The sequence below is a fragment of the Hippoglossus stenolepis genome, chromosome 6, assembly GCF_022539355.2.
Source record: "Hippoglossus stenolepis isolate QCI-W04-F060 chromosome 6, HSTE1.2, whole genome shotgun sequence".
Taxonomy (NCBI): Eukaryota; Metazoa; Chordata; class Actinopteri; order Pleuronectiformes; family Pleuronectidae; genus Hippoglossus; species Hippoglossus stenolepis.
Window position 1 is genome coordinate 18,360,469 of NC_061488.1, and position 144,179 is coordinate 18,504,647.

General features: G+C 41.3%; 2 protein-coding genes across 2 annotated transcripts in view; both read right to left on the reverse strand.

Moving 5' to 3' along the window:
• Positions 1-591: 591 nt before the first annotated feature.
• Positions 592-101,873, reverse strand: celsr3 (cadherin, EGF LAG seven-pass G-type receptor 3). Its single transcript, XM_035159499.2, has 37 exons — positions 96,326-101,873; positions 75,788-76,131; positions 73,928-74,216; positions 60,823-61,045; positions 55,881-55,996; positions 55,338-55,426; positions 55,017-55,031; positions 54,444-54,601; positions 51,403-51,566; positions 50,801-50,926; positions 50,132-50,301; positions 48,230-48,415; positions 46,275-46,385; positions 45,910-46,078; positions 37,110-37,251; positions 35,474-35,594; positions 33,632-33,815; positions 32,467-32,568; positions 32,237-32,331; positions 31,295-31,504; positions 23,861-24,059; positions 19,886-20,074; positions 19,618-19,804; positions 18,501-18,668; positions 17,617-17,743; positions 16,715-16,921; positions 12,281-12,455; positions 11,217-11,329; positions 10,655-10,734; positions 9,768-9,894; positions 9,400-9,519; positions 8,104-8,195; positions 7,402-7,493; positions 6,911-7,084; positions 5,419-5,613; positions 2,933-3,977; positions 592-2,473 (listed from the first exon to the last, which is right to left on the reverse strand). Exons 1-37 carry the CDS (start codon positions 101,871-101,873, stop codon positions 2,446-2,448), a joined length of 11,880 nt encoding a protein of 3,959 aa, XP_035015390.2. The 3' UTR covers positions 592-2,445.
• Positions 101,874-141,755: 39,882 nt separating this feature from the next.
• dalrd3 (DALR anticodon binding domain containing 3) overlaps positions 141,756-144,179 on the reverse strand; it is an 11,764-nt gene continuing 9,340 nt past the window's right edge. Inside the window, exon 13 of the mRNA XM_035159919.2 lies at positions 141,756-144,179. This exon is cut by the window's right edge and continues 1,669 nt beyond it. The gene's annotated coding sequence lies outside the window, so the exon portion shown is untranslated.

Below are 144,179 nucleotides of genomic sequence, written 5' to 3' on the forward strand. Positions count from 1 at the left end.
TCCATCCATTTCTCTGTGTGTTTGTTTTATTCCTCTGTGATGAGTAACGTCCACACCTTCCTCTCTGCGGTAACGTTTTGCACACAGTCATGGTTTCTGACCTAATTTGTTCTTCCTCAAAACTTGTCTGCTTTTCATATTATGTATTTTTTTGCTCATCGTGTTCTTTTTTATCCCAATGTTTTATATTCACTTCCTCTCTTGTTGCATTATTGTTGTAACAAGTATTTTTTGACTGACACAACGCTCCCCTTTCGTTTAGACACAGGCAACACAATCTGACAGGGCCGAAACCACATTTTCCTTGAGTTTTTGCCACCCACTGCATTTTTCGTCTTTCATGAAAATATTTTCAAGTTATTCACGATCCCTCAATCCCTCTCAAGACCTTTGCTTCCAAATGCCTGTGTAATGTTACCTTCAGGCGTGTTCTCCATGCTTGCTCCAACAGCTGCAGCAGCTGCAGGTGGAGAGACCTGCATCTCAAAACCACTTAAGAGGCTTTTAGCACTGACATAACTGACATCTCCTCTCCTCTCCTTTCCTCTCTCCTCTCCTTCCTCTCCTCCTCTCTCCTTTCCTCTCCTCTCCTCTCTCTCTCCTCCTCTCTCTCCTCTCCTCTCTCCTCTCCTCTCCTCTCCTTTCCTCTCTCCTCTCCTCTCCTCTCCTCTCCTCTCCTCTCCAAACTGCTGCCGAGCTGCAGAAGCTGTGTCAGATCATGAGACCAGATCTATGTGCACCGCCCAAAACAACGAGAGCAAATCTGTATTAATGTGTTCTGCTGGGGATCCCTTCATTGACGACATCTCATGTTGGAGGAGATCGGAATTAGCATTAGCTCTAACTCAACAGAACTAAAGCCTGTGCCTATTTTCGGAGAAATGTCTTGAATATAAAAGATATTGTGAAATAAATTCACAGCAGCCGTGTTCAGCCAAAAGCATTCTGGGATGGCAGTCATGTGCTAGAGACATGAGCTAATACTGTTACAGGTTGATACCATGCTGGATATGTAGTGCAGGTCTCCAAACACATGAGCACACTGCGATTCATAATATCTTCCCTCTGAGCTGCTCTCCTCCACGTTGACTTTAGACATGTTCCAATGGTACAATTAGTAAGAAAAAACCAAAAGGAAATCAAGATTAAAACAAAACTGTGAATTACATCCATAACGTTCACACCCTGCACAGTTTCAGTTTCATCACAGAAAACTTAGGATGGTTGATGTTTTATAGTGATATTAAGCAGTCGTCCCTTTGGCTTGGATTTGCACAGAACCTCTGCTCGAGAAGCTTCTATAAATAAGTCTCCCGGATGCTGCTGGGGAGATTTGACGGGGCCTGCGGCGTCTCCTGAGGCAGGCTGAGTCGCGATGCATCCAAATGCAACGATACCTTAAATGGTTGTTACGTGATACAGCCTCATGCAGAGAGGCAGGGAGATATCTACCTTCACCCGCCAGGTCCCCAGAACACCAGAGATAAGTTGTTGTGATATCAGTCGACTGATATGGTCTGCTTCAGACAGCACCAGGCACAAACACACACAGACAGATGAAGAGGTCACATTCATATACAGTGGATCACAAAACAGCACAATCTTGTGAAGGAGCTGACACGTTGACACCTTTACAAGCTGAACTCTGAACCTTCACGTGTTGTTTTACCTTCTTCTGCACATTCGATTCCATCAGATCTATTCTCTTATTATAATCCCTTCCTCTATTTACAATCACTTCTCACTACTTGATATTTTCCCATTCAACCACATGGTTCGTGGTTTAGATAATCTCATCAGATACTATTGCCGGGCCCCTGATGCTATACACAAGGTTGACGTGTTTGAGGAAAGGTTTCTGAGGAAATGTGTTTTTCGGGGAGAAATTTGGGGGGGTTTTCTGTTTCTTTTTTTTTTTCTTCAAGGGGGAAATCTCTCCCTCAGCCACAAACAAGACTGCACTCGCACTGACCTCAATCACAACCTCACATGGACACAATCATTTAAAAAAAAGAAAACATCACAAGAGATTTTGTCTTCATCTCCAATGAAAAAGATACAAAATGTATAAAAAATGTTATTTACAGTCTTTTCTTTTTTTCCCTTTAGACCGATCTTGTCTGGAATAGGCTGAAGTTTGTGTTTGAGATCTGAGGAATTTGTGTTTGACAGTTTTAGGTAGTAGAGGTGGTTGACTCATCGTCCAAAGAAACGTCAGAGATCACTGTAGGCAGAATGACTCGACAACCTTTGTACAATCTGCCTACAAACATCCTCCTCTCCTCTCCGTCCTTCTATCCATCTCTGTCTCCTCTGTCTTTAGCTTGTTTCCCGTCCTCCGATGTCTCAATGAACCCCAGTGGTTCAGGACCATCCATGACCTTTGAACTTGTCCCTGGTGAGCCGAGCTCAGTCGCAATGCATAAAGGGATATGGAGGCTGTCATCAAGACTGTCCTTCACTTCTGTTGGCTCTGAGGTGAAGAGAAGGAAAATGACTCATTGTTAAGTTCATACAGCGACTCTTCTACTGACTGTAAATTCACTTCCACACAATGAGGACAGAGAAAATATCACAGCAAAATGGAAATGAGCTCCTAAAGGCACAGGGACAACGAGAGAGGAGGGAGATGGTGCTGGAAAATAGAACTAAACCGACAAGGGACCTGATGATAAAGAAGCTGAGCAGGGAGTGGAACTAAGGGAGCTGAGGAAAGTTAAGATGAAAAGACAGAAACAGAAAGAGAGAAGAGGTAAATAGTTGGATAGTGGAAATGAGGAAATCTAAACATAGAGGAAAAGGAAAAATACATAGGAAACTACAATTTAAAAGTGTGTTTACAGAGGATCAAAGTTCAGTTACAGACCGATGTAAAATAGAGGGGGACAGATGGAGGGTAAATCGAGGTTTATTTATTTCAATACAAACTTACTCAGAGTCTGGGGAGACTTCAGATATGCTGTGGGAGGTGGCAGACTGGGGAGGAGAGGGGGAGTGTCCGTGGGCAGAGCCATTGGGTCCAGGGTTAGAGGCAGCGGGGGACGGAGGGAGGACAGTGGAACCGAAGGACGCCAGGATGGAGGACAGAATATCCAGGTGTTCACTCGATTGCGGTCGACTCAGAGGGTTGATATTTGAACTTGCGACCTGGGGCCCAGTCTGACCTTGATACCTACATGGAGGAGCCGAGTCCAGTCGTCCTCTGGCATGAGGGAGCTGCTCATGTGGAGGCTCCTCGGTGATCGGGGGAGGGGGGGAGGCAGAGGGAGGCTGGTCGGGGTGTGAGGGCTGACGGGGAGGCAGAGTGCGAAGCCACTCCCGACACGGCTGAGCTGAGGCTCCCACTCCATTGGTGTCCAGCTCCTCCCTCGACCTACTGCTCATCACCGACCCTGCCAGGTGCTCCCGGGATGAGGCCTGCCGCCGGGTTAGCGTGTTCAGCTGCGACCTCGATCCGCTGAGGTATCCCTCCATTCCAGCTCCACTCAAGTCCTCCCTTGAGGCGTGGACACTGCCTCCGTGGTGGTTGTCCAGTCTGTCCCTGGATCCTGACAAATTTTCCCTGGATGATGAGACTCGCTGGTGATCAAGCCCCAAGCCCCCTAATCCTGGTCCCTGCCCCAGTCCCAGCTCCCTCCTCCTGGGTAAGAGATCCAGGTTGTCTCTGGAGCCCCTGGAGTCCAGTCGGTCCCTCGACCCCCCAACCGTCTGCCTACCGAGTGGATCCCTGGACAGCTGCCTCCGGGCAAGTGAGTCCAGGTGCTCCCTGGAGGAGTAGCGAGAGGCTGGCTGGGACAGAGAGCCCGTCCCTCCTCCGGCACCAGCTGTGGCAGAGTACATGCGACCATAGGAGGCAGCAGGAACACCTCGATGGCCCAGAGTAGAGGTTCTGTACCAGTTGAGCTCACTGGGGACTCGGCCCATTGTGGACAGACCCTGGAGCGCTGGGGGACAGCCCATACGATTCTTCAGGATGCCTGGAAGAAGACAATATGAACATGAGAAAAAGAGTAAAGAGCACAAGTGGAATAAAATGAGCAAGAATTTTGAATTCATAAAAAAGTAATGAGATTCTAAAACCGGGGAGATTGGACAGAAGTGTACTAAAGGTGTTAAAGATGAGGGTGGAAAAGCTGTAAGTCGAGGAAAAACGATGTGAGAAGAAAGGGAAGAAAAGAGACAGATGTCAGAGATGAAGAGGAGTGAATAAGAGTAGGAGACAGAAGTGTTTTGGACTAATTAATGACAGTTTTAGATCTCCCTACATTCACTGTTTATATTTTATGAATCATAATACCATCTGAGTAATCTGGAAAATCCTGAGGGAAACTTGAAAATGAAATTGCACGATTAAAATACCTTCACTATTGTAAGTGAGGTTTCCTGCTGTCAGCTTCTTTTTCTGTGTGAGTGTGTGCGAGTGTGTGTGTGTACATATGTTGTATGTTTTTGTGTAGTATTACGTGTCCTAGAATGTCAGCCTTTTCATCTTTCAGGGTACTCGTGTGATCTCCTGCCTTTCTTTCTCACTCCCTCTGCGCGTGCCTTTGCATGTGTATTACACCTTCGTGTGCACACGCCAGTTTTAAATGTGTTCTGAGCATACTGACTGCACAGTATATATAAAAGTGTCACCCACGGTTTTAGGGCCTGTGTTGTATAAGTTATGTTTTATGCAGACAGGCCACTCTGCTGATTCCAGAAATAGAGTGCTGTGTGGGGGATACACACACTCCTGCACGGTTAGCACACGTATGTCGAGAGTGAGTCATGACATGCTGACCATCTTATTATATTCTGACTTTGACTTCAGACAAACATGCTCTGATTTGCTCACCCCAGTAAGTGGGTGCTAGGTCAAATGGAGGTTGTTCAGAAACAGTTAAAACCTATAAGGTCTCAGCTATTGAGCTGTGTTTGGATTCAGCTCCGATGCTGACCTCATCTCCATCTTCCTCTTGGCACAATGCCCCATTTCATCACTGCATGATGTCTGGAGACCACACACTGATATTCGAAGATGCACAACCCAAATTGCCTTTGAAGACTCGTATGTAACACAATCATAAAACTTGGTGCACTGGTAGATATTTAACAACGTGAAGTAAAAGAAAGAAAGACAACTAAAACTCAATGTGTTACCGGTAATTGTCTGTTAATTATTATTAGCTACATGGTTTTCACAACAAAAATATCTTCTCTGCTGCATCTTTGTTATCCAATTTTCCAAAGTATGTGTCATATCCAGTATTCATGTGCCATTTAATTTATTCGACAAGCAATGCCTTGGCAAACTACAAAAACAGAAACCTATGACTAATTTAAGAAGGATAAACTACAGATTATAATAATATTAAAAGCAATTTCAAATTCAGTGTGCTCTGTGTATTTTTAAAAATGTTTTTCTGTTTTTCTAACCCTTGCGGTGCCTGTGTGGCTGCGTGAGGCCGTTCTCATCCCCACTGGTCAGTGCTGCATCAAGCTGGTTGTTGTTGGCAGCATCCTTGCTGTAATCTGCTCCCAGGGGGCGCTCTGAGCCCCACTTTTGCAGCGTGTGCGTCTCACACTCTTCCAAAGCTGGCCAATAGGACAGAAGGTCATTTCCATCCAGATCTGGCAGACACACGCACACAAAACCACTTTCTGGTTACTGGAAGTTAAAAGGATGAAATCTGTTCCCACACCAGGTATAACTGTATTGACCAATGACTTCTGATAAAAAGCTCATTAAGTCGAGGTAAAGAAATTAAAAAGCCGACATTGTGGGAAACTCACTATTACTGCTGTCATAGCTGAACATAATTTATCATTGAAACCTGTAAACACCAAATATGAAAATCTCTCAATATGTTCTCTTGCCTGATTCATCTTTTTAATTTGACATTAACTATTCTGCAACATATTTGAGCATCTCAATGAACACAAAACAGATGCGTGTATCAAATACTGTAGCAGGTGTCAGCAGAGAAATAGCATGTACTGTATGTGCTGTGCTGTACGTGTTGAGCATGTACAAAGTGAATTAAGAAAAAGGAGCTGATGAGGAGAGGTGTCTAGTCCAATAAATGAATAAACAACATTTCATCATTGATTTTTCAGTGAGGTAAATAGACGGGAAAATATATTAAGGCTGTTACTTTCATTCCTTCCGTGATCAATTAATCTGTAAAAAGTGCTCTCATGTTCTTTGGCCATTAACAAGTCTAATGGCCTCTTGAATAAAACCAAACGCCCCTCTATTAGTTTGACATGCAGACATGATCACTTGCTCAGTTGATGGCTCAACAGAATTGAGGAGAGGGTTTCATGCTTTGTCACAACGAACAGGAAACTGTGACCCTTCAGTCAGAAGCCTGCTCTGTTCTAACCCTTCACTTCGCCTGCACTGACCATCTGGATCCTGTCCTCCCCCATTTTGACAACATCAGTCTGCATTTCCCTCTGAATAGAGGTCATGTCATCCAGATGGCTTGATTAGCTGAGAATTGATTACTTATATGGATTTATAGATTTCCATGTCTGGTCTTTTCTCACAGTGAAACCTTTCACAGACCCTGTGTATGCATGACATTTATATTACACACTTCGAGGTGTATTATATATATATTATCAATGACGTCTTTTCATTTTTGATAGAAGAACTACAGGTATTGATAAATTACTACTTGCACTGACATTTCCACTTTAATATATGCGTACACTGTTATTGTGCCCACACATGCTTCTACATATCTGAAATTTAAGATTGAACTTCTTCCTACAGCAGGAGAATACTGCTGTCTGGCAGGTACATGTGTTTTCTTATCAACTGCTCTCATCAAGTGCCTTTTACTCACTAGCTATTTGTAGCTTTTTGCCTGAGGAAAAGAAACCTTCAATCATCTGAATATTTAACAAATTGCTCATCTACCTTTGGTGCCGTTGTGGGTGGGCTCGGTGAGCAGGCGCTCACTGTGATTGGAACGCTTGAATCGCCGCTGGATGCGTCCACGGAGACGGACGTTGTCCTCGCTCTCAGAGGAAGGGATGGAGAGACTGCGCTCCTCCTCCATGGAGAGGTCAGAGTCTGAGTCTGAGTCCTCACCTGGAAGCAGGGAGGGAGAAGAAGGACAGAGAGAGAAGAAGACAGGTGAAAGGAGAGACGGAGACAAAGAATTATATAAGGAAAAGATAAGGATGATAAATTGTTCATGTCAGCGATAGTAATAGATTAAAAGAAAAAAGCAGAGGTGACGAAATTAAGAATGTGTTGTGACTGCTTGTCACGAGTGTGTTTTTGTGTCCTATCTCAGGGTGTCTGAGTGTGTCTGAGTGTGTGTGTGTGTGTGTGTGTGTGTGTGTGTGTGTGTGTGTGTGTGTGTGTGTGTGTGTGTGTGTGTGTGTGTGTGTGTGAGTGCTGACCTCCGTCTCTGTGGAACATGGCTACATCCAGGTCTGTCGCTCCGGTGTGGACGATGTTTTGTTCCAGAGTCTGACGAGCTAAAAGATTTTCTCTAACGGGCAAAGAGGAGAGCGGTGAGTGAACTCATGAACTCAACTACATGTGCATACAAACACACTCATACAGTAAGTTGTATGTGTACTAATACAGTCTGATACCAATTTTAAAAAGAGAGCAGCCACAGATACAGTATCTATAACGTGCGCCCACAAAAAACACACATATACACACAAACACACACACACGCACACAGAGTCACTGAGCCATATCAGCCCATCTTAGAGTATATTAGTGTTGCTCTACATACACTAAAGCACATTGTTCCATTCAATCTTCTTCATCTTTACCCCACTGACCCACAAAATACATGACATGATTTTTATTTGCAAGAGAATTTCCTCCCTGAAGCAATCTCATCTCAAATCAGAGCCACAGAGAATCAATGAAACCTGACAGATTTCTATTTGAGTTTTGAGTCATCATTCACTCAATATTAATTGGCCATTTTGATGCCGTTGGTATTAAACCATTCACTCTTGAACTACTATGATGAAGTGTATTTGGAATCTTCTCTTCCTGCCACAATGTGGAGGTTTTCCACTGGCTTCTTGTGTATGTGTCTGTTTGAAGATTGTTGTGTTTCTGTGAGTTGTATACTGTACCTGGCGGAGCTGACAGAGGAGATGGTGGAGGTGCCCAGGGTGATGCGATGCAGTCCGCTCTGCTCCAACAGAGATGCATTGTGATACGGATTCTGAGACAGGGACACATTGATTATTTAGAGGAGGGAGAACCATTTTAAGAGTCTTTTTGTCTATTGTTCGGAGCTGTTTTATATAGATAATAAAATTGTCTTTTATTTAACATCACAAACTGCTCGGTACAAAGAGTAAAAATCCCAATTGTATAATGGGCAAACCTTCATCATTTATTTCTACATGAAGGACATCTTTATGACACTGGGGTTTTCTATGTATTTAGTATTTATATAAAATTACTGGGTGATAATAATAAGCAATAAACTACAGCCCCCATTATATTTCAGTGTAGTTTCCAGTAGTTTTAAATGCTGAAAGCTGATGGAAAAAAACAGAAGGAGGCATGACCTCAGCTTTCTCTGCTGTATTAGGCCACTTTATGAATAAGAAATGATACAGTATGAGTCAGATAGTCAGATACAAAATGATGCTAATAGATGGTCATGGTTTGCGAGAGTGTGTGTGTGTGTTGATGTGGTGCAGTCATTTGTCCCACTTGGGAAAGTTCTGTAATGGGTAGGAAGAGCATTGGAGGGAAAGGGTGTTAAAAGAGTAAAAACTAACACGCGCTCACACACATCTGCATGCACGTGAACATCTTACACGCACACACACACACACACACATCCAGGCTACAGATAGAGAAGATAGAAGAAGGAAAGAAATGAAACCAGGGCAGGGTCACACACACACACACACACACTCTCTCTCTGAGCAGGCAATGCACTTTGCTGTGGCTGAGCGTGGTTAAGGAGCAGACAGGGCTCCACTGGTCGGTATTCTGTTTTAACTGGGTCAGCAGAAAACCCTGAAGGCAGAAGGAGAGGAGAGAGGGAGGACGGGGAAGATGGATGGACGGAAGGAGGAATTGGGGGCAGAAGGACTTTTGTGCTGTCTAATAATGGACAGTGAGAATGTGCATCCAGAAAAAAACTCTACTGTAGAAAAGATGCTAAATGCCTTTGGGATCATGTAGTGAGTTGATTTAAAGCTTCATCAGGCTCTTAACCTTCAAGTATGTATCGTGTAATATGACAATTTCATTATAATATCATAACTCATGCAAATAATGACATTTGAATTCTTTTGTATGGTATTTTTACAAACTTGCTGAAAAGGTAGTTCAGGTCAAGATACAAAACCAGCTGAGAGCTTTTTGGGTTCAGAAGAGACGCGCTCCAACGTGTGCGTGGGACTCACTGTGTTCTGAGGAGCTCTGGGTGGATCTTCTCCAGGACTCTTCTTACCGAGAACGGCGACTCTCCAGGCCTCCTGAACCTCTGAGTTAAACACTGTGAACACCAGCATCACCGACAGACCCTGGGAGAGGTAGGAGGACAGAGAGAGAGATGGTTTTAAGGTTTTAATCTACAAGATCCTTACACTACAAAGTTCTGCACTTCCCAAAGATAATACAATTACATGTATAAAGTGAGCAATATTAACACGTGTCAAATTAGGTGAAAGCAGTAATAAAACATATTGTTTGAATTACTACTTTTTTTTCTAAACTGTGAAATCTTATAGATTAGTTCTTCCCTGACTACAAACATGCACTGTGCTCATACCTGCACTAGGCAGAGGACATCAAATATGTAGTAGAAGGCAAGGATGCTGTTGTTCACGGCCATGAGACCACACAGCCAGGTGGCGGTGGCTACCAACAGCAGAAGGATGGCATTACGGATAGTCGCACTGGATCCAGAGATAGAGAGACAGGGGAAACAAAGAGGGCAGTGGGGGAGAGCAAGGTTAAATTTGGATTTACCAGGATGATGTAACACACTTCCTGTGAGCTGTGCTGGAAGACTTCAGAAAGCAACAGAGAGTCAGAACGAGCAGGAACAAGAGCCCTCAGATAAAACCAAAGGATGAATGCTGAGACGGAAATGTGGCAGTGAGGAAAAGAGAGACAGACACCAAATAGCTTAAAGTCCCACTCCGGTGAAAATCAGGTTTGGCTAACATGTCCCCCTTGTGCCTTTCATTTGGTAAAAGACACATTTTAAGTGAAACAGGCAGTCAACACCATGAATCATAACCTGTACCTTAACAGTGCAGTAAATAAATGCCACTCTGAAAGAAATGTACAGTTTGTGATGTCACAAACCTGAGAAACCAATCCAATCAACTTGTGGGTGGGGCTCAGCAGCTGAAAAAAGGCCCCTAACCTGAATGTGAGCTGTTAGCATACTAATATATCTTTGTCCCATAGGAAGGAAGGTATAGAGATTTAAGCCATTTTTGGGCCATAACCTTTTTCCTGACAAATCTTTTGAATATGCAATTTTGAGGAACAAAGAAAAAGGTTTTGATAAAGAGTATTAAAGATGTAAAAGCAGCTGGAGTGGGACCCTAAGGGATTTTCTTTTTTGCTGTTCTTGCAATTCAGTATGTGTCCACAGCCTATTTCTATCTTTGTATCGTACTCTGACGCCAGTGGGTAAGTACTCACATGACAGGCAGCTTCTTGGTCTCCTTCTGCGATGGGTTGCAAGACATCTTGGCAACAGTCGTGAAAATCCCTCCATTCACCTAGAAAGAGGCAGATCAACAGAGTCAGGCAACTTTTTAATGCTTGTATGCTAATCCAATACTGCCACTAACCAGGCATAAAGATAAACAGACACAACAAGATCAATGTGGACAATATATACATATGAAAAGATAAAGGAATAGTAAAGGCAAGTCATTTGCCTTTACTCAATGTGTCTTGAGTAAATGAACAACACAAACAATGCTGATCATTTCAACAATACTAATCACTTCAACTATGACGACAATGCACTGAAACTATTCATAAGCATCATAAAACCCGGTACACTTTCTTATTCAAGCATTGCTGTGATGTTGTAAAAGGACACTAGCTTGATGTGGGGACCAATTCAAATTATGGTCCAGCAGTAATCAAGAACAACAAAAACAAAGAATCACATCACTGATTACACAGCATTACATTACTCAGGTTTTTGTGGACACAACATGAAGCATATCAAGACAGTCAGGGAGACAGTTACCAGTATGACGATGGCAATAGGTCCAGCGAAGCTCCAGATGAGTTTGTCATAGATGGAGATCCAACAAAAGTCTGGGTTCCCATAACCCTCTGGGTCTAATCCCACTGCCAGGCCTGCAGTGAGGAGACACAGGCATGACACAGGTCAGACAAAAGATCAACTCTAGAGATCTACTCAGAGAGACAGCAGTCAGAAAGGGTTTTACAATATCACAGCAGTCATAACAGGCATTATCTGAGTGACAGTGGCGGAAAAATGTCAAAGAATCAATGTTAGACATTAATCTTTTAATGATTAGTCCTTATTATATGATTAAGTAATATATAGTTATAAAGATAATCATTTAGGTGAAAAGCCGCATGCTGGTTTATCACATGTTTTATCACAGCAAACAACTTTTTGATAAATCCATCAGTTGTGCACATCCACCTCTCTTGAGCAGACCGTTGACCAACTTCCATTAAGGTGCCGGCTGAGGTCGTCAGGAAATGTGTACATGAACAATTCCTTGTATGTCCTTGTTTGAACACTGGCATGGTTGTAACAGTAATTCATTAATATAGAATTAATTGAATTAATTGAATTGCAAAAGTAAGAGAGTCACAACAGACAAACACACCTCTGAGCCTGAGGAAAGAAACATACTGCCTGTGTGTGTGTGTGTGTGTGTGTGTGTGTGTGTGTGTGTGTGTGTGTGTGTGTGTGTGTGTGTGTGTTTGTGTGAAAGATGGGAAGAAAGCAGACAGATATTACTTACTTACTGAGTGTGTCAAGGAAGAAATTGCTTGCGTGTGTGTGGATGTGTGTCTGCGCTTTGCTATCGCTATATTAAAATGTCACTGAAACCTGCTTAATACAAGTGTCAATAGGAATCCTTATCCACACAGCCAGACTCACTGTGAATGTGTGTGATGTGTGTGTTGGTGCATATACTGTATATACATACATATATATGTTGTCATATATGTTTTCACGGATGAGTAAATGTGGCAAGGAAAACGTTTTGACTGTGAGTATACACTGATGCAAACATACATTTGCATGTGTGTGTGTGTGTGTGTTACCTGTAATAATGGCGGGCACGCCCCAGCCGATGGCGTAGTAGAATCTCATGGCTCCATAGTTGATATTGCGCTGCTCAGTCTGCATGCGGTAGATATGAAGGCCCTCGACGAACATCCAGGCAAAGGTGGACATGAAGAAGTAATGGAGCAGGATGGCGACGACTGTACACAGAAACTGGAGGGAGAGAGAAAGAAACATATTTGAAAAGGGAAGGATAAGAAAGCAAGGGAAGGAGCAGAAAATGTGAGATAGCAAAGGAAAGAAAGATAGAAGGAGAAGAAGTAATAAAAAGAAGAAAAAAAAGCAGGGAGGAAATAAGGAAGGTGAAGGAAGGGGACGGGCAGAGTGAGGCAGCAGGAAAGTGTCAAATAAAAAATTGGAAATAAGAAGGTGAGAGGAAAAAAATAACGTGATCCTTTATATTGATTTTGTGACAGTCGAGAGCAGAAGTCTCGGCAAGAGACCAATACGTCTTTATTACAGCACAGGCATGTATGATTTAATTAGCAACACGACTAATGAAGGGAGTTTATGGCAGCGTGTTACTGTATATCTCCAGGAAATGCACAAAACAACTGATATGAATTCAAATGAATGTTGTTAATTTGCGGAATTATAGTAAAAACGCTCAAGAGCCTGTTTAGCTGTGATTATGGGCATGAAATTAAGCAGCATCAGAAGAAGAAAGCTCAGAAAGTATGAATAAATGTAGAAATATAGAAATAAATAAATGTTGAAATGTAAATATACAGAAACAAATACATGTGGAAAAAAATAAATGTAAAAATAAATAAATAAATGTAAAAACGTAAACAGTTTTTTTAAATACTGAGTTAGCAATTACCAAATGTATTTTATTTTGTATTTTTTTATACATTTTTTTGGGGGGGGAATGCATACGTTCATTTATTTATTTATTTGTGTATTTGTTTCTAATTTTGGCAGTTACGGTCCTCCATAGAAATTATCATCTCAGTGCATGTTTGCTTAAATTCTTTGTGTTGTTTGAAATATTGATGAAACACAAGTGATACACATGGAGAACTTTGTCTTTTTGCCATCGATGTGATGCTGCATGAATCCTGAGGACACGTCAAGTCAGAGTTAAGTGATGCCATAATCTGCTATAACTTGATATTCTGAGGTCAGTCAATTGGTTTGACTGCACGTCATCAGGAATGACAATGACAATTATTTTTTTGTCAGGGCAGAGGAAACTTCCAAATAGCTTTTCTCAGTCAAGTTCTGCTGTTTGGTTTCGGCAGCAATGCTGAACGTCTCCATGAATAATGCAGGGAATTAGCATTTAAGCTTTCTGTGAAATTACCCTCAGGCTGCAGTGAAGTCTGTTTGGAGAGGTTTATTCAGACTACAGCCTTTGGTCTCTTCCCTTTGTTTGGCCTGTTGAGACGATGCCATTCAAACTCAAGTGGTTCTGAAGCACAGCACCAATTTGTCTTGTCTGTGTTCGGCATTTTGGGTTCAAAGCTGAAATGATGATAACAGGCACTGTCTTCTATAACTGTGTTGTTGTTTGTCAGAAGGAAGAACAAAATCCAAACCAACCACAGGGAACAACTTGAAAACACACAAGTTGAAGTAGATAGCTGGCAGCTATCAGCCAGTTTTAAAAGCCAGAGTTGGAATACTAAGTACACTGTTACTTCCTGACTAATATAAGCACCAGACACAGATGGAAGCTTAAAAAGCCAAAGCAACCCACCCCAGAGAGATTAAAACTGTCCCCCTCTACCAGAATCTTCCATCCATCCACTATCTATAGCGCTGATGCATTGAGGAGAATCCAACCCCAGCTGACATTGGGTGGGAGGTGGGGCACATCCTGGACAGGTGTGAACTCAGAACTAAGAACTTTCTCCGGGGTTTGCCGTTCACACATGAACAACACAGCAGGAGATTCTCCAGTCAGACATGTTTACAGCAACAAAGACATTTCCAGAGCTTTCAGGTGAGAGGTGGTGCAACATGCAGGAGGCGGGACCTAACGTATGAATTCTTCTGAGGATATAACGTGTTTTTGTTTAGATCACATCCACACTGGTGTCTGCATTTATCATCAAAAGCTCTCTTGACATCTTCGTCTGTGTCTTCAACGTGCTTCTCTTTTTCTTTTAGTTATTTTCAGTTTTGCCTCTGTCCCGTGTTAGAAACGTCATCAACATGCCCACTCACTTGTTGAGAATCTTCCCAAGCACCTCCTGTTGTTTTGTCACATGAGCTCATTCAGACATTATCCAGAGTTTTAAAGGTTCAGTGTGTAGAATTAAGTGACATCTAGGGGTGAAGTGTCATGTTGCAGCTGAACACCCCTCACCTCACCCTCCCCTTCCAAACATGAAAGAGAACTTGTGGTAGCCTTCAGTTGTCATAAAAACTGAAAATGTGTTTAGTTTGTCCAGTTTGGGCTACTGTAAAAAACATGGCGGCCTCCATAGAGAGGACCCGCTCCCGATGTTAATACAAAGTATTTAAATATAAAGGGCCCATTTTAGGGTAAAGAAAACCACAATTCGTAAAATTTAGATTCTAACACATTAGTTAAAACACCAATAGGGTTATTTAATATTCAATTTCTGCCACTAGATCCCTTTCACACTGGACCTTTAACAAGACGACTGGCAGGAGAAACGTCTGAGAAAGTCTGCAGCTTCTCACCCGGACCTTTGTGTTCTCACATACAGCCCCTCTGGAGATTATCCAGAGTTCAGTGCATGTCTGAAAGCAGCTATACAGAGACAAAAAAACATTTATGCTCACATGGTCCCAAGTCAACCTAACCCCAATATGAATGTCTTTGTACTGTGGGATGAAGGTAGGGGAATCAGGAAGGAATCCGAACCAAGGCAAATGTTCTTGCTGCGAGGACAGTGCTAACCACTCCACCACCGCGTCGCATTTACCAAAAACTTAATCTTGAATAATCTGACGAACGAAACAAGCATCTTTGGAATCAGTTTGGGTTTTTATAAGTTGCCTGGCTGCCAAACACAATAATAACCTGTTTGTACATAATAATTATAGAAATGCATCAAATTGAACTTTTCCATTTGCGCTTAAGAAAACCATGGCAGCATCCCTGAGTTGTTGAAGGATGAGAGCAGTGGGAACAATTGAAATGTAAGATACGTCTCTCAGCCTTCGTGGGCTCTTTGTGAAAAGAGAGAGACACTTCAGTCATTACACACAACAGTTGAGCGTTTTACATCTTTACGTTGCAGGAAGGAAATGTATAACTCCCAGATTTTTTAGGTTAAAAGGAGCTCAGAAGAAATTCCTGACAACACAGCCAAAGACGACACAGAAATAACTGCAGCCTTGGCAGTGACAGAGCCAGACACTGAATTTCCCACTCCCACGTTCACACATGAATACAACCACTTCAAGGTACACACACACACACACAGTGCACACCAACACACACGGCTGCTGAGAGCACTGACATGTTCTCCCAAGCATGATGAACATGAATTAGAGAACATATTGTTCAGCTAGAAGTAACCAGTTGCACTCTAAGAGCCATACAGTCGACTGTGTGGGGGTTCCAGCTTTATTAATTAGATTTCATGCTGAGTGAGAACATATTTGCACTACTCTCTCTACAAGACTGCTCTTTAAACACACACACACACAGACACATGCACACATTTGTGATGTAACCGAGACAGAAAGTGGTCAGAAGGACCGGGGAAGGAAACAAGAAGAAGGATAACACGAGAAAGACAATGACACCAACCAAACTGTAAAGGAGCAAACATTTAATGATAAAGATGAATAAAATTGACTTTATCCTTAGACCTGCACCAAAGTGTATTATGTTTTATTGTTTGAGGAAATTCTCTTAACTTGAATGTGAGCACATCTCTAAAGCTGCTTTCAGACATGCGCTGAACTGAAATTCAGGGGCTGTATGTGAGAACGCAAATGTCCGCTGCTCCAGACATTTTCCTGTCAGAGTGAGTAAGTGTGTTGAAGTCTTTTCTAACCCAAAATAGACGTTAAAAAAAAAAAATTAAAAAACTAATTTCTAAGTACGAAAGAGAAGTGCCATACACATAGAAGACTCAGACGAAAGTGTCGTCTTGGAAAGACAATGAAATTTGAGAGCTTTTGGTTTTTGCAGCCGTTCTTGCATGGTCTACCCAGTCACCACCTCATGTCTAAATGTTCTGGATATTGTCATGTTATTGTGAGCCCGTCAGACCCAGACCATCTCCTGCTGTGTCCGTAACATGTTAAAGACAAAGTCTAGAAAATGTCAAGACCAAATTTACCATATCTAAAAACGGCTTAAATCTGCATAATGACAATCCCAAAGCAAATGTTGGCCCATTCAAACAGCTGCAAGCTGGGAACCGGGGGACAGTGATGTGGCAGAAAAAGAAAAAGACAGGAAAGCTAAAGCCAAAACCTACCTGTTGTTCTGTCTGATTGACCCCGATCAGGAACACCAGCTCCGACAAAAACATGGCCGCTGCAGTGTTTGAATGGATGCTCCTGGTGTTGGACTTGAGGCCTCGCAGGCAGGACAGCACCAGGACAGTTAGGATGAGGGCCAGCATGGAGAGGCACAGAAAGGAGTATGTGACGAGCGCCAACGTCTCCAGATCGCCCTCCAACTGCTGCTCGGAGGGAGATGGCAGAAGGGAAAAGGGTGGAGAGACGATATAGAGAGGTCAAGGCAAAGCTGTCAGAGGAAAGGAAGTAAAGAGAGTGAGCTAAGGATGGAAAAACATGAGGTGAAATAAGGCAAAGAAAGCATCTAATCTAAAGCATCTTAAATGAGTAAAAACGTCTCTTCTGATTCTGCTAGACTGATGATATTCAATAAATATTTTACAGAAGAGCTAAATCCAGTATAAACCATGTACGTTGAGAGAAATGTACCACTTGAAAATCATCACAGCGAGGATTCTGACTCTACAAGGTTCCTATTCTCTCGTCGACAAACGTCAAGATCTGATACACATCGTTGCTCAGTGTGCTGGTGTGCGATGGGCAGAGGGTTTAGCATTAAACCCTGAAAATCTGCTACAGCTGTAACAAGACTCCCTTTAGCCTTCAAAATGTCATCCACGATTTAATTCTTCAGGATTTCAAATTTCTACACCGACTAAATCCAGAAATCACTAGCGAAGAGGGTTCACTAAAAAAAAATGAAGGAAAACCAAGAGCAGTAGTATTGATAGTAAATGTATAATGAATCCACTAAAACTCGTACTGGGATAAAGAGACATAAGAATGAAATAAAAATGATTATAAGTGTGTGGTTCCTAGAGTAAAACTGTAAGTAGCTCTGCACTGAGAGATCACTAACCTCTCTGTGTGAACTGTCCATCAGCACGCCGATGGTGCCCAGTCTGTGGCACTGACAGCGGACATGAGAGGTGTTCCTGTAAACCACGGTACAGTCCCTCACCGTCCAGCAACCTCCTGTGTCATACCTGCACAGAGAGAGAGAGAGAGGGGGACTTATGAGCAAAATGTCCACTGTGAACCATATCAGGCATTTAAGGTTTCTGTGTTACTATGTGTATGTATTATACACAATAATACTGTCTTAATAATTTAAATCAAATAATTCTGAACTGATTATTCAAATCATCTTATCAACAACCGGATCCCATTTCTAAAGAGCGCAGGTCTACTTCAAAGTGTTTCTAAATATATATATCACTTTTCACAGCTATACGAGAAGCACAGATTTATTACATTGATAATGACTGTATTCCATTTTAGGTGCCAGTTTCAGAATGCCATTAAAAGCATGCTGGCTTACTGCAAAGGCGTACTTGGATTTAAGAAACCGATCCATCATTACCATTACTATTAATTAAACTGTTGCTTTAGCTACTGTGTCAGGTCTGCAGAAAGGAAAGTGTATTATAAATGTGGCTGTACAGATATGTGCCTTTATTACACCGATTTATTTGATGAAGAGGACTTTAAAAACAAAAAGTGGCTCCATGTAGAGCCATAATATCTCCAATTATATATTGATTCATTCATGTTGCCATATAACATAATAATACCTATTATCAATATCACATTTTATAGAATTTTAGCTGTTTCAATACTTCAAGCTTCATACAATATCTCAAGGTAGCAGATAATACCCAGTCTGAAAATACAATATATATACATATATGCGTGTGTGTGTGTGTAATAGTATATGAACATGCACTGTATATGTGTACTCACTGGCTGCTGTGGTTCCACTGTACACACAGTGGCTTACTGCGATTGGCCGTCTCCAGCAGCTTGAACTCCAGCAGGATGGGCTGGTCCAAGTGTCCGCCCACAAACGTCTGGTTGTTGTAGACAGAAATAGTGACCACCGGGGAGTTCATTACCGGGTGTCTGGGCAGCCTGGGGGGGGGGAGAGAAGGAGCAGAGTTACCGTACGTCTCCCACATCAGACGGTGGAAGAGTTTGAAATCCCTGTTAGGATGGTAAAAAAAAAGATGAGCAGAGAGGAACGAGACTTGTGTACTTGATGAGACACAAATTACTGTTTATTGAACACCTACTGAAAACCGCGCAGTTTGTTACTTAGTAATTATGCCCGGAGGTGAGATGAGGAAGAGCAAGACGGGAGAGAGATGGGAGGTGAGGGGGAGAGAAACAGAGCCGAAACAGTGAGTGAGGGAGAGAGAGAGAAAAAAACTGATGTCAAGCCAGGTGAAATGGGAATTAGTGCTGAAGTTATTACTCCATTGACCTACTGCTCAACTGACTGGCGTTAATTACCTTCAATTTTCATCAGTTAATCATGTTAGTCATTTATCAAGCAACAAGGATAAACATGGTCCAGCTTTAAACAGACTATCTGTGAGTGCTGGGACAGACACATATACAATGTCACCACTAACATTAACTATGTTCCGGCCCAATTGCTGCTGAAGGAAATCCAAGGTTTCATTTACCAAAGGAGCTGAAGCATATCTGAGCACAAGCAGGTTATATATGAGTGTGAAATCAATAAGTCCTGCTCTTCAACTAAAAGACCACTCTCTTGAATAAAGATAGGGGAAAAAAACATATTAGGTAAAGTCATTGAATTTAGAATTGTTTGTGTAGTTTACATTGTAATTATCTTTACTAAAATCTGATCACATATAATCACCAATCAATACTGAAATTGAAACAATATATATCATATAACATATACACATATAACAGACACTTTGGTGTGCTGTTCACCACTGAATAAAAGGCACGTTGCTAAGCCAGATTTCTTTCTTTCATAGAAACACAACACAGTTCTGAGAGCTGCTGTAAACACATATTTATTGTTCTGAGTGTGACTGATTCCCACCTCACTCCTCTCCGGTCTGTGTGATACTTTGGAGGTAGAGCTTCACCCACACTTCTATAGATCAACATGATGATGATGGTGATGGGCGGCTCCGGCAGCGAAACGGTGCGTCTCGCTGCAGTGTACTCTCGTGTCTGATTGACTGAGGTACCAACAAGGGCTGGAGGAGCGTTCTGAGGAGCTGAGGCTGAAATACAGAAGTGATAGTGAGTATATTCTCTTGGTTTCAGCCACTTCAAGCCTTCATATCTACTTGTGCATCTCTTACGTTCTTTCTCTGTCCGCTCCTTCTCCTTCCAGCTGTGTTGTTGCTGCCGCTGTGGCACCAGGGCAGCAGGGGGCAGTATCACATGGGTGTAGGGATCCCACAAAGCTTGACTACGAAATAGAGCGTTGTGGTAACGTGGGAAGCGCCGACGCACATGGGTGTGGTTCTCAACGCGGTCCAGATTCATAACTGAAGAAAACAGAGAGATAAACATAAGTTTGGTTATTATATGAGTCACAAGTGTTTGTTTGTCTGCAGAATAAAATTCCCACAAACTGGAAGTCAGTGCTGAGAGGAAGGGTAAACAATGACGTCAGGAACATCCTGCATTACAGCGTTACACCATATTCAGCTATGGACAGGTAACACACTGAATGCAGGTTAATTTCTTCATCAGAAGACAATTAATTGTTGATGACACAGCCACGCCATACAGATAGCAAAGTTAGTGCTAGCTCGGCGTTAGCCGCCATAGAACAATCCGGAGGAGGGGCAGTATTGGCGTTTCAGAGAAGCAATAGGCCTATTCTCTGAAAGTCTTTACTGTTTGGTTTTAGGGTCATTATTAGTAAGTCCGGAATAATAAGTTATTATTTTTTGAAGCATAGTGGTGAAGTGCGGTATAACACACCATTTCCCTGTTGAAATAAGATTATATCTCACACAACACAACAGGTGTCATTATCCAATTTTCTCACCACATATGCTTCCTATTGTCCTGTTCACTTTTTAAATTAGCCCCTGTTCCAACAGAGAATGTCATTCCTCATAAAGGGTTATTGTCATTGGTCCAAAAATTAAGATAAATGCGGTTTACGAAGAAAACAAATAAAATCATTTCTATTTTGGCTAGCAAACATATCAAAGGCTCATGGGACCTGTAGTTGTTGAAACACAATAAAAAAAGTTTTATCTTTGTTTAAATGATGGAGACTTTACAAGGAAGTTCATCAGTAAACACAGATTTAACTCAGACAAAGGTCAGCCTCTGTATAATGTGTCTGGTTTTGAGGAAGAATGGTGAATCAAGTCGTGTTTCCGTAGAGCAATGAAACATCCTGGAACAGAATCTAACCCAGAAGTGAAGGAGGGGATTTGATCCATTGTGTCCCAAGTGTGTCTGCGTTATTTTTGTCTGCTGTGGTTTTTTTTCAACTAGGAGCTCAAGTAACAGAGCAACGAAATGTGAGAAATCCCTCTGCAACACTAAGTAATTCAGTGGGAAATTTGTCACTTTATATCATAATGTGTTTTGGGACAGCTGAACATGATTTGATACCGGGCCTTTTTACTTAAAACACTGATTCACTTTAATCTCTGCTGCAGACACTTCCAGTGAATCTGTGTGGTTGTTTTTCCGAAATACAAGATGAGCAAGTCGAATTTTACATTGGCTTTTCAATAATCGACATATCAGTATCGGTCTGCTGATCAACGCCTGTATAAAAACTTTTAAATAACAAAATAAACCATGCATAAAGGATATGCATTTATGTTTACATGTTACATGCTACATAAAAAGATCATTTTTTAATTCAAGTTATATATATGTATTATAATACTCATGTAATAATGAAGACTACTCATTGGTTGGAGTATCAACATGTTGCCAGGCTTTACAACTGGTCTGACCCCACTGCAACATAGACTCTTGTTTTCTGTTAACTTCAAAAGTAAAATTACAATTTTTACAAATAAATAGCATTTTGAGGACTGAAAAGAACCACAAAAAAATGTTAAAAAAGAGAGATTTGAAACATAGTCTGTGTGTGTTTGTGTGTGTGTGTGTGTGTGTGTGTGTGTGTGTGTGTGTGTGTGTGTGTGTGTGTCAGATCTATCAATATTCCTTTCAATGTTATCCATTCTATCCCGTTTGGCTAAGAGCATTAACTGCCTGTGTGTGAGGGAGTGTGAAATTTTGTGTTGGCTGTGTTTCTTATTCCTTTTTCTCTCGCTGCTGCTGCTGCTGCTGCTGAATCTACACACTCCATCTGGGAATGTCTTTAGAGCTGCTGCTTTAAGGTTATTTAACAGCATTCTACATGAATTACAAAGAGGAAGCAAATATAGCTAAACACAGAGGAGATGAGAGTCACAGAGAAAAACATGAAAGAAGCCAATTCAGGTTGGCTAATACAGGCAAGGCTATTTTCTATTTTATCATTTCTTCAGGTCTGAGATTAGCTGTGTTAACAAACCACACTGGGAGAAGCTGGTGAGCCAACATACAGTAGCTGGTAACTTTGATGTGTTTCATGAGTTTTGGTATTTTACAGAACTTCAATCTGCGTGTGTAGCTAAGAGCATTAACTTAGTGTGAAATTCATTGTCTGGTTTCATCTCTGCCAGAGCTGCTGCTGTTGCTATTTCAACACCTCGTGTTGTTGTACGTGGTGCCGATTATTTACCAGTATTTTCAACCCAGCTAAAGTGACAGAAATGTGGGAAGGAGTAAAAACAGGATGAAAGAAACTAAAGCTGTTTTCAGCCATGGTAAATATCTGGAAAATCGAGTCCAGATGATTTCCAGACTTTGCCTTTCATGTATGAAGAACGCAGCAGGAGATTGTTGAGGCGTTCACAACGACACGAACATGTCCAGAGGTGGCATCTGGCTAATGGATGTAGGAGGCAGGACATGGTGATGTATAAATTACACTGCGGGAATCGTGTAATTTTCAGTTGACATTTTTTTCGGCGTCTTCTAAATGTATGGCTCCTCTTTCTCATTGTGAGATATTTGAATTCTTTCTGTTTTTGTCTGTCACCTGTAAATTTTCTCGTCATTTTTCTTGCTGTGTTCTCACATGGGCGCACTCTGACATTTTCTCGACATTTTACAAGGGGGCTGACAGAAAAGTCAACACAGACACATTTGTGTTCTCACATGCAAGCCCTCCAGGAAAATGTCCGGAGTTCAGTTCATGACTGAAAGCAGCTTAAATGTCACAAGAACATGGCAAAAACCTGCAGGTGTGTGTGTCTGCGTGCAAAAGAGTGGTCAAACCTGCTTACCATTTACATTACATATCATTTAGCTGAAGCGACTTACAATAAGTAAGTAATAAGTGCATTCAACCATGAGGGTAAAAACCCAGAACAGCAAGAATCATGTACATTAGCTTCAAAAAAGCCAAACTACAAGTGCTACATGTAAGTGCCATATATCAGTACAACTAAACTTAAAACATTTTTTTGTTTTTGTTTTGTTTTCTTAACCAAGGTGGTTTCAGAAGAGATGTGTCTTTAGTCTGGGGCGGAAGATGTTGTATGTCAATGAGGAGCTCGTTGGGAGCCAGCAAAGCAAATAGTCGTGATTTTGTTGAGTGGCTAGCTGTCCCTCGCAGTGAGGGAGCACCAATCCGATTGGCCGATGCAGAGCAGAGTGGATCGGTTGGGGTGTAAAGTTTAACCATGTCCTGGATGTACACTGGGCCCGATCCGTTTGCAGCACAGTACACAAGTACTAGTGTCTTGAAGTGGATACGGGCAGCCACTGAAGGTTACCAGTTACCATTTACAGGAAATGCTAAAATAAAATAACTTTAAGGATAGGTGTTCAGTAATGTTATACTCCAATCTATCAGAGTGTGTGTGTGTGTGTGTGTGTGTGTGTGTGTGTGTGTGTGTGTGTGTGTGTGTGTGTGTGTGTGTGTGCTGGAGTCATCAGCTGCTCAGGTGTGTGTGTGTGTGTGTGTGTGTGTGTGTGTGGGAGTGTGAAATTCATCTCTGTGCAGCTGCCAGTGCTGGCTTAACCGTAATCATTTGCATTAACACCGTTCATCTCCCGCTTTACAATGAGTCATTCTGGTTGATTTCACAGCAGTGTTGTGCTGCATTATAAAGAAAACCGCTGCAAATCGTCTGTACAGATTAAGAGTCTATTAGTCTCTTCTCTTTTATTGCATCGACTAGTGAATAGCTATTGCACAATGCCTGAGTGTCTGTGACTGAGTGAAGTCATTTTGAACTCACCAATGTTGGGAGCAACCAGCGCCACGGGGTTGAGATATGTGAGCTTCATGTTTTTAGCCAGAATCTGAGTGTACTGCTCCAGGAGCTCAGTTAGCTCGGCCGGGCCGCCACCTGGGACGTGGTTCTGACTCTGAGCGAGCGCCCGCCAAAGGCCAGAGGTAGCAGGACCCAGCAGCACGCTGCAGCCTCGCAGGATGTTCTGGGAAGAGCAGAAAGTGGAAGCATTATTAAAAAAGGAAGGAGGGGGAAATGAACACTGGGAGGTTGCTGAGCTGGCAGAGAAGAAGCAGCTTCTGTTGAAAGCCCCAAAGGAGTCAGTGGCCATATGTGATATTGTGTTTGCGAAAACAGAAGAGAAAACACACAAGATAAAAAATTTACAAATATTTAACCCAAGAGGATCAGGAAAGGGAAAACATGAGGGAAGGCGTTCTTTTCTTTTCCAAAGACTGGAGAAAAGATTTGACAACATTTAAACACAATACCCTTGACAGGGACATTTACAAGGGTTCTTCTATTTTTTTCTCTAACACAGATTTAAAGCTCTAATGGCATCGATAACACATCTGAACATTTCTACAATCAGATCATAATCCAGTTTAAATAAAGATAAAGGTACAGAACAAAACTATAGACACACGTCACAGAGGACAAACAAGAGGCAGAAGAATATTGAGGCAGAAGTGGATTCAGAGTTGAGAGGAGGGAAACATGAGAAGATTGCGAGGGTCACCAAAGAGGTAGACTTAATAAAGCATCAGATCTGCGCACCATGTCAGCGAAGGCAGAGGATATCAGGGAACTGACGAGGGGAGGAAAGGGAAGACGACTTTTGATACAGAGCCCGGGTTGGGGTTTGCCAAGGAATGACTGATAATGCACGGAAGGCTTGTAAAATATTCTGAGTGCAGACGGTGAAGCCTGAGGGGCCCTTCACATGTGGTGTATTTTGTGTGCAGAAATTCATTAAATTCAACGGAGACGAGGGCGCGCACAACCGAAAGCGACGCCATCAGGGCACGTGTTCTTAGAGGGAGTGGCTGGGTAAGAACGATCGTAACCGATTGTGGTTCGAGGGAGAAGAAATCTGAAGTCCTGATTGTAAAGGCTTCAGTCTAATTCCTCTGACAGGGACCTGAGAACATGGCAAAAATAATTGTGAAGAAGTGACTGTCATGTAGCCATTTGTGCACAGTGCCTCCATTCCCATGCTTTTCTTTGACTATTTGTGATTCCGGATGGAAGCCTGTCTCGGGGTCTAGAATGAACAGAGTTTAAAAATGTTGGGAACAAAGAGTCATATTGGGGAAGGAGAGTGAGAAAGAAAGAGAGATACGGAGAGAGTGCTCGGTGTAATTCTTTGCAGTCAGACTGCACCAGGCCCAATAAAGCACTGCAGTCTCACACAATGCTCTGGGGAGAAAAACTCAGCTTCACACAAACACAGCAAATATCATATAGAGCTGAATAGGAAGAATGCAGTGAATTGTTGAGGGAGACGAACGGAGAAAGAGAAACCCGAATTGTGGATCAGTGAGCGACAAAGAGAATAAATGAGAGAACAAGAGAGATATGAAGTCGTGGACAGAAGCTTATGCTCGGCTCAGAGATACAGGAAAGAGAGAGGGAGGTGAAAAGTTGAAATGGAAAATGTGAGTGAATAAAGGGAGGAGACAGAAAAAAGGAACAAAATGGATGACATGGCATCATTACGTTACTAAGTGTATTGTATATTACTTATTCATGGCATCATTTAACTGTTCTTAAAAACACATTAAGATGTTGAGCCGTGTTTAACCGTTGATGTCTATTTTTGTAAGATGACCTCTGTGGTGATGTAATACGAACAGTAAGAATGTGTCATCCGCTGAGCCCTATTTAAGAGGCACTGCTGGGTATATATAATGAAGCCTGACAGAGATGAAAAGTCATTGCTATGAATAAATGATTTTCTGTGAAAGCATGAGATCATGCTTGTTGTGTTATTAAAATGTGAACTGTAAATGCAGACTTGTGTGATCTCTTACCCTGCAGTGTCATTTAGAGAAAAATCAGGAGCACAGATTTACTGCAAAGGTTGAAAAATAAGGTGAATCTTATCTTCGGCTTTAAACGTACAATATGCAACTTCGACAGCTTCAACTTCGACTCAAGCAAAACAATAAAAAAAAGACCCAATTTGATAATGTTGTGAAGCAGCATGGGATCAGGGGAGTTGTTCCCTTCACCAACAATGAAAATCATGTTCACAGTTGAGGAAAGTTTTTCATTCACGTTATGCAGCAAATGTCAATCAATTGTCATGATCCATTACGAGTGACCAGTACAAACAGTGGAAGGACACAACAGGCTTCGTCACATGTCGATTGTCCCAAAAGTTTTAGCAGAGATGGACAAAGCCACGAGTAAAGTGGATATGATGTAACTGAAAGGAGATCAAAGTGAAATTTCCCGTTACTTTAAATAAAATTGGGGATTTCAATGGTTTTGAACATTGTTAAATAGTTTTGGATAATATAAGTACAAGAGTCAACAAAATATATAACTACTTTTTATCTGGTTGTTGTTAATGAAGACTTGTCATATATTATATATTTGAAACCAAGTACAATCAAATAGTTTTATAGCATTGCTTTTCTACACTTTACTTGATTACATTTCTACATTTATTGGTAGTTGATTAAAAAAACTAATTTTGCTTTGTCTACTCTCAATAACCCGTATTAACAAAGGAAATACATGCTTAGAATTAGAAATCTTGTTTAAAAAAGTGTTTGACTGTGAGAGCTCAGGTATGCTGTGTTTATCTGTGGAAAAGAAAATGGATGAAAAACAACAGATGACGCAGAAGTGAACTAAAGAGGCGGCAGGTGACGGGATGAGAGGGAAGATGAAGCAGGCATGAAGCTGCACGGACGACAGGTTGGAGCATAATTCTCATCAGTTCAACAAACACGTGTGTCAATTATCACACTGGAGGTCTTTTCTCCATCTCTCTCTTCTCATCCATTCATTTGTGATGTGCAGATCCCACTATGAGAAACAATTACAGCACAGTCAGGACCACTGTGCGGAAGATTGTGTCATCATGTCGTGCCAGATGTTTTATAAACTAGTATAGAAAGTATGATATTTGAGATTCTGTCCCTCACACCACACACTTTTACTGAGACCCTGTCTAAAGGTGCAGATTTGATCAGAGCTTGAACATGAAGGGTTTACCTTCTTTCCTCCCTGCTGTCCTTCATTCCTATTGCAGCCACTGGGCTCTGTCCCCGCCGCTGTGTTACTATAGTAACTGTGGTCTACATTACCTGTGAGTCTGGACAAGTAGCTGCTTAAGTGAGGTGTCAGACATATGACATATATTTTTTATTGTTAAAGTCCTGTCTGCAGAGCCACTTCACTGCTGCCAGATTAAACCAGAGCTGCTGCATTAATTCCAGATGATGGGATGGAGGCAGCGTGACTGATTTAGAGCCTGAGGTTGAGGTTGAGTCAGACGCGTTGAGGTTGTAAGATGGATAATAAAAATCACTGCTGTGACACGACTATTGTGACAACATGCACTGTAGCAGTTTCCTGCTGCTGTAAGCAATGTTAACTCCTGGCCATGTTTCTGATTTACAGTCAGATGCCAAATGTCACACAGGGAAATATTTTCATCTCACACATTATAAGATTTCATTAAGATACTCCGGTGTTGCTATAGCTACTATGTATTGATGACATGAAGCAATGCACTGTACTTGGCATCCAAGCAAATGTTCATACAGATTGAAGACTGACGTGAAAAAGTCATTGTTTTTACTTCCATAGTCTAAAAACATCTAAAGCTTATATTGATAACAACATTATCAACAATAATGCAACATCATATGATAAGTGACATCAATAAAAAGTCACCAAGATAAAAATGGTGTCATACTTGGTTCAAAAATAAATTTTTCGAGGGTCTCTGCATCTCATAGGACTGTAGAGAACGACCTAAAGCTTATATGGATCTAAAAGTAATTTATGATAATGACAGGAGTGATGTCATCATGACGTCACTACGAAGACAGAAAATAACATCAAATATCGTCCAAACGCATCAACTTTTGCAACAAATCACATTGACATGTTCAAAACCACTGGTTTAGTCTTTAACAACATGATTAACCAGCTTGTTAGATTATCTATTATTTAAAATCCTCATTTTAAAAGGAACTAAAGCAGTCAAATAAATGTAATGGAGTATAAAATACAACATTCTCTCTGAAATGTATCAGAGTAGTTACATACATAAATTATATTTACAGTATTTGTGGCGTTGTGTAGTGTAAACTGTCGAGCCTGCAGAAGAGGAGTTATCATGCATGTCTTGGGGTGCACATGTTGTTAAAATAGACTTGTTTAGTGTATATAAACCCAATAACAAGAAACTAGGGCCAACATAATGAAATCTACATTTTTTAATAAACTATGACCAGCAAAATCTAATCAGGTTCTCCTTGAGTCCAAGTGAATATTGTTTTCACTTAGACTCAGGGGGAGATATTGCGTTCACGAGAATGGGACCGATGGACGGACGGACAACCGGAATACATAATGCCTCTGCATTATTATAACAGAAGCATTGCGTGACTGGGCTATAGTGTGGCCACAGGTTATGCATGAACCCTCTGATGCGTCTCATTAATTTTGAAGTGATCTGTGATTTGTGTTCATGGTTGTCTTACTTCCTACCCTTGTGTGTTTCCTGCTTGTGTGATCGCCTGCATCGCCCAGATTATTTTCACCTGCTCCCGATCTCTGCTCACCTGCTCTACATTCATCCTTCCCCACTCACTATTTATACCTGTCTTTTGTCTTCTGTCAGTTGGTGTGTGTACGCTCCTGGTTATTTTCCTGTGTTAGTTCCTGAGTGTCTTCCTGTGGAATCTGCGTTAGTTCCTGTGATTCATCTCTCCCGTTTGTTCCTGCTCATTTTCGCCAACCTGCTTCTACATCTACATCTGCAATCCGCCCTTCTGCCTGCAACTCACTTTCCCTTCTTTATAAAGTAGCTTCACAGCCCCTACCTGCCTCGGTGGATGTCTGCGTTTGGGTCCTGAAATCCAAGACAAGTGTGTGGTAAATCAGATTAATGTGAGTGCATTTACATTTTATAGTTCACCTCTGAGCTAACGTTCTCGTCTCCTGCCTCCTATCCACTGAATTTACAGCAAAGAAGATAAATGTCTGAAATTCTTTCGAGATGCTATCAGAGGTTACCATAGCCACTCAGTTTCTATAGCAACTCATCCTTAGCTGTATAATGATGATATTGTCACTGAGTGTGGCTACTACTGCTCCAGTTTTCATCAGGTGGCGAAAAAATCCTCCCTGTTAGCAGAGAAAATTAATGTAATGTAAACAGAAAAATCCATCCATTATCTGTATCACCTCTTCATTGAGGGTTGGGGGTGGGGGTGGGAGCTGGAGCCGATCCCAGCTGACATTGGACGAGAGGCACTTCATCAGTGTATCACAGGGTAAAGACAAACAACCATTCACACTAAGGGTCAATTTAGAGTCTCCAGGCAAAAAAAAACAAACCATGAACATCCTTTACTTCTGACAAATATATCACTGTTGCTACTACTTCTAGTAATACTTCTGTTACTGCAAAAAAATTAAATGCTGTATACAGGAGCAATCTAACAAATTGTTATTGACTAACGGTGGTAGAATTAAAAGGAGGGTCTCATAAGATTTTTACAAAGATTGATATTTAGAGCTTGATCGATTGACAGTACACAATAAAAATCTGTTGATTTGACCCTCTCACAGACACATCAGTATCAGCGTTTGTTTTCTGATGTGTGACTATATGCAAACATTAAAAATATGAAAAAGAAAGTTATGAAAGATGTGAAAAGATAAACTGTCAAGAAAATTATATAAATTATGTTTATATTTTACATCTGAACAATGCTTATTTTCTATATTATTTTCAAGTTGTATGTATTTGGTTGTATTTGTGTTTTCTCTTTATTCATAGTTGTTCATAATAAAGTTTAAGGATAAACTGTAAAACATCAAGCCTCAGTTACATTTCTTGGTTTGATAAAAACACCAGGAATTACTGCCAATTATTTTTCAATATGTATGTTTTAATATGTATATCTGCACCAGCCCCCCAAAAACCCACATCAATCCAGCTCCATTCAAATATTTGAACAAAAATGTCAACAGTACCATGAGGACGTGGAGTATTAATTTCATATCCCTGCCTCCACAGCAGCTAGCAATTTGTCAATTACTGATACACAAGCCAGTAAAATGAAACATTCTTTAAAAAAAGGTAAGATGGTTTTTAGTCTATAGCTTCTGCCACTTCCTTGTGATGTATGGACAGCTCATTTCCTGTCAGCTAAACGATGATGTATAAGATAAATATTTGGAGCGGAGCGACACACAGATTTGTCTCTTGGAGCTTTTGTCAAAATGCCAACATGCTAAAATGATCCTGTGTGAGCTCGCCGTGCGTCCACAGCTGAAGCAGACGTATCAGGTGAAATGAGACTGTCAGTTAATATGTGGAGATGACATGTTGCAATATTTCATCTTCATTTCAGCTCCTGTCCCTCAATCACCATGGCAACATTACCTCCCATTTCAGAGGAAAGACATCTTGTTGTATTTGTGTTGTCACTGGGTCTGTACCTCATAATGGTAAAGGTATATGAATCATATTTACTGCTCTAGATAACACCAAATGTTTTGTCTTATGGCAGATTGTGTGCAGATTTCTAGATGCTACTAGCAGAAGTAGAGAGGATGTCTGGGTTTTAAATAACTGCAACCTTATTGATGGAGTATAAAATCATTTGAGATTAGGATTCAGGCATTATCACCTTCATCGTGGTTGGAGAGCTCTCTTTAATCCACTATTTTAACCTGATAATCAGCCTGTTGGTTATATACACTCTGATGAATACAGATCCTGCACAGATGAATGTTTAGGATTTCCCACATTAGGATCCAGAGCACAAACTGATAACTGACCTCTGGTCTGCCAACAACCTTTTATTAACTTGCATATTTGCTATATTTTGAAGATCATTTCCATTACTTCTTACTTTTATGTAATATGTTGAATACTTGTAACGATCAAAAGATCAATATTACAACAAGTTTAGTGAGATAACCTGTAAAAAACCATCGGAAATATTTTTTACTGGTTGTTTTGGATTACTGTTGTCCCAGTGGAGTCTCTTGGATGAGAGCACCAGGTGAATAATAACAGTCAATAAAAGAACTTTGTCCCAGTTTATTCCAGTTCAAGCCACTGCAAGAAACTCTGAAGGCTTAAGCTGGACACCTGCCCCCCACTCCTCACAGCTCCTTCTACTGTCATGTATGTAAAATGTCAGGGGGTGAGAAAGAAAATGTTGTTCTTCCTTGTACCTCATTAAAGTGTGCGTCCTGTGTAGCGGTGAGTCCGAAGCCGGTCTGCTGGGTCTCAAAGGTCAGGAGGCGGGATAGTAGTCGTTCAGCGATCTGCAAGTCGTTCCCGTAGAGTCGAGTGGTCGCCTCAGTGACATCACGGAGCTGGTGGGCGAGCTTCTTCTCCATGATGGTGTTCAGCTCTGTCTCATTACGCTCCAGGGAATCAAGCTAAATGCATAAAGATAGATGTAATTTCTGGAATTTAATGACAGAATTAATATGTAGTGCAACACCACCGCATGTCTACAGAGAGGTATTTTACGCCTCGTTCATTCAAAGCTGCATACGTATATAAAATATCTGCATATTTCATGTCTGCATCCAACTGCAACAGCGAAATAATAATAAAACACTACAAAGGTGCTTTGTTCAACTCATTCACTAGTGCTTCGTTTCTATGCCTGAAGGAAAATAAATCCCACTTTTGCCCCAAAACAATATTTCAATAAAACTATTGTAATTGTTTTGAATTTACATGTCCAGAACCAACTACTTTTTAATCGGTTGGGAGCTGGACATCCATCATAGACACAAGCAGAAAGAGTTGATCACAAGATTCTGGTTCAGTCAGAGATGACTTTTGTGAATCCTACTCTTTTTTTTTTTTTAAACTGATGGGTAAATCATAGATTTGCCAAATATATGGGCACAACCTGCACATTCAGTTTTGATGGGTGCTGGATTAACTAAATAGAACGGAATATTTCAAAAAATGTCTGAGTTTGAGGAAGAGCATTGTGGTCCAAACATCACTTCAGCAAATGAATCCTTTTACGTGTGTGGATTTTCTCCTTTTGTCAAATCACAGATTCATCCAGAATTTAAAAAGATTTAGGTCAGGTACAAGTTGTGGGAGGACATGAGGCCGTGTTTAGTGGCAGTACACAATACTCTACTTACAGCAACATTGAGATCCACAAATGGAGGAGAGGTGCAGTTGTAAAGGTCTGGCTCCAGCCATCCTCTCTCTGCATCACAGTGTCTGATGGCGGCACCTGTACAGTGAAGAAACAGGAAATATTAAAAACAAATGATCAGGAATTAAAGAATAAAACTGGCATCAGGTCGCATGTGAGTATATTCATATCTGTGTGTTGAATAGTCATTTTATTGTGTATTAATGAACCGACCGACAGAGCCTTTGGGGCAGGGCACTGCAGCAGGCAGGTTGAACTTGGTCCGAGGCCACCAGATCCCCTGAGTGATGGTCTTGGGACAACCATCGTAAATGACTGCAGAGAGAAAACAGTGTTTGAAATTAGTCTTATCATTTAGACAAACTTTTCCATTAAAAAAATGACAAACAGTTACTGATAAAGTGGACATGTTTTTCTTTTGAAAATGAAAATTAGTGTGAAAATAAAACACAAGCTAGAAATTAAAGGAGGTTTTACAAGCAGCGAAACCAGAAAGTGACAAAACAGCACAGAAGAGTGACAGCAAGACAAAAATAAATGGAAGATGTTAAATGGGAAATGAATGTTATTACAGTTCTCTGTTATTTCAGTCAAGTTTGATAAACATGACCAGTTTTTGAAAGACTAAGTAGAAACTGAAATCCTGTGATTACACAGAGATGAATACAGGGGAAGCTCAGTGGTGCCTCGTTATTTCCATTCATGTTAGTCGATGGATAATTTACTCAGTTTGAACACTGGTTTTAAATGCATCTGGGAAATTATACATCAACTTAAAACTTACACAAGACACAGTCTTGTCTACAAATAATTCCTAAAGAGGCACAATAATTCTGACCACTGCTGGAAAACAACACACTATTGTTCATCAGCAGATCTTTTTTGTCCATGATCACAAAGGAGCTGCAGGATGGTGGCACATTTTTACTGATCAAAATCAAGTTGATGGTGGAACAATTTCAGTCATTAGTCATTTTCCCACAAAAGACTAATTCCCCAAGTCATTAACAATATGTGGTTTTAACAACAGATCTTAGCACCTCCTGCGATGCATGTTACTTTTATTCTGGAAAGGACACAATGCAGCAGGGAGACGCTTCATTTCTCTCACTTACAAAAAAAAAAAAATCAAATCTGCTGTGTCTGAGACGTGATGCTGAGCCCAGGACAAATGAATGAATAAATGATCTAGCCCCCCTATTGGGTGAAACAAAGTACTTTTGAAATACATCATTGAGATACATGATTTCCCCCAAGCTTGATCAAAATGAAATGAAACAAAGAAAACACTGAAAGAAACCAACAACGAGCACCAGTTCACAGTCCCTGTCTGGTGAACAACTGAGCGGAAGTAAATCTGACTGTCTTTCATTCTCACCTTCACAGCCAGAATTTGTGACCTCGGCAAAGGGGCTGTCACACGCGTTGCACTGGCGACCAATCACACCGGGCCGGCACTGACACTGGCCGGCCTCTGGGTCACATGAGCGTGAGAAGGAGCCGACAGGGTAGCAGTCACATGGCAGGCAGGTGTCAGAGCCCCGCGGATGATAATGAAACTCCTGAATACACAAACACACACACACAGGTTTAATGCATAAGTGGGCATGCAGATCAAACTCAGTCAGACAAATGTTAAATGTCATGGCGCCGAGAACAGTGTCAGCAATTACACCATTCCCATGCATTGCGGCAAGATTTACAGCATGACACAAAGCAAACGCTGGTGTGAAAGACAAATGAGGAATTCATGAACAGCGTGTTAATAATGATGCCAGTTAATTATCTAGTTTGTCAAATTTGCATTAGAATATATGTGAAACACTGCATTACTGAAAAAGTAGGATGGTGCTACAGAAAGGAATGCTGGTGCAGGGGACGCTGCCACCACCAAACATAAAAGATTACCTCTAACAACAGTGTCAGGCTCCAGCGGCTTTATGTTCCATTTTACAAGTAATCTGCTGCGACTTGGAGGGACAACAGTGTTTATGGAAAACGTGGCTTTATCACAACTTACTTTATTATCATTACGAAAGATGCATTTTGCACCTTAAAAGCAATAGACTAACCCTAACCCTTTATTATGAATAAAACCTTTATGACAACACAAAGCCACTCTAAGATGTAAAGTCTAACACTTGATGCAGAGCTGGGTGTTTCAGCCTTGACCTGAGTGGCTCCATGTAGACTGAATGAGAAAATGTTTACCTTGTGAGCACGACACACACCAAAAAAATCCATTTATTTCAATCTTCATTTCTAAGAAGGTACAGAAAAGGAAGCCAAAGGCCAACAGAAATAATATGTGTAAGTCTTTTGCTGTAGGGCACGCTGACAGTTTTATTTTTCCACTTAAATGTTCAGTGACTGTACGATCAACAACCTCCATGTCTCGTCTCTGAGCTCCAGGTGCCAGAGTACAAATAACAGATTGTGGGGGGTGTGCTAATATCAGTGGAAATCCCTCCGCTGTGTATTTAAAGTCTACGGAAAAGTGTGTGTATCTGTATGTCAGGATGAGAGTTTATAGATTAGGGTCAAAAGATCAGCTTATGGCCAGGATAATATAGGGTTCAACATGTCTACAACATGTATGTGCACTCACACAATCATAAGAGGCCGAAATGGCAATATGAACTTAATATGAAGGGATGATGATGCTATCATGGTTGGTGTAGTGTTTCTGGATTAGTAGCCTGTCAGACCATCCGACTGAGGTGATTACTGTGTGAGCGGGTCAAACTGATGCCACAGGGAGCTCTATGAGTTATGATGAATTCAGAGTTTCCACGTCCACAAGTCCACTGGGGTCCACTATGGTCCTCATGACATAAATTGACTGGAACCAGTATGCAAATTTTAGCTGAGACGGAACGCGGAAAGTTTGGTCAAACCTTTACACCACTGACGTCCTTCTCACGGTAATGATTCATGCCAATAGATCTTAAAACATTCACATGAAATCTGAACAACTGTTTAATCAGCTGATTAATATGACAAAAGGCTCAATAACACTGATAATGAGCCTGTGATGCTTTAATCCTCTAGTTCCCATCTGCTTTAATGTCATATTCTCTTTACTGATACATCAACTTCTTCACTTCTATCAAGTGTTAATGCCAAAAGATGTGTTTCTACATGTGCTGTACAAATTAGCAACCTAACCATGAATGCCTCAAAAGTTGTGTGGTGCCTGTTGAGTGTGTTTCCTGCTCACCTTGCAGTGACAGTGTCCGCTGGTCTTGTTACAGTCAGGGTCAAAGCCTTTGTTGGTGTCACAGTGACACGGTCCACAGGTCGGAGACCCCCACCAGCCCCGGGGACACTGGTGATCAATCCTTCACACACACACACAAACAGATAGAATCAGCATGGAGAAAAAAACTAATTTCATGTTTGCCTCTGATCTCTAACTAATAACTAACTAAATAATGAGCTGAGAAGAAAGAGATTAAACAAGAAGAGAGATGCAGTCAGGGAGAAGACTGTGAAAGAAAAACAGCCAAAAGAAGAAGAAAATATAAAAAAACGACATTTATGGCACGGTTTCTTAATTTTCTTTCTCAGTCTAGGACATCATACAAGTTTGAAAATATTCTTGGGACACCCTCATATACGTCTAATGGAATAATTTTATTATAACCTGGTATCTTTACACGTCTACTTTGGTATGTAAGAGAACAACAAGAGAGAAATGTCTTGCATTGCTGAAATGCATTGTAATTTTATGGATTATTATTTTCATGGATGAATCTGGAAACTTTTTACAAACCCCTGCAGTGTGCCATGGACCCCGGTTTTAAAACCACTGATTTATGGAATAAAACACTTTTTATTATGTTTCCTTGGATTCATAAAAATTCAATCATCAATAACTCCTCCCATCAACAGCGGTTAATGGAGCTATTCATAATTGCTGTGGGACCGAGAATGTTTTGTGAAACGTCTGAATTTCTGCTCCTGAGAAACCCACCTCAGAATTGATCACTCTGGTTTATTGTACTTGTCACTTAGCTCTTTCATTCTCTTTGTTCACATCTCACTTAATGTGCTCTCTCCGTCTGTTCTCTGTGTTAAATGGATCACTGAGGAGATGAAGGCGGTTGATGCAGATTCTAGCGTTTCCTTATTGCTCTGCACGGGGAGTTTAAGAGAATTCAGATGTCAGTGATCTTAATAGAATAGTTAGATTTACTCGATTCCTCCAGAGACATTTTATGACATCTCCCAACTGAATCTCTTTTCTTAATAAAGTGTTCCTCCCTGCTGCGCAGGTTTGCTGCTTCTAGGGCTTAAAAGACAAATGTCTTGTGTTGACTAATGGAAGGAGGCTTGGCCTTCACATGGAGCTGCAACAGCTGTGTAAATATGTCTTACAGGGGTTTTCCCTCAGTTATAAATGAATTCAAACTGTCAGGTGATTTAATAATATTTATCATGTTAGTTTCTCAGCTGGTAAAAGTATTTTTTCTCATTTTTGAGATGCTATTCATCTGAGCACAGCAACTGTTACTACATATTTCTATTGATATATATGATGATTTTCTTGACAATGTAAAATGTCTTAGTCTGTGTGTGTTATTACTTGCTATTAACACACACACACAACCACAAGCTAAGATGACCTTCAGGGATCATCAAAGAGCTTTAGTCCATATTGGCATCTCCATCAGCATCGTGTGTGTGTGTGTGTGTGTGTGTGTGTGTGTGTGTGTGTGTGTGTGTGTGTGTGTGTGTGTGTGTGTGTGTGTGTGTGTGTGTGTGTGTGTGTGTGTGTGTGTGTGTGTGTGTGTGTGTGTGTGTGTGTGTGCGTGTGTGTGTGTGTGTGTGTGTGTGTGCGTGTGTGTGTGTACCTGTGTTGACAGTACTGCCCATAGTGGTTGTCTCCACAGTCACAGATGTATCCATGGGAGGAGCTGGGTTTCCTGTGGCACTGAGCCTCATTTTCACATGGATTCAGATGGCAGGCGTCAGTGCAGCCTTTTCCATAGTAACCTGGGATAGAGAATGAGAGAGTGAAGAATTAATCGGACAATGTTTCAGGTACTTTTGGTTAGTGGAGTGGATTTGTGCCACTGGTACCATCCCGTCAAAGCATGTTTCTTAAAGTGAGTTCATAAAGAAATAGTTGACATTGTTAAATACATGTTGGAAGAAACATAACTGTTTTTTACAATCTAAGTGTAACATCCTTGTAGTCCACTAATGGAGAGGCAGCCGAGAGGAATGTTTGTCAGTCACACGATTCAAGTCAGAAATCACATTTTAATACTCATAGTCCTAATGAAGCAGATTAGCTGAATTTTCTAAATTTAAACTGTACTACTAATAAATTATAACCACAGATGTTATTTTTTCCATTCTTGTGTTTTGAGGGCTTTTACCTCAAGGTGGCAAAATCTGTTTGATATTTGAGTTATTTAGCCGTGAAGAACTTCCCTCGCATGTAACATCATGAAAGAAGAGCATAACACTAAATATGCAATCAAATCTAAATATGCTGTCGTTTCCTCGTTTATTATTATCATGATTATTTATCTTTGGTACATAAATATCTAAATAACATTTAAAAGACGTGATATTCGGCTGGGAAATAGTTATGGGTATTCTTTTTATTTTTTTTACCTTTTCAAATATTTTATAGCTTAAACAATAAATAAAACCAAACACTAAAAAATAATAAATGATTGTCACTAAATTAGTTATGACAAAAATCAACAGTTGCAGTCATATCATGAAGTATTTTGGATAATTCCTCTCTGTAACAGCCATCATATTGAATTTTCTGGAATACATTTGTGCAGCATCAGTGCAGGTGTGACCACCAGAAAGTAATTTGCTTATCCTCCAAATTAATGTTTGTGCCAAATATGTAGAAATTCCCTCAAGGGGATTGTTTTCACAAAAGTGGAAGGGACAGATAGACGGAGAGGAGGACGGACAATCTGAACGTGTACTGGCCACAGTTGTCGCTGGTGTGGAAGCATTCACGGAAACGGTACAAAATCAGGTGGAGCCAAAGAAAAACAGATGTTAAACGTGAATTGGAGCAAAACCTTTAAATGCCTCTTCATCATAATAGCTCATAAATGTGCTTTGGTTAAAGCAAAGACGGCACAATCCAACAATGCTAATCGAGCCACTTCGACACAACAATGTACCGCACACACACAGTCCCACTGTACACTCCAGTGTGTGTGCTGGTGCAGCATGGTGAACAAATCCATCATACACTTGAATGCAATCCCCAGACACTCCACACAAACACAGCAGCCTCTTATATGGTAATACAGGCCAGCACACAATAGCCCTCTTTAGTCTAATGACTACAGCAGAGTGCTTCACACACACTTTGAGGTGTATTTGACAAATAAAGAAAACCTCTCACCCAGACCTGCTGTTTATCTAAAAAGGAACATGTGTTGTATTTAGTCTTTAACGTACCTGTATTAATGGTGGAATTAAAATATTACTGGACTGAGCTGTTCCATTGACACCTGACTTAAAAGTCGGGATGCAAAGAAAAGCCAAAAATATACAAGATATCACATTTATATTGGATCTGAAGGACTGAGTTAAACTTCTGGTCAAAACACATATACCAAGAATAAAAATGATGATCAAAAAACACAAGAAGACGTAAATTACCATATATCTATTAATATGTCTGACACATTTTTTGAGATGATCCATTTGAGAATCCCAACATCAAGGCATTCTGAGATCTTAACAAACAGTATATTTGAATCGAACCATAACCACATCTTCATTTGGAAATAAATAAAAGTAAGCAAGAAGGCTTGTGGTTCGAATCCCAGTTCAGCCGGGGTCTAAGTCTGTGTGGACTTTCTGTGTTGTGTGTGCAGTTTGCATGTTCTCACCATGTCTGTGGATTGGGTTACGTGGAGACTCTAAATTGACAGTAGGTGTGAGTGTGAATGGTTGTTTGTGTTTTGACCCTGTGACACATTGGCTACCTCTCCAGGGTGAACCCCGCCTCTCAGCCAACATCAGCTGCGATTGGCTCCTGTGACCCTCAAAGGATAAGAGACATAGATAATGGATGGATTGATTGATTTTAATTGTTTGTAGCCATCTTTACAAAAAGGCTCTGTGCATATAATAAACTCATACGTGAAAATATATTAAGCATGAAAGCTTTAAATACAGGATTCGATTTTTTTCTCTCTTTCGCTTTTGAGAAATATTCTTCCTCGTGATTAAAAGCCCTATAAACACTCAAGGACAAAATACCAATGTATATTATTGTATCAAAATAAATCATCCAGTGACAAACAGAAAACAATATTTGCATTAATATATCACATGTTGCCCAAAGCGTCACACTGAACACTTTCACCAACAAGTACCTCTGCCTCACATGTAATCACACCCCCCTCCCTCCGTGAGGGAGTTCTGCTTTCAGGCAACCCTTTTAATTTACAGCCTTGAATGGAAAATGTCTCGATAGATTGAAGTGTGACTTGAGTGTGTGCAGTCTGAATCGCTCCCTCTGGATCTGACAAGCGTGTGCGAGGTCTGTTTCTTGTGCTCCTCTATAGAAAATACAGAAAGCACTCTGCATTCAAACCTGTGGCCTTGGCTGCAGCTTTAGACACACACAAGCTTTCCAATGACTCTCTCTCTCTCTCTCACACGGTTATTATGTTCTTTGTGAAACTACTAATACATACATACTGTAATGTGGCTGCTGTAGCATACTTCTTACCTTCAAACTTGTCTTTCTGGAAAATATTTCAAGAATAATACAAATCATCACAGCTATTGTTCACTATTTAATTATTCGTTTCACAGAGTCTTTTCACACACACACACACACACACACACACACACACACACACACACACACACACACACACACACACACACACACACACACACACACACACACACACACACACACAGGTATGATTATGGGAACACACAGGAACAATGGCAGTGTTCTGTGTCTTTGTTTGTTTCATCAGGATCCTCGCCTTGGCTTCTCCACCTCTGATGTTTTTCTTTTTCTGTTGCTCTCTCACAAACAAACACACACTTGTCTCTCTATAGTTGTGAGGACACTCATGGACATAATGCATTCCCTAGCCCCTTACACTAACCTTAACCATCACAACTAAATGCCTAACCCTTACCCAAACCTAAATCTAACCACAAAACCTCAAACAACCCTTAGAATTTTTCAGGACCAGCCAAAATGTCCTCACAATGATTGTATTGGACCAAAATTGTCCCTCGTAACTATAGAAAGACAAGCACACAAAATCCTTCTCTATCAGCCCTACACATCTTTACACTTTCACCATGGCAACTGACAGAGAGAGGCGACGGCGGCCTTGGCTGTTTTCAGACACTTGTAATGACACTGGCCTTGTTACAACAATATGAGAGAGAGAGAGGGAGAGAGGGAGAGAGAGAGTTTGTAAGAACAAAGAGCTCTAAATCATGTGTGTGTATGGGGCATGTTTTTGTCATTCACAGTCAGGGTCCAGGCCTTATGCCTCTTGAGCTGTAAACACACACACACACAAACACACACACACACACACACACACACACACACACACACACACACACACACACACACAGACACACACAGGGTGACTCACAGCTTCTGGTCTTACACTTTACTGTAACATGACAGCTTGACTTCTCCACAAGACTACGATGAGGAAAAGACAGATGAGTCATCGGTTCACTGAACCATCCATCCAGTGGATGTCTATCCGACTATTTCTTTCTGACAGTGAAAAGATTGTGGAAATCTAAAATCATCCAATAAAAATGTGCTTGTGGGAAAACACTAAACATTAAGTCCAACGACTGTGGTTCATCACCATGAGCCACCACCTGCACAAAACACACAGTGTAGCTCTACGGGTCTCTGCAGCCCTTTCTGACACACCGTTTTGGATTGGGAACACATTGACTGAATGGTTCTGTCTCATCAGTTTTATCAACCCCATTTCCAACAGCTGTTTTCTGCCAAATATTCTGTCATAAACCCGCAGTCTGCTCCCACTCAAGTAGTAAGTAAAGTTAAGCTGGGGGAGAGAATGGAACATCAAGCAGCCAGTGGGAAGGTTTATTTTTCATCTGCTCTGACCCAACCGTCAGTAGGACAACATTGGTCAGTGTCTTTCAAAATTCTCACAAATCACTGTTGAAATGTAGAAATATTGATAATGTGAGAACTCTATGGTTAAGGTAGTTTTTAGAATATGTGGTTTGGGTTAGATAATAATAAGTAATTCCACTAGCAAGGACCACGCCCCGATGACATGTAATTTAAAGGTTTGAATAGAAATTGATACATTGAATGTTGAGGAGAAATGAATGGACAGTGAGAGCAGTTTTTTTTTTCTTTTCTTCCTTTGTTCTTTTCTCTTTCTCCAGGGACGGGAAAGGGTGGGTTGGAGAATCTGAGTCCAACAGAGCGTGACGGGTTGACCGGGTTTATGCCTTGACAGGTGATTAGAGGTGTGGTTAATGTGTGGCCCTGCTCCTGACCCGAAGTTAACTAGTTAACATCATTTGATGAGGACAGGAGACCTGCATCGTCATGGTTACAGTAATAGGGATAGTGAAGTCATGCTTTAAAAAGAAAATGAGCCCATTGGAAACAGGAAATTAACGGCAACTGACAAGCAGCCCATTTTTCTCTTTTAACAAACCTAGCTTTATGTCCAACAGTGTCAAAGACCTCCTTCTAGTGTTGATATCAAGGCTGATCAATAAATGCCCTTTCTCAGTGAAGCATGATTTGTCATTGAGAACAACTTTGCTCCAGCTCTGCACCTTGAAGATACAGTGGCTACTGTAGGCTGGAACAAATGAGTAACAGCTTGAAACTCAAAAATCTCTCAATCCAAGCTTAATACACTGCGGCTGAACACCACACACATTAAAACCTCGAATTATGTACAGGCACCAGCTAAAGGACAAATATATATTTGTCATTTGTTGTTTTTAATCACTATTTTAGTATCTTGACAAAAACAGGAAACGCTGATAAATGATCAGAGTTCTGGTTCCAAAACCCTGAACATATTTTTTCTGCATTTAATCATGTTGGTATTTTAAACATGCTCCGGGAACTGGAGCGGACATAAATCAACATTGCTGTAATTTATCTTATTAAATTCAAATTTTCACCCTGGTGAATTAGCCTGTAGCAACTGGCAGCAACTGTCACACACACACACACAAACGCACATAGTCTTACTACATATTATATACTGAATCTGAAACACACACAGACACGCATGGTGAAGAGATGAGAGAGCAGATGTCTCTGTGATTTGTCATGCACAATCTCGTCTGTGTGTGTGTGTGTGTGTGTGTGTGTGTGTGTGTGTGTGTGTGTTTTCTAGGATGCTGTATTGCACAAATCAGAGGCGCTGTCAGTTGGATGAGAGACCCATTAGGCTTGTTTCAGTACCAGCACAAGCCACACACAAACACACACACATGAAAGGGAATTATTCAGCGTGCACCTCTGTCTTTTTTTGTCCCGCTGCTTTTATTAAACTTTGATTTGTCTCCGAGCAGCAGCAGTCATTGTGGAACAGTTTTCAATGCTCATTGTGCTGATGAAATATAATGATAATGAGAGTGAGAGTGTGTGTGTGTTTACAGTAAATATACATGTACATCTGGTTTGTGTGTGTGTGTGTGTGTGTGTGTGTGTGTGTGTGTGTGTGTGTGTGTGTGTGTGTGTGTGTGTGGGTGGGTGTTTACTCTCTCTGAGTCTCTGCTTCATGTTAATTAGCCAAAGTTCCCGCGTTAGCTTGCGGGCTGGTGCAGGATGCTACAGGGATAGCAGCTCCTCTCTGCTTCCGCTCCCATAGTGCCGACCCCGAGGCTCTCTCACTTTAACAAACTATATCTGTCACCTGACACAAACTCTAGCACCGTCTCACTTTCACTCCTCTCCCCTCAACTTTCATCTCATTCTCCAGTTCTTTCTTGAACGAGTTTGCTTTTAAAACCCAAATAACCAACAAGTACAATGCTTTTAACGTGCCACTTTGTTTAGCCACAATGAGTTGTGGTAAAGAACAAGTGGATTTGAAGCATTAACAGCCGTAAACTGTCTTCAGAGGCCCATAGCAAACAGGAAACTGGAATGGTGAATAACTCCTAACCCTAAATTAATCTAGCTGCACCAAATTTCACCCACTCATAGTCAAAAGTCCCTTAAATATGTCAGATTATTTTTAATCAAATGAATAATTCACTGAGAAACATGTGAAAACATAAAAAGTGCCTCACAATGTCAAATAAAGTGGTAAAAGATTCCTGGTTCCACATCAACATTTAATCTCTTCTTTCCTGACATGACACACCAGTTTACCAAGTTTCGTGATAATCCGTCCTGTAGTTTTTTTGTAATCTTACTTTCAAACAAATAAACAAATAAATAAAAAACATTTAGAGAGTCGGGGTTCATCAACTTTCTTGTTTCTTTTCAGTTTTTTTAAGACTTTAATTTTAAGTTCAGTGCTGTGTTACCGCCCTGCAGAGTTCATAACGTTTGAGCAGTAATAATGCACCGTTATCTCCATTGTTTCCTGCAGATAATAAAATTGGAACATCATCAAATGTTTTGCATAAAATCAGCGCCTGACTGAACATTATTTTGCACTTAATGAGGAGGAAATGTCAGAGTTTCACAGGAGGAGAGGGAAAGTAGTTTTTAGAAAAGGCTGATCAAAAGCCAGCTCGAGAGGCACAGACGGAAGGTGATTGATGGGGAGAGAAGAGGATCAATATCCAGACAAACTCAAGTGAAAAGGTGGGATTGGCCATGTTCTCTCTCTCTCTCTCTCTCTCTCTCCTTTGTCTTTCATGTGGTTATTTTTCAGTTAATTTGCCATCCAATCGCTTTTCCTTTCATTATAATATAATATGAATAATCTCTTTTAATCATCTCCGCTCAGAAGTGAACTGCAGCTGTTGCATCAGTGGCTGCTAATAAAGCTCAAAACAAATATCAAATAACCTTCTTCATCCTCTACTTCACTGTCACACTTCTTTATGTATGTGTGTGTGTGTGTCATGTTCATTTACTTGATTTGTGTGTGTATATGTACATATATACGAGTGTTGTGTGGATCTTTTCCCAATTGTGTCACCCATGCTTTCAGGCTGTTTGATTTGACTTTCTCATGCCCTCTTTCTTCTCCTCTTTCTCTTTGCCCCAAAACTTTTGGTGTTTGTTTTACACTATTTCTGTCAGCCGCCTCTTTCTCTTCATTAATAATTAACGTTTTCAGCTCTCTGTTCATCCTCTGCCTCTTTTTTCATCTTCCTATTATTCTCTTTCTCCCTCCACTTCTCTGGAAGCTGAAATTTGAATATAGATTTCCTTCCCCTCTCCTCTCTTCCGCTCCTTCTCCCCTCACACTCTCCTCCTTTAATCAGGCTCCTCTCCTCCACATTACTTCTGCTCCATTATATTCACCTGACTAAGGAGATTTTGGAAGTTAGCCCGAAGTCAGACTCTTTTTCTTGGTCTCAGGTGGAAGAGAACTCATTATGTGTTCACAAATATCTGTTTAACCCAGTTAGAGCGCTGGAGACACCTACGAAGATATGCCCACATTATAATTATTCCCTCTTTTTTCTACCTCTCTCTAAGTTATCAGGCTTCTGTCCTTTTTTTTCACAATAATATCAAACAAGCAAAAGTAGCAAATCCTCACAAATTAGAAGATGGAATAAAAAACTTCAGAATTCAGATTATCAGCTTACTTTGCACATGCACACTGTTGCTTTGTGAAATGTGCATGCACCAGAAATGACAACAATAATAGTTATGGCTATATACCCGTTTCTCTAGCACTGCTAGGTCTAATTGCAAGTTTGCAGCTAAATTTAGAATCACTGCAACACATTTCCAGCCTTCACAGGCGTCTGCCTCGCCCAGTATCATTAGGCTTTAAGGATTCTTCTCTGGTATTTGACAAATCGTTGAGGGAGACTTAATTGTCACCCGGCATGATTACTTAAACGCTTGGTTTTGTGTTCTCTTTTGGACGAAGATCTTTTGTAAAATGAAGGTCGTGTGGATAGAGATTTATTTTCAAACAAAGGAGAAGATTTCCATCCAAAAAATATCTGCAGTAGTGTAGACAAGGTCGACTTGATCAACAAAATTGTTGCGGATTAATATTCTGTCAAATAATTATTCATGCAGTATGTAATAACCACCTATGAATGAGGTGTTGTTAAAGGTAAAATCAGTAACAGAACGGTTTTGGACATGTATTTTTTATTATTTACTATTAAAAACTTTTTTTAATAGTAAATCTCAGTAGCCTTTTTCCAGAGGTTGGTAGTTTTAAATGAAACAGTTCCTTATCAAACACTGTGATAAACCTTATTCATTGTTCTTGCTCACTCAGCAGTCAAGTAACATCGCTGCTTCTCTGTTGCCGTTATTATTTTACTGTGCAGTTAAATAAATGAGAACAAAGACGATTCTTCGGAGAGGTAAAGTCCAACTGGCCGGACACTGGGTAGCGTCATGATGTCACATGTCAGTTCACAAGAGGAAGATAATACATCCTGCCTCCTTCGTCAATTACATCAACCTCAACCAGCAGCATCATCGCTCTGTTTACTCACCAGATTCACAGTCGCAGGAGTGCCTCTCCCACTGGTCGGAACAGCGGCTGTGGGAGGGGCAGGGAGACGAGACGCAGGGGTTGCCAACGTTGCAGCCAGTCTCCACTTTGACAGTTTTTGATGGGCGTGGCAGGGCAGGGGAGTCGGGTCGTACACCCAGCCGAACACCCTGCCGAGACAGAGGGAGGTTTGCGTTGACGGTAGTGTTGGGAAAAAAAACTGACAGCCTCATTAATTTATTGAAATCAGTGTGTCCCAGGCTCATGTCTTAGCACAATTCCATCTATTATTTGTAAACATTTCCAGCCTCCCTCCACCCACCCATCAACAAACATTAAGCATTCCATCCATCCATCCCTCCTCACCTGTATGCAGCCTCTAATCCCGTTCTGAACCTCTCCGGAGCCCAGCACTCCTCCCACATGCAGATGTTTCACCTTCAAGCCATGAATCTCATTTCCCACTATCACTGTTCCCTAATGGGGAGAGAACGGGGGAGAGAGGTGGGGGACAGATGGAGGGCAAAGATTATCATTATTAATAGCTGTATGCCAAATGTTTACCTGCACAAAAATACACCCAATGCACATTGGAATACAATTTCACAACGAAGAAGAACTTGGGTTATTTACTTGATATGAACATTATCAGGCAGTCAGGATGAAAAATGTGTCACAGGGAAGGAAAATATCTGCCACAAAGGCTTTGTGCAATATTAGACAACGAGAGGTTCATTTTTTATTAGTTTACAGAACTGAAAGAGTCTTGTACCCAGAAATAAAATAGATTTTTCACAAACTGGAAGTCACTATTCTTCCATATTTTCATTTACCACGACATCTCTGAATAGTCAGTTTAATATAACGCTTACATCAGAGAATGGATGAGAGGGGGGGAGGGTGTGAGCAGGTGGGATACTAGATCTAGAGCCACACAGTAAATGATGCACCTTTGTCAATAAAAGAAAACAATAACATGCAGTCAGTGGTGAGAAGGTCAATGCTCAGCTGATAACAATGTTATGGACTATGACAATGTTGATGGACAACAGCCATGAAAACCAAATCAATGAGCCCCATCTATCAGCATTTCAGCAGCAGTGGATCATGGGACTACACATTTCAGAGGTAATTACTGTTTAATTGGCAGTGATGATGTTTAATACTTTCATATTTAAAACGTGTTCTGTATCATTTACTCAGTGTGTTTCTTTTGGAAATAGCCTGGTGAAGGAACATATGGAAGATAAAACTAACTGCTAGTTATTATAAGATATAAATCAACATGAGAACAAAACACAGTCTGCGCTTTTCCTAAATCACAGTCAAAAAATACAATAATATAGAGTTTGAAAGTGTTTGCTTCTCTCTGTGACTCTCTCACACACACACACACACACACACACACACACACACACACACTTAATAGACATCATCCAGTACAATGTGATGTTAGGAAAACTAGGATTACCACCGCCTGTTTATTAGAGACTGAAGCCATCAAGGGTTTATAAATCTGAGCAAATTGTGAACGTTGTGTGTTTTCACAGTGTGTGAAATAGTAAATGTCTTTGCGCAGAAAAAAGGGAAATTGTGTGATGGGATAATACAGCTACAGACTGAAGCAGAAAAGTAGGTGATGCAAAATGGAAATCTCATTGTGACATTAATTAGATTAAAACTGACTTTATTTAATTGAATTAGCCAAATGTCATTGTTTTCATGACACATTTATTTGAAGAGCCAACAGAATGGCTGCTGACAGCTGAGCTCAGATAGACTACGTTATATACCATGCAATAATCAGCACAAGGTTAATTCTGCCAGCAGACCCAAATTTAAGTTTCTGGGAGAACAAATGTTTTCATGTGAAATACTTTACGATCCTAATTTCAGTTCTCTGTCGACAAGACTGAATAAGTTGTCCCTCAGAGTATCAGCACATCACAGCCAAATAAAAAAAAATCAAAGCTGGAAAAAAAAACTACCTATATCTAACTGAACATATTTAATTAAAGTTGTGAATCTATTCTGGGAAGTGATGGAAGAAAAGGACACAAGGAATTTAACTATTAAGATAAATTAGGTCTTTGATTTTGATTGATTTAGTGAAGCAGAGATGATGAAATCCTAGTTATTCATTTGTCGTCTGTGCTTTCAGGGCAAATTAGACGTGTTAAAATACTGCAATTACTGTATTTTAGTTAAATTGGCTGCACTTAAAGTTTCCACTGTATCAGTCCACATAACAAATTGAGGCCTAATCACTGGAACATTTGTCCTAAAAACCTTCCCTTCAAGATTTGTATCACACACGTTACCTGATAAAGTCCAAAGTCGAGCCGCAGGGTGGCAACATATCGTGTCTCGCGGCCGCTACGAACATCTCGCAGCTCCAGCTGGAGATCGTGCCACCGTCCATCTGCCACCTGAACCTGATCCAACCGCAAACGCACCGGCCTGGTTGAACCGCGGGTCACTGAGAACACCAGCTGACCATTTATCACCTGGAAGAGGAAGAGGAACACAAACACAAACACACACATAATCAGACAGAGAGAAAACACAAAGGAAAACAGGTTAAGAATGATGTAAACTGTGTGTGTGTGTGTGTGTGTTTAATGTGTGTGTGTGTGTGTGTGTGTGCGTGCGTGCGTGCGTGCGTGCATGTGTGTGTGTGTGTGTGTGTGTGTGTGTGTGTTTGTGTGTGTGTGTGTGTGCGTGTGTGTGTCTCTTGTCTTGGCAGATTACATTCAGATGAACATACAAAATATGTAAACAACACATATTTTGAAGGAGAATTCCAGAACTTGCAGTTTTAGATGTTTGTCTTTCATATAGAAGTAGAAGAATATTTGGTATTAAAAACTAAACAGTATCACATTAACCATGAGATATAATTCCCATAATCAACATGACCCTGCTAACACATTAAGTATACCACATAGCATTTTACACACCACTGTGCCACCTGATCAGATTTGGCTTAAAATGTGCAGCATTCAAATGAAGAACAATAATTAGTTTATGGTACAAAAGAGCAAGAAGGTGTTGCCATTTATGTTTTGTAGCATTAGTGGAGCTAAAGCTTTCAGGGCTGTTGGTGATGGTGACAGGCAGAAATGTTATTAGCCAGAGAGCGAGAGAGGCAATGACAACAATCAAACAGGAATCAACAGGTTGATGAGAAGCTTGGCCTTGTTTTCAGACGCATAATTATCCCTGGTGTGATCCGACAGTTAGTTGATGATTATCTATGTCTAATTTGTTAATATACAAAACTCTCACCATTAATTTTGTACGTCATTGTTTGTGTGTTAGCGGTTGGATGACTTCAACATGAACAGTAATGTGATCAAATCAAAGTCGGCGGTGGTGATTACCCGATGCCACTGACGACGTCACGATGACTGATGGTTAAAAAATAACAGGAGAAGCAAATGCTTTACAACAAGCTACACTCTGTTCTCACAGAACTTGATGTCTGTTCTGACAACAGACAACTCATAGACGTCATTAGCACAGAATGGAACGACAAGCCACGATTCTGGCTGCAGTATGTCTCGCTATGTCGTCCTTCAGTTTCCATGTGTCACTGACATAGTGGGAAGTTTCTATAATGTGGGGCTCCATGGTGGACAATGTCCACAGGTCTGTTTTTAGAGACACAGAGAGTCTCCAGCTTTTCATTTCCCTGCTGGCTGTCGTATTGGTGATTATAAGTATTCCAGTGTGCCAGGATTTAAATAAACTGCATTTCTCTAGATTGTCTTTTCTCTGTTACAGCAGACTGTTTGGTAGTGTGACTAACTGACAACTGTTGGATTTGGATCGTGTCTCAGCTACAGTTAGAAGATGCTTTTACAGATGAGTGTGAATGGCACTTGTACGTTTGTTGTATTTCTGAAGGATTTGCATATTATGCGAGTGATAGTCGTACAGGTTTGAACTTTTTATTAACACACCTGATGCCCCTGGTTTGCTGTTATGACCCTTCAGGCTCCTCATCTGTTGCTTTTTCTGAGTTCTTAAGTGTGTGTGTCATAAGCACGTGATGTCGATGTCAAGCTGAATTCATCATCACAGAGCAGGCACCTGCGTGTGTGTGTGTGTGTGTGTGTGTGTGTGTGTGTGTGTGTGTGTGTGTGTGTGTGTGTGTGTGTGTGTGTGTGTGTGTGTGTGTGTGTGTGTGTGTGTGTGTGTGTGTGTGTGTGTGTGTGTACCTGGAACAGCAGGCTGGTGTACTGGCCAGCCTGAGCCTGCAGCAGCGTCCCCTCTCGTGCTCTCGTTCTGAACACCAGACCCAGGTACCATGGCGTGGAGATGGTCACGTCGTTTTTCAGATCCCACCAGAGGGCGCTGTTACCCAGGAAGCGGTGGGGGTGTGGCATCACTGAGGTGAAAGGTGAGAGGGAGGGTAAATATAAAGCCGAAGAATGTCATGTTAATTATCAGTCTCTCTATTTGTTGAATTTGCCTTACGTACGAATTTGTATTTGTGTCTTGCCCGTTTTGGACTATATTAGTTTTTGTCCTCGTAAATGTAAAAAAAAATTGTTATCGTGATAAATAGCTGAGAGACATGATGCCTCACAAGCGGCTTCTTGGTTCAAATCTGGTTTGGGGCCTTTGTGGAGTTTGCAGGGATAAAAAAATGGCTCAGCACTAAATGAGGATGACTGGATTATTATTATATTGTTTTTTTTGTTTATCTAAATGCGTGAATAACAAAGAACCACATCGTCAATTATTATCTAATCATGATAAAACATCAATAAGTAATGCCACTGAAGACTGGAGCAATTTCGCTGCACTCTCATCACCACAAATGATACCACAGCCGGACACTAGATGTGACCACAGGATGAGCACGAACCCATGCAGCGTCTCACCGTGGCTGCAGTCCTTCCCTCCGTACCCCAGAGGACAGTCACAGGAGAACGTCTCCCAGCTCACCCTGCAGGTTCCTCCGTTCTGACAGGGGTTGGACTTGCAGAAGGGCAGCTTGGCACTGCAGCCTGTGAGGAGCAACAGAGACAGAAACACCATCAATGACCTTTTCAGAAATGTGTCACCATGATATGTGATGCAGGGAATAGTAGTTGAGAAGTGAGTGACACTGAAACCTTTCGGCCTTATAAAATGTTTCTTAGTTAACAATGTGCATATCAGAGGAACCGGACCTTAAATATTGCGGCTAGACAATCTTTGGTTGTTTGTGTTTTTTTCTTTAAAATAGTACTTGAATTTTAAATATTAAATAAAATGGGTTCATCAGTGTATAACAATAAACACAAAAGAGGACATTAAACGCTAACTTAAACAGTCATGTGTCATCAATGAAAATTAAAATTCAATAAATACAGAGGTTCTTCAACTGATTACAATAATTTGTATCTATTAATTTAATGAGGGCCAAAGAGTCAATATGAAATTGATAAATGTTATTCATTTGCCATCCTTCATGTTTTTAAATATAATTTGCAGTGCTGACCGGGAACTGTTCCATTGTTAGCGATAAATCCTGCCAGGTCCAGCGGCTTGCTGTCAATGTGCAGCTCCTTCATGCAGCCGATAAACTCCCTGGTGGCGAAGGGGAAATTGTCGGGCACGTTGGGGACTCCACCCAGAAACAACGGACCAGTCAGATCCAGAGACCTGAAAGAGGAGGAGATCAAGGAGAAGAAGAGTAAATAAGGTGCAGAGGATGAAGTAATAAAAAAAGGGGAATAGAGGATTATCCCTCAATGATTGAGGGGAGGAGGGAGGAGAGGGACGCAAGGAGCCAGGAAAGGAAAAACATGAAAAGAGGGTATGAGAGAGGAAAAGGGATTAAGCTAACCCAGAGATTAAATATGTCACCGTAGGTAAATGTCACATGGAACAAGATTCAGTGAATAATAGAGGATGTTGAAGAGATACGAGGTGATGATGATGATGCTGCTGTTGAGGATACAATTAGGAACAGCAGGAGAAAAGAGAAATTGAATAGATGGAAAAGGAAAGGAGACACACAGGAGATTAAATATGAATTACAGCAACTATCAGGAGAGAAGAGGAAAAGTTGGATGAGAAGGCAGAGGGAGAACGGAGAACGAAAGCCAGCGACAGGAGGGGGTAGGTGTGAGGGAACGTCAGGAAAAGCAGTCGCAGACATAAAAATGAAGAGAAATGCAAGAAAAAAACCCGGCAACAACAAACAGGGAAATGTGGAGGCAGCCAGAGAGGCAGATGAACAAACAAGAGATTAAGTGTGAGTTACAGCAAATATCAGGAGAGAGCGAGCGTAAAGGCGGATGACAAGACAGATGGAGGATGGGTAGAGAGAGAAAGAAACATGGGAAATATGAGGAAAATAACAGTTAAGGGACTGGAAGTGTGAGACAAATCGAAGAGACAGGAGCAGTTGTCAGTGTTGTCATTCTGAGAGCATGATATGTTTTTTTTTTATTCACCACTGCGAGCTAAGGTATTTTTCTTCTATTTAGCTCAGTTTGGGGACACATGCATGTGTCGAGCCAATGAGCTGCTGTGGAATATAAATCGAAGGAAGCTCAGGAGACAAAAGGCGCTGGAGTCAAACAAAGAGATTAAGAGCGAGTTACAGCAAATATCAGGGGAAAGCGTCATTAGAAGAGGATGTCGAGACTGAGCGAGAGGAGCTTTAGCTGTTAATGAGAGATGGAGGAGAGGAGGAGGAGGAGGAGGAGGAGGAGGAGGAGGAAAGTGTTGAGACGTTAGGCTTTGGCCTTCGCCTTTGATCTGTCTCCTCCTCTCTCAGCCTCACTTAGCGCTGACAGAACACGGCCGCCGTGATTATAGCTCACACAGACGAGGCCAAGTGTCAACACTGTCATGACACCATGCTTTTTATGTGCATGTGTGCAAATGCAGTGTGTTATATCCATCTATATTTATAACACACTGAGTAGACTACAAAAGTTTTACAAGGTCAAATAGAACAGACACTTCAAAGTTGAGTCAGATCAATTTAACTTATTTATAAAGAAATGCGGTGGATTTAAACTCTTGTACGTCTGAGAAAAAGTAGTGGAGAGTAATGAAAAGAAATGAAGATTAACACCCGGCAGAATTAGTAACACGCCCATCAGAGAGATATAGGCAGAAGTAAAGGAGCATCAAGACGTCAAACATTCTCTCCTCATTAAAGCCTCAGGTCCCCACAGATTTGCTCTAGCATCACCTCATCAGCCCGATCTGACATCTGCTGAAAATCCTTCGCAAAAGCAACAGTCAGAGTTTTAGCAGGAAGCAGATTAGACTCCGTAAATCGTAAAATGTGTGCTGCACATACTTTTCATTTCAAAACAGCGATGAGCTTACAACCCTGTTTAACCTTACTGAATTAATGAAATAGTTAGTGTGTGAAATCGAGTTTTCTTCTGAAGAATTGCGTAAACATAGACACAAACATTACATTGTACTTGCTCTGTGTTAAAATGCAATTACTTTTATAAAATAGCAAGCTAGAGCTATTATACATGTCTTCTTAAGGAGCCTGGAGCAAAAAACATTGAGTCCTTCCAGGACAGAAGAAATACATAATAAATAACAAAAGTATGGAAATGTATTTGTACGAGTACAAGTGTATGTCTACAAAGTAATTTTTTGTGTTAAATAAATTGTGTTATTTCTAAATGGGAAATAAGTCCACATATAAATTGCAAAGACACTAACAAATCTGTTTTATGCCACAGACTGGTGTGAACATCCACGTTTTTGTAAACAAAAAACTACATTTGGTGCAATTTGGACACAGAAAACGTTTAATTAATAAAATTTGAATAAACAAGCCACCAGCGCTCTGTAGCAGCAGCGGCTGGGACTCATCAAGGAAAGTGAACCTTTAATAAACAGGTGGACAGCTCTTTGTGCAGAAGCTTCAGGGTTCTGTGGAGTCCAGCAGCCTCAGTCTTTACTTGTCGCAGCTCAATTACTGCAGGTCATTTTTACATGTTTCATGACGAAAAGCTGCAATCAGCATCACCACAGGCCAAACAAACAGCCCACTCCAAACAGGCAGAACTGCACTAGTACTTGTAATGCAGCAGCCACCAGCTGCCTGTGCTGTGTGCTGCTCCACACACTGACACTGACCAGCTCTATTGGTTTTCTACTCAGTTAAAATTGCCTCTGAATATCTGTTAAGCCTCTGCTCAGTCACAGATGATGTTTAATGAAACTTGTCTCTGCAAAGAACTTAGCACATCCTGTGCAAACACCGCTCACAGCTCGGGGTCAATGATTACTCAGTCTGAGTCTTTCAGTTGCTGCCGTGGTGGTGACAGAGATTTATGCATGAATGTACTTCACAGAATCTAATTGATCTAATTCTTCCACTAAGCTACTTTGAGTCCGTTTTTTTCATGGGCTAATGGTTGACGTCATCCATTTCAGAGAAACACCCTTGTTGTTGGGGCGATTTCTCAGATGTGTTCAAGTCAACACATTTAAGAGAAAACACAGTGTAAAGACAGACAGGAGATGAGAGAGGTGGAAGAAAGATGAACTCACTTCTTGTTGCTGGTCTGTTTGCCCTGCGCTGCACAGCTATAATTTCCGAGCTGTGTACCGAAGCGAAGCGACAAGGCGGTATCACAGTCGTCAACGCTCACCACAGCAATCTTCTCATCTGACGGACCCTGGGCCTCACCACTCATACTGCGCTTGGGCTGAAGACACACACACACATTCAAGATTGAATACAGACTCAGAGAGAACAAGAAAACATCGTGACACCCGACAACATGCAAGAAATAGAATAGACTTTACTACATCTAGAGTTTATAGGACTGCAGTCATTCACCAGGTAACATCAACACATCAGACAAAGTTCAATATCTACATTGCCACTGCTTATTATGTTAGAAGGAAAAGGGGGGAAATTGAGTTAGTAAGACAAGAAACAAAAGTAAATTTATGCATGAAAAAGTATATTTATATGGAGTAGAAGCAGAAAGACTGACAACACACTCGCTCTTCACTAGCTGACTGCTGGTGGGAAAAAAAAGACAGAGGGAGAGAAAAAGAAAGAAGGAGGTGGATGGAAGGAGGTGTATGTGTACCCTGACACACACTCATACTCACATAGCGTGTAGCTGGCTGAGGAAAATGAAAGAACATGAAGAAAATTAAAGGAGATGTGTGGCGAATATGCATGAATAAAGTGTTGAAAAGCAAACGCCCACACACAGTATGTACACACAAAGACTTCAGCTTAATTGAAACTGCTTTGTTGGTGTGAAGGCTGAGAAACTAATCCGCTGATGCATCAGAAGTAAAAATGATCACAACAAAACTTCAAAAACTTCAAAGGATAACTGATCAAACAGACATCGGTAACACAAAATGTGAGATCAGAAATCAAAACGGTCTCAGACACACGCACAAATTGAGACGTAAACCCACCTTGTTGTAATAGTGGATGTGAACTGTGTGCCAGTTGCCATCGCTCACGCCGCCGGGGAGGAAGGGACTCACTTGAGTGGATGATTCACCTGCAGGGAGGACATTTGTGTCAAAACATCCGCAGGTAATAGTTACACTGACTGAATGGATTTCTATTAAAATCCACTTATAGCGGCACAAGTTTAATTCTATTTGTTTTTACATACCACTGCATATAAAAACATTTAGATGGAGTATGAATAAACAGCCTCTAGGTTAAATGTATACGAATGATTATAATGCTGATCTCATTTCCTCCGATTTACAGCTTCACGTGAGCTGTATGTGAAGGTTCTAACTGCTGAAGTCGGCTCAGTCAGGTGTAGAGTGATGAAGGATTTTTAAAGCAGGACACCAGCTACTGCTATATTTGATGAAAACAGACAGAATGCTGGAAATGTGGAGGGGCAGAAAAACATTAGCTGCTATGATGAACTGTACATTGTAATTTTCTATAGGAGCGCAAATACAACAAATACGATCACACGCACACAGAAACCATACCTGTGGAATATTTGAGCACCACTTGTCCTTCTTGGATCTCCAAGGCCATGAAGTCATGTTTCTCATTGAAGCGTCCATTATAGAAGAGAAGACCACTGTTCTCCAGGGTGGCGAAGCTAGAAAATTCATGCACATAAAAAACATTGTCCAAAATAAGTTTATTGATCAAAATTCTGTATGTAATATGAGATTTATCATATGTTAACTGTAGAGTACATTTTTACAGAATATTGTATGACACAGTGATACAATTTATTGACTTAGTAGATACAAAGTTTGATCTTGACAAAGCAAATCATTCAGGACCAAATTTTATATTGAACAAAACAGGAATGATTCACAGAGGCTTAAAATGAAAGAAAGAGGAATTCAACCTGCAGCAGAGCTGATTAACCATGATGCTACAGCCCTCCACTCCCTCCAGCTCGTGTAATTATAATACGTTTATATTTCTATAAATTCATTTATAATGGAAAGCATAGGAGGGGGCTATAGAAATTCCTCAACTTTAAAAAGTACTTTTTATTGTTTTGATCATAACATCTGTTGGACTGTTCACTTTCAAGGAGACTAAAATCAGCTGTAAAATCGTATTAATTACACATATATTATTCCACTTTTACACTGGTAAAAAAACAAACACCCGCTAACATCTGGCTTTTGTCTGCAATAGGAATGGATTCAGTCGATATTCACTCCCAGGAGTTGCTGCTCTGATCGGTAGTGATGGAAACCTGACTCCCAGGTGAATGCGCTAAGACAGCCAGGTGAGAGGGCTCCAGTTTTTGCTGCATCAATGAGGTTGAACAAAACACGCTGAGGAAAAAAACTGAAAAGCTAATTCTTCTTCTGGCTTGTGATATAAAAGAGGTTTTCTTGAGAGTATAAATGCTTTATTTGTGCACTGACTCTAAACAGTTACACCCGACACCTGCAGGTTCAGTAAATTGTTATTCTGGTTTAGCTCCGTCAATGATTGGATATAACCCACCCTGCTGGTCTGCAGATGATGGAGGTCAGGTTCAGCTACAGAGGAGCAGCCCTGGAGCTGAAGGCTGCAAAATGTTTTGCTCTGTTTTATTAACTGATGGCTTAAGCCCAAGTCCTTGAATAAAAATGTTCCTATTCGTTCCTGTTTTGTTGAGTGAAGAGTCTCTGCATTTTACATCCTTGGCTTAAACATTCTGCAAAGATCACTGCGGCTGTAAAAATAGGTAAGTTGCTGCAATACAGCAGTGTGAGGAAATGTACTGGAGAAAAGGACAAGTTATCGCCAGTTCTATCATGACAATGTTTTACTGCTGTTATCTGAGAGTGCTGTTATTGATTAAAATAAACACTGGGTTATTCAACAGCTGACATGTGTCTTATTTGCATGGCTCCGCTGTAATTCAAACAACATGCTCTCCTATCTTGTAGTATGCAGATCTAATCTCCTCGAGCCGCCAGAAATATAGCTGGAAAATAATGTAACCTTTGCCAGAGTAAATGGAGTCTGTGAGAGGAGTCAGTGAAGTGGAGATGCAGAGGGGCCATAAATAAAGAGCAAATAAATGCAATACAGCATGTCTTATACATTATGTCTGTTGCAGTTAGTGGGCCCATTGTTTGGGAAATGTATTATGTGAAAGCAAAGAACTGCAGATGAAAAAATAATATCAAGTGACTGTTCTTCCTGAAAGCAATAAACTTAATGAAGTTAAATCATGTATACACTCAGAGCCCCTTTAACTGAGCAGCAAGATACAATTTCAAACATTACTGAGGAAATGGAAGATTTCCATGATAAACAACACCGTCATGCCAACACTCTCCAGTAAAGACACGACTATACTTTCATAGCTCTGCACAACCGAGCCTCACTACCCATCAAACTTTCCCAGGCAGAGATATAACAGCAAAAACATCTGAATCAGATAAATTCAATAAAAGGAAATCAAACGCTGAGAGGAATAAAATCCTCTGGGAGAAAGTGAGTCACATGAACAAAGATTAAGGCCAAGGAGGGCAAGGACTGTAGCAGTAAACAGGACACTCCTTTAACACTGGTGTCAGGGGAAGAAGGACGCTAGTCTGTGAGAGTAATGCACATCTACAGTCAGACACAACTGACTTAGTGACCAGATAACATTAAAGAAGCTTTCCCCATCAACAGGATCAATGGTTAAAATGAAAAGTATTTCACTGCCTTTGCAGGCGAACTCTCCCAACGTGGAGCCCTAGAGCAAGACGGGACTTAATCGTTTGTTGAGCCAGTCGACTAAATGTGTCTGAACAAGTGGAGCAGAGCAGTCCTGTAAAATACTGTTCAGTATCTGCTCAGCTACATCCCTGTCCTCCCCAAGGACAACTGGATTGTCGATGTTGAAAGGAAGGAGAACATTATTTATTTTGTCGACCAAATATTTCAAACCACTTTGAGAATTTGAATAATCAGCTGCCACCACTGGCCTGCAATGCAACATTTGCCTTTCTTTATGCATCCTGATTAAGCTCCTGCTTTTCTCATGACATCAAGCTCTGTGCTGAGACAAAGTACTTTTCATTAATTAACAGATACCTGTGTGTAGACTCTCCCTTCTTACTTATAAGATTTTATTCTTACATGTGGATAGAATTGACCAGAAACCACCCCTGATGCAGATAAAGGCCCCGTTCAGACTTGGTTTTAGTTGTGTTCGAGATGTTCTTGGTCTGACTGCAGCTGACTTCATCTGCCTATGTGAACTACAGGCGGCAGCCGGGGTGGAGCTGTCAAATTGGACACTTTCTACTCCTCATAGAATCAGTGAGCCGAGAACAACGGCTGATCTGGCGGCCTTGCCTTCGCTTTTTTTCGTTGGAGATAAAAGGATGCCTGGGGAATCAGGAAGAATGCAAAGAACAACGAAGGTGACTGAGAACTTTCTTTCAGCTGAAAATTAACTATAGTGTACAGTGACCATGTGTAAATGCACTGACTAACTGTCAGAGAGATGAAATTCATCACATCCTCTTAGAAGAGAAATAGTGGGTTATACTGATTGATCTCTCATCTCCAACTTAACCTGCTCCGGAGCAGGTTGGCTGTTCAGCACAAGTTACCATGGTGATTTACCCTGACAAGAAGTGAATGAGGTCAAGAAACCCCGAACTTAACCTGAAGTTACCCCGATAAGTGCAAAATCCGGCTTCGGAGTAAAGGGCCCAGTTCACACCTGGTACTGAAATGCATCCACTATGTGTCTCCTGTTACCACTTGTGATCTGATCTCACTCCCCCACTCTATATGAAAATAAACATGTACGACAGTTGTGTTCGATGTCGCTGCAAGTGAGCAAGTAAGAGAGAGAGAGCGAGTGAGCAGATCGGAGCTCAGGCCACATTGAAGATGCACGTGGGTGTGTTCAGACCTGAGCTTAGCGCTGACCTTGCTCTGAATGTGCCGCATTGTTGTGATCTTCTGTCTCCACTGCACAGTGAATAAAACTCCTCTGAACTAGCCACAGAATTTAACCTGAAGGAATTTTTATTCCTCCACGACAGCCACATCTCCTTTTGTTCCATAATGTACCATCACCACTCTCCTGGGGCTCGCAAATCAATGGAACAGATCACAAACTGTACCTTTACGTTCCTTAACATTGCACACAAACTCAGTCAGTTAGAATAACTTAACCACAGTGTCTCATAGCAACCACTACAAGGTGACCACATAAGCCGAGCAACAGCCCCATGGGCAACATCACCCTAGCAACCATCATTAAACCACATCACCCATGGCAACCATCCCATAACCCTGCCTGACCACTCTTAAGAACCACTTCAGATCTCCCATAGACGACCACTCGGTATGTCAAGGGGCAGAGAAGAAGCAGGGAAATGATGGAGGACCTGAAGTAAAGAACATGATCACTGACCTCTGCAGGAACATGTATATCACATTCATCTCCATGTACAAAATCTAAAGCTCCTTTTTCACTGGTCAAAAAACCCAATAACATGTGGCTTTTGTTTGCAATGGGAATGGATACAATTGACAGTCGACAGGTTTTTATCAGCTCCAGCTCCAGTCAGCAATGATGAAAGCATGACGCCAGGGTGAACACACTAATGAGTAAGACAGCGAGGTGAGCGAGCGCCTCAGTGGTCGATGCGTTTGAGACATCCAACATGACGCCTGGGGGACGGACAAAAGCAAACTCCTCTACACTCAATGGGAAATGAGGCAATAACCTTTTTAGCAGATTTACCCATATTTAAAAAATCCCACATTTACCCAATACATTTTGGTATAAAAGAGGATTAATATAAAACAAAAAAATACTCTTTGAGCAAAATAAAATCCATGGAGATCTCCTTTCAGTCACATATCTACGGGTTGCATGTAGTCCACATTTACATTTTAGGTAAAACAAATTGTATTTTCAGTTTGAATCTTCTCAATAGGTTAAAAGCAATCGCAAAGGTCTGATACCAAGCCTGGTTTTAAATATTAATATTAACTAACCACAATTACATCAGTAATGTGAGAACCTTTCTGTAGAAATAAGTCAAATAACAAAAATAACAAGGGATCTGACCCTGTCAAAGAGAGAGCGTGAGGTCACCAGAAATCTTATACTCGCTTCAGAGACTTTGTGGAAACAGGAGAGTACAAGTGTGATGAGATAAAAGAGGAGAGGAAAGAGCGAGAGCAGAGGAGACGTTAGAGAAACCAGTAAATTGGCAGATGAGAGAAGAGTGAGAGGAGAAACCAAGAATAATAAGATCAATCTCTGAGACGGAGATGACATAAATTGATTAGAGAGGACTGAGAATCAAACAGGAGTGGTTATGGATTCCTGTCTATTTGAAGAGGGACAGGAGCTCCAAGACAGGGAGGAGGGAGGGGCTATTGCAAAACTCAAAACCACAATATGAATTTTCAAAGATAGAAACTTAGAAACTAAAATCTACTCACGTTAAAGAGAGGGAGAGGTGAAATCTCTGCCGGAGGCCCCTGAACATGACGAAGGATTTGGGTGGGAAGGATCGGGCGGTGACGGTGCAGTATGGACGCTCATAGCCTCCTGCAGGGCACTCGCAGCGGAAGCCCCCACCTGAAAGCTCCCGACACGTTCCTCCATTACGACACACGCCTGGCACACATTTGCCCTGTCGCCGGTCAAACTCACATCGGTCACCTGGGGGTTTACAGAAATTAATAAATGAGCATCAATAAGAACAGCAACAAAACTGAAAAGTCAAAAAGCAACTCTCAAAACAATCAGTGACATTGGAAACCCACGTTAGAAACCAAGCCAGATAACTGCTTGGCATTAGTTAGTGTGACGTGTCAATAGTTACCTGTTAAAGTTAAATGATAACTGCCGAGTAAAAGCCTGAAGGACCCTCAATAAAGGAGCTGCAAGTTTATTCTTTCTCCACATTAAAAAAATTGTCAAAACATACATAGCTATGGTTTCACTTATTCTGAACCATTAAAATCTGAATCAGTGAGCACATCTGATGATTTTACCACATTTATCAAGTATTCATCTGAAAATATTATTATTATAATATTATACTATTATTTTAGTTTAAACATAACATTTTACATAAATAACTGCAGCATAAAGAAAAAGAAAAAGCAACCAAATATGTACAACTTGAAAACAATACAAACAACCATATTATTATCGTGTAAAATTGTTAACATAAAGGCACATCTTTTCTGCATTGTTTACTGTGTAAAATTGTGTAAAATCTGTACATATCGGCAAGCAGATATTGATATGTCTGTGAAAGGCTCATATTGGCAATTTTTTCTCAACCAACCAATGCATCAGTCTAGCTCTACTTAGTTTGAAAAGTTAGTTGCGCCTTCGGGAAAGCAGTCAGCTAATCAGCGTCACTGAGCTATCACCACGCTCAGGAAAGGTTGTGTTGTGTCTGTCACTCAGGAGCCTTCTGTAGGTGTTGAAGAAGGCTACTTCAGAGCGCTGCTGGTTTCCTTTCCTATCAGGCAGTGAGCTGCATTCACCAGATGCTTCAGATGTAAATGAGTCTGTGATTAGACAGTGGAGGCAGCAGAGTGCTGAGCCCTGTCAAGCAGGAGTAAGAGGTCCTGTTAAAGAGGACCAACCTTTACCTTTAGACTAGACAGTGAAAAGATACTCAGGGTACAGTATTTGGAATCATAGTGTTTTCCTGCTGACAGCGATTCTGCCATTTCAGAAGTGTGGAGAAAACAAAAAAACAACACAAACAAATCTGCAGACGAGAATAAATAGATTTAGCTGCCAGTCAAACAAGCGCCAGTCTGTAGTGTCTCAGGAGGCAGAAACACCCACGCAACACACACACACACACACACACACACACACACACGAGAAAGATATGTAGAGGTGCACAATCACTCTGAACTTTCCTTGAGCATATTTGGACACACACATTGTCCGATATTTAGCAGCTGCACAAAAAAACACACCCACACGCTGAGCTCTCCATGTAACGAGAGCAGACGGGGTTCAAAACTAGCCTTAAGACAAATGGCTCCTTATGGACCCACTTTAGAACCTGCTGACGGCTCCAAACACACACACACACACACACACACACACACACACAGAGAGAAGAGAGAGAGAGAGAGAGAGAGAGAGAGAGAGAGAGAGAGAGAGAGAGAGAGAGAACTAACAACTAAACACAGCAAATGCAACATAATATAGAAATGAAAAAGGTTTTTCTCAAACAAAGACCTAAACACACATTCAATCTCTAAAGAGGAGTATTTTTTATTCCCTTCTTACCCCCTCTCCTTTCCCTCTCACAAACACACACACACACACGTTTGTACAGCTGTCTTAGTGAGGACACTCATTAGCATAATGCATTCCCTAGCCCCTTAACCTAACCAATAAATGCCTAACCCTTAACCTAACCCTTAACCTAACCTAAACCTAATTCTAACCCTAACCGTAAAACCAAGCCTTAATCCCTAAACAGTCCATTAAAGGGGGGGTCACAAAGTGAGGACCGGCCAAAATGTCCTCACTTTCCCAAAATGTCCTCACTCCGTAGGTTGTAGACTCAAACTGGTCCTCACAAAGATAGCTGTACAAGAGCACACACACACACACACACACACACACACACACACACACACACACACACACACACACACACACACACACACACACACACACACACACACACACACACACACACACACACACACACACACACACACGGATCATTGCCCCTGCCCTCGAGGCTGTTGGGTTTTATCATGTAGCTGTCTCTGTTGGCACTTTGTTTGTGCTGCTTTTAGATGCCAGAGTACCCACTGGCAGAGTCCTCACATCTTGACAGCCACACACACACACACACACACACACACACACACACACACACACACACACACACACACACACACACACACACACACACACACACACACACACACACACACACACACACACACACACACACACACACACACACAGACACTGCAGTTGTAAGTCAATAGAAACCTTCACCTTTCCTCATGATTGTTTGGATACTTATATTGTCTGACACAAAGAAGACATGGACACACACAAACACACCTGAGGGCAAGTCATGACCACACACACAAATGCACGATTCATACACAGAGACACCCCCCGAGGGAAAAGCTGCAAAAGCACACACAGGCATGTTTGATACACACTCTCATGCTGACTTCATATCACACAACTAAGGTTGTAGCTAACGATTAGTTTGTATTGATTATTAAACGTATTGTTTTTTCAATTAGTCGATTATTCATACAAGTGATCAATTATTTCCACTTAGCCTCTGTCTGAGACACAAAAAGGCAAAGGAAAATCAATGACATGTTTTGAAATCAAACAGGAAATCTATTAATGAAGCAATCTTTTCACAGTTTCACTCAATCATTCAATTCTTTCATCCTTTAATTAAACTCATCCATCTATCAATAACCTAATCTAGTCCTGTTTAATCACTCCCCCCCTTTTGTCACTCAATTGGTTCATTTGTCCATCCTCTTCTTCATCGCTCAATTTTCCCACACCACCTCTCCCCTCATGCCAATGGCAGCTGATATCTGCCAGGTTTGGCTGACAAACGTACTCTCTCACACCACCAATTCACCCCGAGGACACGGACAGACACACAGTCACCCACTCAGCTTGATTACTAATGCCAAAGGACATTCAAATCATCACATCTGTGTGTCCCTGTTTAGCTTTTACTCGTCCTCCCACCCCTCTCACATTAAACATATAGTTCTGTGTAAGTGCACACAACAGGGAACCAATAAAATAAGGACACGCACACACACACACACACACACACACACACACACACACACACACACACACACACACACACACACACACACACACACACACACACTTCCTTTATCTGTTGCACCCACTCATCAGTGCAGACCCTCTCATCAATATTAAAATAAATAAATAGAGATTAATGCTCATGAATTATGCACATGGTGAGACTTAAACACACGTACCTACAAACACACACCCTGGTTTATTATGCACACCCAGTTGAGACAGATTGTCAGACCGACAAACAAAAAATACACAGCTATATGCACATATAGCAAAAATAACACACACACACACACACACACTAATTAGAGGAAGGGAAAGAGAGCAAACACGATGTCAGACTGACTCAACGATAGTCTTTTAATAGTTGTCTTTTCCCAGAAGGTACGAAGGCGTACGTTTCACAGAGGCACTGGCGCCAATCAGCAGTGATAGGAATAGGATGTGTTCGCCTGCACACGCACACAAACCCACACTCAAGCAGAGTGAGATAGTGTGGAATTCCTCCTTTTACTCAATGTTCTCTCACATGAACACAATGGACTCAAGTGAACGAACTGTGCTTGATAGTAAGACACACACACATACACACACATGGTTGTATGCCAAAAATGTATTATGTGAACGAAGCATCCCATAAACCATTGGAAACCAACAACACCCATCACCTTTCTTCTTGGATTTAATCCTGTTGCTAATATAGTGTTGCAATATATTGTAGTCTGTGTCATATATGTATGTATTAAGTGTTATATAGTGTATCGTATAGCAACCAAACATAGTGTAGTAATGTAACATTAGTTTGAGAAACATGGTTTAGTGCTTCGTTCCTGACTGACTCATACTGGCCTTGACAGAACACGCAAGCTGGTCTTCACTAACACTACTCTCTCTTACAGAATATAATAATAGTGTGAGTTTCAGCTCTGTTAAAGCATTTTTCAGTGTCGTATTGCTGCTTTTAATTAGGTAGGAAATCAAATATTTGACCACCAAAGCATCTTCACAGACGTGTCCTTTTGTATACACACGATCTAAATCACACACTGATAAACCACATCAACTTTGGAACAACTTCAAGTTGCCTGCGAGTCTAAAATGTTTTTTTCTGCTCGCTCATTGCCTTGTTTTAATGCAGAGTACTTTCATTCTGCCCCTTCATTTGTCTTCCTGTCCTCCCTCTTGCTTCCTTCCTTGCTTTCCTCTCCTCCCTCCACTTTACATCTCTCTATATAAAAAACATGCTTTGCTGTGTCTTCTTCCTCCCTTCATCTCTTTCCATGTCTTGCCATTTCTTTTTTCTCTTCTTCCCCTCTTCCCCTCTTCTTCCTCTCGGCCTGGGTTAATGCATTCACACCACCCCTTCATTCACGCGGATGTTTTATTCATCAAAGCCAGTATTCTTCAACCACCCCCCAGCATCTTAGTTTGCTCCGCCCTACCTCCCACCCCATCACCCCAACACATGGTTCATCCCTAGAGGCCAATACACTCCCAGTTGCTTCCCTCTCCTCCTTCCTCTTGTCTTGCATCTGTAGGTCTCGCTCTCGCTCTCGCTCAGTTTCTCTGGTGCTCTTTTTTCCCCCTGGTACAGCCCCGCAAGACGTGGGTGCCTTCAGGGGATCGTCTGATTTTCAGTTCTGGGACACATCATTTTTCTTTAATTGATGACCGCAAAAGTGTTTTTGTACACAGTTTTTTAGGAAACAGGTGATGCATTGTACCGTTTCAATTTTCTTGGACAGATGGAGGTGCAGAGTTGACTGTGAAAGGTTTTTGATAAGAACTCGTCTGCACTAGCAGTTTTTTTCTCTTTCTACTGGTGTCTTTACCCCTTATCATGATATTTCTTTTGCTTTGGTCTCTTTGGTCATTTATCTAGTCGGAGTTCACGTCTGACAATGGCTGTGACTGCACTGTGGCCAAAGTACCACAAGAAAATCTCATCCAAAGTCACATTTAATTCTTCACATTACATGTACAACTCCCTTAAACAATGCAGACGGGCCTGAGGTAGTGTTTTTCTTCACCCTGCTCTTTCTCCTTCCTGCCATGTTCACCGATTTGTCTCCACAAAACTAATTTTGTCTGCTCTTTCCTTCCTCTCGAACTGTAAAATGCATTTATCCCACTCAACTCAGCAAATCAGTTTCCCTGCAGTGTCTTTTTCATACAACGTGCACATTTACAAATCATGTCTACTATCTATCTATGTTTCTGTTTCCTACATTTTCTTTGCTCTATCCGTGCTCGTTCCAAACCACATCCCCATAGTCATTTATTCTCCTTGTGTGTGCTGCACACTTGCTGTTACACACATAGACACACACAAATACTGCCAACAACTATTTATTAATTTCCCCAAGGTAATTCATTGTACCTCTGTTTTACCATTTTATACTGTTGTATCTCTCCCTGCTTCACTCTCCAACCAGCTCGGTTTTGTCTTTTTTATCTTATCTATTGCATCCTCTCTCAGTTTCTCCCAGTCCTCTCATCCACTATTTTAACTCACATTTCTTTCATCCCCCACTTTCGGTCTATCTTTTCTCTTAACTTCATCTCTTGCCTGATATAGCTACACATCACAGACAGAATAAGAAAGTCCTTTTGCGTCTGTCACACAAAAACTCATCCAGCGGAGAATATATAGCTCCAGACATCAATTTTCTTGGCTCCATGCGGGACTTGTAAGTTGTAAGAACATAATTAGCTCAGATTAGCTTAATAATTAGCTAAGATTTCATGGCTCAACTCTGCCACTGGGCATATGCTGTGTTTAGTAGGCTGAAAATAATTTTCTGCTTTATCAAAGACTACTGGGTGTTCCACAGGGAGAATAATCCACAGATTTGCAGGTTTGTCTGGTCAGATTTCACATGTGTCATAAAAGTTAAAATGTTGTACTCAGTACCTTTACATTTCGCAGACAAGCACCTTGTGGAGCCATAAATGTTTTGATATTCCCTGTTGGACTAGTTCTCGTTTCTGGATCTTTCTCTTCCAACAACCGCCAAGTCTGGAGCCTTAATTATATGGTATGTAGAACAGTGAGTAAGACAGGTATGTAGGAGAGGGTAGTGGCCACTCATTCTATGGGCAACATTACAAGAAGGATTAGTTTGACTCAACCCAGTTCAACTTCATCATTAGAGAAGGTTTTAGAGTGAAGAACCAGAAGGAGAGTTCAAACCATTCTTGAGTTTGATGGTGATCCCCTGTTGATCGGCCTTTTACTTAACTGATAAATATTTGTAACTCTGCAACTAGGAGACTAACTAGCTTCATGCATGAGTGTTAGTCCCTGAGTGATATGTCCCTGATATTTTGTATATTCAGTCCAACAATTCTGAAGAAACTAAACTGCTTTCAGAAATCCACTGAAGTCCCAACATCTTTCTGAAATTTTCCAGAAGGGCTGTTTGTGAGAAGGCCACTTTTCCTGACAACCCCCCTTGTAAAATGTCCAGAAAATGTTGGAGTGAGCCCATGTGAGAATATAGAAAGGAAAATGTCTGGAAAATTCACAGCGAGCTAGTGTGAGGTGCTGTGCACATAGAGGATGTGGATGAAGATGTCAAACCAGATTTGAGAAAATTTCCCCTACAGGCCGACACCAGGGTCGATGTGCTGTACACACAAACATATCATTGCTGCAGCTGAACTTTTCGTTATGCCCTGCGTCCTGCATACTCTACTCAGACGCCACCCCTTGTCTGAATGTTCCTGACATTTTGATGGAGTTCATGTCTGAAACCAGCTTAAACATTTTAGTACCAGAACATCTACACATTTAAATGTCTCTTTACATCCTCTTCACATCCCTTCTCTTTCATTTCCCTCAGGTTTTTGGTGTTTATCCTTTTCTTTTATTCATGTCGTCTCGATTCCTCTTCCATACTTTCCCCCTTATCTTGCCACACATAACGTATTGGCCTCCTTCTTGGTGTTCTTCACTCTTTCATCTCATCCCCCACACTAATTCACTCTTCACTTTGCTCTCTCCGTCTTCCTTAACCTAACTAACTAATTAACTAATTCAGTCTCACAGTCTAGACTTCAATCTCACATCAACCGGCTAAATAACTTCCCCCTCTCCTTCTCAGTTCCACTCTGCTCATTCTGTTCCTTTCTGTGTCTAACTTTTCAAACCACCCAACACCTCTTGGAAACACTGAAGCTGAAATAATAGACAGCATGATTGTTCATATAATCTTAGCCACCTCAAGCTAATTTGTTGCGTGTAATCTGTTTACCCTCACTGTCAACTGGATTTAATTTCTCAGAGTAACACATATATCTGCCTGATTAATCCAAAACTAATCTCACCTCTCTCTCTGCCTACCGCATTCCTTCTCTGTCTCTTCCTCCGACTCTCTTCCTCGATCGCAGCTTCCCTCTGTGTAAAATACTGATAGCTTCCTCTCACCATTTTATCTTCTCACAAACTAATTTAGTCTGCATCCATTGCCTCTCTCTCTGTCTCTCATCACCTCTTTCCATCTCTCAGCTCTATCAAGAGCATCCATGGTATTATGTCTCGCTATGATCTGCATAATGTGCGTCTCCATCATTTTCTGAGTCTATTTTCCTTTGGTTTGTGAGGAACGATTACATATCCTCTCTTTCTGTCTTCTGTTCTCTCCATCTTTCAGGTTTATTCTCACCTGGGAGCTTCTCTTTATATGTGTGCTGACTTTTTTCTTATTTTCAGGGTTAATGACTGTTGCACATTCCCATCAGCGCTGCCAGCTTAGCATGTTTTTAGAGAAGTGAGCCCTGGAGGTTAGATATATTTAAATTTTTACGCAAAAAAAAGAGTGCAGAGCTTCAGCTGAGTTTAGCAATGTACCAGCAGGAGGTGGGATTACAATTTCCCTCCTAGATTTGATTAAGTCTATGAGGCTCCCTGGAAATAGACCTGTTTTAGACGCTCATTATCCCATATTTAATAGGAGAGTTTTCTCACTAGTCGTAAAATGATACCTACTTGATAGTCTAATTAAAGTTGAATTTAAGAGCACAGGTTCATGATGTCAAGAATTATATGAGATAAACAAACAGGTCCATTGAAAAACAGATGCCTAAATTAGCCTTGTGGCTTGACAGACACTTGAGAATTCTTTGGGGTGTAATATTACTGGGTTCAAATAGCACGACAGCCATGTTACCATCTGACCTAATTTTACTCCCAGAGTCAGATGTGTGGCCACAAGAGATTTGCAAAGAGTGGCAAAGAAATGATCACGCGCAACAGGATGCTGTCGGGTTTCTGGGATATTTTGCCATTATTTTGAAAATCAACAGCACATCAACACAGAAGTAAAAGATGTGGTGATGAAACGTTCAAAGATGGGCATGAATCTTGCTTTTCAAACTGTTTAATTGACTTTTTTTTCTATTTCAGAAATATGGAACACTCCTTTGGAAAAAGCTCAACATATATCCATACTGTATATGTGAATAATTTATGTTTGGCTATTTCGTTTGCCACAGCAGCAAACAGCTTTCTACTTACATGGGACTTAAGTTTAAACTTTACCAGTGTTGAAAAGCCTTTAATGAGTCATATTCATAGAGGACATGTTTGACATGTCACAATAGAAAAGTGTAAATAATATAATTACAATCATGACTGAATTTTATTGAACTGCTTCAGGTTCAGGGTGGTGATACAGAGCTGGAATAAAGCAGAGCCGTGAAAAAAGCACAGCAGCAAATCAAAGCATGACTGGTAAATCTTTCTCAAAGTGAGCCTCAAGAATTACTTTTGCACATTTACTGATTTGAGAACTTCAAAAGTCCAGTAACGCAATCAAACCAAAACTTTACTGTTTTACATGCCAGGGTTGGATTTCACTTCACTGTAGTTTCGTTTATACCTCGGGCCAACGCTGGGTGCTCAGCTGAACGGTACATGACCCCTGTGCTTCACATTCTTTTTCTTGGCGCGATTTCTCTGGGGTTGGCACCATAAAAGGTAGAATTAACATCCCTCCACAGCAGGGTTTATTATCTCATGGGCAAAAAGCCGTGGTAACTCTCTATCCCAGTGTGAAGCCTTACTTATCCCAGGGTTAAATGGGTGGTTCAGGGAAGGGTTAGCCTGAGGTTACATGCATCGTGAAAGCCTTTGTGCGGCTTTGCCTCAGCGGTGGAGGAGGTGAAGACGCTCCGTTTTTCTTATACAGAGAGTCCAGTTTTACCTGGTTGGTTATTTATACTGGCTCTGGCTGACTCAATAACATGAAATCTCTTCATTGTGTATACGTTGATAGTCGCTCTTATCTAGATTTTACGTTTATTTATACCCAGACAAATGGGTATGAATGTATGCTAAACTAAGTGAAACATCAATACCAGATAGACGTGAGTGATTTTACTTTTATTTATATGTAGATTTTACATGAATTTTCTATTTATTTATTTCGTTCTACCTTATTTTACTTTTTTTAACTTTGCTTTTATTTTTGTGCTTTTATCACTGTTCATCTCAATGCTTTGTTCCGTATTTTGAAAAGTGCTCTCCACTTGTGTCCTTTGGAGATTTAGATGTGGCGCTTCCTTTAATAAAAAATGTCCAACACTTACCAAATCAATAAATGATAACTGGCCCTATCTTAACTCTTACTCAGGGTGGACTCGATACTCCTTTCATTCACAATTCATGGTTTAAACCTGTGTGAGTATTTTTACATTAAACACTGCACATGTTTGCCCTGAAGAGTCACTCACAAATCACACCTGACCCAGGTCTTTTGGAAGCTACTTCAAAATACTTCTCATTTGGGTCAAACTGAAAGTTTCTACTCTCAAGCAAAACCCCCAGCTTAACTCCTTCCTGTAAGAGAAATCCATCGAGGTTCAGGGAGAAGCAATTCAAAGCTACAGAGAGCGTATGAGGGGACTGATACAGGCAGGTTAGATGGAAAGGTGAAAAAAAATGGATGAGGGAGAGCCAACGTAGTTTGGGGATGTCTGGAGATTTCTGTGTGTTGCAGAATCAATTCGTCCCCGTTTATTCGTTCTCTCCTCCCCTACCTCCGACTAGCCCCGAGCATTGACAAGAAACCGCAACACCCAACGCCTACGCAGGAAACGCACAACAGCGGCTACCCAAAACCCATCTGATTTCCCTCGCTCTACCCTTACCTCACAACCCCCCCCTTCTCTCATTCCAATTTCTCTTGGATATCTCTCACCCCATTTTCTCCCTGCAGCCTCCTTCCATGTTATTTGCTTTGAATTCATCCGTCACTCCACTCTCTCATATTGCTGTCATACCCATCTCCTCTAATTCATCACTCATGTTCTCCTGTTTTCTCTCTCCCAACTTTCAATTTTCCCATCTCACTCTTCTCCTTTGTTTCTCCTACAATCAATTATCCACTTTTCGTCTGTTTGATCCTTTCTGTCTCCCGCCTTGAGGCCTCGCCGCACGATGACAGGGATCTCGTAGGTTCACTGCATGTCACACTGTGCGAGACGAGTCCAATGAACTCTTTGTCACAATTTATGTCAGACGCTATGATGTCTATATTTTGAGGTTTGTCTGGTCAGGTGCGACGGTATGACACAGAGGCACATCACCTGTCATCCAAGCTTTAGCCATGTATCACTGGCACAGGTGTTCTTTCTGCTCTTTCACCTGAAACAACGGATTCTACAATGTCGCAGTAGACTGAGTCATTCCAATGCTGCAATCTGATTGGTTGGTTTGTTTGATCTGGGTTGTAGCATTGTGAGAATTTGGTCTTAAATTTCGAACGGTGTCAGGGTTTTGACAGAACCCATCTATAGTCGGCAAAAGTCCAAATCAGCAATTGGTGGGCATGTCACACTGAGCAATCTAAGACTGATGAACAAAGACTTGTCTGCAACCGTCTCTCAATTATCCATTTTTCACTCGTCTCAGACAAAATCGAAGAGTATCTGGGTCTATCGTCAATCTATTTCTCCTTTCTCATTATTTTATTTCCCATTCCCATTTTCCGTCTCTACTTTTCTCAAAATCTTCTACCTCCCTCCATCAATCTTTCACTTTCCTTCCATCATACTCTATTCTCTTTCTCTCTCTCCAACTCACTCTCTGTCTCTCTCTACCTCAGTTTCTCCTTTGCTCATTTTCTCTCTCCCTCTCTTTATCCCTCTCTCTGTCTCTCACAGTGGGAGTTTGGAAAAACACTCTGTCTCTCTCTTGAAAGAAAACTGTTACTTCCCTCTCCCAGCTCTGTTTTTGATTTGAAATAAAAGGCAACGTGAGAGACCCCCCTGACGCACGCACACACACACACACACACACACACACACTTACATTCATAGCATTTCTCCTCTCCTGGCTCAAAGACTGAAGCGGTACAGCAGAATGAAAGGGCAGGAGAGAGAAAGGGAGTCTGAAATGAGCCTGGTGTATTGGGAAAGGTAGGAGGATTTTTTTGTGAGTGTGTATGTGTGTGAGCGTGCAGGTGCAGCATGTGTGTTAGAGTGCGTGAGAGGGAATCAAATTAGTTTGGTGACAGTTAAAAAGAGTGGGGGGTTCATAGTGTCAGTGAGTAAAAGATTAAATATCAGGTGCTGCAGAGGACAAAGTTCTCCCTGGAGGCAGAGTGTTTGTTTTCATGTTGTTCAGCTCGACACAATAAAAGAGTAAAAAACAAACTGATCAAAAAGGAAGTCAGCAACAACAGAGTAGCACAGTCAGCTTCAGTTTACCTGGATATAGATAAAGACCACACCAACACACAACAAAGACCCACAAAGCAAAAACACTACACTCAATGCTTTCCACAGAATCACTCGAATTGTAGAATATAATGCAATATCCACTAGGTTTGTGTGAGACACTCATTATCACATCCAGGATCTGACTGTTTCCTTCAGTTTAAAAATACGACAGCATCCAAGTATAGAAGAAGAAGATATCATATGAGGTATAGACATAATGATTAAAGAAAAATCTGATTGAAGCTCCTAACCTTACAAATACTATTTAAACTGAGCAAATTTCCCTCACTGTAAATAATAAAAAATTAGAGATGATCTATATTAAATTAGACCTTTTTAAGCAGGTTAAAACTTTGAACTAGTCCCAGTAAAAATGTTGTTTAAATGTAGACCACATTGATTAGCTTGGTTTTTCATGAGCTGACATTTTAAACTGCGTAATAACTCTGAAGTGTCTCTTAGTATTTAACAAAGACGAAGGTGTTTCTAATGAAGGACCTGTTAATGGGCGAGCTCTCACGTCCTGATTTGACTTTTAATTAATGCTCATTGAACCAAGCGCAATGGAAAGGTCAACAACTTAAACCAGTCACATGTGGAAAGCTCCTGCAAGACAAATGGGTATGAATGTATGCTAAACTAAGTGAAACATCAATACCAGATAGACGTGAGTGATTACTATCAATCTAAGTATGTTTACACGTTGTTATTGAATAGTAAATAGTTTGCGATATTTCCAGTATATTTAATTGTCTGTTAGAAACATGGAAAAATGCAGACGAATCACCGCTTAGTAAGAGATGGATGAATCAGTGTACATAGTATTACTTCAATGTATAATCAACATGTGTACACCACCATCACTAGCACATAAACCCACCTGTGAGTAAGCCCTCATGTCGACCAACACAGAGCCAATAAAATCGGCTTAATTTGTAAGAGCTTAACACACATACACATAAACACCCCCCCCACCAGAGCACGCACTCCAATCCCCGCACTCACCAGAGTAGTCTTCACGGCAGATACAGGTGTAGCCTCCCTCTCTGCGGGCACACACCCCTCCGTTCAGGCAGGGGTTGGAGTAACACAGGTTGATCTCCGTCTCGCAGTAATCACCCGTGAAGCCCACCGGGCAGCGGCAGCGTAGGCCCGCGATGGGGTGGATGGGCCGGAACAAGATGGAGGGCGAGGAGATGAACGGGGCCGAGCTGTTGAAGCGCAGCACGGAGATGCACTTCATGTAGTTCTGACACGGCTCGCGCAGACACACATTGTCGTCAAACGGGAGAACCTGGCGTGGAAAGAAATGGGTCACTGTGAAGAACAATACCAATTCATCTAGATTCAGATCATATACAGAACTAGTCACTGTTCAGTTTCCTTAGGACATTCCAAACAGCGAAACTTGCAATACACACTTTTAACAGCAGACATTTTGATTTGCTGTAGGTGTGGAACCACGTGTTTGACAACCAAAAGTTATGTTTGCTCTTTTTTCTATGCCTGGGGGCCAGTTAGGAAATAATACATGTTTGTTCTGTAAACTGAAACAAAATTGACAACAAAAAAAACAAATCTGATAAACAAAAGTATGTAAGTAATATCAGAAATAATTACATAAATATTGAATGTAAAAGTTCTACTTCTGCAGAAGAAATTGCTTCTATATTTGAAATATATATAATTTTATAGCAGTTGTGGAAATATTACAATCTGGACCAAGACATACATAAATAAAAAAAGAAATCTTATTTCTCCTTGACATCGCAAATAAAACATGTTTCTCATAAAACGCAGACGTGCAGCATTTAACATTGTGTCACAATCTCGTAGCTTGAGGTAAATCTACCTTGGATGGTTACAATTCTATGGCTGATAGAACTCTAAATCTCTATCAGAAACAGGATTTTCACTTCCTGAAAACCGCTCAGCTCTACTGCATCCAGACATATTATTTTCTCTGCTCCTAATCTGCTTTGTAAAATCAGTGACTTTTAAGAAAAGGGTAAAGAAGTTATAGATCATGTGGCTGTTGATAGAAGTTCACATACACTCAGCCTTACACTGGGTATCACAGAGCTGTGGAAAACATTATGCTGTGTTCAGGTGTGTGTGATTCCATGCACGAGAACATATAGTTCTCATTATCATATCAGTGCACTGTTCCATAAAGCCATATGGCTGCCATTACATCTGTATTACATTATTATCAGTTCACATGCAATATGCTCAGGTAATTGTCTTGAGATGCATATGTTTGCATTTACTTTTGCTTGGCCTGTATTATCACACGTCACCCAGATTTGCAGCTGCAGAATCCGTGTGCGTGACAGTGTGGGCACATGACCACACAATGTTGACTTGAAAAAATGTCTAAACTTTGGTCATGTGTCTATAAATAGACTGTACATGCAGTACTTTTCACACATTACTGGCACAGCTGGCAAACCACTGAAGAAGAAGAAGAACAAGAAGAAGAACAAGAAGAACAAGAAGAACAAGAAGAACAAGAAGAACAAGAAAAAGAAGAAACCCTTATTCCAAAAATGAAAGACTAACTCCCAGAATAATTTATTAAAACACAAGAGCTAAAACTGGATAATAACAGCATCTGCAATCAGTAATGGTTGTGAAGCATGTGGTAAAATAAGCCCTTCATTTTAAAATCATTATATTTCTCAAAACTCTTCTGTTAGGCTTGTCAATATAAATCATAGTGTGTCATTATAAAAATTGAAGATTGGGCCTGAAAATGTTAGACTTGCGTGTAAGTTAAAATTTGCCTACTGTGTAAACAATGTTTTTGCACAAGCATTTCAAATTGTGCTTTGTGTGCATTTATGATTGTGCACGTGGACTAACCTCCATCTGTGTGAGTGACGTCAGCCGCAGCCTGTTCAGGTACAGCTGTTCCTCCAGGGCGTCAGAAGGGAAAAAGTGTCCGCCAGGCAACGCAGCAGAGAAGCTGACGTTCAGGATCCCACCCGGCGCCGCATCCCGGTCCGGCTGGATGTTGAAGATGAAAACGTCCTCGACCGGCACTGAGAGCACCGCCGACACGCCCTCCAGGAAGTTAGTCAGCAGCGGTGAGAGGAAATGCTCCTGCGACATGTTCTGGAGGCGCACGGTGACACTGCTTCCCAGCATGTCCTCAGTGATGATGAGAACACGGAGCACGCACTGGGCTGAAATGCTGTTGGCGCCATCTGAAGAAGACAGCAGAGGGAAAGTGGTTAAGTAGATGAAAGGATAGAGGGTTAGATGACGAAGGAGTAGGAGATAAAGGAAGCAAAGGACAGAGAGGGTGGGAAGATGAAAGAAGGCGACATATAGGCGAGGTGAAGGAGTAAGAATACAGAGATCGATGAAGAGGGGAAGCACGGGGGAGAGGAGGTCAGGGCCGGGAAAGGATGAAAAAGCAGAGAGAAGGAGGTTAAAGAGACAGAGATAAATGAATATTACCCACAGAGGAAGGATTGCAAAGAGAAAGAGAAAAGGTGAGGAAGTCACATCAGGGCCATGAGATGTGCAGCTCAGGCAGCAAACATGAGACGCTATCTCACTCATGTTATCACACATTACATACATTCACACCTACACACAACACGCACACATACACGCAAAACAACCTGTTTCCTTTCAAATGTGTATATAGAGTTGTCAAAAGTAAAACTAAAATTCAATGACTTACTTAAATGTATATCACATAAATGGTGCGATGCCTGCGAGCTAGTTCAGGCAGCCAACTGGAGCTGCGCTGCTCCAATCATGTGACATACACCACATGACATACCTCACAATACACACCCACCTTATCAGGTGGTCTATTTAGGCAGAGAAAATGTCCCATCACTCCCTTTGCTCGCCCCGTTGCTGCAGTATTACTACCAGTTGCTTCAGCGCCTCCACCACCCCAGCATCCACCTGTAGGCTCCCACGGGGGGGTTACAAGTATTTGCTTATTACTCCCATCGTATCTATGTAATCATATCGGGGGGAGTGATTAAGTCGGAGCCTAGACGTCAAACACGAACATGTTCTACTGCTGCAATAGACGTTTGAGCGCGAGTTGTCTGACTGAAATATGATTAAATGTAAATTATGGTAGAATTTATCTGCTGTGAATTAAACGTACAATATGTAACTTCTGCCGCTCGGGGTCTATGTCAAAACGATAACAAAAGACCTAGTTTGCTGATGTTGTGAAGCAGCGTGGGATCATGGGAGCTCTTCTACCTACCTGACGGGACTCAGGCACAAATCATGTTCACGGAGGAGGTATGAATCAAAGTTTTATTCACATTATGCAGCAAACAGGATCAATTTTGGTATATATTAGTCCACAAAATATATAAAATGGGTTTTAGTCATTTTTTGTATACCACCTCACAACTCAGTGTTAAACCTTCACCCAAACTGTGCTGTGCTGTATGAAACAGTTGGCGTCACACCCACAGCCTGGCTCTATAGGGAAGGTCGATGCACCACTTTGGTGCAGTCCAATGTATCTCAACAACTACAGGAAGGTAATGTCTCCCAGAGCGTAGTGAGTTTGGTCATTATATGTAAACAGCAAATTCTCCACTGGACCCTCATGGCAGACAATTATGCTTTGCAAGGGGTTGTAAGACAGCAACAACATGTATTTTAAGACTCACCATTTCGAGCAAAGAAGTTGCCATTTCTTTGATTGTGTGTTAAGACCCTTTTCCAGTGGTCAAACAATCACTACCACCACTAACATCTGGCCTCTGTCTGCAATGGGAATGGATTCAATTGGTATTTATCGATTTTATTGTTTTTTTTATCGCCTCCAGCTCTAATCGGCAGTGATAGAAACATGACACGACGGGTAGATGAAGATGAACACAAAGCACTGCGGAAACAACTGAAAGGCCAACTGCTCTTATGTGGAGGGATTCAATCGACTTATTTCAGCAGGTTTACCCATGTTTAAAAACCTGTGTACACTCGCCAGAGTTTTACACAAAGACAAAAATTAGAAAACGTAACCTTGGAAATCAAAAAATGTTGTGAGCCAGTTTCGAGTCTTATGACTGTGACTGAAAAAGAAAAAGAGTGAGGAATGAGATGGGTACTGCAGAGGTGCTCTCATGTAGAAAACATCATCCTCATCTCACCCAGTTTTCCTCACATTCAGGCCTGATTATAAATTCAACCCAACGCTCTCTTTCTCTGAAACCCGTCGCAGCAGGTCACGACCCTCACAAACAGGACATGAACGTCTGCTTCAGCGACGGCCACGGCACGGCACCGCGCTCTGTTGTATATTGTAGAGCAATGTGGTGTGACAAGCACACTAATAAGATATAAAAGAATACAAATGCACATGACCACACCGGCATGGGGAGGCAATTTTCCTCAGAGGCACTGAGGCATTGTGGAGGTGTAACAGGGTGAAAGATTATAGGCAGAGAGAAAGAAAAAGAATACAATACATGAGTGGTCTGGATGCAAAGAGAGCAGTGCAAGTGTAGGGGGGGGGGGAAACAACCTGCACAAGAGAACTAAAGTAAAAGAAAGAAAGGAGGTGGGCAGTGTGTGGATGGATGGAGGGTGAGGGGTGAGAGAGACAGAGAGTGTTGACGCGTGGAAGAACAGGGAGACCGAGAGGGAGGTGGAGGGTGAAGGGGATCCAAGGTGGTTTATGAAAAACTACAGAAGCAAAGGAGACGATGGAGAAGAAGAAGAAAATAATAAGAAAGAACAAGGCAATAAGGAATAAGGGATGGACAGAAACAAATGGTGACTCATAAACAAGGGATTAACAGTGATTGATTGATTTTTGTTTGTAGCATCTATTAATTAGGTAATTTTTTGGTCATTTACTAAATAGATTTTTTAATTGTAAGGTATTTTTACAGAGATTAAAATAAATTTTAATGAATCAAAACATGTCCTTCACTGAGACCCAGTGAAGGACAGGATGAAAAAGGAGCCAAGTAATAGTGTGAGAATATGAACAAGAGATGGATGTAGACAGACATGTAGAGAGGGAGATATATAGAGAGAGAGGTGGAGAAAAGAGGAAGAGAGAGGTATGGAGGGATGGGGGTTGGGTCGGGTGGCAGCTGGTTTGATTACCGGATTATGAGGAGCCTCACTCCCCACTGACCTCCAACACACACACACACACACACACACACACACACACACACACACACACACACACACACACACACACACACACACACACACACACACACACACACACTTGCTAAAATCCAGAACCCTCATAAATGAACAGCCAGAGGGAGGAGAAGCATTATGAAGGGACAGAGGAAGAAAACTCACTACAAAATCATCATGTTTAAATGGAATCATGTGAATAAAAGAAAAGAAAAGAAAAGAAAAGAAAATATAGATAGATAGATAGATAGATAGATAGATAGATAGATAGATAGATAGATAGATAGATAGATAGATAGACGGATAGATGGATAGATAGATAGATAGATGGGTTAAAAGCCAGCTTTTTTTATCAAGCGTCTGGATCACGTTGCTAAGACTCAGCACTAATTGCAGCTGATCTACCATTGTCATTGAAATGAGACGGGGATCTATGAAAAGACCCGGGATAATCTGCTGGAGTAGGAACCCATTACACACACACACACACATACACACATTTACATTATAATTCCACGCGCGCACACAAGATTTGCACGTGTAAGGGCCATCTTTGACATAAAGCATTCCCCGACCTCTTAACCATCACAACCTCAACCCTTAACCTACACCTCATTATCACATTGAACAGTCAACAGTCAATTCAGGAAAATGCCCTTATTCACTTTCTTGTCAAGACTTAGATGGAACGATTGACATCCTCCTCTTCCCTGTATGTTGTATTGGTTTAACATATAAAGACTGGAAGCAGTGGAACACCGCTCGCCTTTAGCGTCCGTACTGCTCATTGACTAACATGTCACATCTCATTTACAAAACCGGTGAAGTTAAATAATGTTCATGGGTGTGCTTCCTGTAGAGATGGCAACATTTCAGTTTTCACTTTCGAACGTTTTTTTGTGTGACAAATTCACCAAAAATCTCAAATGATTTTTACAAAAATAGCGATAGAAAAACACACACATTTGTTGTTTCAGCACGAGTTTTCTTTGGATGACACAATCAACTGATTTCCATGAAATTTTGTGGAGGGATGAGTCATAACCCCCAAAAGAACATTATAATTCTGGTGTCTGGATTAGGGGGTAGATCCAGGATTCTTTTTCACTTCCTTTCACAATGAAAGATAGGGTGTTTTTGAACATTTCCTTTGTTTCTCACAGAATCCTGAGTGTCATTTAGTTCATTTAATTTAATTTATTCAATCATTTTTTACAATTTTACTTTAAAGAGAAGATAAACCACTTGTTCCATGTTAATTCCATTGCTAGAAAGTGCTCTTCGCCTCAAACCATTCCATCTGCACCAAAGTTGTTTAATTGCTTTTGTCTACACTGTTTTTTGCATGTGGTGCCATGCTAGCCCTCTGCAGAATATGTGTTTGACTGATAAGGAAATAAAAAAACACTATATTGTTTCCTTCGCCAGACAAAATCACCCTTCAGTGGCCCACAGGGGACAGACAAAAGGATTTCAAAACTCAACAAACCACGTAAGAGCCCACAACTGGTACTAACAAGTAATCACAACGTCACAAGTATGAGCGTCTGTTTGCTCTGACAGTTTTTAACTTGATTGCGATTTTATCAGCCTTCAGAGGAATTCTTACCCCAAGCAGCCATTTATTTCTGACTGTAAACCTGACACACATGCACAGTAAAATCTTTATTTCTCCACATGGGTAAAGCTCAGCTAATTAGGCCAAACTGATTCAGGGTAGTTTTCACTTATCCAGCCACATAAGAAGCCATTTAGAGGCTTGAGATAAAAGGGAAATACAACAATTCAGGGTAAACGGCCTTTTAAGGAATTAAAACCAAGCTCTGTCCACTTAGTGTCACACGGTCAATAACAAATCCTCCCTCTTCTCTGGAGTTGGCTACACAATTTACACACGTACATTCCCCGACATGCTAATTGCACTCTGCTGAAATTATAAAAGTCATAACACTTCAGCAGAAAAAAAAAATAAAGTCAATTTTTGACCATTTCCGTCACAAGTTAGCCAACTGGGGATTGTTAATACAGTAGAGGAATCTCGGAAAAATATCTGCCACCAACAAGATTCCTAATTATAATGTTCCCTGCTGAGTTCAAAAGCACATTGTTTTATTTTTGTATATCTTCAAGAGTTCAATAGGGAAAGGGTGATAAAAAGTACATTAATGCAACAACAAGTTTGCAGGGATTTCTGACTTTAACACAGCTTTTACTTTAATGAACAATTTAAACAAGTGTTGTGCTTTGCCTTAATACACATAAAAGTGAAAATATCATTTTGAAATGTATCCTCTACTGTATTTTTAGAGTCAGCTTTCCCTCTGTTTCTAGAAACATCCATCTGTTTGTCTACCACCAGGGGAATTACAATTTCTAACAAAATGCCAGGAGACACAAGTAACACTGCTAAACTAATTGATCAGAAAACTGCTTCTTCCACATTGTTAGCCTTCAAAAATGAAATCATCATAGAAGTGTGGCCCTCAGTTAATAATTTGAACGAACACAAAAGATAATTCCCACACAGTAATTATCTGATATGACGTGTACACCTTGCTCAGCCTGTGGTGAGGCTGGTTGCAGCTTTCTTTCTGAAACTGTAAAAGTGACCTGCGGTAAAGACCACTGCTGCTGCACAAAGAGCTGTTCACATCTCCAAATATAGACTCAGTACGCAGAACCCTGAGTTGGCGAATCAGTTGTCGTTGCCATTGTCATGAATGTGCTGTTGTTGTGATCAAGCCCCAGCCGCCGCTGCTGCAGAGTGCTGGTCATCAAATTTTATCAATATGTAACTTATCACGTGACCAAATTGCACCAAATACGACACAACACTTTCTTGGGCCCTTCACATGTGTGAAGCCAATAAAAATGAATGGTTCTAGAGATATGCGTTCCACATTCAGACATGCTGTACAAACAGAGAGTTTTTAGTAGATATAACATGGAACAGATGGATGTAGATAATCTCAAATTATAACATTTGATTTAATTTATACCATTATAAATTACAGGCACCAATTGATCTGTGTTTGAAGTCTAATCTGAGTAAAGAGCATTTCATAAACATTTCACAAGTATGATAAAGTTCTATGAAAGGGACTAACAATAATGATGCTCCTCAAACAGACAGAATCCACTATTTAAACTTCACCTACTATTCTCTAAGTCCCTTCCATCACTTATGGGACTCTGAGGTGTTATTGAGTTTGTCTATGCAATACTGTGTCATATCTATATAATACTGATGTTTGGAAGGAGACCACCCAAAGGCATCAAATCTATCTCAGTGGGATATAAGAACCATGGAGAAATTGTGAATTATGAATTAGAGGTGAGTAAAGGTGAGCTTGTCCATAACTTTCCAATAAGCCAGGAAGTAATAACTAATGCATCGCCCTCTCTCCTTGCAACTCCATTTCAGCATGCATGCAAACAATGAAACATTAATAACCTCCAAACTCAAAAACCCACAAATGGAAGGTTATTTTGGCGTCTTTAGCACCACGGGAAAACAAAGCGTTTCGTAAATAACAACTCAAAGACACTTCCACAGCTCCTGTGGGCGCCGCGCCAACGTTTTCCCCTTCGTGTGTCCGCACTTCAAAGAAGGGGGGGGGGGGGAGCTCGGAGCTAGCACGCCTAAAGCTTCCAAGAATAACCACACTGATCTGGAATCATCAGCGCGGTCCCACGGATGCGTGAACATCAATATGCCATGAGAGAGGCTGTCCTCCGATCAGCGGTGCAGCTCTAAGACTCTTTGTGGGTACACGGTCCCAGGCGTTTCAAAGGGTTGAGGGAGTTCAGTGCTATCTCTCTCCGCCAGGTAGCCTGACTAATAGCACACTCAAAGCTTCTTGAATGTCAGAGCATCCAGAGCTCGCTTCCTGGAAATCCGGACGGAAATAGTCTGCAAAGTAGTGTATAATAGGAGCCCACAGCTGGAGCTGAAAACAGACCCAGAAACATTTTTAAAAGCTGCGATGCAGGGCAGGGGGACAGGTCACAAGGAGGGGGCCCCGGCAATTTCCTTCAAGGAAGGAAGCAAGGAAGTCACAGGTTTGAAGACACTGATTTGTGAAGGAAATGTTTGTTTCAAAAAACCCTACTGCAGCCAAACAGGCTTCATTATTTTGTCCAAGAATCCCTCAGAGTTCAAACATGGTTTAATTTTAAGATTACTACATTTGTATGGTTTCAGAGTTAGGATAATAACAGCCAAGAAGCTCCAAGTGGGACATCAGCAGCACAAATGGCTGCTGATACACAGAGGTGATTTAAGTGTTCACATTGTAAAATGACTAAATCAAGTGCACTCAAAACCTCTTGACAAAAATAAACACTTGATTTTCTATTATATTGTTTCAGAAGTGGGAAAGGAAAAAGGAGCTGCTCACAATGTGTGACGTAATCTGTAAAACGTGTTTCAGAAGAATCACAGATTTGTGTTTATTCGTCAGACCTTCATGGCCTCAGAGGAGCATCTTACTGGAAAAGCAAAAGCTGTTCGAACGATGCATTATTATTGATTCAAACTCCTCCCGCGGTTACTGTTGTAGGAAACGTCTGAATGTCTGAATGTCCAAGTAGATCACATCCACTTCGCATTTCTGTTTTTAAGGGTCCAGAGGAAGTGTAGGGTTAGGGTTAGGGTCTTTTCTTAGCATAACGGTTTCAAATTTTATAGAAAATAAGGACAAAACCTCATCTACGGACAAGTTTTCTTTTTCGGGTTTCAGATTTTGTGTGATTTGGACACGTGATACGTTCAATAATGAGCTTTAATAAACAGACGACCAGCACTGGGACTCATCAGAGTAAGTGCCAGTGTTGATCACAACGAAAGTGATCAACAACAGCGACGACAACTGATTCTCCAGTTTGGGTTTTGTGTACTGGGTCTAACTTCAACAAACCAAAGCCGGTCTTTGCTTTGCTGTGGCTCAATAACTGCAGGTCACTTTTACAGTTTCAGAAAGAAAAGCTGCCTCCAAACAAACAGCCCATTCCAAACAGCCAGGTTTAGAGCAGGCACTGCACTAGGCTTACCATTCACGGTGCATGTATTCTCCACAGATGTCCATTTAATCTGGCTATTTGTTGGTCAGTTTGTAAAGGTCGTAGCTGGAGTCAGTGGTTCAAATCCCTACACAGTTCAGTCATTCACACATACCATTCACACTGCCATGGTTAAAGAGTCTTACTGTATGCATGCTGGCGACTAAAAGGAGTTGGGATTACGTTTTTTTTTTAAAGCTCAAAAGGGGAGACACATTACAACCAGCATGCAGACACCAAAAACAGTAAAATTGGATTTACACTGAACAAAAGCCGTAGGCTGCTGCTCTGAATTACACTACCCTCTGTCATGGTGCCTTCAGCCCATTAGTTCACAGTCCATGCACAATCACATGGGTTTAAATCCCATTTCACACTGTGCTGTCACATCCCTTTGTCTGGCCCTTTCCTGCCTCCACTCCACATTCAGTGTCCTCCTAAAGCCCTTATAAAATATGTGAATGTTCACATGTGAGGAGATTTGTGTTTTCAGCAGCACAAGTTGCCCTCTGGTCGCAAAATAAAACAAGTACAGTAGCATCTGAGCAAACAACGACCTTTTTCAAATACAAACAAGTTGATAAAGAAGTGGAAAAAAGAACATAAAGACTGGAAGCTCCAGCGAGAGAGTAATAGGGTTGGGTACCAAATTGGCAACGGCTCCTCCACGGCCAGCACCTACTGCACCAAATCACAACACAGATTCCAGCGCCTCATTGTGGTGCCTGAGCTACGTACTGACATAGTTTCCCTGCTTACAAGCAACATCAAAAATCACCAAACATGTCTAGTTAACATTACACTTAAGTCCGGTGCATGGCAACACACACACTACATGGCTCCGGCAGCACAATTGTGTGGTTTTGTTATGTACATTTGTTAAGAGTTTTGCACATATTTATATTTGTATATTTAAGGTAAGTATACTTTAAACGGTTCACATTTAAAATGTTACATTTCAACTTCAATTTCTCAGCTATAAAAGGCCATTCTTATCCTTGACCCTCATTTTGTGTTTTTTAGTGAAAAAAGTGTTTCTACTATTTCAACAGTAGCGATTTAGCATTGATAACAGAAAAAACACAAACGATCCGAAACACTAGAGTAACTGCAGGAACTGCCCAAGTGAAACTTACATACAAGTAAGGACAAATAAATGGGGAAACGTTAACAAAATTGTGTACGCATCATTACAAAACATGCATGCACGCACACACACACACACACACACACACACACACACACACACACACACACACACACACACACACACACACACACACACACACAGAGGTTGGGCACTGGCTTGACAGCTGATTTCTGCTGCTCTGTTTGTTTTTTAAAGCCTTTCTGCCCTGAGGTCTGGGCACTCGCTTTACTCAGTGCAAAGTAGAACAGACAAGACAAATAAGGCAACAAACACACACACACACACACACACACACACACACACACACACACACACACACACACACACACACACACACACACACACACACACACACACACACAGTGGCAGCCTCACCAACATAATGCTTTAAACCATCCTTTTACAACAGAAGCACTAATCCTTTACATTAAACCAGATACACTTAACTTCCACAAATACTGGCCACAAAAAGCCCTGAGTCCATATCACACTCACACACACCCTCATGTCTATTGTACTTGTGGGCAAATCCACAGAGTAACACCAATCCACTCTCAGACTTCTCTGACATCATGGCATCAGTTGGCAGCTGTTTGTTGCAGTGACCATCCTCCATCCTGCATCTGTCTCCTGTTTGCACTGCTACTACTGCTGCAGCTTGTCTATTAAATGTGCAACCAATAAGTTTCTGTGGAAAACTTGGGTTTATTTTCCGTGCAAAAAGAAGCTCATTTTTGTCTATTGGCACTGCAAACATGTTTTCACCTTATCTGCTATGAGACATTGTTGTTTTGGGGTTTTATAATTTGGGATTTCGGGGGGCATAACATGACAGGGTTGAGTATTCTATCTTGTGTACGGCTCCAGCACCTGAGGCTGGGTGTGGCTGCAGCAGCTTTCATCACCTCTATCGCTGTGAGGACGTTCTGTTGCCTGAAAAGATCCCAAATTTAAATTTTCCAAACAATTGCTCCTGTGGGGCGGTAATGGTGCAGCAGTAATGGTCTGCTCAGTGCGGATGGTATATGAGCAGCCAAAAGGACTCCTGTGATGTTTACTTGTGTATGCTAATCAGTCACACACACACACACACACACACACACACACACACACACACACACACACACACACACACACACACAGCGTGCAAAAATACAGAACAAAATCCAGAATTAAATGGTTAACATTCACAGTTATGAAAGATGAAAATTTAGGGGAAAATGCTCAGAATGGTAAAGCTGTATAAGAAATTGGGGAATGAATCATTTGAATCATGTGACAGTATTGAGATCAAATTCCGCACCAATGCAAAATGACGAAGAACATGTGTAGAAAAACATCAGTAATACTACTGTTCAGTTAAGGTTGATATCTGCTCATCGGGCCACATTCAAGGTAAATAAGGGTCAAATGGTCCCAATTCAAAACAGATCCAATTGGAAAGAAAAAAAACCTGATCATAAAGGTACCAACCAACAGTCAGACCTTATCCCCAAAAAACCTGGGGATGTGGAGGTTGTTAAGCCTTCATGTAACTTTCTGCAGCAAACTGTGATAAACCCAAATCACATTTTATTGCATTCATTTACCAGTTTTTGATGATGAGCTCACAGACCTAACACTGTCACACGATATTTTATGGGATTGCCAGTATGATCCACTTATCAAGTGACCAGGACACAGTAAACTGAGGGATACCAAAAGTTGTGCAACCCTAGCATTGAAAGACAGCTGTATCTCAGCCACTTTTGGGGGTGTTACGACAAAGGGGGAAACCTTAAAATATGACTTTCTACACCTCGTATTCACACACGTGGAATTTGCCGAGGCCCAACAGTCCCCTTTAATTCAATCAAGCTGCACCAGGTCGCACACACTTATAGAAATCAGTTCCCTAAACAGATTATCATCTAGATGCACAACAAAATGTAATGGGTCTGCGCTGTAATATTTGCATAATCCTGTGAACAAACAAACAGATGAAAACATAACCTCCTTGGCAGAGGTATTAAAGCCATGTTGTACCTAAAAAGCCACATCCTTCCAGATTTACAGACTTGAACACAAACTTCTGACAAAATTAAACCGACTAATCAACTCCAGCCTGAAGTCTCACGGTTCAAATGCAGCGCAAAGGAAGAAATACTGTCCTGATTTTGTTTGTTTACAATAATCATGGTAATGCTGTGACGCTAATGTGGAAATTATTTATTGATGCTACATCGCTAAACATAGAGTAGAAGTTCCAGACTGTGAATGATATTTCCATATTTTCACTGCCTCCTGTAACTTCCTCTGGACTTTCTTCAGTCCAGAGCAAACAAATCGTTAAAATGTTATTATTGAAGTACTCGTATTTCCATTTACCATCCACCACTTGGCTCTTTGCTGTCTGAGAGGTGAAGAGACTTGGCTCTTAGGTCATATACTTTGGCTGTATGTCTTCAAGTCTGTGGTGCACTTTAGTTTCTCATACATTTTGCCTCTCGTTTCTTTCCTCTAATGACTGTAAAGCTAATGGCATACTAAAAATAAAATGTGCCTGCAGGGGAAGTTTTTGACTTATTATCCCGTTTTGTCAGTAACGATGAAATAAAGAATCAAAACTTTATTTTTAGTAAAAGGTGAACGGTGTGTCCTGGTGTCATTAGCTGGATTCCCAGAGGCAGTTTTTCCTCCTCATTTGGTGCAGTTGTCTTGGTGTTGCTGTTGCCCTCTTTTCTTCCAGAAAACTCATCCAGCCATGTGAATATAATGGATGAATGTCAGCCTTCCTAATTAAAGAAACAGACAAAGTGACACGCATCCTGCACTCTGCTGGGGCGAAGCTAAAAAAGAAGATGCACAGCGTTTCTCCGGTGTGTGACATTTAGCACAAACATTCATTATATTATGATTCCTCCTAAGTTTAAAGGTAGTTTGTGGTGAAACTTTCTGCGGTAGAGAGTTTGAACATTTTTTTTCTTGTAATCCATTATGCAGGCTGAATACGCCGTCAGAGTTAAAACCAGACTCTGCCTGCATAATACAACTGAGTGATACGTCGTCAGGCTACGGAGGAACAGCGTGGAGAACTTTGTGCTCTGGTGCTTCCTGGCGAGTCAAAGAGTCATAAGTGAAACTTTGACAGCCAGTAAAGAAAAAAAACTGAGGTTGTATGTGAGCCTAAAGCCTGGACTGTCAATGTCAGTGGAGGAAATGTCAAATATTCTGAGGTAGGAGCTTAAATTCACCATTTATGCAGCTCATATGTTTGGTAATTGTCCTTATTTTTCGGTAGTAATATTTGAAGGTTTTAAGTGTTCACATTTTTCATGTTAGCCTGCTGAGTACGACTGTAGGCGACAAAGAGAGGAGGTGTGAGAAAGAATTCAGGTCCAGAGGTTCCTCTCAGTGGGGAACATGAACATTTCTGCTGCAAATCTCTCAGCAGGCAACACAAATTTGTTATGCTCTCAAGTCCCTGAAAACTTCTGTCAAAATATCCAGTGGTGGATGGCCCACCATGCCTGGGTTCTCACTGCCACAGAATTCCCCCATGCTGCCTAATTTATCACTGTGTGCCGGCAGCCGTCCTCTCACTCAAACCGCCACTCCCCGATGACGACGACTGCTCGACTGCAGCTTGGCATTTACAGTCAATGACACTCGAGTGAGGATCTAACAAATCCTTATCACTGAGTTTAACTGTCACTCTGATTTCTCACTGTAACTGCCTCTCTCACTTTATCCATTTGCATAACATAACAGAATCCATCTACTTAAGCTTTGAGGTTCACTTTGCCTTTAACACAAGCTTTTTCTTGGAGTAAGTACTCGTGTCATGGCGCTGTATTGTCGGACAAATGTGGCTCCTCAGCCTCATATCTCTGGTCTTCACTGAGCTACAACCCACTGCATAACATCAGATTCATGTTCTTACACACAGATTTAAACAGATACTGGATCTTTGACAGAAACACTGGCCACACTCTTTACAATCTCATACAAAGCAGCAAGGGGCACTGATGCCCACAACACAATGAGCTGACAACCACAACCAACCAACTTATTTTATGTTTAAGAAATAAGCAGATTTGAAAGAGGGGATGTGTCAAACTCCACAGCCCTCTCTGCTCCGCCTGAATCATTTAGCTCGTGACAGGTGGTTGATGCCTTGTGGTCCCAGACAGGTTTAAGATGTGGACTAATGGATTCTAGAGGGCTGGTGAAAGTTTCTTATAGTGAAGCTGCTACATTGTGGTTGGTCAGTAAAGTGGACAGTATATAAGTCATCATGGCTGCTAAGTGAGCTGTAACAAGTGTTGTGGGTTTGTGTGTGTATGGTCTGTGTATACATATATGTCATATATGTGTATATGTAAAACAACTGAGTAATATAGGCTCTTGCCTCATTTTACATCTTGTCTTGTACTTGTCAGGGCTGTGCGATATGGATATGCATATACATTTTTTATATCAGTTATTATCAATAATTATCAAGTTATTATTTATATTTACTATTTATATTTGTACTCCTGAAAGTGGTGGTTTTAAATGACTAACACTTAATAAACAGCTAAACGTTTTACAAATCTGAGGTACAACAATTACATACATCATACCTCACTGTGCTTAATACATAAACATTATATCAATATATATTGAACTTTTGTCATATTTCTTATTAATACAAATTTTATTACGATAATTATTGTTATTGTTTTATTGCCCAACACTAGTACTTTGTACTTGTAATGTAAATGTATTATGAGTTATATTATAATGATGATTTAAAAAATGCATAATTCATAACATTTTATTCTCTTGGGTTTTGACCTTTCTCAGCTGACCCACATCTAAAAGCTTTAGCCGCCTCACACATGAAGGAAGCATCAGTGTACTCGCCCGTGTACATTCGCTGGTACGGTTTAACATCAGTGAGTTTAATTCATGGTGCACTGACCTGTGGCAATTAGCCATGACATACATAGAGTAAAGCAGTATGTACATTTATCTGGCTTTATTTCCATCTTTAACCCTTTTATTTGTGTGAACTGTGTTTATTTCTGTTAATTTAAATATCTTAGAGGAAATAAGGAGGTCACAGTCAGGATTAAATGCAAATACGTACAACTCACAAATAAACTGCTAGTTTCCCATAATGCCTTATAGGAAAAATACACCAGTATAATAAATGTTAAAATCCCTGTTAAATCCTGTTTTAAAGTTTTTCTAAAGCTTGGATAATCAATATTCTTGTTTATACCAAGTATCAGATGACATTGCGTCACAATAAACACAGAATTATCACTAACTCTCCAGTTATTCTGATCTGTTTAGCCTCTTTTAGCAAATATGTTGGTCTTTCAACAAATGAAGTTTACTAGTTAACTTCGATTCAGGAGCAGGGCCAAGCCCAAACCACACCTCTAGTCACGCTGTGTTTGACTCAGATTCTTCAACCCACCCTCTCCCTTCCCTGGAGAAAGAGAAATAAGAAAATAAAAGAAGAGCGAAGAGAAGAAAGAAACAAAGAAAAAACTGCTTCACTCAAAGTCCATTCATTTCTCCTCAACATCCAATCAATTTCCATTCAAGCCTTTAAATCATATAGAAGACCCTTGCTTGTGAAAAGCTCTGATAAATCCACTCTAACCTCTCAAACAGTAGAGACAACTATAAGAATCCAACCTGAAAACTGTATTTAAAAATCCACCAGCTTACAACTGTGAAACAGAGAGATGTGTGCAACTACTAAATGTGAGGGAGGGTGAGGAGATGGTGTTTGACCCGTATAGGCGGTAGATGACCTGAGGCTGGTGGCGATCCACAATGTCTCCATCTCTCAGGGTTCGCATAACACACCCTCTGCTCTGGACTTCACTTGTGGATGTATTTTCTATGTAGATTCAGGGTCCACGGAGCTGAGCAGAGCTTCACGTTACTAGAGAGCATTATAAGATATGGTATAACAGCCTGGTGCTGTGATTTGACTGGTTGACCTAGTAACATATATAGGTACATGTTACTTACTAGAAACGGTAAAGTGCATTAATCTGCCAAGGCCCAACAGTCCCCTTAAATTCGATCAAGCTCAACCAAATTGCACATACTCATCGATATCAGTCCTCTACATATGCCTGATTTTTTTAGTCAAGGTCTCAGCATTATTTCTTGACAAATTCGCCAAAATGTAAATAAATCTTTAAAAAATGTTTTTTTTTTAAGTGTGAAAAGTAATTCCTGGATCCACCCACTTAATTTATTCTGCTCAAAATTGGATGGGTTCTTTCCTGGCCAATATCACATCCTTTCACCAAGTTTCAAGAAACTATATTTTTGTATAATCCTTTGCCGATGTAAAAACATCAATGATCCCTCAACAACACCACAACCGTGAAACTGAAGCAGCTAAGTGGAATCCAGCCATCATTAATTTTATTGTGTGATTTCCCACATGTCATAAAGACCGACTCACACCACAGAGTTGTTATCTCAACCTTCATTGACTAAGGGAAGTCTTAGAAAATTTATTTTCCATTCAAAATGCTTCACACATTCACATCTTGGAGTTTGCCTCTACGACCACGATCTTTTCTGCCGGACACTCAAGCAGCTTTGCTTTGCTCAAGGGCACCTTGAGCTGATGTTGTTGGGGGTGCCAAACTAAAATTACTTTTTTTTCATGACTTAACTCAACCAGCTGACCCTAAAGCCAGCGTCATGTGTGTTTATGTGTGTGTGCTTTAACTCCTGGCAACACACTCTATGCTCCATAAATATGGGTATTATCCTGAGAATCAATAGCCTGGAACTAAAAGTACCACAGAGAGAACAGAGAGAAAGAAGAGATGGAGAGTAGCAGAGAGGATGGGAAATGGGAGACAAAGAGAGGAAGCAAGGGAAGAAAATGTGAAAGAGTGAGGAAGCAAGAAAGCAAGAGAGGCAGACAATAAGGAAGAGCAGAGTCCCAGCACTCTCTGGCATGCATAGATATTATTCATTGAACAGACATGAATACACTCTCAAGTGCAATGCTTTGAACCACCTGAGAGTGCACACACACAAACACACACAAACATTTATGAACACACATGACACAAGACTATGTGCAAGCACAAATCATGCACAGAGAAAATCTTTCTGCTACAAGGAAGTATTGTTCAAACACACACATACAAGTCAGACGTGTGCACGTCTGCAGAAACACACACAAATACACAACACACTCGTGAATTCATACAGACACAAATAAGGAGAGAAGAAACCAGGAGAGGGGAAAGAAGGAAGGAGGAGCAGGGTTGAAAGGAACAGGCCATGGAAGAGAAACAGCCCATGAGAGTTATGTGAGGAATACAGGGAAGTACCATGTGAAGGGAAAGAGTTTAGGCAGAGAAGAATGGATTACTGAGTGTGGACGGAGGGAAAAGGAGGAGAAAAAGAAAGAGGAAACATCATATGACTAAATAATATACAGTGGCATGAGGTGAAGAGAAAGAAGGAGAAGGGGGAAAAAAAGAGGAAGGCAGATGGGAATATAGAAGAAATGGAAAGCAGGATGAGGAAAAAGAAGAGAGAGAAATTCGAGGAATAAAAGAGAAATATTAATACAGCCATCCATCCGAGCATCCACAGACGGGTGGGATAAAGGAGAGGAAGAAAGTGATGGTTAGAGGAGGGACGAGTAGTCCCAGATAACACACAGCACACAATGAAAGTGACAGCAGTGCTCCGAGCCTGACTCTGGCTGACTGTTGTTTCATTATAATCTCATAACTGTCAAATCCTGGAGCAGAGGAGAGAGAGAGGAGGGGGAACGAGCGAGCGGTCGAGGGAGAGAGAGAGACACAGAGAGAGAGGAGGGAAGGAGAGGGTGAGAGAGAGAGAGAGGCTAAGAGTAAGAGTGAGAAAGGTGACAAAGTGGCACACGCAAAGATACATACATACAGTTCAATGTGTGCACTCACACACTCACACAAACATGCACACACACATGCACACGTACTCACTCACTCTCTTATTCACTCGCTCACTCACACAGTTTTTATTCTGGAAAAGGTCTTAAAGAGGAAACAAAAACAAGTAATACATTGTCCTAGCGTTTGTTAAGTTGATGAACTCAGATTTTCTCAAAACTGTTTCTCAAAACCTGTCTTTAGAATAAAGTAGATTCCCCTGTAGAAATAAGTGCACAGGTTGTGTTGATGTTGGACTGGAGTTTAAATTATGAATTTCATGTGCTTCTATTGTTCAGGCTTGTGGACTTTGGCTTTTAAGCCCCTCTTCCTACGGCCCAACTCCCAGGCTCACCCCTTTCCTTCCAATCCCCTTACCCTTTACCTTTCACCCAAAAACAAACCTTTCACCCCCACCTGTCCTATGTACATGTTATTCAATGCAAAAAAGTAAATAATGTAAATAATTCTTATCATATTATTTCATTATTTATAATTTCATATCCTTTTCTAACGTTGAATAAATTGAATAAATATAATTACGCATTACACAAGCCTGTGTCTGTCTGAATAAAGATACAGGATTCATGGCTCTGATCAATTACTAAGGAGTTGGTTTGGTTCTTACTATATTGTTTCTATATTTCTTATTATTTTATTGTTTCCACCCCTGTATGTGTGTGTGTGTATGTGTGTGTGTATGTGTGTGTATAATCAGACAACATCTTGATATTGGTGTCTATGTAAATATTTGTCTTTGTCACTTACTCACTAACTTATTCATTTACTTATTTGGTAAACTGACTTCACTCACTTGATGGGTACCTCACCGACTCCATTCGCTCGCTTGTTCCCTCCCTCCCTCCCTCCCACTGACTCCCTCACTCACTTACTCCCTCCTTCACTCACTCCCTCACTCAGTGTAAATAGGGTAGCAGGTCACACACAGTCCCATGCCAGCTCTCATCCATTACAGCTTCCTGACAGAATACAAGCCGCACTAACCACGCCTTCAAAGCAACAATGCTGCTCTCGTTTTTTTTTTTCTTTTCCCTTATTTGTCTTCTAAAGCTTTGATCATTGACAGCAAAGAGGTCTGTGGAGCTTTTAAGAAGCCTTTATCCTAAAGCTGAAGCCTGGAAATGCAAATAAATAAGCAGCAACATACATCTAAAAAAATAAATTAGAATAGAATTCATTCCAAAATGTCAAGGTACTGTTTTTTAAATAAACATAGGCCTACTCATTGGATGGGGGAAAAAAGAGATATGACTATTTCCTTGTGTTGTTGACATAGTCTCAAAACAACTTGTAATATGAATTTAACATTGAGCCAAGAAATTATTTTAATTAATTATTCAGTAATTACTCAGTGTATGACATGAACAGCACAACAGCTCGTCATTATGCTGTTGAAGCTTGCCAGTTAAGATAAGATGAAGGATCCTGTGAAACTTGAATTTTCGGGGTAAAATGACATTTTTCCTGGAAAATCAAACTGTGTTCCTCTCCATAATGTGCCATGAGTTTACACTGTCCCATTTCATTAGGAAATATATCACATTTGCAAACTAGAAGGGCACTCGGAGAGCACATACATCTGCCAGGGCTGAATGGCCACTTTATCATAATATTGCATATACGTGTATTGAGATCAGATTCAACTGGATCATTATTTGGAACCGTACCAAATTTCCCCTGTTCATTGATATTATCACCCCACACACGCTTGATTTGTTTCATAAAGATCTCTGCATTATTTCTTGACAAGTGATCTAAGATTTTGAAAAATGGCCTTTCACAAAGTTAAAGAAAGGGAAAAGATATTCCTGAATCCATCCCCTTAATCAAATCTGCTCCAAAAGTGAATAGGTTGTTCATTAGCTTATACTACAACCTTTCAACAAGTTTCAAGTTCAGTGGTTTTTGTGTAATCCTGCTGACAAACAGTAATGAAAACATTACCTCCTTGGCAGAGGTAATAATGGTTGCTTATCTCTCTTGTTACTGCTGTTTAGTAGCATTGATATTGAATATTACCTGTTGTGTACAAACAGTAACTGAGATTATTTGAGGTTTGCATCGGTAAGGACTTAGTTTAGATTTTAAATCACTTTTGATGGGGTTAGAAAATATACGTTTTACTTATGGTTAAGAATAAATACATCACAGAGGTACTGATATAATCGAATGAAACATCTAACAGCCCGTGACAGCAGATATCTCAGAACGAACTGTATCCCTCCTTGTTTCTCAATTTAATATGTATTTCTTGAACAATCCTTAATACTTTAGGCAACTTGGCCTGCACTTCACTCAGATCATCTATCAATCAATCAATGTGACTGGTACTGGTACTGGTACATCAGCATATCTCATAAACTGGCATCATGCTGAATGATAATTTGATTTAGAAAAATATTACTAATTACCCTGACTTATCTCACAGTGCCTTCAAACTGAAACATGTATTAAATCTGTTTCTTCCCCTTACACATTTCCTCCCTCCTCTCTACTGTCATTCTTCTCACACAAACATCCACATTCACACACTAAGCATTACCCTTTTTCTTTTCCTCATCCTTTTTTCATACACTCCTCACCTTTTCTGTGCTTTAAGACGCCAAGTCACCAATAACATAAATCTCCCAATTTTTTTTTCACGTGCTTCCAAGTGAATCTCACGTAAGTAACAGGTCTGTCACTCTCACAGTCACATGCTCACACTCCCATGAGCTCCTTACAGGACTGTGCAGGTAGTAGATTTACTACACACAGGTAACTAATCCAATATTCTTCCTCTCTCTCCCTCCCCTCATTAAATCGGCTTTCTCTCACACACACAATCTGCAGAATATGTTTCAAATTTTAAAAAAGTCAAGAGAAAGAGACAAAAAAAGAAAAGGCAGAAGCAAAGCCCACAACTCAACCAAATATCATCCAGCCTTATCACTCTCCTTTCTCACTCACAAACAAACCTGTAGAGTCAGAGTCCTTATCTTCACAGTATTTGTTACAGTCAATAAAGCTACAGGTGAATCTAAACTGACTACACACACACACACACACACCCTCTCATTTTTCCCCTCCATGGTCTCTTACCCGTGACGGTGATCAGCATGGGTGCCACCAGAGGTCTGTTGTTATCCAGTTTTCGGCTCAGTCGGATCTCTCCACTGGTGTGATTCAGGAGCAGCAGGTGAAGCTCGTTCCCCCTGTCGATGGTGTAGTACAGCCTGTCTGACACATCAGGGTCGTGGGCGGGTACCCTCCCAATCACCCCGCTGGGGAAACTGTTGGACCGGTTGGACACGAAGTTGTTGAAAATGATTTGAAAGTCCTGTAGCGTGGGCTCGTTGTCGTTCTGGTCCAACAATCGGATCCGTACAGTGGCCCTGCTGACTAGAGGTGCTGAGGTGGCCTGGACCACGATGACATACTCATTGCGGGCCTCGTAGTCGAGATCAATGAGTGAAGTGAGCTCCCCAGAAAAGATGTCCATCTGGAAGATTTCAGGGATGTTACCCTCCACAATCTGGTACATGATCTGAGCGTGTGCGCCCTCGTCCGGGTCAGTGGCTGTGATCTGGGCCACCACAGAGCCCACTGCACTGTTCTCCTTCACTAGAACTTCAAAGTCATCAGCTGGGAAAACAGGGGCATTGTCGTTCACATCCAGAATTGTTACCTGGATGTGGACAGGCGTCCGCTGAGGTGGAATGCCGCGATCTACAGCATAGGCGGTGAGTTCATAGAATGGCACACTCTCACGGTCCAAACGCCTGACAGATCGCACGATCCCAGAAGTGGGTTCAATGGTGAAATCTCCATCACCGTCCTCGCCGTTTTGGAAGGTGTACTGAACACGTCCATTAGCGTGTGCGTCGCGGTCAGTGGCTGAGATTTGGAGGACACTGGTGAAAGGAGGGGCATCCTCGCTCACTGTTCCCTGATACCGGGGGCTGAGGAACTGAGGTGAGTTGTCATTCACATCATTGACATTCACCTCCACGTATGTAGTGTCAGATTTCTGTGGTATGCCATTGTCTTTAGCTGTTATGGCCAAAGTGTAGGTCATCTGGTCCTCATAATCGAGCTCTGCCTGGAGTGTTATGGCCCCTGTGGATGGGTCAATTCGGAATTGCGGGATATTATCCTCAAGAAAGTATGTAATTCGAGCATTTTCACCAACATCATCATCCGTGGCGCTGATCACAACCACAGTGCTTCCAGGTGGCCGGTCCTCATTCACACTAACAGAGTAGTGGGCGCTCTGGAATACAGGCCGATGTGTATTGGCATCTGTGATGTTGATGTGCACTTGACAGGTGTCGTGCAGCGTGCGGTCTGAGGCGGTGACTGTCAGAACATAACGCCGCTCCTGTTTGTAGTCCAGCGGGAGGGCTAAAGTGAGAAGTCCAGACCCTCCCGCTGTACTGATGGCAAAGCGGTTTCTGGTGTTTCCTCCTGTTATCTGATAAGTCACTGCACTGTTGACATCACGGTCCACAGCTGTGACTATCCCTACACTGGTACCAACCACAGCATCCTCATTCAGACGGGAATAGTACTCCTTCTGGACGAACTCAGGGCGGTTGTCGTTAACATCCATCACTGTGATTGTAACGCTTGCTGTAGCAGAAAGAGGTGGCATGCCATAATCCCTGGCCTCTACGCCAAAGAAATAGTGCTCTACAGATTCTCGGTCGAGGATGGAGCTGACAGTTACCCAGCCTGTTGCAGCGTTGATCGTGAATGGTGTGTCAGAGCTGGTGCCAGTTAACCTGTACTCCAGACGGGCGTTATCAGCAGAATCTGTATCGATGGCCTGGATGTGGAGGATAGAACTACCAACTGGGGCGCTCTCGAGCACAGACGCCTGGAATGGTGTGGAAACAAAGATTGGGGGGTTGTCATTGACATCTGTCACCTGTACACTCACAATCCCAGTGTTGTTTGAGAGAGGTGGCCGGCCATTGTCCTGTGCACGGACACGCAGGGTATACTCCCGTTCAGACTCGTAGTCTAGTGGTGCCACCACCTGGATCTCACCGGTGACACTGTCAATGGAAAACTGGCCACGACTGTTACCGCTGATGATATTATAGTGAACAGCAGCGTTACTGTCCTTGTCACGGTCTGTAGCACTCACACGGAGGATCTCAGTGTGAGGCCTCATATCCTCTTTCACTGCCACCACATAGCGCTTTTCACTGAACTGTGGCACATTGTCATTTTCATCCAGCACGGTGATGAAAACTTTGACGTTGGCGGAGCGTGGGCCCGGGTCCTTCCCTTGGTCGCTGGCCTCCACCTGGAGAGTGTAGTGCTCATTTGTTTCCCGGTCCACTGCCCCACGGGTTGTGATGAGGCCAGAGCGTGGGTCAATCTCAAAGGCCGATCGTGCTATTACAACCTTGTCACCAACAAACCGGTAACGAATATTGGCATTGGATGGGGAGTCTGAATCTGTTGCTCGAAGCTGTAAGATGGGATAGTCTTCCTCTACATTCTCCCTGATTGTCTCCCTGTACTCTGTCTGTTCAAATATAGGAGCATGGTCATTCCGGTCTGAAACGGTAATGGCCACCATTGTGGTGCCAGAAAGGCGAGGGGAGCCATAATCAGTCCCTGTGACCCGGAAGTAATGCAGATCCATGTGTTCTCTGTCAAGAATCTGAGTGGTGGTGATGAGACCTGTGTCTGGGTGGATGTGGAAATAGTCAGACGAGCGACTGTTCATCAGCGGGGCAATTGTGTAGCTCACTCTGCCTGCATCTCCTGGATCTTGGTCTAAGGCGGACATGACAATGACTGAGGTGCCGGGTGGCTGGTTCTCAGCCACTTGTACTTGGTAGTTATACAGGGAGAAATGGGGGTGTCTGTTGGCTGCGCGTCGAGACCGAGGCCACGGCATCAGCATCTTTCTCTGCCTGTCTCCCTGCGAGGTTTCATCATCTGCTATTATTATCAGCCGTTCCAGACTCCTCTCTCCCCTTGAGCTGTGCCTCCCTTCATCCTCTTCCTCCCTCTCCACCTCTCCCCCTGCGTGGCTTTCATCCGCCTGGCTCTCTTTCTTCTCTCTTTCCCTATCTGGCTGTGTGATGCCGGTGGTGCTACTGCCCCTACCCTGACCCTTCCCTTCCTCTGCCTCTCTCTCCTCTGCCTGGCTTGCCTTTGTTATTCCTCTCTCCCAACCCTCCTCCTCCTCTCCCCCTGGATCTCTCCCTCCCATCAGCCGCGCCTCTCTCTCGCCCTCCCCCACCTGTAATTTTCCTCCCCCAGTAGCAGCAGCAACAGCAGCGGACCCCTCTGAGCCCTCTCCCTCCCACTCTCCGTCCCTCTCCCCCTCGGCCCCCATCTGCTGCCTATCTGACTGTCTGACACTTCCAAGCTCTAATGGCACTTGCTTACCGGATTTTAATTGCACATGTGCACGGTCCTTGGATGAACAGTCGGTTGAGAGGCTGTCGGGGCACCCTGTTTGGACCCTCTCCCACGGGTCCTGCTGCTGTGCTTGACCATCCCATTGTAAGGTTTCCATTTCGGATTCAAGATTGTTTCTTTCTATCTCTTCGTTGTTGTTGTTGTTGTTGTTGCTGTTGAATTTGCTCCAGAGAAACACCCGCACAGAGTCTAAGGGAGCTGTCCAATGTGCTGAAATCATGTTCTCCGCAGGCAGGGGATGAGGTTGACTTTGAGAGTCATTGTGCCATGTGGTCAGATTTGCTTTCGTGAGAAGACGTGGCTTGATTGCAGCTGCAGAGCGAGACGTGGCTGACACAGCACTTGGAGATTTAATGGAAAACTCAGCAGGCGAGAAAAAGCCTGAGTCACCGGCAGGCTCTGTCTCAGAAGTTGCTGTCACTGTTTCAGCAGACAGGTGAAGCGGTTGGGATAGTTTTGCACTTTCTGTATAATCATGAGTGGGTGTATTGGGAACAGGGACAGGGTATTTTGATGCAATATCCGGATATTGGCTGTTCGTCTCGGTGATGCTGCTGGGGGTAAATTGGATGGGGAGATTCCTTTGAGCTATGCCTCCCTCTGGGACCATAAACTCTGCTAAATATCCATCCCCCATTTCTATTCTGTCCAAACAAATGCTGCAACCACCGGGAAAGCCCCTGCTCTCTCCCTGGGTTTGGCTGCCCTGCCCTCTTTCTGGTGCTGATTTCCCATGCCGAGGCTCATTATCAGCCCTACATAGGTTTGGGGGAAAAATTGGAAAAGCCAAATCATTACAGGGATAATTAGATAAATGAATCTGTTTGTTGCCTCGGTTCATCCCCCCTCCACCCATCCCCTCTTTCTTATCGTCCCTCCCCTCATCCCTAATAGTGGCATATTTATATCCAGCTTTTGCATCATGGAGAGGGGGCCCACAACCTTCTAGGTGTCCCCTGGAACCGGGGTTAATCACTGTTCTACACCTGTTCTTCTCCTCCTCATCTCCCCCACTTCTCACCTCCTTATCCCTCATGCACCCAGTCAAACAGCTATCATCCCCCCCCTCTCTGTCGCTGCTGGGATCGATAACATTGTGCCTACCCAAATGAGAACAATTACTGGCCCTGCTGTCCACGCTGGCTGAGCCCCCATCATCAGCCTTGTTGTTGTTGCCCTTCCTGTAACCTGGATATGGCTCAGTTTCCTGTGTGCAGCCGGTCTGAGAGGAATCACAAGCTGGAAAATGACACACGTGGTCCAAATGTGATCTCCGATTACGGTCTGAATCCTTGGTGAAACGGGGGTTACATGTAAAGGTGTAGTTTGAAGCCTCAGCATGTGGCGAGCTGTATCCAGAAAGAGCATGAATGCAACAAGAGCAACTGGTTGATGGGGGGCCAGGTGAGGGGTTGTCGGCAGAGAGGGGCAGTGAGGACCGGTGGTGGTGCTCACGTGTCGGGGACCAGCATGTACCAAAGATCCTCCTCACCTCAGGAGCCCTCTCCGACCACTCTCCCCATCTCCCCCCGCCACTTCCGGGTGCCCCGCGCAGGCCAGAGGCGCGCACAAAGGCTCCTGCGGCGCCACGCTTAGCGAGGTGTGGCCTCGACGCCGGCCACCGTTGCGCACACGCTCTAGTCCTTTGTACTGCCCGTTTTTTGCCGCTCAGAACCGGCGACGAGGTGGAAGCAGGTGAAGCGAGAGGGGAAACAACGCCCTTCCTCCCCATCCTCCCTCTCTCCACTCCCTCCCCTGAGCCGACGCCATCTGAGCCACCTGGGTGGGGAGGAGGAGGTGGCGGTGGTGGTGGTGGTGCTGATGCCGGTGGACCGTCTCCACTCCCCCAAACCGTCCCGACACGTTTCAGTCTCTCCTTCCTCGCCCCATCATCCCGGTGATATCCTGCCGGCGTCTCTCCTGCGCGCTGCGCTCCAGAGCATCCCTCAGTCCGCTCTACGGTGCACCTGCGCGGGCGGAGATCCCAGCTGCCCCTCGGCGTCCCCCTTGCTCCCTCGCACCGCTGTTGCTCCTGGCTGACTTTACCGGCGTCTCGGTAGCACAGGCCGGGGGTCCATGGGTTGGAAGCCCCTCCTGTGTTCCCCGTCCCCGGGGTGAGGGCGAACAAAGGGCCGAGAAGAAGCAGGTGGAGTGCCAGAGACGAGAGCAGCAGCGGGGTGAAGCCCGGTAGCGGTGCAGCCATTTAGTCTCTTCCTTTCTCTGTCTCTCTCCTCCTTTCTCCTTCTTCCACCTCTGCCTATTCTCTTTTTCCTTCTCGCCTTCCCTTCTTTCCCGTCACTTCTCTCTTCTCTCTCTCTCCCGCCGGCACCGCCCGACACCTTCCCCCAGGCTCCCCCGTCTCTCCGTCGGCCTGGAGAGTTGGCATCTACCCGCTGTGGTCCGTGGAGCTGGAGGTCTGAGCGTTAGGAGCGGGGCGGCAGCAGCAGCATCTCTCCTCCCGTTCATTCACATCCAACATGGCTCACACACTCACTCTGACTGGCTGGCTCACACACTATCCTTCAGTGTGTGTGTGTGTGTGTGTGTGAGAGAGAGAGAGAGCGAGTGTGTGTGTCTGTTATGTGTGTGCGCTCCGCAGCACAGCCCGGTGGTACAGGCTACTATCCATCCACACACACACAATCACACTCTCCTCCTCTCTCCTTTTTTCACCCCTCCCCCTATTGCTTCCATCTCCTCTCTCTCTCTCTCTCTCTCTCTCTCTCTCTCTCTCTCTCTCTCTCTCTCTCTCTCTCTCTCTCTCTCTCTCTCTCTCTCTCTCTCTCTCTCTCTCTCATTATGGGTGGCTCCGGTGCACAGGGCTGTTACGCAGCACCCGCGGCGGCAGCCATATCCACAACTGGAAGAGGAACTGGAGGAAGGGTGGGGGGGGTAGCCTGTATCTTACAAAATCACAGCGTCATCACCATATCATCTGAATAACCATCACTTCAAACAGCCCCGCAGGTTTGTCACCCCTCATGAGGGTTATACACACAAACAGCACTGCTGCTGATTCCTAGAAATGACACCACACATGTACCATTTGGAAGAAAATGAAATGATCCAGAAGTGGGATATGGGAGAAATGCAACAAAACAAAAAAATTCCTGGAAACTTTTCTCAGAGTCAATTGTGACAAAATATCACAATCTATTATGACAAACTATTTGTTTATTTCTTCTTTTATATACGCTCCAGCTCATCAGCATCACTAAGGGCTATGGATTTACTTGTTATCGTGATATCATCTGATGTCAAGCTGCAGCGTTCATGTTCCAGTCAGTGTGAGGTAAAAGTAAATGACGTCATCTCCCGTAGTATCACCGATGAGTAATTCACACACAGAGAGAGAGAGAGAGAGAGAGAGAGAGAGAGAGAGAGAGAGAGAGAGAGAGAGAGAGATACTTCATCGTAAATAATGTTTTTCTATGGCAGGATAAAATAGCCTATAGGCTTAATAGTTCCATGGGGATTCATATATTTGCTGTAGTAGCCATATAGCATCCCACTAAAATCTATTATAGGATTACTGTGATTCATTTCACTGTAAGGCACATGCGCGCAATCCGGCAATCATCCCAATTTAACACTAATTTGCGCATGGCTAAATGGGAAGATCCATTTCCTGATACTTGTTGCAACAAAAAAAAATTACATTATGCAAAGTAGGCTACAAATTCCCTCCAACATCCTCTCTCGATCTCTTTCTCCTATTCAATACCAATTTATAATGCCGGCTGGGTGGTGCAGTTTTTCTAATGACACGCCTGGAATTGAGAGTGATTTCCTCCCGTGGCTGATGGGTGGAGATACACAACAAGGCGTGTCAGTCGGGGACGCCGCGCATCAGCGCCCGGAGAGCTGAGGAGCGGTAGTCACAGACCGCCGCGTGACCGTGCGCGTGAATGTGCGCATACACCCCCCTCCACATGGGCTCGTGCTTTTCCCTCGGTCTCTGCTGATTGTGTGCGTTTTTGTGCGTGTATGATTTGTATGGCTCCAGGGGAACAAATGTCCTCAGCGATTGAAGGAGGGGGAATCCTCCAGACTGGGAACATCATTTAATTTCTCATTTTCTTTAAAGGGGCTGATTAAGGTTTTCTGTGACTAACTTAAAATGATAGGACCAACCTTAAACTGCAGGGTTAAGGCTAAGGTCAGTGTTTGGAGCAGGGGTGGAGGAGGATCTCTAACATTTCACTTAAGAAAAGGTACAAATAAATAGACAAAATGTTCCACATTTACTTTTCTACTTGAGTAAAAGTAAGTAAGTACTTGCTTTTAATTATACGCACAAAATGAAAAGTAAAAGTACTTGCTTAGTGTTTGCTATTCCCTATAATGCTACTGCATCATTATGGCAGAGTCTTGTGTTTCTTCACCAGTGATGCTGCTGCTGCAGGAGGCGGGGTCTAACTCCCAGCTGTGATTGGGTCAGTGGATCAATCCCCCCCTCTCTAGTGATTCCTTTAAAAAAATATATAAAATGTTATTAAGTAACACAATGCATTGTGAAATGTAGTGGAGCAGACAGATATGTCATGGAGTAAAAGTGAAAAGTACCTGAAAAAAATCTACTGAAGTGAAGTACACATGAAAAATGTACTTAAGGACAGTTACAAAGTAAATGATACATCCCACCACTGCTTGGGTGTATGTGGGGGGATGATCGCCAAGTATCTAAACCTGACAGGTTCAGAGAGCTGGCATCAAAATATTTCGTTTTTCTTTCTTACCACGCAATGTCTAATTTAACAAATAATTTTGGTGGCATTTTTCACGACATTCTTTTATTTTGCTTTAACTAAAGTAATGAACATACCACAACATTGTTGGGAAATTGTTGCTAGAAACTGTTTGAATTGAATGTTTGTTTTTGCTGGACGGTTCAGTGTAGGTTGCTGCTCACTCAAATGTCCTTTGATCCATCTTGCTGCCCAAATATCAAAGACCACAGTGAACACGAGACTATTGTTGCCTTTGCTTCAGTTTGGATGTGAAATTAAAACTGTCTCATAAAATGAAAAAAAATGTTGCGACCAACAGCTTTTAAAAATGAGTTGTGTGAAAATATGTATGTGCGTGTGTGTCCCAGTCAGTTTGGATCCCTGCCTCTCTCTCTTTTTCTCAGAGCTGCTAAACACTTGGATCACAGAGCAACACGGGTTTCCAAAACGCATATCCTATTTCTCCAAATAAGATTTGAATGAGCAGTAAAAAAGACGCGCTCCCTCCCTCCCCTCTCTGGTTCTCAGTTGTCTCCCTCCAGCCATCATGCCCTGTCACCAGGATCCGCAGCAGATTTACTGTGTCGGCTCCTTACGCCTGCGCTCAGTCGGTGTGATCACTGTGGAATGTAGGTTGTTGTGTGACGCAGGCTGGCAGCGTTAACAGGATTTGGGATGGGGTGCGTGTCGGGGGAAGCACGAGGGATGTCTAGACAAGTAGTGATGCAGCAGCGTAAGAGACAGTGTGACAGGTATTATTCAAGATTTCCCAGTCAGCAGTAATGGTTTAGATGTACTGATGCTCTTTTCCGCTTAGAAGGATCTTTTTCTTTGCCACCCAGATGTGAGAGGTCAAAGTGTCTCCGTGCAGCAGAGGACGTCACTGGAGCAGGATGTTTTCTGCTGGCTCCCACGGACGCTTTGATTTTCTTCTTGCTGCTCGGCCCCACTGAAACCCCTGAAACCCAAATTGAAATAGTATATTGTTACAATGCTCCTCATTGGGAAATTAACACACTAAGGCTATTATAGTTTCAGTTTCAGTGATTATACCAGTCACCAGTAATTAAATGCCATTGTTAATATCCTCCCCTCTTCAGTTACGCAAAAGCTGCAATATATATACTTCCCATGTTTAGTTGTTGAATGGGCATATTAGTTTATTGTTTGTGGGTTTGCCAGATTAATTTCCTGTTAATTGTTCTCTCCACCACCAGTTAATAGCTGATTAGTGATCCTCTAACACAACCAAGTTTAGTTTTATTCTTCAAATTTGCAAATAACGCTCCCTTTGCCTGGTCGTAAAAACACATTATATTTAGGGATGTTAATCCAAAAGGAGATGGGGTGCTGGTCACGTTTTTCACATTCTCATGTTATTAGAGTTTCCATTCGATATAATTAACCGTCCATCTTCCAGAATAGGAATCAAAATTACTCCATGCCAGATATTTTCTTTTCTTTTTTTGGTTTCACGGCTCAACTTAACACACAAGGACAGTGCACTGCATTCTCTAACTTGTTTTCATTAAAGTCTTTGATATTTGGGCAGCAGCTCAAAGGAAATTTGGTCCAGGAAAAATACACAGTTGAATTATTTTTAACAATTATTTCCCACCCATGTTATTATTATATTTTATCCATGCATACAATTGTTTATTTTATGGTTGACACAACTCTTCTCAAACTGAGAAGAATTTACTCTCTGAGGTGGGAAATATTGTTTTAACTTAGATTTTGTTTAGCTGAAACCTGACACAAGCATTGATGATCAAAGTTGTTTGTTGTAAGCACTGAGTAAACTGAGAATCTCAGTTCTTCTAAGGCTTAAGAGGATATATTTGGAATAGAGTACGTAACATTACAGAATAAATTCATACTTTGATGGAATAAATACTGTATACACAATAGTTCTAAACAACAATACTAACTGGACACGCACATACACACACACACACAGCATAACAGGAGGGGATTACACAGCATATCTCACAAAAATATTCCCAATCCACATTGCAAAGTATGGAAACTGGTTTAATCCTCGTACGCCCTTGAAAGTCTTTGAGGTATTAATAGGCTCCGGTCTATCAGGACGAGACAGCAGTGAGTGCACCAGGGGAACATTTCTGGCATGAAGTAATTTTGATTCCTACTCTGGAAGATGGACGTTTAATTACACAGAATGGAATAACGTGCGGATGTGAAAACGTGATGAGCACCCCCGCTCCTTTTGGATTTTTCTTTCCCAAAATTAAGTGTGTTTTCATTTCCAAGTAAAGGGAGTTTCATCTGTAAATTTGAAGAATAAAAGAAACCTTGGTTGTGTTAGAAGATCAGCGTGGGCTATTCTACTATTAACTGCTAGTAGACAGAGAAATAAAGAGAAAATAATCTGGCAAACCCACAAACAATAAGCACAGCAACAACTGAACAACACACACATCTACATCCGCAGCTAAGGATGTAAATTGTCAGTGACAACTGACAGTGTCTCAAGGCCTACATATATTTCTTTTGATTGGCATTTTGAAGGACTAGCAGCAGATTACATCACAGACCTTGAGACCTTGAAGAATCCCAAATGTACCCTTGAATTATAAATAGCTCTGCCTGTCAAACCAAATAAAAATCTGATACAAAATCAACTGGGACTGCTTGTCTGTGTTGCTCCAATTAAGTGCGCAACATGATTCAGCATGCCTAATTAAACAGACACAAATAAGTATTAGTAAATAAGTATGGGACCTTTTCATGTTTTTTGTTATTTATTGACAAGAGGCGAATAGGAGTTTAGATTCAGGATAAAACAGCTTCATGTCCAGCTCAATTTTTTATTCCGAGCAATTGGTCAGATTAATTAAGCTGAGTAGGAAGTCTAATAGACAGAGTGTTGAGTGACAGCGGGGAGGGAACGCTGTGCCACTTAGAGCCATTTATTATGGATCAGAGAGGCTGGACAGACTAGACACAAAACAAAACTGACTGACAGTTACTGTAGCATGTGTGGCTCTGACACCAGGGAGAGAGAGAGAGAGAGTGTGTGTGAGAGGAGGAAAGAGACTGGGAAAAGAGGGCAAGTGATGAGTGAGAAGGGGAGTTGGGAGAGGGAGAGGGGTGAGGAAGGAATAGAAAGTCGATCCCCTGTAACTCTTGAAAATTGAAGAACTGCAGTGTGAACTTTTTCTGGCTATAGCAGAGGTTTATTCTCCTCACGCTGACTGCGCCGGGAAGTTACTTAAAAAGTGCATTTTAAACACACAAAATACGAAACAATAAGAAACTAGAATTACCTCCAACAGCGCGCCTTTCAGATTTTTATTTGGATCCACACCAAATTACACACACAAATTAGTCCCTTAAAGATAATCAAGATTCTTGAATTATTCTCTTGTAAATTGATTTAAAAAATTTGAAATTAAATTGATTAATTAATAAATTTTGCAATGTTGAAAATAGTAACTAAAAATTCCTTTGTCCACATCTGCACCAAACCTAAATTGATTTTCTCTTGGTCCATGTCCAATCCTTCCACCGAGTTTCATGGAAATCAATTTTAAATTTTTGCATAATCCTTCTGACAAAGATACAAACACAGAACACTCAGTAGAGCTCAACAGCGACTTACATTCAATGAGGTTGCACCAAATTTCTCACTATTATAGAAATTAATTACCTAAATATGTCCGATTTTTTAATCAAGAACCATGAAGTATTCCACAGGAAATCTGCAATATTAAAGAAAATAAAATCCCTGAATCTGCCCCCTGAACCGGTTCAATGCCAGAATTTAATGGGTTCTTCCCTGACGCATACTGCATCTTTACACCAACTTTCGTGGTAACCCAGTAAGTCCAGTGGTTTTTGCATAATTTTGCTTACAAACAAACCAATCAACAATCAAAATAACCTCCATAACCTCCTCTGTGGAGGTAACCATGAAACAAGAAATAGATTGGATGGTGGATAGTTGATCATTCTTCAACTGTTCCCTCAACACATCACCTCAAACAAATGATGAACAAAAACACCAGCCTGCGTTCTCTTCTGATTGCTTGAAGTTTGTATTATGATCAGGCTCTGCCCTGAAGTGTCACAGCAAACATTCCTGATAATGTCTCTAAGTCCCGATTGGAAAAACTGCTGTGTCACCTTATTATTTCCGAATGTCAACTCGAGTGCCTGTTAACACGCAATTCAAATACTTTATGAAAGTGCAGTCTTAGAAGGGGGAAAGATAAAAGAAACAATAAGTTAAAAAAAGACACAAGCAGAAAGTGATGAAACTGATGAAGAGCTGAAGCATCAAGGCTTGAGTCTGAAAGTAATGCTTTAATAGCAAACATCATCATTGAATCCACATGCCACCTCATTCAGGCCTATGTAATTACATTAGGTGATTTAATCATCTAATTTCACACTATCAAACTCCCATTAACAGATTAAAATGTGACAGGTGTCTATGGTGATGCGGTCTTTGAAGGTGCCGGCCTATTTCACAGCACCATGTCCTTACATAATCCAATTATTTTAGGATGGCTACACATGCTCCTTGTAAGCACATTTGTCAACCTCAACCTGCCACACATGTGTATGTCTATTGTATTCAGTCATCTCTTTGGTATATTTAGAATTTGCCCTACAGCCATGCATTGTACTTCTTGGAGAAGAGAGTGAGAAATATGTATTTAACTCTTCATTTCATTCCAGGTCTATTTTGTCTAACGTATCGGTCGGGACAGGTGTTCGCTCTGCCTGCTCTGCATATAATAACCTGACCGCTTTTACATGTCACCTTAAAGTGGTTGTATTGACTGATCAAACTGACCTTCTAGGTATCTGAAAATGTTTCAGAGGTGCAATATCCAAATGAGATGTTGTTATAAAATCTATTGAGGCTAATCCGCAATATAAACAAAACAAAAACACCATCAGATGATGCAGGTATATGTTGTGTATCTTCTTTTAAATGGTACATGTTGGGTAACTTCTTTTAAATGGTACATGTTGGGTACCCTCTTTAAATTGGTACATGTTCGGAACCTTCTTTTTAGTGGTGATAATGAGTTGGGGACTATTCTTCCTATTCAGCACCATGGACAGCTACGTGTTGTTTTTGCAAAGTGAAAAGTAGAATATGGTTCCTGAACTTCCTTGCTTGATTTTATCTTTATTTCAAATGGCAGCAGCATTTGGCGTATTCTTCAGAAACTTATGGCAAGATGTTTGCATGATATTAACTCTGACTTCAGACCAGAGTTATTCTCACGATTCAGTGTGCAGCCTTTATAATTCCCACTCAATGTGGAGTCAGAAACGAGTAGATCTAGATGAGGAAATCTTATTCCTAGTTTATGTGAGGTAATGTGGGTCAGAAACAGTTGGATCCCGCTGCTGATCCACTCTGCTGATGTCTGCTCTGCTATCCATTAATAGCTGCCTTTATGCACACATGAACTGAATATCTAATACTGTTGTGTCAACTGGAAAATAATGCAGCCTGGTGTGACCGTTTTAACAGGCTCGAAATGACCAGATGTTTTTCCAACTTCTATGGCCCGCTGACTGCATCTGAAATAAAAGCTTTCTGATGGAAGACATTACATGGCAAATTAAGCAAATCAACTGTTTTTGAACAACACTACATGTTTCTTGGTGCTTAAGATGATGACAACTGAGTATTGTTGAACAGACCATTCAAAGGGGAGTTCAAATAGATATTCAAGTGTGTGGCGCACTGCAACCCCACGTTCACATTAAATCAGAGGAGGTGGAAAACAGGATTTCATCTGCATATTCAAAATTTCAGCTCAGCTTGGGGGAGCACTACAACATTTATACAATTTCCTGTATGTCAGGCACAATATCTGATATGCTGTGAATTGGATTTCCACAAGCCTTTGGAGAATTATTCACTTCAGTGCTCAGCTGTGATATTTTCTGGCATTTCCTGGGAGGAACATTATTATGTTTGTTTTCGTGTTGGATTTTCTGGGAATGATCTCACCAGTGTGTTCTTACATCTTTAAAACTGCAAACATCTTTGGGGTTTTTTTCTTCTTCTTTTTGATGTGTCAGCTGTAAAAAAAAAAATCATTGAACTAAGATTACATCTTTTAAAAAAGTAATACATCTGGTGGGATGATACCATTTAGCAGAGATGACACATGTTAACTGTTGCTGTGCTGATTTTAAAAGCAGTGGTGGGCCTGTTTACTGTTGGGTGTTCTCCTTAGTAACCTTGGCAAAACCAAAACTGAGACCTGTTTAATGGATCATTTTTTTGTGCCAAGTGTGTGTGCATGAGTGTGTGTGTATGTGTGCATGAGTGTACGTGTTTGTGGATGCAAACATGTGTGCATGCTTGGCCAGTCGGCCAGACTCTCTGTACTGAAGGATCAATAACCAGCTGACTCCTCGCGGGAAGTCTCCTCACTGCCTCGAGCCTCCAGGCAGGGGCCGCATGCTTTCTGTCTGTGTGGGTTTCCATGGGAACAGTCAGTGAAAGCATCAGTGTTTGTGTGTGTGTGCATGCGAGAGAGAGAGAGAGAGAGAGAGAGAGAGAGAGAGAGAGAGAGAGAGAGAGAGAGAGAGAGAGAGAGAGGTGAGGGGTACACTGAGACTGGCAGATTACTGCTGTGTGTGTGTGTGTGTGTGTGTGTGTGTGTGTGTGTGTGTGTGTGTGTGTGTGTGTGTGTGTGTGTGTGTGTGTGTGTGTGTGTGTGTGTGTGTGTGTGAAAGACAGAAGAAAAGGTGGTTACATAGGTTCAAACACGCAAACACACACACAAAGAAGCAGACAGATAAACAAAAAGAGGAAAAAGCCAGGAATACAAAAGGAGACAATCTTTTCAGAAGAGGTCGTTTTGGGTTGTCATTGCTTTTCCCCTCTCAAATAACACTCCCCACTAAGTGCCTGCTGCCATCGCCTCTTTGCCTCTCAGTTGAGCCATCCCACAGGGGGTTACAGAGGGGGTTGTGGATGTGGTGGGCAGGGTCACAGGCTGTTGATAACCCGGCTAACAACCCCCCCAAAAAAACCTGGGGAGATCCTGAGCAGCAGGCCAGCAGGTGGCCTCTGGCCTGCTGCTCATCTGTCCGGCTTGGAAGTGATGTAGCAGTGATGCATATTCAGCATGGGGCGGGGGTGACAGAGGTGGGACAGGGTGTGAATATTTGAGTGTGTGTGTGTGTGTGTGTGTATGTGTTTGTCAGAGAGAGAGACAGAGAGAGAGAAAGGGAGGGGTAGGCATTTCCTAACATACAGACAGGCAGTCTTTGACAGAAGAGCCACTTGCTGGAGCCCCCCCCCCCTTACACACACACACACACAAGCACACTCAGAGGGCGGCATATGGTGGCAGCTGCCCGGCACGTGTCTTGGTTGTGTGAATTAGAAGCAGTGTGGTGCGTGTGTGAATAATGAGCCTCGCCTCTCCACGGGGACGCGCCTCGCTTGATGAAAAGATGAAAGAATTATGGGAAGGAAAAGAGGTGAAACCCTCCTGTAGAGCTGCTTCTCCACCTGTGATCCATAACTGTTGATTTAACAGCTGGCTACTCAGTTCATCATTAAACTCTTGTTCACATTCAATTTGAATTTATTCGCTCTCGGCCCATTTTATTCTCTAACATAAAGGAGGAGCTCTCAGACCTTTTAACTGATGACTTCTTCAAATACAAGCTCATGTCTACCTCTGACCAACTATGACATAGATGTACAAATACTTTATCATTTTCAGTCATGTATGGACGTTACTCCCCTGAAATACTGTAGCTTGACTAATGCTTGAGCATGAAAATAATCAAGTTCAATAATGAGTTCAAGTTCTATTAGTTTCACAATTGTTGCCTGTGCTCCATGTACACCCGGCTCCTCGTCATGTCTACTGGCCACCAGTTTGTCTGTCCTGGTGTCCAGCCCAGTCCTCTACTCTGCTGCAATTACACCCATATCCTGACTTTTCTAGCCTTGTAAAGTTTTTACAGTTTAAAATGTTTAAAGTTCTTTTTTTTTTACAGTATGAAGCTTTACATGTTCCCACATCAATGCATAATACTTCAACAAAGCAATTTGATGTTTCTAGCTTCTTCTGTTTATGAGTAATGGACATTCTTTTGGGCGGCATTCATTTAAAATTTTTGCCAGGAGCTTTATTTCTTTTTATATATAATCTCCTGCCTAATATCTCTAAACCTGATGTGTCCATAGGAAATGCCTCCTCACAGTTTCTGTTCAGAATCACACACAGAGGCCCCGGTTTTCTTGCACATCACAAACTTTCTATTGGTTGAAATGACCAAAGTAGAAGTTTAGCGGTATTCAGTCTTCTGCTTATTTGACAAATGATTTACTTCTACCATGAAGTATTCTACATCAACAGTCAAGAGCATTACATAGACATTATATTTACGTTTAAGTTTAAACTGCTGTTGATGTCTGATTAAAACAAAAGGTAATTTTTTAAAGTAATGAATGAAAACATGACTTCAGCATGAATCACAACTCTTAACTCTTAAACATCAGTGGGTCATTCCCATTCACCTTGACTCCTTCAGTGTTCTGTACATGGCAAAGACACGTGAACGCACCACAAGTCAGCAGCACTGCTAAATTCGTGAATCAGCCTTTTCTTTCTTCACAAGACAACACATGTGATTATAAAGTGATACTAGTTAAATACCTCGAATACGAAGTACATATGTACAAGTTGCTGTATTCTGTCGTAACCTGTGAAGATCTTAACACCGAGCACTGTCATCACATCACAGGTTAGCATGAAGTCACATCTGTTAAATGCAAACAAAGTCACGTGTCGCTACATATTTAATGTTGGTCGTGGGTTACATGTTGTTGTGCTGCTGATGAGACCGTGTATTACACTGCAGTGATTTCTGGATTCATGTAGTTCAGTTTTTCTGGCTTTTGTCCACTTAACATACTAATATGTGCCAGTTTATTCCTCATAACTTCATTTAGAGTTGCAATCTTTTTTTTAAACTTGTCAACAATACAACAAACAACAGATTAAAAACAGTAATAAAAACAAATTGAAAACATGATTATAAAATGTTACTTTTTCTGATGTTAGACATTTGACATTCAAAACTGAAAAAATGTAATCTGCAGATTTTAGGGATGTGACAGGTTTATAAAGCCAGGGTGTGATCTCAGGTGTAAAATATATCTAAATGGTTTTAAGTTTGCTTTTACGTGCACTGTGATGTGTGTAAAAGGTTATTGGGTGTTGTTCATTGGTCAGATGACAGAGAAGGTGATATGAGGGGAAACAGGTCCAGGAAGTTTACTTTGAAATCCAGACAGTTTACATTGTGAATTCAGATTTTATTTCATAATCCAGAGAGTTTGCTTTGTAATCCAGAGAGTTAACGTCGTAATCCAGAGAGTTAACCTTGTAATCCAGAGAGTTTACTTTGACATCGATGACACACAGGACAAAAGTGGTTAAATCCAACAAACCCCAAACCAGCTACTCTGGCCCTCACACACTGACGCAGGTTGTGTGTAATCAATGTGCAAATGCTGAATTTTAAGAATATGACTAAAGAGACTAGGAGAAACAGGTATTTCCTTATTTTCCGGTGGATCAAACAGGAGACTCTCAGAATATGGTGGTGGAATTAAAGACTCCAACGGGATGCAAATGTTGCTCTGTTTCTGCTGCATGTGTAAGTAACACTAACCACCAAAGTTGATTTAACACAGGTTATATTTGTGCTGCAGCTTTTCATTTTCTATTTCATGACTTGTTTCTGTAGTTGCTCTCAATATAGACCAATGTAGGCCTGGTTTTTAGACTGTAAGAGTGCTTTAAGGTCCAGTGTAATGTCAAAGCTAACAATCTGACCAAAGCAGTTTATGCTATATATACAATTTATGATGATTACAAATACAAAGACTTCTACTCCATCCACATCCTCCATGTTTCAGTATTTTTTCTCATTTCACTTCTTGATAGTGTAGAAAATTAAACTTCTGACCTTCCTTTACCTTGTCTCTGTGGTTTCTCAGATCCTCAGCCTCTTAATCCTAACTCTCCTTTGTTCTGGTTTTCTATTCTTTCTCTCACTCTCTCTCTGCCACACACACACTACACACACACTACACACACTCACCACGCACTCACTTTATTACCTCTGGCGTCCAATTGGCCAACAATGTCGTAGCCAAAATGATGTCATTAATTATTTGGGTAGCGATTATGCGGTTAAGCCTCTGTGTGTGTGTGTGTGTGTGTGTGTGTGTGTGTGTGTGTGTGTGTGTGTGTGTGTGTGTGTGTGTGTGTGTGTGTGTGTGTGCAGCCTTATGTATGTGTCTCAGTGAATGCGTATGCATGGATGCGTGACTGTGTGGTTTATCTGGTGGCCACATAATTAGATTTAGATAAGAGCAAAGATGCATACATGGGAAATTTGTAAAAAACAAAAAATTACCTGCTGCTATTCTGAGGATGTTATGCAAACAAATACAAAACAACAAATAATCAAAAAGACAAAATCCCCTCCAAATTTCTCTAGCTAAGAAAAGATTAAAAAAAGTAGTGAAATAAATGTTGCTGATATGTGAAGATCAAACTCCTCTAGCTGGGATGTTTGAGATGATGAACGATCAGGACTAACACACACTCTCATAGTACTTCTATGGCACACTCATGAGTGACAGTACAGAGGATAGTTGAAGAAGAGGTGAGTTATTCAAACTGAAATAAGGACAATGAGGATATTATAAGAAAATGGTTAAGAAGTTAATAAAGAGAGTGAGTGAGGACCAGCATGAATGCACATGGTGGACCAAATAAACAAAGTGTTTCAGGATGCTGTCAGTGACTGCCAGGGCCAGATTGTCATTCATCACTGTATGTGTGCGTGACTGTGTGCGTGTGTACGAGGGGAGGGGACTGAAGAGGAGGACAGAGCGGTTTATAGGCCAGCTGTGTGTAGTCTTTTAGTCAGTCAGTGACCTAAATCACCGAATGAAAAAAGAGTGAGAGAATGAGAAGGGGAAAAAGCAGGAGAGATTGTGTAAAGGTGGGGGGGGTTACAGGGTTGCGGAGGGGAGAAGATGGAACAAGTTAAAAGACAGCAGGAAGAGAAGAAGCATAAGCAAAGGTTGAGGAGTGAAAGAGGGATTGTGTGAAGGAGGGGCGGTGTTGACAGCAGAGGAAGTAAGGAGATGAGGGATGACATTTGTGATGCAGAAATTATGCAGCGCTGATATAAATATCTGGGCTTGTTATTCGTTCTTTGCCTGCTTAACATTTCCAGAGCAAAAAAAAATAAAAAAAATAAAACTTCCTTGCTGCCACGGTGGCTCACTACACAAACACACAACCTCCTCCAAGCTCGCTGCAGCCACAACTGTCTTTCTCCTCGTCTGTGCAGCATCGCACCACAACGTACATAATTGGAAGAGAAAACATCCAAAGCTTGCCAAGCTGTAAAGTGAGGGATGTTCATTAGCATTTGGACAGTGAAGTGTCTGTGGCACAAACTACCACATTAAGAATTTATCACTATGTTGCAAATTGAAGACAAAAGTCATCTTTTTAAATATTTACAATGAGGAAATTGTGTTACACTGTATTGTGTTGCAGATATAATTCCAAATGGATATAGTTGCTATTTTTGTTCATCAATCAATTATCATAATGGCGAGTAATGAGGAAGTGAAAATATGCTTTGTAATATTTCAAATTCCAATCAAAACTTGAACACGTCTGTCTTTTCTGAACCATGTCCAATCTATTCAGTTTGCCTAAAGTTGTTTCTAGCTGAGTTCTAGACACATCTCAAAGGTAGTTACTGGTGTCCAGAGGATAATCAGGAAGATTTCGGGTCCGATTCAGCCCTTCTGACAATCGCAAGGCCAATCTGAACAGATTAGGGCTGAGTCTGAGGGGTTCACCGACAAATTTTTAATGTTACAGTCTGAATCAGAGCCTCCCCGATTTTATATCCTAAATATCAGTATTTAGGATATAAAATTGGGGAGACTGGTGTGGTAAACCTGCAATAGCCAATGAGGGCGAAATGACCGGGAGCCTTCAACAACCAGATGTTGCATACTTGTGTTAAGAACTGAAACTGCCTACAGCGTCGGTAAGACTTTTGTCTCCAGTGCCAGGGGGACAGTAGTTTCAAAATTAACAATTTTATCAATGTCAAATGAAATCTAGGAACCCGGTAAAATGTGCAAAAAGTGAAGGGGTCTCTGTTTACTCTGCCACTGTGCATTTGTGATTCAGAGCGAGGAAGTACACTAATGGGTGGTGGGGGTGGGGGGAATCAGAAACAAGGACAGAATCCATTAGCATCACTTCCAGGCTTTACATCTGCTCGCTGTCCCGCCAGCTCAGGACCACAGCACTGCTGGGGCTTCTGCACCAGTGTGGCACTACAGCAGTTCCAGCACAGTTTGAGCTTTGGTTCTGATGTTGAAAAAACAATATAGGAAAATATCAAATATTTTTTAGTTTGAGAACCAAACACACTCCTTTGAGACTTCAATAGAGACTGTGAATATTTTGTAGTCGGCTGCTCCATGGAGAATATCCAGTATCCAGCTTGGATTCCTGCTGGTTACAATGCAGTGACATGTTTTCATGGGTAGATGTCAGAAGTGAGAAAACGTTATCGTTATTCATGCTTTAAAAGGTTTTCTGTCAGATGTGAATGTGTTGAACTGTGTAGAAGTGTGGGCTGCTGTTTAAAAAGAACAAAACCTCTGTCTGGGCATATAAAGATCTCATAAAGATTCTGATTCTCCTTGAAAATGTTGGCTCTCATCTAAAAAAGTTTTTTTCTTGTAATAATGGTTGACAATTAGCTAGGTGAGCTTTATTTTTCTTCTCTCATGGGGAAATATTCTTCACCTGTTGCAAACAACATTGAGAATATGACATTGTGAGAGATGTTATCGTGTTTTGATTGTTATGCAGATTCAGGGCTCAGAGGCAACAACCACAGTAAGACCCCCTTTACTGGGCTTTTCTATATTTCCAGCTGAGCAGTCAGGCATGATTGAAATGTTTGGAGGCATAGTGCAGATGATACAAAGCCAAAGACACTGTCAGAAATTGAGATAATTCTATCAGACATCAGAATTGAAAAGCTGTGAGGCATGTAACAATTAAAGTCTCATATTATTAAGTCTACACTGTTTGATTTTTGAGTATACAGCTCTGTGGTTTAAGATCAGAGTATGCAAATGCATATGACAGAAATGTGTTAATTTAAAGGCATCCTCAGCATTCACACATATTTATATTAAGTTGTTAAAAGGTCAGATTGTTATTATAGAGCTTCTTTAAACCATTGTAACAGGGATTATAGAAGCTGAGTGAACTTGTACTGGGAGATAAACATGTAATGGTAGAGAGTGTATACACACACAGACAGTGGTGTATTGTTTGTAGCGTGCGTGCTCCATACTGGGCTCACTAGCCACTCACAAGCATATTAGTTAAAGCAGTTTATTGGAGGTTTTTTTCATTAATCCCTGCATTAGCAGTAGTTCAAAGCTTTCAGCTGGGGGGCATCTCTCCTTGATTTGGATGCTATATTTCTAAAGCAGATATAATTTATATGAAAACGCCAATTAATCAGCCAACAGCAGCACCAGGGATTGTTAAATTTATATCCAGTGCTAAACTGAGGGATGAGTGTGCGTATGCAGGACAATGTGGGGGGAAAGGTTGTTCAACCGACTGTCATGTCCCATCACAGACCAACAATTATGTTTTTTACCATAACTATGGTCTTTCCGTCCATATAGCTTTAACTACACTGTGGTGTTTGTTGCAGTTGTCCATTGCCAGTGATCTGACTCCTGCGTGCGTTGGTAAATCCCATATGAGAAGACATAAAATGCCACAAGAAAGAGGGGGAGAGTGTTTGGAAGGCACATGACATTTACCATGAAAGCGGTTCCTATCTGCAGCACTGTGAGTACGTGGCAGCCAGCAGGACGCTCAGGAACCCAGATTGGTAGAAAATGAGTTACACATGGTTACAGCGACAGACCTCCGTGTTGGACAGAGCAGCAACACACCACCAACAAATCTTTACTGCAATTTGGCTGATGACAGTGATGCAGTTTGATATACGCTGCACAGCTTTGAAAACACAAGGAACATCCTCAGAGGCACAATGGCCTTTATACAGCAGCACATCTACATACTGATGCATGTGCAGACGCTCAGCATGTTGAAAAACATACAGTACAATAGAATAAATGTGTAGATAAAAATAGCACAAGATAGAAGATAGTGAAGATTGACGCGATTGTTGCAGTGACTTGTTATGCCTCTGTGCAGGTGACAGCCAGTGGCCATGTTTTTTGGATGTCCATCTGTAATTCCCATTCTTTTGAACATTAAAACACCTTTAGGGAAATTCTTCAAATTTGGTTCAAATGTTCAGTTAGACATGTTTTTGGTCTTTTGACCGCGGCATCTCAGGATCACCTTCAGGGAAATTCTTCAAGTTTGGTATGAACACTTGCTTGGTCTCAAAGAACTGATTCGATTTTGGGGGTGGATGGTGGTCCCTGAGAAACCAGACTTTACAGCCATGTTAGCCAGTCTGAGGATGGATTCAACGCACAGCAGCACTTTGAGAACATTAGCATGGAAACATTCACTCAATGATCTAAGATGCAATGATTAGTCAATTAACCAATTAACTGATACTGGCAACCCATTTATTGCCTTGTGAATGTCTTAAGAACATCACTTGGCCCCAAAGATTAACTGATTAGATTTTAGTGGTAAAAGGTCACTGTGACCTCAGGAGTCTGGAAAAAAATTAATGTAGACTGAAACTGCACTGGCTGGTGGAGGCATACTTCCGCAGGACGGTAATTCCCTCGGATTTCAGTGCACTGTGCCTGCAAAGCACTTTCATTTGTGAATGAAAGCTGCCCCCTGGTTACTGTTGATATGTCCCCTGTGTCTAAATCTGTTTTTCCTTGTATGTTTTGTGTTGTATAGCTCTTATGCTTTTGCAACAAAGAAATACACAGAAATTAGATGTTTTATATTGTTATTTAAATTCATGTTATTTGCAGAACCATAGCCCACTAAAGTCAGCCTCTGTGAATGAAATCAGGAGCGTGGTACAAAATGCTTTTTGCTTCCAAGATTTTCTCTATCTCTCTTCCTGCCTCACCCCCCCCCCCTGTTTGGATCAGTGCATCATTTCCCTCCGCCTTATATTGAACATTGCTTCACATCCCTCCTACTGCTGCAGACACATTGATAACAAAGAGAGACACTCAGCAGATCAAACAATCAAAACTGGTAATCAACCTTTAAACCAAATCTGTAATCTGACTCTAAGCACCATTCATAGCTGGATCCCGTTCAGTTTCTGCTTCTGCCTGGACGTGAGTCAAACTGCATTCGCATTCAGATCAGCATAGCTCTGTGCAGCTCTGGCTCTGGTTCCTCGATCACCCACTCAGCTTGGCACCAGGCGAGTCGGTCGGGAGCCAGAGCTCAGATGGAAATCGCCCCAAATTGGATCAATATTGAAGCCAGGAGTAAGCTCTGTGTCTTATTACAACACTGTATTGGAAAGTTAGGCTCCTCATTACCTGCAATAGGATTACATTAACGCACAGAGAGAAAAGGTAACTGCACTTTAATAAAGTAGTTTGACTCAGACAGTTAGATGAAAAGCAGTAGGCGGTATTCAGACTACACTGCATCAGTATTTAATACAACTGAATTTCGGAACCTTTTAACTGGACGGAATTAGGAATTTACTCATTTTATGTAATGGGATTACAGGATTACAGGAAATCTGGTGCCTACAAAATTGTAAGAACTGTAAGGTTTACAGACTATAGCCATGCTATCAACTCACTGAGACTGTAATGTTCGTTACAAAGCCTTATGATGACAAATGTATACAAATACATCTAAGCAAGTTTTCAGTTTGAGAAAAATGGACAGTTTGGCACAAAATATTTAAAATGACAGCTTCTGGTTCACGGTCCCTTAAAGCTCCACAGTCTCACAATGATTTGAAAATGCTCCGTCATGTAAACTCACCTCATATGAATCCTGCATGGAAGCTCAGCATTGATTCACTGGCTCTTCTCTGAAAACATTGATTGATCGCAGCACTTCCACTGAAATTAGGTGATTACTGTGTGAAATGTTGTGGGTGTGAACCATAAACTATAAAGATGGACAACATGACAGCTCCTCTAAAGTGGAGCCTAATCACCCTGATCGCCCCCTGGTGACCTATTCTGCAGCCAAATACCACCGTGTAGTCAACCCTGCCTCCTCCTTGTTAATAGATGGGAACTGGACCAAATGTTTGGTTTTAAAATAATTAATTAAAGCTAATTTGATGCTATAAAAATGGTGAAAGTTCAGGATTGACAGCTGAGAGTGACTCAATTCACAGTTCTACACCAAGATCACTACTGCACAGACACTACCAAATGACGTCAAAAGGGCAACATGGCAGAACTCATATCAAAGATATTTTAGCTTCATTTTTGTACAGTTGAAGGAAGTGGAAATGCGTTGTCAGTCTTTATTTATTGGTGTGAACAGACTCGTACAACATTAAGAAGTCTAAACTCTGTCAGATTCAGTTACACTTTGGTTGAGCACTTCGGTGTAAAGAAATTCTGATTAGATTCAGAATGGATTCATTTTGATTCATTATGATCTGATTAAAAACCAGATAGATGTCAATGTTGTATAAAGTTCACATTATAGAATAAATAGTCAAATCATTTGTTAGCTTATCAGTACTATTTTTATGGCTGTTTGGTACTTGTGCACCACTTGCAAAGGCTTCATTATTATGCACATTTAAAAATATAATAAGGGGACTGTTAGCTGCAGACATCCGCTTTAATTTTCACTTTGAGCACAGACAGGGGAAACTGAAATTCTGCTCAATAAATCACCTGCACTGTTTGTGTTGAGAAGACATTAGCTTGATATCTGCAGACAGCTAGTTAAAAACGTTAGCTCCCAGGCAGGGACAGATTGAATAAAGTAGAATCCACATACTGCTCACGTCACTCCATATCTGGGCTTTGAGGTAGGAAGCTGTGTGGAAGCTGACCGTCCAGAATCACAACAGTTTCGTAAACTGCTGCAGGTCCAAACAGACAGTCATTTTTTCCCTCCAACTGTCAACTACACTAATAAAAGCATTTTGACACAAGTAGACAGTTTGCACATCATGCAGCCCGAACTCATCCCCTCACAACAACCCACTACACATTTAACACTGGTGTAGATGTGCATGTTTATTGTGAAAGGTGCAAATTTAAAGATTAGTCTCAGAATATTAATACTGAATATTAAATCATTCAATTGTCCAGCCCATAGACTGTATATAAGATGGGCAACATGACTGCTCCCTGAGGGTGAAAAGAATCTACATCGCAACCTGGTGGCTGGCTGCAGTATCAGTCATTATTCCTGCCTCATCCATGTTAGCAGATGGGACTAAAAAGTCAAAGTCAAAAGATGGTTTTGGTCATTGTAAGTTGTTGTTATCAGACTGATGTTTGCCCAAATGCTCGTTTTTTAAAAACGTTTAGTTTTAATTATTTATCTGAAACTATAAAAAAGGGATGGAAGGTCACGATTGGCAGCTGAGGCTGAATCACGATTGGTTGAGCACATGTACTGGCGGGACCTCACTACCACGGCTTCACGCCCCCGATCAAGTGGCAACACATTGTTATTCTTCATTTAGAGTCTATAGTCTATGGTTTTAGTTAAAAATAAAGTAAAGTTAGAAAGTAACAAAACCCTTACTGAATAATAGAAGATGGAGAAACTAGCTTACCGGCAGCTCCTCTTTGAGCTCTCTGAGTATTTCCCTGTACTCCTGCTTTTATGGAGTAAAAAGTTAGACTTTAGTTGAATAGACATCTATAGACGCCGCTTCAGAATAAAGTCTGGTTGCAGTGGGTATTGCGTCAATTCACATACTGCATAATTTCTGATGCTAAGAAGTTCTCACTTTTATTTAAATCCCCCGTGTCCACATACAGAGGGCCAGCTTTTTAGCTGTTGTGACACAAACTTAAAATACAAAAGATATAATGTTTCATGTCTTTTTGTCAATGATCTAATGGGGCTCACAGTCATGTACAGGTCAGAGGAACTGAGTGGGCTATTATCCACCACGTTTCAAACCTGTGCTTCTGCTATAGTGGAAACCCAAAGTGTTGCAGTAGACAGGCTATTATACCTATTGTAGTAGATCATTTACATACATATTTCAATCATTAAGGTGACAGTCTAATTGAAGCTAATAGCAGTGGGCTTTATATGGTGGAACATCAACCTTAAAAGGGATATAGATGGAATAACCTCATCTCTTTTAACATACTCACTGAATCCAAGAACATGGCGAGGCCTTGAGACGTGCATTAGAGCTGAACAGAGGGGGGTACTCAGCTGAACAGAGGGAACAGCTCATCTTGTATTCTTAGGTGTCTTTAGACTGCGAAGCAACCCAGTGCATTTACATTTCCACATTTACATTTCAGCCTCACAACAGAACCCAGCTACTTACCATAAGTGCATTCAGCAGGATCCAAAGATTATCATCTTATCGTCACACCCGCTCAGACAGATGACAGAGGCTCGGCTGCAGAAATTCGTTTTCCTAAAAAAAAAGGATGGAAAGTAGACTCATTTGTTCCCTGCTCCACATCTTTTATTTCTTATATGTAAGAATAAAGTGGTGCTAACCACCTCTGAGGCCATCTCCATATGTAAGAGAGGGTTCTCTGTGGAACCATTTCATTGTCATCAATATTAGTATCAGACAAATTCTTTCTTTGCTGTCCAAGCATATAACACGATTCATGAGTTTCTGGCTAATTAGTTTTGTTTATCGTTATTTTTGACTGTCATCATGTTTGGTCTCCTGGTTTTCGTCTTCGGATTACATTAGTAATTTATATTAGATTAGCCACTTGCTATTTTCCTTTCACATTGGCACAGGACATATGTGCATGTTGGGCTGCAGTTTTTCCTTTGTTCAAGAAAAAGGGATTTGAGGCAGTGTGGGGTTTTTCGAGATTAGCTTGGTGTGTCAGCAACAAATGTGTGAAACAGTGGGTAGAGAAATCAATAAACCATAGCTAAAACAAAAATCGACTGCTGAGATTTTAAGTAGATTATTACCACCGCCAAAAGGTTATGTGTTCTTTTTGTCTGTATGCCTGTAAATTAGCAGGATTATGCAAAAAATACTGGACGGCTTATCACAAGATTTAGTGTAAGGACGTTTGGGTCAGGGAAAAACATGTTGAATTTTGGAGCTGATCCACATTAGGGGGAAGATGTAGGATTTTTTTTTCACTTTCTTTAACATTGCGAGCTTTGTGTTTTTCAATATTTTCATTGATTTCTCAGAGAATAATTCATGGATCTTGACGGAAAAAAATCTGACCTGTTTAGGAGACTGATATTTTAGTGTGTTTGCAGATCCACAAAAAAATCCAGATCTAGCGAATTTAAATGTAGCTTCATAAGGGGGCTCTCTGCCCCTCCAGTTGACAGAGTTGATTTGATCAACACAGATTATTTTTATTAACAGCTGAATTGTTTATTAACATTTTCATTGATTTATTTTCAATAATCAATTCTTTTTAACTGAGGTTTCGCTGTTTTTCTCTGTGTAAGTGCAGAAGTCTATTAACAGACAGGATTTATTCAAGCCAGATTCAAGTGGAACTAGACAGTCAGATGTTTGGCAGGGTCTCTGCTGTTTGAAGATTAGCGTCCCGTTTACTGTCCCGAGTAAGTGAGACTTGAAGACCCATCCTAATCAGAGACATTTGACATTTGTGAGAGGTCTCGCAGATCACGTCACTCTAGCCGGTGATATTTCAGCAGCATCTGTCACCAGAGCATGTACGAGCTGCCAGCCGACTGATGCCGAGTTGTGTTAGGAAACTTTTTTATTCCTCCGCGCCTTTGACAACCTGTGGCCGGAGGCATTATGTTTCGGCTGGTCCGTCATTCTGCCTTTTCGTCAGTCCCATTCTTGTGAACATAAGTTGGAGTCAAGGATGAATTGATTTTGGGGATCAAGTCGCTGTGACCTTTTTTAAAAATGCATTATTTCAGGGACACCTTCAAGGAATCCTGCATAAATTTGATACAAGTGATCACTTTGACTAACGGATTTACTGATTAGATTAAGGTGGTTTGAAGTCAAAGTTCACGATGTCTGAACAAAACACATTTTTGAGCTCTTAAACATGACACCTTGAGTCTGCCTTTCCTGATTAGATGTGAGTGGTTAAGGTTCAAGGGTTAGGGTGAAAGCTGCAGTGGAGACATGCAACCGCAGAGCAATAATCCTAGTTTATTTCATTAAGTAGCCACAGTGAAATAAGTTAAAATTTTGCTTTCTAAGTCTCTCGTTTCTCTTGCTTTAGTGCTTAAGCTTTGAGAGTAGATTTAATTCTCAAGGGGTTGAGAATTAAAGGTGGAGTGATTTCTGTCGGGGTTTAAGGAGCAGGTGGACCCAAAAATGCAGAAGCAAGGCAGGAGCAAAGTAAACTAATAAAAGGTGTAATTTATTAAAGGTAAAGTTCTTACATTAAAAAAAATTCCCCAAATCCACGAAAAAGAAAATCAAAACACTAGAAATAAGAAAAACTCACAAGCGAAGGATGTGAAGGTGGATGATGTGAACAGTAACGACGTAAGACGAAAGGGTGAAAGGTAACCACATCAGACGACGGGCTGACCAAGACAAGGGGGGGGGTAGGACACAGGTGAAACACATGAGGATCAGGTGCAGACGATCACAGGGGTGGGAAACAGGACAAAGACAGGAAGTTAAGGCAGAGATACACGAGGAGTAGAAACTAAAACTAAATAAAACAGTCTACACGGAACTCTGAACCCATGAAACAACTGAACCCAAACCTAAACACAGGGAAAACAGGAAAAGTCATAAACTTAGAGTCCATAATGAAAGCTAAAATACTCCAGAAAGTCCAGAGAGTCATGACAATTTCAACATCACCTGTCCTGGTTAATGATTTTATCCGTAGGTATGTGGATACATTTTCATCAGCAATAATTACAGCTCCAATTACTGTTTGTCACCGAATTCCATCTTCTAAATTAAATCCTGGAGCGACGTCCCTGTATCTCAAAGTCCTCTCTGATTCTTTTTTTTCACAGGAGCGAAGTGCTTTTTGATCAGCTCAGTGTCAAATTTAACAGTGAAAATATTTTGCATGCCTGTTAACACCAACACATGGGATTACTTGGAAACTAATAGGACCATGGACAAAAATGAAAGCCATTATTAAATCCCCACTGATGTGGGCTGTCGGGTGTAGTCTTTTTCTCCATGTCTATTACAGACCACGACCTGAATTTTCGTAGTGGTTAAAATCCCATTTAGAATGATGAGGGTTTTTTTTTATTAACCACATTCTCCTGTGATGCTTATCCCTGAACGAGGCAGCTATAATGTGCAGCCCCTCGTCCGCACCTCTTCTACGTGTGTGTTTTACTTTGGTAAATGAGATGTGGGCTCAGACAAAACGTAAAGTGGCCGTTAAACTGAGCCAAGTGGGTGTGTGTGTCTGATTGGCGCGAACTGTACTGTATTCCATGTTTCATGCCAGTATCAGCAACCTCCTCCCTTCACACACACACACAAACACACAAACTGTGGAGTGCTTTCAGCTCAATGGGGGTTCATTACACACTCACACACTCCCTTGACTCCCTGCTGTTCCTTCCCAATCACTAATGCTGGATATGCACTTTGATAGGAGTGTGTTTGTGTGTGCGTGTGTGTGTGATGGAAAAAGAGATAGAGAAAAGGAGTGTATTAGCATATCTGTGTGTGCCAGCTTGCATGTTAACGTGTGTGTGTGTGTGTGTGTGTGTGTGTGAGGGCTGGCACAAAGCTTAGATGTGCATAATATAAGAACTTGAATGGACAACTTGAAGATGAATTGGGACACTGACAGATTTTGTAGTATCCAGGTGAACTTATGCAAAATTAGGTTAAATGCCGTTTCATATCTTAATGAAATGCACTTCCAGGCTAAACACTATTTTAGAGTTAATATAGGAATTCACATCAATGCAAAAGCAGTGAAATGGAAAACTATCCTCGGTGGTCCTCTGCTATTCAGAGCTATTTAAGACAAAACCATTCAGCCATAAGATAAATATTTCCCCAAACCTCTAATGTAAGGCCTTTAATGGTGGCACTCAGATAGAATACAACTCTAGTGAAATCATCAACCATCTGTGATGCTCAGTTTGTCCCAGTGTTAATTTACAGTATAGTCAAGTTTTTTAATCTGCCTTGTTACTCAAACTGCCGGGTTTAGATTGACTCACTTCCAATATTTCCTTGAATAACTTTCCCTCATATCCAGAAGTCAGACCTGAACTTTTACATTTTGAAAATCCCAGCTTCACCAAAAGGAGCTGCCCAGTGTTAAAACAGAGTACTGTGGTTGCACTAGGTAGCTTTTACATCTGGATGTGTGCTGCAGTAAACCCAGCTCACCTTACTCAAAATATAAATACACAGGTAAAAACACAGAGAAAACAAACACCATATCATGCACCGACTGATATGGCACAGACTGTGTCGATATGTCCTTGTCCAGCCACATTTTCATTGACTGGATATTCGCCGGTGTTACATTCATTAGAAGGTTCCAGGTTCAAGGTGACTTTATTTTTCTCAATTGGGAGAAAATTGCTTTGGATACAGGGAATTGCTGCCTCAACGCAAAACACACACAATAAAAACATTAAGTACATGTGTCCTATGTGTGAAAAACATTGCTTGGTTATCCCTGAGAACCTGGTCAATTCAGCTGCTACAACCGTGTTTCAGTCGGTCCTTCAGAGTTAACTAACAGAGGGATGAATGAGTGTTTGAACCTGTTGTGTGTGTCTGTGTCACGAGCGAGCGAAAGAGAGGTAGAGAGATGAGTCAGGAGAGTCTGAATTTAACTTGTGCAGCTGCGATCTTATAACAGCCAGAGCAGGGATAAGTAAAGCTTACTGGGAGAATGGAGAAGAAGGGTTGACCCACCGACACTCTGCCATAATGAAAAGGTCAAAGGTTCAATCTGTACAGTATCAAATGTTGTGTTCTTCAGGAGGACTCAAAATACCAGAGAGCCCACTGATAGTAATTCAATCTCTGTCAAATCATCAAATAAATTGCCCCCAACAAATATATCAAACAATGAGTGTGAGCAGCGGGTCAGTGAGTGTGTGTTTGTCTTTGTGGAAAAGAAGGCTTTATCAAGCCAGATCCTCAGCAGCTGGATTAGAGACTGAGATGGATAATGGACAGTACATGACCTTTCCTCTGACCTAATGGTATGTGTGTGTGTGTGTGTGTGCGCGCGCGCGCACGCACGCACGCACTGGGGCTACGCTTATATGTGATTTTTCTAAGTACACTCACATGTCGGACATACTGAAACAGGCCTGGATACAGAGAAGAGATTCGGAGACAGAGGGGCATTAAGCAGGGATGGAGAGGAAGAGGGGGAGAGAGGGAGGAAGAGAGATGGAGGGTTAGGCAGGGAGATTGGGTCATAGACAGGCCGGGTCTGGGTGACAGCTGTTGCAGCGAGAGTTTATCAGATTAAATCTGACCATCTCCGCTGAGGAAGGGATGGACCCAGTTAACTGATACAAACCAGACAGATGCACACACACACACACACACACACACACACACACACACACAATAGACGCTGAACTTCTCTAAATCACAAATTAGGATTTCTAAAAAGAAATACCTCAGCACTTAATGAATAATTGCACTGTATATCATCCCAGTTTAGTGGAATAGGACAATCTGGTACGTTGTATAGTCACTGGTGATACAGTGGAAAATCTAAAGTTAAGATTGAAAATGTGTCTACTAAACAGCAGTTAGTCAGGATTATGTCCCAGAAAATAAATTCCCAGTGACACTAAAACTCTATCACATCCGCCCTCTAAAACCAGAACATGATACATTGTATGGATATTAAAGTTAAATAAACCCAAACGGGACATTTCACTTTTCAGAGCCACCACTGTGCAGCTTTGAAGTCAGCTTTGAAGGAAAAAGCCTGTTTTCCTTTCTGGCAGTGATAATTCCACCGGCGCGTATGGAATCTCTCGGATTAGATGATCTCAACATTCAGTATCGGGTGCTGCTTGTCAAACTGTGCATATTGTAGAAGCCCAGCCGTGACTCTCTGATGTGTTTCTTTTTGGCTCTGATGTCGGAAACAGGAGCGACATTTCCTCCTGAGGACGAAGTCACAGAGGTTACAATCTGGCCCAGTTAACAGTTTTGTGGAGTAATGTTGCCCTATAAACAGAACCGGCCCTAAATAGACAAACATTTATTGTCTTTTGTAAAGTTCAAAGGTCATCATCATCCTGTATTGAATCATATTTAAAAAAAATCATACTTGGAAAAGTTGCCAAATACTTTGGTTTAATCCTGATTCCGCTGTGTTCTCCGAAATGTTCAGTAAATGTGGAAGTCAGTTTCTTACAGATATTTTACCCAGTGTTTAAAAAAATATCTTGTTCACACAACCTTCATTTTACTAAATATCTCGGTCAAAGCGAGGACCCCCCAAAAAAATAGACTTCCTCAAACAAGCATGCCGAGTCAGTACGTGGAGATAAAGTCTTTATCAATGATCTGTCAAATACAGCGAAAAACCTTGTGAGTAGTTTCAGACTGATACACAGAAACCAGAGTTTTTGAAAATAGGCACTTTGGAGGCCACTTGTAAAAATCCTTGTTTCAGTGACTTAACACGCCGCTTGTATGTGGACAAGAGGCACAAAGGCAGAGGAACAATTTGATTAGCAAAATGTCCATATTAGTGTGGACAGGGCCTTCAGAGTGGACTTAAGAGATGACACTGACTCTGCCAGCCTAATCTCCTCAGGTAGGTCGTTCCAGAGGCTCTCTGCCTTGGTCTCTGGAACATTGAGGAGACCTCCGCTCGCGACATGGGATCAGAAGGTCTAAAATATAATCAGGCCTCAGGCCATGCAGTGTCTTAAAGGTAATCAATAATAGCTTAAAATCAATCCTGAACATACTGTCAGACCCAAGTCCATATTGGCAGGTCTCGCCACTTGGCAGCCATCTTGGCAAAGCCTCCAAGCAGTTGTTTCAGGTTCAAGAGACGGCTCCTATTTAAATGAGTGAGAGCCACAACTTCACATTCGCAGGTCACCAGGAAATGAAAACTGCATGTATTTATTCATCAGCCACATCTGACCAAATAAAAAATGTGATTTTGACCCAAAATAAGGATTAAAATGCTTTGTTCCACAGATTATATTTCTACTATGTGTGCAAAAGGTTTGGCTTGATATGTTGTTTCTTTTTGGCTATATATATATATATATATATATATATATAAATAAAGGCAAGATATCGGTCACACAACTTCTTCTTTCGAGACTTCTCTATTCAGCGTTATTGTGGTGTATCTCCCTCTCATCACACCTGTGGCCCCGACCTCACTCAGCCACAGCAGCACCTCTGCCTTCTCTTTTGTTCGAATTCTCTGTTCAACTCAATTGACTTATTTTGGCAGATGCGCCCCGGCCGCTGCTCGATTATCCCCCGGGCTTAGTTTAGCACTTCAGAAATATGCCATCACTCTGAGAGGTTGTCCCAGGACTTACCTTGCGACCATGTGCCATATTACTTTTCTCCGTATCCATTTTGCTTCCACCTGCCATCTGCTGCGGTTAAAGCATCTGCACATGAGCGTGAGATTATTGGGGGGGGGGTTTTGTCATTTAGTCTTGTTTGTCAGAGATTGACATGGCAAAAATGATCAAGAAATGAGAGCGATTGAAAAATAAATCGGACGAGTCAGGCCCTGCCTCTTATTCAAATCACAACGTGTCCTCCTTTTAGCTGCATTGGATTCCGGTCTATTTCCTGTTCCAGTGGGTGCAGAAATTGCTTTTATGATGGGTTTTTCCCTGTGTGATTGTTAAACATCAGTGCAAAATATAGGCATATCTACAAAACCCTGCTCTTTGACTCCTTAAGGTTTTTACAGCAGAAATCATTTTGTTTTACCAAGCTGCGTTGTAGCGGCATATGTCATTTTTTTTTCTATTTTAAAACAACATCTGGGTGAGTATTCCACACAACGGCACTGACGCAAACATTTGAGATACAGTGCAAGTCTTTTGAGATGGATTTTTCTGTTAACCCTCATTTACTCTGTTATGAATGAATGACAGGCAATTGTTTGATGTGTAGAAAAGAAGAAAACCTGCAGAATAATTTCTCCCAAGGGTAAAGCATCGTAGCTTAAACCTCCGCCCAGCCCCCATCTCAGCCATGAGCCATCGCCTTGGGCAAGCAACCACAGTTCACAGCAATTAGATATACCCAGAATCCTAATTTATACAATTTAATTTAATTCACTTCTCAATTTATTCAATTATTGAATAACACAGATCCTGCCTCCACTACCTAACCTCCCCTCCTCCATCCTTGTCATGGTCAAACCCCCAGCAATCTCCTGCACGTCACACCGCTGCTGCACTTGACAGGCACATTTGCAACTGTTTTTGGAATTAATTGAAGGGCCACGGTTCAGAAAATGCCCCACATGTTGAATGGAGCAGAATGCTGACTCTCTGCTGTGGAGAGATTATTCCACACTAGCAGCCACAGTGATATCTGCAGCTTTCCTTCAGTCTCGCCCTCATCCTCCTACTAAATTAATTTAGGCGGAGGGCTGCTCCCACTGAATCCATGTGAGCTTGTTCATGGAAAATTTTGAAATGGTGATTAGAACATATAGGAGGTCTGAGTGTCGTGCAGCTCCACCCTCGCTGCAGTGCATCGATACAGCAAGAAATCCTCTGCTAGCAAACTGAACTACTGTCAGTATAAAGAGAAACTGTCTTTATAAAGAACGATGCTGTACTTTGCTTTTCTACTTCAGTTTTGTTCGGCAGCATTAATTATGTATCGTCATGAAATCTATAATTCCTTCTCCATTCAGAAATTTGTTACTTATTGTTAATTAATTTGGAGTTCAGCCCTTTTTTTGTGCTCATGTTGCTTCTGTGCACGTGTGAAATGTCTGCTCTTGGATCTCTCCTCGAGTCCTGTACAGGGGTGCATGAACCTAGTCAAAGTAAAAAACCCTGTATACCTTCACCTGAAATCTCAGTTTGTGGCGTGTGATGTTAGTTTGGAGGCCAATTAAGTGTTAAAACTTAAGCTAGTGTGGGAATAGACTTCTCCATTGAAGAAGCAGAAGTTTGTCTCCAACCATTGAACTTCTTAAATGAGAATGTTTCATATTTGCTGTTAGAAGGAATAGAATTTTTTGAATTTTTAACAAGGTAATTTAACTTTTTGTTTTAAACATATCTCACCCACATTAGTATTCAAAGCAGAATATATTATATATTATGGCAGTATGCTATATTTTTTTAACCTTCAAATCAATCCCAAATGTGCTACCATAAATAAATTGCTATTTGCACCCAATCTGACAACCCACCAAATGCACAACAAATTCCAGATCTCACAATACCACTCAGGCTTAAATTATACATTTAAAGTTATATATATATATGACATTTAATTGTATTTTGTTCCAAACCTCATGATAATAACATTTCAGCTGCTTTCTTAATTGGATTAGGTTTGACGTTGAGAAGAGTTTGTACCTATTTCTACCAAGTATGGAAACAACCACAGTTCGGTCATTCCATCATGTCAACAATACAGTATTGTTTTTTAGTGCTGCCTTAATTTTTATTCTTTATTAAAAAACAAAAAGGTTCTAAAACAGAAAGACAAAAAGATCCTTGGGAAATGCAATGAAACTAAATCATACTAGAGAAAGAAAAATAACACAAATTTAGACAAATCTGCAGCCTCACCACAAGCTGCCAACTCCTCTCTCCCCCTTCACTGCTGACCAGCATATTTGCTTTATAGCCTCACCTGCCTGGAACCTACCACCTGCGCTGGTAAGTGTAAGGTGAGCTGAACAGAAAGACAAATAGAAACCACACTCAAGACTAGACTAAGTTTGGACTCTGGGTAAATGTTGACCTCACAAATCAAGTTATCTGCACATACACAGAAGATAAATGCAATAGATTGACTTAAATGTAATCCAATGCAGCACACTGCACCCACTCTCTGTCACTTTGAGTCTGCCCAGCCCCTCCTCTCTCAGAGACCTTATGGTACAGACCTGTTGTCACTCTCCCTGATTGAGCTGCTGATCTGACCCCACATACCTGGCAAACAAGCAAACAACCAAACAGAGCAGCATCACAAACATAACAAAATAAACTGTTAACACATACTTGCTGTAAAAGAATACAACACACAACTCAAAAAAGATTATCTACATAATCTAATCGATAATCAAAATTCAAATAATAATCAAATCACCAAATATATAATGTAGGGAGACAGGGCCTACTGAAAAAGTGGGAGAAAGCTCTTTAAACATGCACAACATTCTCCATAAGACGGAATTACAGTACAACTGAATGTTGTCTGAATCGATGCCCCAGCTAGATGCCTTGAGATGTAAATCGAGAAAATTCAGAGTCATAGGCCACATTTATTATAGAAGGAAGGTGGGCTGGTTCAACCAGCGGCAGTTCACCACCTACCTAACTGCTCGAGCCTACCCAGCATCCTCCTCCTCCCCTAGGAGCTTTCCTGCTGAGTCAGTAAGGAACTCTTTGGCTTGTGGAGGAAGAAAATATCTCAAAATAGAGCGTCTTAGCTTCATCGCGGCTAATGTCCCCGCTGCGTTGAAAGAATCTTTAACACTGTGTTAAATCTGCTGACATGAATGTGTCACAGGCCTAGATGAAGCGGACGTCACAGCTAGCTGTGTCTCTCTGTGCCTCGCATGGAGAGGGGAGATAAACGTACGGCTTGTTGAGATCAGAGGTATTAATGTTTCACAGCCCACCGTACTGCATTGTCAGTATTTCTTTTATCTTGTGTTTTGCTCTCTACAGTCTTCAGCGAGCGTCTGTGGTTCACAAACACATGCAGTAACACATACACATGTGGAGAACGGAAAAATCCACTTTCTGGAACAATGGTCACACACAGCTGGGCTGCAAATATAAACACATGCTTCTGCATTGACCACATTTAAGGAACTATCGCTTTCTGTTGTGCCACAAGGTGGTGCCTCTTAACTTTTCTGGTCGGATCTTTGGGCTTTTCAGTTTTGTCGAAACCAAAAATAAAAAAATAGAGTCTGGACCAACAGACCAAAGTTTTGTCCAACCCAAAAATGTGGTCTATGTCCTTAATCATGGGTTGGTTTATTTGCATGGTGAACATTTTTTTTGTATGGTTCGGACTATTGGACCAATTACAGGACGTTAAGACAGCATTAAACAATAGAAGAACAGAAAGAAGCGGATGCCTTACTGCTCTCTCCCGAAGCAGAGCTGCCCAGGCTCGCAAGATTAATTGCAGTCTTCACCTCTGATGATATAATGTTTGAATAATGAGGACATTCATTTGGCACATTCGAACTGGTGCCGAGTTCTGCACCTGAAGTCGGTGATGCTGGTAGTAGTAACATAATAACTTTGCAATGGTAACAAAACTAACTAAATGAGCCGTTCCATTCATTTAACCTATTCAAACAACAGATTTTTTTCGGACAATTCAACAAAGTTAGCACATACAATAGACGAACTGACAACACGCAGACATCAGACGCACACCCGTCTGCAAACCATTCAATGTCAAGTATCTGTACTTGACAACTAAACCCAAACAGTTTGACTGCATTACACTAGGCTATGCATTTATGTGTTAAATACATTTTTTTATAAAAACGTATTAAAAGATGTTCTACTGCAAACATTAAAATGTCCGTGTACTTTGTGACAGCTTAATACCTGAACAGTGTACAGTATAGGTTATACAGCTCTATCTCCGGTGTCAGCTGTTGCATCTGTCCTATAGCTCACCCGCAGCAGCATGTTGGCTGCTGTCCTCCTCCTCTCCTACATTTCTCTCTTCATTAGCTACAGCCTTCTCATCCTGACCCTCTCCTGCTGTCGCAGCTGCCTCAACAGCACCAGTTAGAGCCTGGAAATATTCCACACAAATTAATTGGATAGCTAATCCCACTGGTCGGCCTGTTTGACTTCTTCATGTATGTATTCGTAAGTGTCTTGGCACTCTGTGCTCAAACCTCTGGGCTGTGTGCCTTCTCAGGATGCGCCTTTTTTAGTCTGGAAACATTTTTTCAATTCTCATCTGGATTGAGGGAGCAAACATTCAGCATTAGAGACAGAGATTACATTACAGAACATTAATGTTGTACACTTGCACAAGCAGTCGATATTGACAAGCAGCTATGTCTTCCCTGCACGCGATCATTCTCGATTCAGTGCTCACAGAGAGGGAGCATGGCAAGGAGGAGCCGGGCCAATCATGCAGCTCTACAATCCAATAAGATTTTACTCATTTAAAATAGTAAAAACATACAAAATCAATATGTGGCTGTCAATGTTAATATTGTGGTGGACCACCACTAATCAATCAATGTATGGGAAACACAAAAGGAAAACAAAAATGCTAGATATCCTACAAATAAACACATTTCTCTTCTCCTTATATTTTTTAAATTCATTAATAATCTCTGGGTTGGATCGGAAGCTTTGGCGAGGTGTGGCCCGCAGGCCAATTTTGACCAGCTCTTATCATGGCTGCCACTGGGATACTTCCAGGTCATTTCACTCAGTTAGGAACCTTCCCAAGCAAATGAGACAATCCGACTGCAGCCTTATTGTTTAATGAGATGGAGATACATGTGTTTGTTGACCCATAAGGGCCACATATATACGTTATAGCAAGAAATAATAATAAGCAAAGAAATACAGTAAGAACACAGAGATGTGTTCTGGCGTATGTGCATGTTTAACTAACTGTCAGAGGCTTTTACTTTCTGATTTCATAATTAACTCATTACTGATGAAGTTGGAACAACAGTATTTGTGCATCAGGATATACCAATGATTACACTGAAGAGAGTCCCTCCCATAGACTGTATATAAAGATGGACGACATTGCTGCTACCCCAAAGGGAAGTGGCTGGCGGCTGGCTGCAGTAGAGGTCATAAACCCCATCTCCTCCATGTTAGTGGATGGGACATGGCCCAAACCCAAAAATGGTAGGTCTTTGGTAGGTCTTACACTGATGTATGTTTAAGTGTTTACTTTTCCGGTAAGTTTGATTTTCATTTGGTTATTTCATGCTATAAAAACAGGTGAGATTGACACCTGACTTACGATTGGTCGAGCGTGTGTATCAGCAGGACCTCGCTACTGCAGCTCCACCCCCTAATCGCTACTGCACGGACACAGTGTTCGCATTACAAATTATTGTTTCTAAGGTTTATCATGATAGTATTGATTTTAACATCATATGGATCCTATTGTTAAATTATTTTAATATGTTTTCCATGTGATTAACCGACTTTTGATTTATAACGTGGCTGAGAGGATAATTAACTTATCAAAAGTATGAAAGTGGTGAGAATAATTTTGGGTGAAGAAGTAAACGTTATTTATTTTCTTCAGAGACAGTGTTTAGTGACTGGCAGCTGAAGTTCGTCCTGATCTTGGGCGAACATGAAACGCTCCTGTTAAATCATTAAAGAAACAAGGAACTACGTTACAGAACAACTGATTGCTTGATTTTAAAAAACAGACACCAGTCTCTAAGCTTTCATTTGTCATCACGCGGCAGCTCTCATCATTTGTCTGTGTTCTTTAACTTGGACAAGCTGAATTCACTGTAGTACTTTAATTGTGTTCTCCGTCTCCCTCCTCCCTTCTTAGTGTAACCTCGCTCCTCATTCTCCCCTCTCTGCTGCTCCACATCAATCCCTCCGTCTTCCCCTTCCTCTGTCGTCCTCATTAAACGATGCTCCTCTCTCCTTCTCCTCCTTTTTAAACTCTCTCTCTCACCTTCTGGTTATCCACCAATTTACACTTCCTCTCACCCTCTCTCACTCCTCTTTTTTTATCTTCCTCTCTCCTGCTGGCTCTTACTCTTCTTCTCTTCCTCTTGCATACTTTTCTTTCCTCATTTCCATGTTCCTTCTCCTCTTTCTCTTTGTTACTTAATTCCTCGATGCTGTTGCCCTCAGTCCATTTCCACCTCATGCATTCACTCCATCCCACCTTCTGTTATCCCCCTTTCTCTCACTCTATCAAGCCCCTCTCTTTTTTCACTTTCTCTCTTTATTCTCAGGGGCGTCCCTGACCCCATTCATTCATCTCTCTTCAAGACAGTGGACCCGCTCTCAGCGATTACGCTACATGCTCCGCTCCCTCCAACATCACATCCCTGTGTTTTCCAACCACTTTCACGTCCACCCCCCTTCCTGTTTTATCCTCCCTCTCTTTCTCTCTCCTGCGTCTTTTGTCTCCCTCCAACCCATAGCCCAAGGGGAGTGATTGACAAGCAAGCGGGGGTCTTGTAAGGGGGGACTTTCTGATTGGTGGTGAGGGAGATGAAAAGGATAAAGCCTCCTGGACCTGCCCTGACTACACTGCAAAAACAAAAGTCACTGTAATTTATCTTGTGCAGCGTAAAGCAGGATTCACATCAAGCATGTTTGAAGTGGCTGCTTTGAAGTCTGCAGTGTTTACAGCTACACTGTGCTGAGAACAGTGGCATCCAAGTCTCAGATGGCACTGTAGTACCAAACTGAACTGATTAATGATGAAGATGGAGTCACTATTTACACCAAAATAGGTTTGTGTCCCAAACAAATCACTCTCTCAACAGAAACTCTCGAGGGGGGGGGAAATGGGAAGCTTCGCCAAAGTGAAAAAAATGAACTATCTTCAAACGACTTTGAATCTGAATGTCTGCCATCACAAGCCGTTTCATTGTGTCCTGTATATCTCTTGTGTGCACAAATTACATTTTCACCCTTATTGCATTAACATCTTCCCCAATTTTTGAACCAGGAGTTATGATTTGCACAGATGTTCTTGTCAGGAAGGAAGAGGAAGAGGAAGAGCCTTTAGCTTTTTACCTTTTTTGATCAGAACCGAACCTGTGGCTGCTGCAGGAGAACGAGGTTTTAAATCTTCAATTCATAGCAATTGGAGTTAGTCATGGCAGTATGTGAACAGCAAACGGTATTACTTTGAAAAGTAAAACGTAGTGAACCATAACTTCAAATGTAAAACATATAGATATTATTCATTATATTAACAGCCACACCATCAACCGTGCCTGCCACATCTTCAGCAGCCACAATCTGTAACATATTGCACTTTTTTAAAAAACTTTTATTTTTATATATTTATATATATATATATATATAAATATATTGAATTTTACATCCACCAAGGAAGTTATGGACACATCTCTGTCTGTGTGTTTGTTTGTTTGTGAACAAGATTACACAAAAACCACAGGACATGTTTCCATGAAACTTAGTGGAAGGATGTGTAATGGGTTAGGGAAGAACCCTTTTAATTTTGGTGCAGATCCAGGTATTTCTCATTGCTTTCTTTATAACATTGTGAGATCAGGCATTATTTGACATATTCACCATTTTCTTAAGGAATAATTCATAGATCCTGATGATAAAATTAGGCATCTGCATTGTCTACTTAATATGTTTGTTATACCCAAAACATCAAAGCAAATTTCTTCTATGTTGAAAAACAGACTTGGCAATTAATCTGATTCTGATTCAATTTTATATCAAAATTAATTCAGCATTAAATGTTCTAATGAAAATGGCTGGATGCTTTAGCTGGTCAGTTAAATTCTTAGAAGACTTCATCATAAATTGTGCATCAATTATCAGTTTTCTGAATATTCAACATCACAATGTGAACACACAGTTGTGGCAAGTTAAACTGTGCCATGCTTGAGGAAAGCATCCTCTGCATCCTTCTCTTTCCAGACAGCTGTGGTGTTAATTTGCACTGATGACATAACAAACAATAGGAAACAACCCTAAATCCAAAAGGTTTGCGGCTATGAAGAGACAGATGTTGGCATCTGGCAGTCAGCAGCTTGGAGATCTGAGCACTATAACATGAGCTGAGGATCCAAATCACGATGTTCATTTTAAGCTACTTCTTCATGTGACCTTTAAAGGTATGAACAATGAGGAAGAGCGTTGACATGGCCATTGCACGTTGCTTAGAATTCAGATTGTTTTAACGTTTTTTTTAATACTTGAGGCATAAAAATAACATTAGCAGTGTGAGCCTGTATGAATATAATAATGATCATTAGCCAATATAACATGCATGGAAAAAAATTTTAGGACATTCAAAACAAAATCTGCTTTGCTCTGCTTTTTTGCAGTGTGTCTGGCTGGAGTTGAGACTCGTTTGTGTCGCTGATGGAAAACCTGTCCATGCATCGCCTCTGTGTGGTGAATCTGGTGCACTGCAGCAAAATTACATCATAGATCCACATGCCTTCCAGTACGTTTGAGTTGTGTAGAATGTCACGAGTCGTGAGCTTGTTGAGAGAGATCACAAACCCAAAGATGGCACACTCATGACAAGGTGTGGGAGGAGGAGACACCCAGACATGAGGCCTGTGTTCGCACAATACACACAAAGATCCAGAATATACCGTCTGCAGAACCTTTGTCAGCGCATTTATCTTGTGCTCACACACTGACAATTTGTAAAAGAGAATGAAAAGAAGAGAATTGCACTGAGAGCATCTGCAGTGCAAACATGCTCAATAATTGATTTATTCAACTGAAGAAACCTCTTTGTGACTGTAACTCGTGTAAATATGCAGAGACAGAGAAAGAGAGGCTCCAGGAAACAGCTGTGTTGTTGCTCTTACTAAACACACAACAGACCGCGGGCGCAGATGATTCGCCAAACGAGAAAATCTAACAGTGACCTCTTTATCACACCACACACACACACACACACACACACACACACACACACACCACACACACACCCTGATCACACTCCCTTTGAGACTTAAACCCACCTGTCTCGAGCTGCATCAGCCAGAGTGTGTGTGTGTGTGTGTGTGTGTGTGTGTGTGTGTGTGTGTTGGTAGTTATATGGAGGTAAATCAGCATACACAAAGGAAAAAAACTAGAAAAAACAGCATAACAAAGAGGAGACAGCATATTTGAGCCTTTGTCAACATGCAACTCAAAATGTGGCTACACTTCATCTATGCAAGAGTAACTAATACATGCACTATATATACTACAGAGAGAGAGAGAGTAATTGTAGTTTTGACAGTGCTACAGGTTGTCACCATGTGGAAAGTTGAGAGGAAATGACAGCATCTAACATCAGGAAAATGATCTTCTTCAAACATGTTTTTAAATAATTTGTCACAAATAAAACCCTTAACCTTCGTCACAATTTGAGACCAAGACAAGTCTCGATTGCTCATTGGCAAATTGCAGTTAAGACTGCAAATCGTTCAGGCTTCAATGATGACCATAAAAAAATCAGAGGCCCATGCTTATTTGCACTTTGCACATTTCCTTCCAAAGCTGTGTCTGTGTCCTCCTGTGCGACTGAGTGTGTGGCTGTGCAGGTAAGGGACTGCCTGATACTGTCTCATTGTGTTTTTCATTGTTCCTGCTTTTAAACAAGGTCAAAACCTGTTCCCTTGAATGATTTTTTCCTTTCACTTGTCAGAATTAGTCAAGTAGATACAATTCCAAGTCAAACAAGTGTACACGTCTGTAAACGACTATCTATAGTTTCATTAGTTTACTGACTGGTGACCCTTTCACTAATTAATTGACAAACAGGGTCTTAGAAAGCATAAAAAGAAAGTCTAAAGTTCAATAATCAGAATTTTAGGCCTTAAAAAGTCTTTCATGTGTTAAAATATCACATACTAGGTCTTAAATCTTAACATTATTCAACTTGTTCAGTTATAGTAATATTGCTCTTGGAAATGTTTGCATGTATCCCTAAAACCTTCATTCCCTTATTTTGTCCATTTCTTTTTACATATTTTGAAAAAAAGAAGCAGCATTGGAAGAAGAGCATTAGCTAAATACTGACGCGTGTGTGTGTGTGTGTGTGTGTGTGTGTACACAATGCATGGATATTTTTTCTGACTGCTGCTCATTACTGCAGGTCAGGACTGGTTGTGAGGAGGAAACATCATTAAACTGCTCCACGGATTTGCCACATTTATTGGCTGTCGCTCGTCATGTATGCCTGCACATGTCAGGAGTTAATACCATATTTCATATCAAACCTAAAAGACGACTTGTTTTTTTTAACGAGATCTTATTCTCTGCAAGCATCCAAAAAGCCCTGTGCCTCACGCTGATAAACACTGCAGCTTTCGATGTTTGTGAAATGGTCTGTCAGTTGCTCTCTGTCTGTGCTGCGCTGGCAGGAAGACGGTATCGAGACTGCGTGGGCTCGGAGCATCTCTCACTCACGTCACTGTCTAAAATGATATTGCAGGATGAAGAGGAGGCTGACAGCCTGAACAGGTGGAGGGAATCTTGTCCCTGGAAGCACCATCAATCAACTATATTCCCTCCTCTGTAAAGAGATAAGGTTTCTGTCTGTAAACACACTGACAACACACTGACACACAGATGCAGAAAGTAACACAGCACTGCTGTACACTTTCAGGGACAAGAACTTACATTACATTTAATATTTCCTCTATTTGAAATGTTATTTTCCTCCACTATTTTTGATGGTGTCTCATGGCTGTTATTTATTTACTTAAATATGAATATATATATATATATAATGTTAAAATACAAAATGAACCATTAACATTAAATAAACTGACACAATTAGCATTTGGCAGATACTTTATATATCAAGCTCTCTCGTGATGGTTTCATGAAACACTAACATAACCATTCCCTTCTTATCCTTCTTCTTATTCTGAGTAGATTATAATGATGTTTTAGTGGATAATTAAAATTTAATTCCATCATTGTAAAGTTGAGTTCATTGTGAATCAGCTGTGCTTTGTGTTAACAACAACATCCTGTTATAATCTTCTCTCCATTCAATTTAGAGGACACACTGATTGTCTGCATTGTCCTGTGAGGCTGCATGATAATCAGTGCTAGTGACCTTAACCATGCAGAAATGGTACCTCCACTAAAAGTATTATAATTATGACTGGGTCAATCTAATCATTTAAATACAACAGAAGCAGTTATACAGTTTTTTAAAACATATTTTACTCCAAAACTTTGCAGATAAACCAAAATATCACAGATAAAAATAAATCAACAGGATGGTGGAGAAATAATTTATTGATCCACATGTGTAGTAGTAGCATAGCTTGGAAAGTACAGATCTGATTGAACACAGAAAAGGGTTAAAGGTGAGACTCACAGCTGTGTACATACATGAACCTGGGACATTTTGGCTGGTCTTCACTTTCTGACGCACTTTCAATGGACTGTTTGAGGGTTAAGTCTTGCTTTTAGGGTTAGAATTAGGTTTAAGCATAGGTTAAGGTTAGGGTTAGGCATAGGTATTTATTTGTGTTGGTTAGGGTAAGGGGCTTGGGATTGCACTATGCCAATCAGTGTCCTTGCTAAGATAGAAGTACAAGTTTGGTGGTTGAATTAGGGTTAGACAGATACAACTGATAATTTTATATAGATTTCTCTGGGTTTTAGAGTCGTATGATGGAATAAATACTTTTTTAAAGTAACAATAAAACCCAGATAGTAATCAAAGTCTGGAGGAAAAGACACATATTCCTTCAGAATACAAGTGAAGCTCAATTTTGAAAGTAAACACAGAATATCAGCATTGAAGTTTACGGTCCAGACCCTTGTATGTTCAAATTAGCCGATGTACAATAAAGCAGAATTTTAGACAGGAACACTGAGGGAGAGAAAATGCAGGACTTCTAAAATGATACATGTCTAATTTAAATCCACATAATCAAACAGGATCTCTAGGATTCTAACCCTGCACACTTCACAGAAATCAATTAATAATGATTTAGTTTGTGATAAATCACAGAAAATCTGAACAGAATTGGATGTAACCCACAGAATTCAGAATTGGCTCAGGTTTTTAAGAAGCAAATCTTTGGCGTGTTATCAGCCATGAATCAGTCCCTTCCTTTCTATTAACGAGCTCCAAATGAGGGAACAGATAAAGGAAAGAAGGGGAGAAAACCCCATGTTAGGAACCCAGGCGAGGGGATAGGAAGCAGAAGAGAAAAAGAGTAAAGACTTATGTCACGTCACATTAACAGGGTTGTATCTATTATGATGGATCAATGTTAACAGCATATTCTATATATCCATGCAGTATGTGGGTTATTGTATTTATGGGGCCTAAGGGCAGTTTGCAACAATGGAGCGGTTTCTGTATTTTTATCAGTCTCACGCAGAGGAAAACACAGAGCGAGGGAGCCAGTCTTCGTTATTTTCATTCTGCAGAAGGGAACGACACAGAAACTGTAGGTGGACAGATGTGTGTTGGAGGACGTTTGGCAGGAATACTTAGATTCAGATGAGTGGATATACTCACGTGTCAGAGACGTATAGAGATTTTACAGTATACGAAGGAATAGCCTATAAAACTGAGGCAATGCTGCTTATTGTTGCAGGACTGACAGAAATATAATGTTTCTTTTAATACTGATAATGTCCGTCACAAAGCTGTGTGGATTGACGATTCCTTCCTTACTTAGAAGCATTATTTTTTAATTGTGTTGTAGCTGTTTGATTTACACAGAAAAACATGCTTCTTATCAGCACTTCCAGAAATCAGCTTTAAAAAAAAAGTGAATCACAAGTACTTGAACACCCAAAACATGCAGCCCTGATATTAGCAAGGTCAGGCTCTGTGTGTGAGGACAAGAGTCATTGGAGAGGAAACGGCAAAGGGGAAGGAGAGAGGAACGAGAAATGGTGGAAGGTCAGAGATGTTGAGGTCTCATGGGTGAAAACATGGCAACACGAGAGTCCCACCGTTGATGCAAGTGACCATATGGCATCTATACAGTATCCAGCATATGGTACAAAACAAAACAAAAAGTCCATCATCCTGCATCTCTGCTGCTTTAATACAGCTGTATAATTACTATGGCAGTTAACAAGAGTTACTGTAAACAAATCTGCTTATTGCAAACCTCTCCTTCCCTTTTCTTTAGTAAAAGAAAAAAGTCAAAAAACATCCCATAAAAAAAAGAAATCTGACAATTCAGGAACAGACAACATTTCATGCAGTGAGAAGAGAATTTGTAAGATATTTGATCTTTGTGTACGATACAACAGTTTTGTTTCAATGACAGATAATTAAAAAAACAAAACAAGTTATGGCACGTTTTACCAAAAATGAAATTGCAACAAACACATTTCCCCATGTCAGAGATACCGAAGGTTCAACCTAGGCTCATTATCTTTCCCCTCCCAGTTTATAAATTACATCTTATCTCATAAAACTCTTAATATATATATATATTATTTTCATGCCACTTCATGCATTTCCTAACATTTTGGCACAAAGTCCTAGATACTGCGAAGGTGCTGTTTGCCGCTGCAACTGTTAATCTGGTACATGTTTGATACTGAACATTTGTGATTTGTCAAGCACAATAACTACAGCTAATCTGAGGGTTCTGGAGAATCATGTCAACACAGCAGTTAAGACTCAGGATGCAGAATATACATATATTCTGTTGACATCTAAAG

Bases quoted from the DNA above. Each gene is read 5' to 3' on its own strand.
- celsr3 (XM_035159499.2), bottom strand. From the start codon at position 101,873: ATGGCTGCACCGCTACCGGGCTTCACCCCGCTGCTGCTCTCGTCTCTG. The intron at 61,046-73,927 runs GTGAGTGCGGGG...GTAAACCCCCAG, and splicing joins CTGCCGTGAAGACTACTCTG to GTGACCGATGTGAGTTTGAC. The intron at 31,505-32,236 runs GTAAGTAGAGTA...TTATGCATTTAG, and splicing joins TTGTGGATCTCAATGTTGCT to CTTGATTCCCTGGAGCGTAA.